The sequence below is a fragment of the Pogona vitticeps genome, chromosome 2 (genome assembly GCF_051106095.1).
Source record: "Pogona vitticeps strain Pit_001003342236 chromosome 2, PviZW2.1, whole genome shotgun sequence".
Lineage (NCBI taxonomy): Eukaryota > Metazoa > Chordata > Lepidosauria > Squamata > Agamidae > Pogona > Pogona vitticeps.
This window is the reverse complement of record NC_135784.1, coordinates 95,374,578-95,518,756: the sequence shown is the minus strand read 5'-3', so window position 1 is coordinate 95,518,756 and position 144,179 is coordinate 95,374,578. Positions and strand designations below refer to the sequence as shown.

At 41.2% G+C, this 144,179-nt stretch overlaps 2 protein-coding genes and 1 long non-coding RNA gene across 4 annotated transcripts; 1 reads left to right on the top strand and 2 right to left on the bottom strand.

Moving 5' to 3' along the window:
* Window positions 1-54,163: 54,163 nt before the first annotated feature.
* Window positions 54,164-63,409, bottom strand: LOC140704467 (uncharacterized). Its single transcript, XR_012083674.2, has 2 exons — window positions 61,525-63,409; window positions 54,164-55,512 (listed from the first exon to the last, which is right to left on the bottom strand). It is a non-coding gene; the product is annotated as an uncharacterized LOC140704467 (long non-coding RNA).
* A 5,313-nt stretch (window positions 63,410-68,722) lies between these two features.
* HMGXB3 (HMG-box containing 3) lies at window positions 68,723-95,696 on the top strand. 2 transcript variants are annotated; one of them, XM_078385646.1, is made up of 21 exons: window positions 68,846-68,999; window positions 70,003-70,153; window positions 72,637-72,784; window positions 73,355-73,529; window positions 74,468-75,031; window positions 75,377-75,475; window positions 76,037-76,168; window positions 77,431-77,858; window positions 78,450-78,625; window positions 79,040-79,134; window positions 81,142-81,240; window positions 82,127-82,276; window positions 83,070-83,371; window positions 85,069-85,196; window positions 86,060-86,191; window positions 87,681-87,865; window positions 88,212-88,431; window positions 89,372-89,505; window positions 90,752-90,868; window positions 93,166-93,375; window positions 93,850-95,696. In XM_078385646.1, exons 2-21 carry the CDS (start codon window positions 70,144-70,146, stop codon window positions 94,315-94,317), a joined length of 3,972 nt encoding a protein of 1,323 aa, XP_078241772.1. In that variant the 5' UTR covers window positions 68,846-68,999; window positions 70,003-70,143; the 3' UTR covers window positions 94,318-95,696. The 2 variants fall into 2 exon arrangements, with proteins under 2 accessions (XP_020662451.3, XP_078241772.1); XM_020806792.3 differs by lacking the exon at window positions 70,003-70,153 and having other exon boundaries at window positions 68,723-68,999.
* A 1,360-nt stretch (window positions 95,697-97,056) lies between these two features.
* CSF1R (colony stimulating factor 1 receptor) lies at window positions 97,057-143,689 on the bottom strand. The gene is made up of 21 exons (XM_078385647.1): window positions 143,425-143,689; window positions 127,772-128,023; window positions 126,057-126,329; window positions 124,583-124,722; window positions 123,937-124,102; window positions 121,606-121,795; window positions 120,557-120,672; window positions 119,925-120,042; window positions 118,401-118,594; window positions 116,195-116,304; window positions 114,160-114,286; window positions 112,760-112,864; window positions 111,872-111,982; window positions 110,290-110,455; window positions 109,515-109,597; window positions 107,003-107,118; window positions 105,309-105,431; window positions 104,599-104,710; window positions 103,930-104,029; window positions 102,113-102,218; window positions 97,057-100,943 (listed from the first exon to the last, which is right to left on the bottom strand). Exons 1-21 carry the CDS (start codon window positions 143,492-143,494, stop codon window positions 100,809-100,811), a joined length of 2,913 nt encoding a protein of 970 aa, XP_078241773.1. The 5' UTR covers window positions 143,495-143,689; the 3' UTR covers window positions 97,057-100,808.
* Between the last annotated feature and the right edge of the window lie 490 nt (window positions 143,690-144,179).

The window sequence follows — 144,179 nt, the reverse complement described above, 5'->3', positions numbered from 1 at the left end:
TCAATTTGAAAATAAATTAAACCGTTCAAAAAATAAACCACTACATGGACAATGCCTGAGAAATATTGATGGAAAGCATGATCATAACTCAACATGGACATGGTTAAAACTGGTAACCATTAAGAAAGAAACAGAAGGCTTGATTTTTGCTGCACAAGAACAGGCACTCAAAACCAATGTGATGAAAGTTAAAATCCAAGGAATTAGTACTAATAGCAAATGCCGACTCTGCCAAGAAAAAGATGAGGTGTCATATCTCATCTGTGACTGTCCAAAGATTGCACTGTGTATACTACTAGTCCAAGATTCACATGCCCCAGTGCAGGTAACTGGGGGGCCCGCACTGGAGGTGACTTTCCAGGGAGAAATGCCATTAACTTTGCCCCCAGGAAAAGTGGCAGGAGTGGAGTGAATTCCTGAGGCTGTTACTTCCCCTCTCCCTGTTACAATAAATCCTGTTGTGCCTGAGTTGGACCAAGTGGAGTCAACAGATGGGGAAGGGATGGCCCACTGGCCCCATAATGGACAGAGGTGGCAGGATACGCACTATACCAAACAATAAAAGGGACATCATAATAATTACATGCCACTGAGTCAGTTCCAACTTATAAAAATCCTTTGCAGGGTTTTCTGGGTAGAGGGTATTCGGCAGTGATTTACCACTCCCTTCTTCTGGGAGGTGCCCTGGGACGGTGCAGCTTGCCCAAGGCTACACAGGCTGGTTCTTCTCCCAGGAGGCACAGTTGGGAATCAAGCACCCAATTTCTGATTCCACTTCCACATACTTAACTCACTGAACTACCAGCTAGGTACAAGAGGTACAGAGCCAAACTTAAACACAGCCACATAATCTCTTTGCAATGTTTTGATTCAACTCAAGAGCATATGGAGCAAGACTATCTGAATGCTCCCTTGCCTAGATACAGAGAGCATTTCCCTCACAGTTGTGTGCCTCCCTGAGGGATCTCACACACCACACTTCCTTGTTGGAAAAAAAAGTTTCCAATATAGCATCCGTCCATTGAGCATCATATTTTGGAAAGCAAGTGGAATAAAAAGGCACAGTACTAAGAAAAAGGTACCAGATCTACAGATATCCTGCTTCCCTCTGTGCTAGTGCTCCAGGCCAGCTATTTGCTGCTATCCTAATTTATTCTATTATTTTAATTTTTCTTATTGTTTGCACTCATTTACTGCTTGTAGAGATTAAAAGAAAATACCCAAAACATAACACAACTTTGCATAACTCTCCAGCGGATGAGTTACACTTTAGAAAGAGTGAAACTCCCTAATGTTTTCCAACTGGCATGCCTGAATGAAAAGTAGATGAGGTGTCATATTTTTAAATATTTGGAGTCAGGAGAGAGGATACAGAGTGCTGTCCTTTGAAGATGCCGGCCACAAAGACTGGTGAATCGTTAGGAAGAACAACCTTCAGAACATGGCCAAAGAGCCTGAAAAACCCACAACAGCCATTATCTCCTTATTCCGTTGTATTGTTGCTGCATTTCACTGTAGACCACGTTTCTTGTTAGATGAGGAAACATTGAGCAGTAGGCTATATGTCAACAGGGACATATCTCCTTGGTCACTCAGCTGGCCTAATCTGCTCCCCATTGTCCACCCGAAAATAAGTATGTGTGCAGGCAGGGTGGTGAATTGTGGTGAGCTCAATGGCCACACTGTCCTTGTTCCAGAACAAGAGCTTCCAGGGACACTTTAGGGTGTCTTCAAACATTAGAATATCATAAAAATGAAAATGAAATAATTCCAGGTGCCCAATTTTCCATGCTGCCCCACAGCTATGGGCCTGTTTCCAATTAACTGCCATTAAATCCTGGCATGATTTTGGGGAAAAAAGAAATACTTTTTTGGACTATAAGTCTCACTCCCCCTGAACTGGCATGGTCTTTTTGGGGGCAAAACGAGGTGGGTGTTACACTATACACTACAGTATTGTATTAGATATATTCTAGATATATTTCTCTAATCCAAATGGTGCATAGCTTGTCTCAGGCTTTACCCTGTCACCACCTGTGTTTCTTTAGGTGTTTTCATGTCACAAGGAAGCTAACAATCTAAAGTTAGATAGAATATTTTAGTAACCATTCCTCAATGGATCTATGGTCCTGCTCCCCTTCTCCTGTAATGTTAGGTTATGGTTCTAACAAATTACCCCTTCTTCAATCCTATCCCGAATACTTAGAATAGATCCTAAGGAAAAATGTGTTTTAACAAATGTATTTATTATTTATGGAACTCAGATAATTTATTTGCACCTTTAAAATCTTCTATAGTCTTCTGGATAACTTCATAAACTATTTTCTATCTTTTACACAGGTAAATTGACAAACACAGAATTCATCCATATATTTTAGATCTCTTTTATTGAGAGTTAAGATCGAAAAAGTATAAATTCAAAAAAGCAAAATGTAAAAAGCATCAAATTCGAAAGTTCTAACAACTTGTATATAGTAAAGCAATTGCTAACAATTAACACATACCTCATAACTGTTACTTCAGATGGCATTTAAGGCTTGCTGGTGTACTGCATCTAAAAAGACTTTATCTTTGCCTGTTATCTATCTCCTCTAACTCCTTCTCTACCTGAGGCATGTTTCTCTCCAACCAAAATCACCTGGTTCTGTCCCCTTACAATTTCATTGCCAAACAAGACATAATTTTATTTACATTACAGTGGGGTCTCTACTTAAGAATGTCCCTACTTAAGAACAATCCAACTTAAGAACAGCTCCATTTGCTAAATTTTGCTTCTACTTGAGAACAGAAATCCAAGATAAGAACAGGAAAAAAAAACCTTTCCTGCTCTTTTTTTAACCTTAGGTCATGTTAGGTTAAAAAAAATTCTCCCCCTAGTGGTAGCGTACGTATTAACCAGCTTTGCATTAGTTCCTATGGGAACTAATGCTTCAATGTACGAACGCACCTCTACATAACAAAAAAACAGCCAGAACGGATTAATTGGTTTTCAGTCCATTCCTATGGGAAATTTTGCTTCAACTTAAGAACGTTTCAACTTAAGAACACCATTCCAAAACAGATTAAGTTCTTAAGTAGAGGTTCCACTGTAGTTTCTATGGACGGAAAAGAGCAGATACGGATTAAATAGTTTTCAATGCATTCCTATGGGAAATGCAGATTCAACAGAAGAACTTTTCAACTTGAGAACCACCTTCCAATACGGATTAAGTTCTTAAGTAGAGACCCCACTGTAATTCACTTGCAAAGTAATTTTCCTTTAAAATGTTCTATAGTCGTCTTGCTAGGAAAACATAATGTTTAATAACAAATAGTCTAGTCCTGTTTATAGAGCAGATAATGTAACCAGGATAACATCAGTTTTACCTTGACTATTTAACATTAGTCTCAAGAGAGAATAATATCACTGCCAAAGGAAGATTAAGATCATGTGAAATAAAGCATAATTAGGAATCCAGTCCAAACAAATAGTCTATCTTGTTATGGTGAAAAGACTAGAAGTATTGAAAATAGAAACATTGTTCGTTTTAACACCTCATTTGCTAAGGAAGCAAATTAGCAAGGGAAATTAGTGGAGGGTGGGGAGCTACAAAAATATTTGCCATCTTTTCTGTTTGGTAACATATCAAGTAAATGTTCACTTCAAAATCTCACTCACCAAATTTCACATTTTCAAAACATTCATAAATACATTACCCCACTACTTCATTTTATTCCTAAACTCTCTTTATGTTCTAGTGCTGCTTTTCTGGCAAAAACATCCAAAATATTTTTCCTCAGAGACTCCATATCAATAGAACAGATGTCTTTTCTTTATACTTTCACACTAGCTAAATTGAGGCACTGAAAAAAGCCTCAAAGAAATTCTGAATGATTTTCACAATCATATTCCTGTACTTTAACAGTGCAGTTATTGTGAGGGTTCAAATCATCCTTCTTGCCTGTGCACTTGCGCAGGGTGTCTGTGCACTTGTGGAAGTTAAAATCTAATGAGGGACAGATCACAGTGCAGATTAGGTATTGCTGTGGTTCATTCTTTTTTTTTTAAAGGGGATCATCTGAAATATGTTTCCATGCTAGCATGTCATAATGCACTGGGGCATGCACTCGAGGGTTGTTTTAAAAAAACAGGCTGCTGGGTTATGAAGGTTGTATGAAGAATGGCTTCCCCCACCATGGGCTGTATTTATTTATTGTGTTGGCTTTCCTCCTTTCCTTTTCTCCCTCCCACAATTCTCAGAACAATACAATGAAAAATTGTATATCAGATCTGGGAGTGAAGCAATTGGATAGGTACCAAGAAGAGGTACAGCTAGAAGCTGATAGAAAGATGCTGAAAAAGGGGATCAGCTAGGGCTAGACTTAATGCTAGAACTGCAGAGCCAGAAGGGACCCTATAGATCATCATGTTCAGCCCCTTTGAAGGAGGCACAATGGGGAATAGAACTCCCCGCCTCTGGCTCCGCAGCCACATACCTAGTTAGGCATCCTTCAGTCTTGAAAGACTATGGTAATGTGCTCTGTATGGAGGACTTGAAACAGGGTCTAGTGTGACAATCCCTTCCACACTGAAGACAAATACAATCTGTCCCCTGTCCAGCTCCCTGATTTTGCTGCTTTCATGACTGCTTCTTTGCCTCGGCCTACTGGACAAGGGTCTCTTCAAAATGGGAGAAGCCGTGATGCAACGTCTGCCTCCAGGATGAACACTCAGATGTCAGGGTTTCCCATCTGTTGAGGTCCATTCGTAAGGCCTTCAGATCCCGCTTGCAGATGTCCTTGTATCGCAGCCGTGGTCTCCCTCTGGGGCGATTTCCCTGCACTAATTCTCCCTACAGGACATCCTTTGGAATTCTACCATCAGCCATTCTCACGATATGCCCAAGCCAATGCAGACGTCACTGTTTCAGTAATGTATATATGCTAAAAATTCCAGCTCGTTCTAGGGCTACTCTATTTGGAACTTTGTCCTGCCAGGTGATACCAAAAATCCGTCGGAGGCAACACATATGGAAGATGTTCAGCTTCTTCTGCCGTGCACAAAGAGTCCAGGACTCACTGCAGTACAGGAGTGTGCTCAGGACACAGGCTCTGTAGACCTGGATCTTGGTATATGTTGTCAGCTTCTTATTGAGCCATACTCTCTTTGTGAGTCTAGAGAACATGGTAGCTGCTTTGCCAATGCGTTTATCCAGCTCAACATCTAGAGAGAGTGTGTCAGAGATCGTTGAGCCAAGGTACACAAAGTCATGAACAACCTCCAATTCTTGTGTGGAGATGGTAATAGAGGGAGGTGAATCCACGCCCTGACCCATGACTTGTGTTTTCTTCAGGCTGATTGTTAGTCCAAAGTCTTGACAGGCCTTGCTGAAACAATTCATGACTTGTTGGAGGTCTTCAGCAGAGTGGGCAACAATGGCTGCATCATCTGCAAAGAGGAAGTCCCGCATGCATTGCAGTTGGACTTTGGTCTTTGCTCTCAATCTAGAGAGATTAAAGAGCTTTCCGTCTGATCTAGTCCGGAGATAGACACCTTCTGTTGTAGTTCCAAAGGCATGCTTCAGCATGATGGCAAAAAAGATCCCAAAAAGTTTTGGTGCGAGGACACAGCCCTGTTTCACTCTGCTTCGAATGTCAAAGGGATCTGATGTTGAGCCATCAAAAACTACAGTGCCTTTCATTTCCTCATGGAAGGACCTGATGATGTTAAGGAGTTGAGGTGGACATCCAATCTTGGGAAGTATTTTAAAAAGGCCATCCCTGCTAACCAAATCAAAGGCCTTTGTGAGATCTATGAAGGCCACAAAGAGTGGCTGTTGTTGCTTCTTGCATTTCTCCCACAACTGTCTGAGGGAGAATACCATGTCAGTGGTGGATCTGTTAGCTCGAAATCCACTCTGGATAGACTCTGTCTGCAAGCACCTGGAGCCTTTTCAGCACAACACGGGCAAGCAGCTTCCCTACAACACTAAGAAAAGCCATGCCATGGTAGTTATTGTAGTCACCCCCGGTCTCCTTTGTTCTTGTACAATGTGATGATGTTTGCATCCTTCATGTCCTGTGGTACTCCACCTTCCCTCCAGCAAAGACAAAAGACTTCATACAGTTTGGTGGTGATGATCGCTTTACAGCACTTCAGCACTTCAACAGGGATGTTATCCTTTCCAGGTGCCTTGCTGGAGGCGAGGTAATCCAAGGCCACTTTTATTTCTGCTAAGGTTGGTTCACTGTCCAGGTCTTCCAAGACAGGCAGACACTCAATGTTATTCATGCTTCTTCAGTTACTACATTCTCTCTGGAATATAGCTCAGAGTAGGGCTGCACCCAGTGTTCCATCTGCTGTGCTCAGTCCTGGATGATCACGCCTGTAGCAGACTTCAGGGGAGCAGATTTCTTCTGTATTGGACCTAAAGCCTGCTTGATACTGTCAGACATTCCTTTGATGTTACCTGTGTCCTCTGATACCTGTATCTGAGAGCAGAGCTGAAGCCAATAATCGTTGGAACATCAGTGGGACCAGTCACCCTCATTGGTGCATATGCACCAACACTGTTCATCTACTACAGAAGAGAAAGACAAATTCTATGACGATCTGGCAGCTACTATCAAAAAAGTCCCTGAAAGAGACTGTTCATTCTTGGAGACTTTAACGCTAGATTTGGTGCTGATCACAATTCTTGGCCCACTTGTCTAGGCCATTTTGGCATTGGAAAGACGAATGAAAATGACCAATATTTGCTGGAGTTTTGCTGTTATTATGGTGTCAGCAACACATTCTTTAATGCAAAGCTTCAACAATAGTTTAATACTGTTGGTTGTTGTGGGTTTTTCGGGCTCTTTGGCTGTGTTCTGAAGGTTGTTCTTCCTAACGTTTCACCAGTCTCTGTCCTCTGAGGATGCCGGCCACAGAGACTGGCAAAACATTAGGAAGAACAACAGAACATGGCCAAAGAGCCCGAAAAACCCACAAGAACCATTAGATCCCGGCCACGAAAACCTTCGCAAATAAACTAAAAAAATGTTCTTGCAACAGGTTCTTATCTAAGCAAGAATGGTTAGGATGCCTAGCTATTTTATAATTTTATGACAGAACTGCAGAGCTGGAATGGGCCCTATGGACCATCCAGTCCAGCCCTTGTCAAAGAGGCACAGTGAGGATTTTGTCTCCCTCAAGTGTGAATGTGCAACTCAACTTTACAGAGTGAATGTGTTATTTTGCAGTGAAAAAGGTCATAAAGATACCAGCTTGAAGTGAATTGATCTGTTTATAAAATGCTTACAAACATACTGTATTGGTATCTTACAATTGTAAACAACCTACAGGTTAATACTTCTATTAGGATCACTAACAAGTGATAAAACAGTAGGATTCTTCTTCAGGCTGGATGTTATATTAAATTAAAATAACAAAAAGGGAGAGGGACATTTGAGGGAATGGCAGAAAAGTCCCAGTATGGGCCATGGAATGGTTTTTAAAAATACAGAAAATATAGTTTAATATTCACAATAACATTAAAAAGTCTTTAATCACTCAGGAGTGTGGATTAGGATTATGGCATGTGTTGTTGTTGTTGTTGTTGTTGTTGTTGTTGTTATTGATTGATTGATTGATTGATTGATTGATTGATTGATTGATTGATTGATTGATTGATTGATTGATTGATTGATTTGATTTGATTTGATTTGATTTGATTTATACCCTGCCTATCTGGGCGACTCGTCCACTGTTTGGGACCAACCCAATGTTTCTAAGGTTGCTAAATAAAGAACATCCAATTTCCTGACATTTCAAACCCTGAAACCAGAGTGGAGGCCTGTGTCTGGTTATGGGGTGGAGTAGGCAAAGCTCAGAGGGTATTAGAACTTCCTCTGAGCCAACCAGTCAGGGAAACAGTAGAGTTGCCATATTTATTTGAATTCTAGGGATTCTGTCCAGTAGATGTTTGGACAATTAGCTGACCTTGTCAAAATAGAGTTATTGGGCTGTCAATATTTCGCCTCATTGCTTGTTGATAAACAAGCTTGGCTGCTGGCTTGATGTTTGCTTAACCAATAGGTGATGTCTCTATCTGTAATTGACCCTATTCATGCATGTATAATTTGAGAGGGATATTGTATATCCTTCCAATTGTACAGGTAAAAGTTACAGTTTGAGGGGAAAACCCCAGGCTTTCAGATGCCTGCATTGCGGCATGGGAAACAGATAGGAAACCTTGATATCTGAGTGTTCAGCCTTGAAGCAGGAGGTGCAACATGGCCTCTCCTAATTTGAAGAGGCACTTGTTCAGCAGGCCAAGGCAAAGAGGCAGTCCCGAAACCAGGAAAATCAGGGAGCTGGACAGAGGACAGATTGTATTTGCCTTCAGTGTGGAAGGGATTGTCACTCTCGGATTGGCCTTCTCTGCCACACTAGATGCTGTTCCAAGACCTCTATTCAGAGCATGTTACCATAGTCTCTTGAGACTGAAGGATGCCTGCAAGAAAGAAGATTACGGCATAGAAAGCAATAGAGATGTAAGAATGAAGGGGCACAGGGGGGCAGTGATGAGACAAATGCAACAAACTTTCCCACTGGGCATGGTAAAAGATGTTAGTACCATTTTTTTTAAAAAAAATCATGTCATGAACAGACTTGAAACAGCACTATAACTCATCATTACTGTGCTTCTAGGAAAGTATAAGGCGCTTCTAGGAAAATGTAAGATCTATCTTACCTTCTGGACACTCAGCTGATGCTACCCAGAAGAACTGAGAGTTAAAGGAGAGAATGCACAGGATATTGTTGAGGTAGATTCCTGCTGTGGCTTTTATATTTCGGAAAAGCAGGTTTAAATAATAAGGAAAGGCTACAAGCACATTTACAGAAACAAACAAACAAACAAACAAAAGCATTTCATTTGGAAGAATGGTATGGCTCTCTGAACTGTTTATTCAAAATAAGTCCTGCTAAGTTAGATGGGTTCTTCCTTCTTGGGAGGAAAGCGATGACAAAACTAGACAGCATCTTAAAAAGCAGAGACATCTTGCTGACAAAGGTCTGCATAGTCAAAGCTATGATTTTTCCTGTAGAGATGAATGGAGGTGAGAGCTGGACCATAAAGAAGGTTGACCGCTGAAGAATTGATGCTTTTGAATTGTGGTGCTGGAGGAGACTCTTGAGAGTCCCCTGGAGTGCAAGGAGAACAAACCTATCAATTCTGAAGGAAATCAACCATGAGTGCTCACTGGAAGGACAGATCCTGAAGCTGAGGCTCCAATACTTTGGCCATGTCATGAGAAGAGACCCTGATGTTGGGAAAGTGTGAGGGCAAGAGGAGAAGGGGACGACAGAGGATGAGATGGTTGGACAGTGTCATCGAAGCTACCAACATGAAATCTGACCAAACTCCAGGAGGCAGTGGAAGACAAGTGGGCCTGGCGTGCTCTGGTTCATGGGGTCACAAAGAGTCAGACACGACTTAACGACTAAACAGCAACAACAAAGTTAGAGGGGTCTTACCGTTAAGCAACTGTGAACAGAAGATTTATAAATTTCTCTGTATTCCCAGTGTGGTAGAGTGTATGAAGTGATGGACTAGGACTCTGGATAACAAGATTCGAATTCCCGCTTGGCCATGGAAACTCACCGGTGGTGCAGAACTGGTAAAAACCCTCCTTAAATATCTCACTTCCCTTGAAAGCCCAATTAGGGTTATTTGACAACACAGAACACATACATGTATTGGGAGTCCCATTTTCTACTTTAATATCCGCCTTAGCACAGAAACAAAGAAAAGGCAGATAGTCTGCGCGGGGATGTCGAAAGGGTTTTTATTCATAACAGGTGGAAGTAAAATATTGGCATGGAACGTGCACTTGTTTTGAAATATATATTTAGTATCCGACAGAAAAAGGGACACCCTACAATATATCAGGAGGAAAGTTGTGTTAACTCAATTTTAGCCAAACCAACCAATACTGTTATGGGATCTTGAGGAGTAACAAGTTTAATTTAGCATAAATCTGTAGACTACAAACCACTTTATGTGATGTATGACATATTATGAACATGCTTGGGTAGGATGAAAAGGAATTAAAAACAAAAAGAAAACATGTGTATCCCATCACTGTGGTCAGAAATAAACAGTAGTGGGGCAGAGATAACACAAATATCTCAGCAAAGGCAAGTGTTGAAAGAAATATAAAGGGGAATATATTTTATATTATAATAAATATTTAATCTGTTTCTCTGAATCAAACCACACTATTTCCCTTAGCTTCAATTCCTGCTGTTCTTCCTAACATTACCTGGACATTTTTCTTTCAGATGACAATTTGTTATTTGTGTGGGCTTTCTTGTCATAACAACTGTGTTTTATACCTTCAGCAAAAATACTAAAGAAGCTATAGTGATCCATGGAGCATACCACACATTGCCTGTGCCAACAATGTATGTGGTCAGTATCCCTGTCTATATTAATTCCTCAATAACCCTGCAAGGTAGGTTAGGCTGGCCAGACATAATTCTGGAAGCACTGGGATGGATCAGGAACTGATCTTGGGTCTTCCTACTCCACATCCATCTCTCTAAACATAGTGATACTGGATCTCTCTGGATGGTGCTTGCTATACAAGGGTGCTAGGGCTGCAACACAGTGGTAGGAGAACAATGCAATTATTATGGTGCTTATTTTGTTTAATGAGAAAAAAATTGAATAATGTGCTCAACTTGCATAATACACTGATAAAATCAAGATTAGGCCACCCAAAAGCAAAGCAAAGCAAAGCGTGCTGCTTATATACTGCTCCATAGCGCTTCAAGCACTCTCTGGGCGGTTTACAAGTTAATTATGCAGGCTACATATTGTCCCCCCCCCCCAGTGAGCTGGGTACTCATTTTACCAACCTCAGAAGGATAGAAGGCTGAGTCAACCTTGAGCCAGCTACCTGGGATTGAGCCCCGGGTCTTCAGCACAGCTTTGGCTGCAGTACCCAGATTTAAGGAAGTGGAATAAAGTAAACCTAGGAGATGGACATGGGAGAAATTGATTTGGAATCCTTGTAAAATCCAATTAGCCAGGAAATATGTTAACTCAGTTTTTGTTATGTGTTATCAGGCCACCCTTAACTTATGGTGATCCCATGAATGAGCGAGCTCCAAACTGTCCTGTCCTCAACAGTCCTGCTGAACTCTTGCAAACTCAAGTTTATGGCTTCCTTTAGGGAGCAGGTCTATCTCATATTTGGACTTCCTCTTTTTTTTCCTGCCTTCAACCTTTCCCAGTATCACCATTCTGAGAGTTGTAACCCAAGAAATTACCTTTTCTAACTCATCTTCATGTTACGGTAAGTTTAGCAATGTATGTTCAAGTTCTATAATTTCTCCTATCAGGCTCCTTTGGAATAAGCAGATTGAGAGCATAATGTTTGGGTAAGGCACCGGACATGGAAAGAGCTAGCATCCCTTTTTATAAAAACAGCAACAACTGGATAATTATTCAATTCCCTCTTGGCCAAAGGCTATCTTCTGGTTGCATTAAAAAGAACTGAGATGCTCCATTTGTTTTAGATGAGCCCAGTTTAATATCAGAAGCAAAGGACCCATTCCATTCACCTGGTTCCAACACACCGAGTACTATCATTTTTTTAAAAGGAGGCTTGAAAGAGTGGAAACTGTTGTGCTTTGTGCATAAACATTTCACAAACCAATTTAATACTCGCTAATGCTTGTCAAAATAATGCCGTGTATGCAGCCACATCTATAATGGATCAGAGGGAGCCAGCATTCTCTCAGCTGTGATGGATGGGGAAGCAAACCAGTTTCCTAAGAGCTTGCCAAAGATCTCCTTCTTCAACATTGTTTAAAAAGCATCTGGATGTAGAACACTATAGTAAGGATGGGACGAACGAATATGTAACTGATCCATACTTCTGCTGTTTTCTTTGTGTCCAGGCCCCTGAAGGTAGGGATCTGGCTTGTCATACTTCCACCAGGACTGAGTATATGGAAATGTAAATCTCTCACTGCACATATCAGAGATCTTCAGGTTTTAAAAATAAACCTCCATTACTTCATGAAATTTAAATTAGAGCCACAGAACCCTTAGGTATTTTCTACAGTAAACCAAGGGAGAGAGGGAGAGAATGGCTGTAAGTTTGTCTCTGCAGTAGCTCCAATATTGTAAGGCCAGAAGACAGTATTTACTACATTTATATACTAAAACTCAATTATACCCTCATGGCAACCTTCTGCAGCATGTTAGGTTGAGGGACAATCACATTATTGAAGGGAAACCCATAGCTTCATGGCTAAATAGGGTTTTGAACCTAAGTTTCCTACATATTAAATCACCACCTACTAACTAGCCACTATAGTTCATGCCTTGTATATGTCACTCTGTGGGCAGGCAGACCTCATCCAGCCTGGTTAAGAATAATCAGGAGATTTCTGATTTGCGACTTCCTAGTCGTGGAGTGGTCGATGTCCTAATGCCATTCATTGGCTAAATGTTTTCCTGCAGCTCTTCAAAAATATTTTTGAATGCATATAGTTTTATTAAACTGAAGTGACATATTTAGCTAGCAGTCTTCTGTCTCTTAATTCTTCAGTTTTCCCCGCTGCCACCCCCCCACCGCCATGCTTCCTTAAGGGAATCCAAGCTGCCCTTTGCAAAGATGGCAGCTGCAGCGTCCCTACCCTAAATGAAGTCACAGCTCTCATCTTTGCAAAGGGCAGCCAGTCTCCTTTTTACATGCCGTGGCTGGGAGGCCAGATGCAGACCTCGGCAGCGGTGATTAAGGTAAGGGGGTGTTGGTGGGGGTAGGGGCTAAGGTAGGGAGAGGAAGGGGGTGGAGGGGTAGGCTTTGGTGGTGGGTGGCTGTGGGAGGGTGGCTCCCTATTGGCCACCAATCAGTTGAATGTTCTTTTTAAAAAATACGAAGAATGAATAAAAACAGGTTAATATTTGTCCCTTCGTATTTGTGGGGGTCTCTGAAACCCACAAATATGAAGGGATGAATATTTAATGAATTGGCTAATTTTTGTCAAAGAAGCCGGTCTGTTTTTATATTCATCCCCATCTCTAATCATGATTATCCATATGAAGTCTGAAAAGGAAAACCTCTAATCCAGCCTTCTGTAACTCTGAGCTTTCCAGATGGGTTGGAATATAACTCCTATATCCTCAAACAGTGCATGGCTATTTGGATGGTGGGAGTTACAGGCTGACATACGTAGAAAGGGCCCATTTGGAGAAGCTGGCTTTGAGCTGAAACCTAGTGGCAACAATCTGGTAACTTCCCTCAAACTGTACACTGGACCAGTTACACTTCATGTTTAGTTTATTAACTCCATTCATTCAGACATAATCAAAATCTACCATTTTAAATGTGAAAATTAGGTTCAAATCATAGTTGTTGTTGAATGTCTAAAATCTAATTCCTTCAAACTGACTCAATTCCTAAATGTGCACATTTATCCATCAGACATTTCTTTCCCCTCCTCCTCCAAGCAAAACAATGTCTTAACAGCATATGTGGTTGGATACAGAGATAACAAAAAAAGTAAAGAAACAGATTTGACTGTAGTAATACCATATCAGGAGACAAGTTCAGTTCTTTTAATATATGTTAATGAAAGAAATATATTCTGTCAAACCTAGGTCATCGATGGCCAACAACATCTCTTGAGATTAGTCATAAATCATTTATTATCATTATTAGTGGTAATTTAGGCCAAGGCAAATACATTTTTGCCTGGGCAAGATCTGCAATTATTTCAGTACTTTATCTATATGGGATTATCCTGTCTATGACTCAGTGATGAACAATGTACTGTAGACTTTAGGGCTAACTGATGCCCCTTGCTTTGTGGAAAAAAGTACTCTTGCCCAGTTTGGGTATCAATCACAGACTTTTAGAAACTTGCTTTCAACAGACAAAAAGGATTTGGATCCTTCAGTCTGAACTAATATTGCTATATTATTTAGTTTCAATGTATCCCTATTTTAAGGATCTTTAAATGCCAGAAACAATATTATACTGTATATGCTTGTCAGGATATCAGTCTTCCTTAGCTAACCTTGATGACTAAGAATCTGGCAACAGGTGGGTGAAAGAATTTCGCTATTTTGAGGCAAATGTTACATGTTGTATATTATTATGTAAAGTTGCAATCTAGAAACAACTTGTTTTAGTCTGTTCTTGAAGCAGAACTTTAGGTAGGACATAATCTGGAACATGGCTGAGGGCACATGACCCACCTACAAGCCCAAGCATGCCTAACTGCTGAACTGTGGTCATTTAACCCACACTGACTATGATGCAAATCAAAGGAAACTTTGAAAAGCCAAGGGTTGGATATCCAGATTTATATACTGTATAATCCCTCAAGATCTTTTCTGTTGCCAAGCACCTAACAATAGGAAGGTCAGGTGCCACCCACAAAACCACCACTTTTTGGCACCACTAGCCAAGCTTGTAAGACTCTGCCTTGCAAGGACATTCTGTACGATAATTCCCCCCTCCCCGAGTTCAAATCCTAGGCTAGCCAAGTTTATGCTCCCATCAGGTGTACACTAGGTAGGGCATTGGTTAAGGTTTTTTTTTTTTTCAGTCACACGTGCTCTTTCATGACCACCCTGAACCAACCTAGTTAGGTTTTGGCTAAGTTGGGGGGGGGGTTGCTTCCTCTCTCCCGGGATCCACTGATGAGACCACAGGTCATTTGTTACAAATATGTTTTATTGCAACTGGGATAGAGATACAAACAAACAGCTAATTGACTCCATTGGGATTGTTGTCTTCACTTTCCTCAAGTCAAAGTGTGAGTCCCATAACACTCTGGTTAATATCACAAGGAGGGTTGATCACCCACTCAGTCTCCACATGCCAGCCTGAACTGTGGGGCCTGCAAAAAAGGAGGCTTGATATGCCCAGATTGATTTTGATTCACTGTGCCTGGTGTTTCTCAATAATAATAATAATAATAATAATAATAATAATAATAATAATAATAATAATAATAATAATAATAATAATAATAATAATAATAATAATAATAATAATAAATTCAGAAATACCAGAACCTGTCAATCAGAAATTTTAAAACATTGACTGGTATACAACAGATACAAGTTTTAGCCGAAAACCTAAGTATCTGTCTGTGAATGTCCAAAGATTGCATAAACAGATTTCAAAATTAGACATGTTAGAGTCGCAAAATTAGTGCACTGGTACTTATGCAAAAATATAATTTGCTAGCCTCCAAAAATCCATGAGAACATCAGGTAGAGGTGGTGTCAGAAAATGACGAAGTGAAGATCTTGTGGGATTTCTGGATTCAAACGGAGAGACACCTTGAACATAACACAACAGACACAGTAGTGATAGAACAAAGAAATGTCTGAATCATTGACATTGTAATTTCAAGGGATGCCAGAGTTGAACATTAAGAATGGGAAAAACTAACAAAGTACAGAGACCTGGCAATCGAAACATCTCGCTTGTGGATGAAAAACACTTTAGTGGCCCCTGTAGTCATTGGGGCTTTGGGAACAATATCAAGAAATTTCACACAGTACTATAAGCAGTTGCAGATCTCAGAAATAACACCATCAGAGCTACAAAAAAAAAATGACAATATTAGGAACAGCATACATACTAGCTGATATTTAACAGATACTTTGGTTTTGGGTTAAAACTTGTATCTATTATATAATACCAGTAAATTTTTTTTTTAAAAAAATATGATTGACTGTACCTGATATTTTTAAACAATAATAATAAATCTTACAACTGTAGAGCTGGAAGGGGCCCTATGTATTATCAAGTCCAGCCTCTGTCAAGGAGGCACGGTGGAAAATCGAACTCCCGACCTAAACCACTGAGCTATCCATATTCATGTATTCTCACTGGTACATATTAGCCCCAAATGCTTTTCTTAACTTGCTTTTTTCCCCCAGACTTTGTTCATATGTAATGATCTGGAAAGTAAAAGCACAGATTACGATGTTGTTGTTGACAAGAGATAGAGATGGAGCTTTATTAGCTTCTTTTATGTTGAGGTATTTTTATTTTCGTCGAGGACATCATGCCCGAGAAAAAAGATGGCAGGATGCTGTATCCTAGGACACTGTGTCCAAGAAAAAAAAGATTAATCAAGTAAAATAGATCTGGATTCAAAGCAGATGTATTTGACAGCCAGTCTCTCAGTAGCCCTATGTAATATTATTGGTCTTTGTTTTATGTTCATTTGGTAATTCCAAAGACCTCTCATTCACAGAGGGCAAAGAATGCATGCCATTCACACAACTATTTACACCTGCAACAGCTGAGTTATTTTTCTGGACAATTTTAAGCTATACCATCATCCTCTGAGCTGGCAACATGAAATTCACCCATTGCTATGTGCCCTATAACTGTGGGATTTTGTTTGTTGTTTTATTTTGTTTTTCTTCCAGATCTCCATAAAACCACATCTTTTCAGAATTACTGTGATGAAGTGCAAAAGTTGGTTCTATGTGTGGCAGAGGATCACTTTCATAGGATCAGGTGCTATATCCTGTGGTTTTTTGTGGGGTGATTTCTAAACACATGGGGGAAAAATTTCCTTTCCCTGCTTGCATTAAACATCTTGTTTTGAGCATGAGCATCTAACACTTTGCCCTGAAGCAAGTTTACTGTTGTCATTTTTCCCTTTCAAGGAAAAACATGGAAAGGAGAAAAACATGGCAGGGACTTCAAATGCCATTCTCTGTTTTTCTTGGTACTGCAACAAATGGCATGTATGGATCTGACTGATCGAGATTTATCATGCAAACCTATACATATCTGCCACTCTCAGCTAAGTGTGGATAGCGGAGATGGGGAACTTTTGACCTGTCATACCAGTTGGGGGTTTAGGGAGCTAAAATTAAAACTGTTTGACAATCCAGTGTCAAGGACTGCTGAAGGCAGGTGAACACATAATGAACAAAGAGTCACTTGAATTATCTTACATCTTACATTCAGCTTAAGGCAGGTGCATATCTGAAAATAAAGTGGAATATGCTAAAAATTGGACTCTGACAGTGTCATAAGCATCATTTTGTTGTTCAGCATGAGTCTTTAACATTGATATGCTAATATATTGAACCAGTGCCAATTAACCTACGCAGACTATCTGGTCTTACTGAAAAGTGTACCAGCTCAGAATCTCTTCGTGAAAGAACCAGTCTTCCAATCTCTCATCAGTAAAATTGATACCCTATTGGGAAGAACAGGAATGTCCTGTTGGGTTTCAGCTAGAATGCCGACACCAGAACAGCTTTAGTTTGGCTGCGCTTCACAGCCTAATAATTGTGCTGCATAATAAATTTAAAATAAAAAAAAGACCCTTTCCACAGGAGCTGGCAAAGTAAAGGTTGACAGCAGGAAACAGATGGTAGGCTTGGAGGAAGTTTACAGGATTGACAATACTCTGTTGACCCATGAAGTCCGGGAGCTGTCGGTAGTCTGTCTAATGAGATGTTATTCAGAATGAAACACAAGAATTCTTCAGTCATGCCTTGTACTTTTACTTTCACCGCTAATCTTCTGTAGTTGGTCTTTAACAAGCAAAACCATTACACTTCAAAATAACAAAGACTGAGGTGGTAGGTTTTAAGATGAACAGAGTATTAAAGAACTTTTGTCTCGCTTAAGAGTTCCACACAGCTGTTTGTCATTTAGCTGCAAAAGAGTCACATAGCAATCCCTGCGGAAATTGGGCTTCAGTAATGACAGGAACCTAAATACTTTCCCACTGGTCATCTGACCGCCACATTTATAAAACAGATTTATGTCACACTTCAGCCACAAACTATTCCAGAGCAGTTAATCAAGACAAGAAAATGTTTATAAAGTATAGTACCTTGAACAGTCTGGTATTTCATTCAGTGATTTTCTCCTAGAAAAAAATAGCTGACTAGACACTGTAGGAAAGTGTGAGCATAATTGTTAATTGAATTCTTTTTAAATCTTCAAATTGGGAAATCAAATAGCAATGTTTTTACTTTGGGTAATGGATGCTTTTAAAACAGCCCCACTATCAAAACCCTTCTAAGGTCTATTTTCTTCGAACAACGAAACACCAGTGCCCTTACATATGACATGTGGTGACCCGCAATGTGCAACATAACAGTCGTATCTTAAATTCTCATGTCTTGGTCCCAAGACCTGTTCGTGGAGTGTTGTGATTCCAGTGTTGAAACTGTCTTTATGATCACTTCTGCAAATAATGTTACCTAATAGACATTTAACTGTCTGTGAACAATTACCATTGAGATGCAACTGGCAGAGTGTAGACGTCTGGATTCAAATCGGTGTCCATTTGTGAACCTCACCGAATTATGCTGGTCTAGTAAACTACTCTCTAACTTTAGTAAGTGGTTTGAGAGAGGTCAGCGATGCCATACATGTGTACATAAAAAAAAAAAAATCCCTCACTCAACAGGGTTGGAGGCCTTAGATATAATTTGTCTCCTATTTATCATCCTGCCCTTTCATCCCTCCCAGAAAGATCAGGACCACAACCACCAGAAAGACTGTTAACTGTTAACCACCCATGACAATGAGAAGGACTGCAGAAATGGGATTTTCACTCACTCACGCACAGTCTTGTCCTTTGTCCATCTAAGGAGCCTATTCAGACCAAGGGAAAGTGAAACCAATGTGGAGGATACATCAGGAGTCTCCTCTCAACTCTCCTCAGACCGAAGAAGCTACTTGGATGAGTAGCAAAACATTTCAACCTAATACGAAAGATGTCCAGTTGCCATGACTCAGCTTCCAGATACTGTATTCTCTAACTTACTTTGCAGGATTCCTGTGAGAATTAAAAGGGCTATACGTATCACCCTGAATGCCCGTGCTAGAAGGAGGCAGGCAAGTAATACCCATGTCCCTCCTTCTTTACTACCGGTAATCTTAGATTCTAGTCTTAGCTCTCAACCCTGTGATCCTGGAATCTCCCCTCCTCCTTCTTTTAATTTATTTAATTTTTTTGTTTTAATTTGGTATGCAAGGTAGTGGTGGGGTGGTCATGGGATTATTTGGTGTGTGTGTGTTATAAAACCACAACTACTCATTGTTCCCACCTACTAATTTTTAAAATTTTTGTTTTACCTGACATATCAGAGTGCAAGAGCTCTGATGTATGTAGGCCTCCCCATTCCTCTTTTTCTTTTTAAAATTAGACAAACTGAGACCTTTAACGTTTCTTTTTTTCTCTTTCTTTTGGACTTAGCCTTTAAAAAAATAACATTCTCTTGATTAGGGTACAAAATGGGACTCGAATCTTCCTTCAGCACTGGCATGGCAAAGTGTTGACAACCAAACCTAAGGAAGAAGGTTACCGTAAGCGTCTGCGGGTCAGGTTATGCTGCAGAGACTTTCTCTTCCGATACTTTGCATTGCCCCGCTCCGCATGTTCTTTCTGAGGCAAACGCCTTATTCTGCCTAATGGTAGGGCTGCTTGTATGGTCACAAAAACACCTCTGAACGTGCATCTGAATTGTTCTCTCTTTATCTGCTCTGTCACGACCAGCACGCCAGGTCTCTCCATGCCACCTGTAGTGTAAAATTATTCCCACTGGGTCAGCGTCATTTTGTCCAGCAGAGACATTTCACAGTAATGTCTCCTGTTGTGTTCCTCTCCACTCATCAACTGCAATCAGTATTCATTGGAGCAGAAATGTGGCCTTTCTCAAAGCCAAACTCAGAGTGTCAGGAGTAAAATGCAGCATGGAGAGATAAGTGAAATATTTTTACTCACTCTGGAAGCAATAAGTTTCAGTTGGCTGCTGCTGGAAGAAACTGCAGTGCTAGACTATGTGGCTGGATCTTGGGCAAGACAATATTTTTTTTAAAAAAAATTCAGGGATATAATGAAGTGTCAAGGAAGCTGGGAATCCACATAAGAATCCTGTGGAACTGTGGTATGCCAGATGACTTACAAAAGTTTTGATTAAACTGTACTAGAGAGGAAGATATAGTCAATTAACATATCTGATAAACAGCTCCAGTATAAAATTATTCTGAATCTATTGCTTTATTCAAAAGTCTAGGAACTACTGGTTTAAGAAAGATCATTTTATATGTGTAGGCATCTTTGACAAGTAAGCCAGCCTTGATGCATTAATTTAGCAGTGTTCCATTTCTGAATATTTTATTTCATTTAATCCCCACCTCATCCCTTTATGCTGTTTTTTGAAGAAACGGGAGTGTCAGATAGTACCTAAAAGAGACAAAACGAGGCACAGATGGCCTTATATTAAGCTCTGTATAAAGCAGCAGCAGCAAAATAAAGCAGAGCATGAGCCCAGAAGCACACTTCTATTGCTGAACTTATTTCTATTTAAGGGTTCTGCGTCAAACGTTCACTAACTAGCCAATTACTCATCTGCAAAATGGGGCCAATATTCTCTGGCTAGTACTGTATAGCTGGAATCTGATTAGTATTCATGTTAGGTTTGCAGATCTTACTGCAGCTAATTGTGGCTAGTTCATGAGGTGCCAGGTTACATCTTGCCCTCAGAATTGGAGTGTGGCCAGGTATGACTGAGATGCTCCCTGACACCTTGACAATTGCAAGGTGCAATTAATTGCAAGGTGCAATTAATTGCATTTGGCTACAGCAAGTTACACAAACCTTAGGCAAACACCAATAGTATTCTGGCCTTCTGTGTCCATGCACATGCATCTGCCTTATTAGATTTGACTTACTATATGGTCAGGAACTTGCTGTGCAACCTTTGTGATTAGGAACAATCTGCTTATTTTCAAAATTAGATCCCATTTCTGGCATACAAGCGTCAACCATTTTGGCTCCTCCAGTCTTCATCAGGACGTTCTTCATGGTGTCTTATTGAAATGCCATGGTCACAGTTTGCCCTATGGTAGAAAACCTTGCTATTTTCATCAAACGAATGTCACAGAATATGTTAACTTTTCTCCTTTGCTTTCTCTGTGCAGGATATGTTATTTAGCATACCGGGAAAGTATTTGAAGTGTTTAAAGTACTTCATTTTAATGATCTTACTAACATTTTCTGTTATTATGGTTGTGGCGTCCATCCTAAGTTATGCATTATAAGTTGTACATTACTCATAAGTTGTATGTTAATGTGGTTGTGAGGCGGAGCCAAAAGGGCTGCTGAAGAGGCGGAGCCTGGGAGAGAAGTTCAGTCAGTCAGAGTCAGAGAGAGAAGGGATAGTTTTGGGCAGTGGTCCTCAACCTTGGGCCTCCAGATGTTCATGGACTGCAACTCCGAGAAACCTTCACCACCACCTCTGCTGGCCAGGATTTCTGGGAGTTGAACTCCAAGAACATCTGGAGGCCCAAGGTTGGGGACCACTGATTTTGGGGGTTTTGAGGCAGAGAGTCTTTAAGGAGTGATTAGGCAGTGATTAGTCAGAGTGTGGCTTGTTTTGATTAATATAGAAGAGGTTAAAGAAAAATATTGAAGCTTTGTGGAACTTTAAGAATGTGCTTAAGAATTATTCCTGAAACCAAGTGTAATCAATAAACCTGTAACTGTTAAAAAATCAGTACTGGATGGACTTTAGTTTTTCAAAAGAAAAATAAGTTGATAAAGAGATCAACTGGTGGTAGCATGTCAAGAGGCGTGTTGGGATACCTTTGTGAGCTCTGAGTTTGATGAAAGAAGCAGGGGGCACGGGGTAAATGCCAAAATGGTCTTAATATTTTCTTTGATTATTGTGTTTCAGATAGATGGGAGTGGCAATTTGTCTAAGGTGGGTTACAGCTCAGATAGTATGCTTTGAAAGTATCCCTCAAGAAAGAAAGACATGGTACGTACTTCTCTCCACCTCCATATTTTGCATTTAGCTGTGCTTTATTTTGTATTTAGTCACTAGAAGATAAACATGATGGCAAGTCTGAGTGATGGGTTTTGCCATTTACAAAGAAATCCCATTACTGGGAGGAAAAACCAGGGAATATGTATTTCCCTTAATTTCTAATTAAGTCCCACTCTTATCACAACACTTATTACTGCACACTTCATAGAGTGCTGTTGGCATTATACAGGGAATTAACAGCTACAGTCTTATAAAACAACTGAGATCCATGTTACTTAACATCATCGTTACACATCATCGTTTGTAGGGAAATTTTGCAGAGCTGCTCATAACTATTGCTTGTAATTTTTACAGATGTGCATTTTGTATGTTTTTTCCAATCTTTAGAATATTACCAGAAGGGTGTGGTATGATGATTAACATCAGCTGCTGTACTACTTCCCCATCCCAGCATTTGAAGCTAGTACGCTCATCTTAAACTAGCAGGATTGGGTTGATCTTACCTGTTTAATTTTGTATCTAACGCAAAACTAATCATACGGTCCAACAGATCTATGGTTTCATAATATGAAATGTTCTGACTGACTATTGTAAGCTGTTCTTTTTAAAGAGTGACAACTAATCTCTGCAACAGCAATAAGAGACTAAGGTCTTTGTTATGCTGTCAGTTAAGCTATTTCTATGCTCTGACTCACAAATGGCTAAGAGAAGCAGCACTCTGCTAACATTGTTCAAGTCCCAATGCCACAGAGGGGAAATGTAACACAAGTTACACTTAGAAATCATCTGAAATGCTTAAAGATGGTTCTCTGCACACACAGAGACACACAAATTGTGATCAGCCGGTAACACTGACATTAGAATATCTTTGGGCATCTTGCCCATGTTCTTTTGAAAAAGGAATAGGAGCAACCAGAACTTTTCTTCCTTTATTTTTGATCTGCCTGCAAATTGAGGAAATATTGTGGGATTTATCCAGGGGCCTGCTGCTCCTTGAAAGTCAAAGCACATGGGTGCTCCCTAGTATGGGAATCTGAGCAGAGAAGCAAATGAATGGAAGATATATATGAGAAACTGTGGCTTTAATTTTTTTTTTACTTGGGGAAAAGATGTCAATTCTACCAATGGATGAAGTGTTAAAGCTTGCATTGGCTCTAACTTATCATAGTTTGTACTGATGTTTTTCAAAATCAGGTTTATCTCTAGATGTGAGACTATTTAGCTCGGATAGTGGAACAGTTGGATGCATTGTGGTCTTGGCAGCATCTGGTGAGCTTTTGTTGCTCCTTTCCAGGGTAAAAGACATGAGTCTTATGTTGGACCAAGCTGATGTCCACATCTTTCTCATTCATTCATTCATTCATTCATTCATTCATTCATTCATTCATTCATTCATTCATTCATTCATTCATTCATTCATTCATTCATTCAATAATTCATTCATTCATTCATTCATTCATTCATTCATTCAACTTATATGCTGCCCACACTACCCAAAGGTCTCTGGGTGGCTTGCAACAACTATGGCAACTAGACTTGCTAGAAATATAGAGGTAGGAGAAGCCAGCAAGCAAGATCCATTAGTCTGAGAAAAGGATGGGCTCATAGGGCAGTGGAGATTAGCTGTAGTAGTAGTACTGATTAAGACCACTGCCTGAGGCCCCAAAGAGCTCCTGATAGCCAAACCATAAATACTGGGCTTGATTATTGATGTCTAAGAATGCTTTCCGTAACTAACAGAGTCAACAACAGATTTCAAAGAGAGAGCTGGTTAGCTGGTTTCAGCATGGACAGCAAAAACAATTATTGTTGCATCTTAAAGCCTAACAGATTTATTTCTGATTGATCTTTTATGGATTATAATCCACTTCTTCAGACTCATGGGGTGAAATATTTAGCCACAGGTTTATCTAAAAACATTTATTGTGGGAGTGTTAATACCACCTATATGTGGGACAGGAAGCAACAGTTAGAACTGGTCATGGAACAACTGAGTGGTTCAAAATTGGGAAAGGAGTACGGCAAGGCTGTATATTGTCCCCCAGCTTATTTAACTTATATGCAGAATACATCATCCGGAAGGCTGGACTGGAAGAAACCCAAGCCGGAATTAAGATTGCCGGAAGAAATATCAACAACCTCCGATATGCAGATGATACCACTCTGATGGCAGAAAGTGAGGAGGAATTAAAGAACCTTGTAATGAGAGGTAACTGTTACATAACAGCACTGATGTTACCTGTCTGTCATGGGTTTGGAGGGAAAGTTCCATCCTATGGGGAGTGGAAGGCGGGACATCAGGAGGAGGGGCTGTACTGTATAAATATGTGATGCCTGTGTGGTGAAGAGATGATGCTGAGACAGACTGTGAGACACTGGGTTGGGACGAAGCAGCAGCTGGGGAAGAAGAAGCTGTTGTGGGAGTCTGGGTGTCTGACAGGGTACTACTGTGTGTCAGAGTACCAACCTGATAGGTTCAGGTGTCTGTGGGTTAGCCAGAACTGATGGGTTCAGGGTCTGTGCTTTAAGTTAAAGGTTCTAGGTGAACCAAACTGTGTGTATGTGTGAGTGAAACTAAGCCACGTTACTTTATTTTATTCACCTGATTGCTTATTTTTCCCTGTGTGTATTTAAAATAAACCTTATTCTTTTTATTGTTTAAAAATCCATCCCTGGTCTGTGTGACTTATTATAGGGAATGGTTGGTGGCAGCTTAGTGTAACTGTGTGGCAGATCCCAGTAGGTCTGGGTTTGTCACATTGATTGGTGTCCAGCGTGTGGGATACGACTGGTCCAGTTGTCCAGCGGTCCAGCAAAGCCTTGGCAAGTGTGCCCAGAGCAAGGGGGGTCTAGTCAGGGACAGTCTGAGGCGCGTAGGTAATCTTCTAGGTGTACCTCACGGGGAGGTGCGCTAGTAGAAGAACGTGCCAACTGGGGAGACTTAGATTTAGGTGCTCTGAGGCAGCCTGATTTTGGCGGGAAAACGCTGAGGCAAAACTGCGTAGCAACAGCGAGCTAGCTTGCCAGCTGAGAGGCCCAGCAGAGGGGGGTAGGCTCTGACTCGATACTGTTGCGATTTAAGTGCTGAAGAACAGCAGCAATCTCTAGGGAGAGCTGGTTCTGAGGCAAGAAGGAAAAAAAAGTGGTCGTTTTATTCTGAGGCTTGACTTTTAAAGCAGCCTGTTCTGAGGGGGGGTTATGCCCTTGACTCGAAGCCAAGTAGCAGAAATGAGTGAAGTGAAAGACCCCCAGATTGACCAAGGTTCTGAGGATGAATTTGGCTCAGTGCAGGGTGACAGCACAGGAGAACAGAACCCAGAGCTCAGAAAATTGCTCATAGCCCAACAGCATGAATTGAGGATGAGGCAATTGGAAAAAGAAGAAAGATTAGAGAGGGAGAGAATGGAAATGGAGAGGGAATTGCAGAGAGAGAAAATGGCGTTTGAATTAAAAAAACTGGAAATGATGAACCAGAACAATAATAACAATAGGGATTCTGAGGGAGGCCAGTTGTCTAAGGCTGATCTGAAGAAATTCCCTGTGTACCACAAGGGAGATTGTCCTGAGGTGTTCTTTTCCTTAGTGGAAAGAGCGTTTGTGGACTTCTCAGTGAGGGAAACTGAGAAGATGACCATCATGCGGTCTTTAATCAGTGGTAGCCTGGCTGAGGTTTATGCCGAGATGCCTGAGGAACGGATGAAAGATTTCGCAGAGTTTAAAAAACTGGTGTTTGCAAGACATGGGATAAATGCAGAGCAGCTGAGACAAAGGTTCAGGTCCCTCACCAAGAAGCCAGAACAGACTTTTACCCAAGTGGGGGCCCAATTGGTGAGGCTGCTTGAGAAATGGCTGTCGCAGGAAGGAACAGAGACCTATGAACAGCTTAAAGACTTGATAGCACTGGAACAGTTCTATTCAGTCCTGCAGGGGGAATTGAAATTCCAGGTGAGGGAAAGGAAACCGAAATCTGTGGCAGCAGCCGCAGAGATTGCAGATTTTATTTCCCAAATAAGAAAGCCCTTGGGTGAGGGGAAATCTGTAGGTAAACCCAAAGAAACCTACAGCAAGTACTCTCAGGGACCAGGGAAAAGCCAGCAAGGGGGAGGGGCCCATGGTGAAGGGAAGCCCTCAGACATGAAACTAAGACCTCAGATTTTGGAGGGAAAACCAAAACAAGATGAGAGAGAATCAAAATACACCAGAAAATGCTATTTCTGTCAGGGAAAGGGTCATCTAATCTCAGAGTGTGAGAAATTAAAGCAGCTAAAAGGAATGGTGCCTCAGAATTCTAGTGGGACCAAGCCAAAAGCTGTGTTCTGTGTCCAGAAAGAGCAAGGCTCAGTGTCACAGAGGGAGCCGGTTGCCATGGCTACTCAGTCTGGAACAGCTACCTATGCTGAGCAGGCTGAGGAAAATGGTCCTCTTGTGGAGGTAAAGCGCTGCTTGCTGATAAAAACAGATTCTCAGTTGTTTGAGACAGCCGGGGTGGACGTAGGAATACTTGACCGTCAGTATAGGGGGCTGCGGGACACTTGTTCCCAGGTAACCCTGTGCCATCCCGATATCATTCCCCGGGAGTTTATAATCCCAAGTGAGAGCATAAAGGTAGCAGGTATTGAGGGGCAGGTAATCTCTCTGCCAGTAGCAGAGGTACCTGTCAACTTTCAAGGCTGGAGGGGAGCTTGGCGGCTAGCGATTTCATCGACTCTGCCAGCAGCCGTGCTCGTGGGAAATGACCTGGCTGAACATGTGAAACGGGTGCTAGTGATTACACGCTCACAAGCCACCACAGGGACAGTTCAGGGGGGTAATGATGAGCCAGAGACGGGAGCAGAGGGGAGTTCAGAAGCTGTGGTGGAAACCTTAACCACAGACAGCAGATTTGGACAGGAGCAAAAGGCAGACGCCACTCTCCAAAAGTGTTTTGAACAGGTGACTGACGCCCAGCTAACACCTGAAACCCCAGTGAGATTTCTGGAGAAAAAGGGGATTTTATATAGAGAAACCCTGAGGAATATCTCAAAAGGGGGAGATGGGATCAGAAGTCAGCTGGTGGTACCTGAAAAGTATCGCCCCATGATCTTACAAAGGGGGCACTCTGACATGTTTGCTGCACACTTAGGGGTCAACAAAACACAGCAGAGAATCACACAGAATTTCTACTGGCCTGACATAGGGAAGCAGATCAGGGAGTTCTGTAAACAATGCGATGTGTGTCAAAGGCAGGGGAATAACCGCGACAGGACCAAAGCAAAGCTGTGCCCTTTGCCTGTGATTGACACTCCGTTCAAATGCATAGGGGTGGATATTGTGGGACCTTTGCCCAAGGCCACAAAGAGGGGGAACAGGTTCATCCTAACAATTGTGGACCATGCCACAAGGTATCCTGAAGCCATACCCTTGACTAATATTGAAACTAACACAGTGGCAGATGCTTTGGTGGGGTACATGTCCAGGATGGGATTTGCCTCAGAGATAATCACAGATTTGGGGGCATCGTTCACGTCAAAGCTCATGAAACGCTTATGGCAAATCTGTGGAATAAAGCACAAGGAAACCACTGCTTATCATCCGGAAAGTAATGGGTTAACTGAGAAGTTCAATGGGACTCTAATGCGCATGATTAGGGCTTACTTGGCAGAGAATCCAAACAATTGGGACCAGAAGCTGCAATCCCTTTTGTTTGCTTATCGATCAGTGCCACAAGCCAGTACCGGGTTCAGTCCATTCGAGCTTTTATTTGGGAGAAGGGTGAAAGGGCCCCTTGATTTGATAAAACAAAATTGGGAGCAGATCACCCAGGATGACCCACAAGACGTTGTGACTTACATAGACACCTTGATGAATGACCTAAAGCGAAATCTAGAGCTGGCAGCAGAAAACCTGCAAGCGCAGAAGGTCAAACAGAAAACATGGTATGACCGCAAAGCTAGAGAGAGGCACTTTGACCCAGGGGAGGAAGTGCTTTGGCTTAGGCCCTGCAGAGAGAATAAGCTGCAGCTCAAATGGGCAGGACCATATAGGGTCATTTCCAAGATGTCAGATCTGAACTACCTAATAGAGCAGGAGGAGAACCAAGCAAGGAGGGTGGTTCATGTGAATGCCCTAAAACCCTACTACAGAGGGGAACAGAGGGTTTTGTTCGCGATAAAAGCAGCTGAGAGTGAGGAAGCTGAATTACCCTTCTGGGAGGGTAGAGGGGAAGTAAAATACAACCCAGAGGAGGTAAAGATCAGTCCTGCACTCACCCAAGACCAGCAGCAAGAACTAAAAATGCTGCTTAGTAAATATCAACAGGTGTTTTCCAACAAGCCGGGGATAGTGAAGGGAGTGATGCATCGGATCCACACAGGGGATGCACCCCCGCAGGCAGTATCCCCATACCGAGTAACGGGACCCTATAGGGACAAGGTGCGGAAGGAGCTGGACGAGATGCTGAGGGAGAACATAATCGTCCCCTCTTCTAGTCCTTGGTCCTCTCCGATAGTCCTTGTGGACAAGCCTGATGGGAGCATTAGGTTTTGTGTTGATTACAGGAAATTAAACCGTGTAACCACTCCTGATGCCTACCCAATGCCCAGGCTAGACAACCTGATTGAAACCATAGGGGGTTGTCGGTTCATCTCATCATTGGACCTGGTAAAGGGATATTGGCAATTAAGAATTGATCCCAGGGATCAAGAAAAGACTGCCTTTTGCAGCCCTTTTGGTCTCTATGAGTTTCGAGTCCTGAGCTTTGGTCTCAGAAATGCACCAGCCACATTCCAAAGGCTGATGGACCAGACCTTGGCAGGGCTCAGTGACTTTACAGTGGCCTACATTGACGACATAGGGATCTTCAGTAATACCTGGGAAGATCACCTGATACACCTGGAGATAGTGCTGCAGAGGTTAAGTGCAGCAGGGCTAACAGTAAAGGCCAGCAAGTGTCAGCTGGGTAGCCCAGAAATAAAATACTTGGGTCACATGGTAGGGGGAGGAATGATAAAACCCCTGAAGGCCAAAATAGAAGCTGTTCGTGATTGGCCTAGACCCAACACCAAGAAAAAAGTCAAATCATTTCTTGGGTTGGTGGGCTACTACAGAAAGTTCATCCCGAGGTTTAGCGAGATTGCGGCTCCGCTGACCGATCTGACGAGGAAGAAGGCTGATGACCGCATCCCGTGGACCAGCGACTGTGAGGCGGCGTTCCAGAGGTTGAAGGAGGCGTTAATCAACTATCCGGTCCTGCGTGCTCCAGACTTCGACCGGGAGTTCATCATCTACACCGATGCGTCTAACAGCGGGGTAGGAGCAGTTCTGTGCCAGGAGGATGAGAATGGTGACCAGCATCCAGTGTCCTACCTGAGTAGGAAACTTCAAAAAGGTGAGAGACATTTGGCAACCGTGGAGAAGGAGTGTTTGGCCATAGTCTACGCGATCCAGAAGGCCAAGCCTTACATCTGGGGAAGACATTTTGTTTTGTGTACTGACCATTCACCACTGCAATGGTTAAAGACAATGAAAACCCACAATAGTAAACTTATGAGGTGGGCTTTAAACCTACAGGACTATGACTTTGAAGTGAAGGTGGTCAGAGGGTCAGTGAACTGTGTTGCTGACGCCCTATCAAGAAGACCTGAAGAATGAAGACGGCGAAAGAACATGGACTATGTGTATATAATGGTGAACAAAAAGTTAAAATGTACCTGTGTTTTTTCTGAATTTGGTTGTATGAATAAAGGTAAATTGATGTAATGTATATGGTAAATGTTTAAATGCTTATTTGCTATGGTTTAACTTAGAGTGTAAGGGTAGGTAAGTATAACATGGTATGTATAACTGTTGTTGTATGTTTTATACAGGTTGTTTTTTGGTGAAAAGCACTTTTAGCTTTCCCCCTACAAAACAACTTATAAAGAGGGGAGGTGTTACATAACAGCACTGATGTTACCTGTCTGTCATGGGTTTGGAGGGAAAGTTCCATCCTATGGGGAGTGGAAGGCGGGACATCAGGAGGAGGGGCTGTACTGTATAAATATGTGATGCCTGTGTGGTGAAGAGATGATGCTGAGACAGACTGTGAGACACTGGGTTGGGACGAAGCAGCAGCTGGGGAAGAAGAAGCTGTTGTGGGAGTCTGGGTGTCTGACAGGGTACTACTGTGTGTCAGAGTACCAACCTGATAGGTTCAGGTGTCTGTGGGTTAGCCAGAACTGATGGGTTCAGGGTCTGTGCTTTAAGTTAAAGGTTCTAGGTGAACCAAACTGTGTGTATGTGTGAGTGAAACTAAGCCACGTTACTTTATTTTATTCACCTGATTGCTTATTTTTCCCTGTGTGTATTTAAAATAAACCTTATTCTTTTTATTGTTTAAAAATCCATCCCTGGTCTGTGTGACTTATTATAGGGAATGGTTGGTGGCAGCTTAGTGTAACTGTGTGGCAGATCCCAGTAGGTCTGGGTTTGTCACAGTAACATCAAAGGAATGTATGACGGTATCAAGCAGGCCTTAGGTCCAATGCAGAAGAAATCTGCTCCCCTGAAGTCTGCTACAGGTGTGCTCATCCAGGACCGAGCACAGCAGATGGAACGCTGGGTACAGCACTACTCTGAGCTATATTCCAGAGAGAATGTAGTAACCGAAGAAGCATTAAATAATATTGAGTGCCTGCCTGTCTTGGAAGAGCTGGACAGCGAACCAACCCTAGCAGAAATAAAAGCGGCCTTGGACTCCCTCACCTCCGGCAAGGTACCTGGAAAGGATAACATCCCCGCTGAAGTGCTGAAATGCTGTAGGGAGATCATCACCACCGAACTGCATGAAGTCTTTTGTCTCTGCTGGAGGGAAGGTGGAGTACCACAGGACATGAAGGATGCAAACATTGTCACATTGTACAAGAACAAAGGAGACAGGGGTGACTGCAATAACTACCGTGGCATCTCTCTTCTTAGTGTGGTAGGGAAGCTGCTTGCCCGTGTTGTGCTGAAGAGGCTCCAGGTGCTTGCAGATAGAGTCTATCCAGAATCACAGTGTGGATTTCGAGCTAATAGATCCACCACTGACATGGTATTCTCCCTCCGACAGCTGCAGGAGAAATGTATGGAACAACAACAGCCACTCTTAGTGGCCTTCATAGACCTTACAAAAGCATTTGATCTGGTTAGCAGGGATGGCCTTTTTAAAATACTTCCCAAGATTGGATGTCCGCCTCGTCTCCTTAACATCATCAGATCTTTCCATGAGGGAATGAAAGGCACTGTAGTTTTTGACGGCTCAACATCAGACCCTTTTGACATCCAAAGTGGAGTGAAACAGGGCTGTGTCCTCGCACCAACACTTTTTGGGATCTTTTTTGCTGTCATGCTGAAGCATGCCTTTGGAGCTGCAACCGAGGGCGTCTATCTCCGGACTAGATCAGACGGAAAGCTCTTTAATCTCTCTAGATTGAGAGCGAAGACCAAAGTCCAACTGAAATGCATGCGGGACTTCCTCTTTGCAGATGATGCAGCCATTGTTGCCCACTCTGCTGAAGACCTCCAACAACTCATGAATCATTTCAGCAAGGCCTGCCAAGACTTTGGACTAACAATCAGCCTGAAGAAAACACAAGTCATGGGCCAGGGCGTGGACTCACCTCCTTCTATTACCATCTCCACACAAGAATTGGAGGTTGTTCATGACTTTGTGTACCTCGGCTCAACCATCTCTGACACCCTCTCTCTAGATGTCGAGCTGGATAAACGCATTGGCAAAGCAGCCACCATGTTCTCTAGACTCACAAAGAAAGTATGGCTCAATAAGAAGCTGACGACACATACGAAGATCCAGGTTTATAGAGCCTGTGTTCTAAGCACACTCCTGTACTGCAGTGAGTCCTGGACCCTTTGTGCACGGCAAGAGAGGAAGCTGAACACCTTCCATATGCGTTGCCTCCGACGGATTTTTGGCATCACCTGGCAGGACAAAGTTCCAAACAGAGCAGTCCTAGAACGAGCTGGAATTTTCAGCATGAATACATTACTGAAACAGCGACGTCTACGTTGGCTCGGGCACGTCGTGAGAATGGCTGATGGTCGGATTCCAAAGGATCTCCTCTATGGAGAATTAGTGCAGGGAAAGCGCCCCAGAGGGAGACCACAACTGCGATACAAGGACATCTGCAAGCGAGATCTGAAGGCCTTAGGAATAGACCTCAACAGATGGGAAACCCTGACATCTGAGCGTTCAGCCTGGAGGCAGGCGGTGCATCACGGCCTCTCCCAATTTGAAGAGACCCTTGCCCAGCAGGCCGAGGCAAAGAGGAAGTCACAAAAGCAGCAAAACCAGGGAGCCGGACAGGGGACAGACTGGATTTGTCTTCAGTGTGGAAGGGACTGTCACTCTCGAATTGGCCTTCTCAGCCACACTAGGTGCTGTTCCAAGCCCTCCATACAGAGCACACTACCATAGTCTTTCGAGACTGAAGGATGCCTAACTAACTAACTAACTAATGAGAGTGAAAGAGGAGAGTGCAAAAAACGGTCTGAAACTCAACATCAAAAAAACTAAGATCATGGCCACTGGTCCCATCACCTCCTGGGAAATAGAAGGGGAAGATATGGAGGCAGTGTCAAATTTTATCTTCCTGGGCTCCATGATCACTGCAGATGGAGACAGCAGCCCTGAAATTAAAAGACGCCTTCTTCTTGGGAGGAAAGCGATGACAAATCTTGACAGCATCTTGAAAAGCAGAGACATCACCTTGCCGACAAAAGTCCGAATAGTCAAAGCTATGGTTTTTCCTGTCGTGATGTATGGAAGTGAGAGCTGGACCATAAAGAAAGCAGACCGCCGAAGAATTGATGCCTTTGAATTGTGGTGCTGGAGGAGGCTCTTGAGAATCCCCTGGACTGCAAGGAGAACAAACCTATCAATACTAAAGGAAATCAACCCTGAGTGCTCACTGGAAGGACAGATCCTGAAGCTGAGGCTCCAGTACTTTGGCCATCTCATGAGAAGAAAAGAGTCCTTGGAAAAAACCCTGATGTTAGGAAGGTGTGATGGCAAGAGGAGAAGGGGACGACCGAGGATGAGATGGCTGGACAGTGTCTGCGAAGCAACCAACATGAACCTGACACAACTCCGGGAGGCAGTAGAAGACAGAAGGGCCTGGCGTGCTCTGGTCCATGGGGTCACGAAGAGTCGGACACGACTAAACGACTAAACACACACATAATACCATGAAGATAAATAGAGGCGGAGGAAATGAAATTTTGATGTGATAATGGCATTATTAACACAAAAATTAACTCTGAGAGGAAATTTCATTATCTGTGCCTGTATGCATTTGCACTGAGTTTACACAGAAACACACACACACACACACACACACAGAGAGAGAGAGAGAGAGAGAGAGAGAGAGAGAGAGAGTATATTGAATGTTATTTATTTAGTGCCACCCATGTACATGCCTCTGGACAAAAGGATAAAATAGTACAGTATAAGAAAACTCTGCCTCAAGGTGTGTGCAATCTAAAATACAGAACACCAAGCAGAAGGAGAAGTGGGGAACAGTGATGTAATACAAATGAACAAATAATTTAAAATGCATGATTCAAATAAAAAGAAAAATATTATTTATAATAATAAAACTAATCAGAATTTTAAAACTCAAAGAGATTTAGGCTTATCAAAAACATTTAAACATTAAGTGAGGGGAAAGCCTGCAACCTTTGAGGAAGATGTTTGCAAGTATGAAAACATGAGAGAAAAGGGTAAAGGGAATATTAAAAAATTAGAGACCCTCTGACAAGTAAGAAGCAAGGATCTGGGAATAAATAAGGGAATTCAACGAGACTATAGTAGGAAACTAGGATACAAAGTTAAGGAGGAGGCAGACCGTGAATGCTTTAAAAGTAAAGAATGAGAATCCTATAATTAATCATTTAAATAAATTAAATAAATTAAATAAATAAATTTATTTAATTTATTTAATTTAACTTTCTCTCTTTCTTATCTATCTATCATTTATTTTTTAGTATGTTTGTCAATAATGGATGCTCATGGATTTATATTGTTTTAATTGTATATGTTCTGTTGTTAGCCGCTCAGAGTGGTATAAATATACCAGATGGGCGGGATATAAATCAAATAAATATATAAATATATAAATAAATCATGGCATGCCAAGGAAACCAGTAAAGAGACTTCAACAGAGGACTAAAAAAAATTTAATAACAGGCCAAAAAATCTGATCTTCACCACCAAATTTTGAATAGAAACAGGAGGATTAATATCATTTTTGTGGGAAACCAACCAAAAAAATATTGCCATAGTCTGGATGAGAAATAACCAGTGCATGAATTACAGTCTGAAGAAAGAGAAAAGAACAAATTAATAGGCTGAGTAACAGGAAGAAAGGCAAGAGATAAATAAGAAAATAAGTCCATGAACTGTATGTATGTTTCATAGGGTTGGTAAAAACATTATCAACTGGTATAGAAAACATGAACCTAGACAGCATCTTAAAAAGCAGAGACATCACCTTGCTAACAAAGGTCCACGTAGTCAAAGCTGTTTTTTCCAGTAGCTATGTATGGTAGCTAGAGCTGGACCATAAAGAAGTCTGACTGTTGAAGAATTGATGCTTTTGAATTGTGGTGCTGGAGGAGGCTCTTTAGAGTCCCCTGGACTGCAAGGAGAACAAACCTATTCATTTTGAAGGAAATCAACCCTGAGTGCTCACTGGAAGGACAGATCCTGAAGCTGAGGCTCCAATACTTTGGCCATCTCATGAGAAGAGAAGACTCCCTGGAAAAGACCCTGATATTAGGAAAGTGTGAGGGCAAGAGGAGAAGGGGACGACAGAGGACAAGATGACTGGACAGTGTCATCGAAGCTAGCAACATCAGTTTGACCAAACTCCAGGAGGGCCTGGCATGCTCTCGTCCATGGGGTCACAAAGAGTCGGACAAGGACTTCCGGCTTGACGCCGCGACGAGGCAGCAGCAGGAGGACAGACCTCTGTCCCCTGGGCTGAAATTCTGATCTGCTTGGGACACCATACGGTGTTGGAACCACCCCGGAGAGCTGGTGAACTGGGGGAGGAAGCCTGTTGATCACGGGGGAGACGGCAGTCACCCCCGTTTGATCCAGGAAACTCCCTAATCAGCCAATGGGCAGAAACAAGCAAGCCTTTGCTTGCAAGTCGTCGGCAGCCGACTAATAAGAAACAACAATCAAGCGATACAACATCAACGTTACTACGGGTGAGATAACTAATTGCATGTGATTACCCCTGGACAATACAATTCCTATATATAGGAAAAAGAACCTTCTATCACTCTCATGAATCATTAGCGGCAGTTAATCTGGAGAGAGGATAGTTGATATGAAAAAATAATATGAAGATTAATTGGATTCAACTATTGTACTAATTCAAATACATTTAAAAATACTTTAAGAACATTATAATTTGGCGTTATAGACCTTAAAGAATTTTCTCATAAGTTATTACTGGACAAGTTTTGACTCATGTTTTGTCTACTTGAACTTTTTTGACATAACGCCTAGAAACACTGACCTTGAACACTCCACGGCTGTTTAAGGCTTGCATTTCTCTTTGACTTTTTTTTATGCCTGGTTGGAGAAATTAACCCTAAAGTGGATTTTTCTTTAAATGGTACCTTGGCCCAAAGTGAACCTTTTGGAACTATCTCCATAGACTTGGAATTTCAGTTTTGGCCGATGCAGAAATGTGGGAATTAGGCTACCAGGACATGGCTACAAACACAGAATTGAACTGTAAGACTTGGTGCTTCTGAATCTTGGTCCAGGCCTATTTAGCCAAACTAGATCTTCTGAAACAGCCCCGGGAGCTGGAAGTGCTTGTGTTTGACTAACTGGCGTAAACCCATGGAAATTAGGCCATCAGGCCGCGGATACAACCATTGCATTCTACATCGAACTGGACTGTGAGACTTGGGGGCCTTGAACTTTGGCTTAAGCTTGTGGGCATCTGGAACAGAATGGCACAAGGACAATTTTGGAAGGAAACAAAATCTACCCTTCAAACAATACTAGAAATAGTGAGATCCCACTACCAAGAAGCCAAACTATCCAATCAACATCTGGAAAATTATAGTCAACAAGCAACTGCGAACAACGAAGAAGGAAATGAGAGTGTGCCAGATGATGTATGCCAATCAAAAGAGGAGCTGGAGGAAATTAACCTAAAAGAAACCTCAATTTTGGACCAGAGGAAAGTATTAAGGGAAGACAAAGGGACAAAAACAGTAAAATTAACCAAAAAAAGCCTGGAAGATCCATCGAAGATAGATCAAGTGCTTAAAGAGCTAGTGGACATAAACCAGATGCACAAAATCGTTTCAGAGGGCATGAAAGATGGCATAATGCTTAGAGACACAAAAACACAAAGTGAAAATAAGGAAATGAGAGAGGGAATTACTTAGAAAGATGAAAAAGGGAAAAACGAGAAGGGGCCCTTTAATGTTGGAAAACATGTATATATTTAACATTGAGAATTGTAAAAGGGTATACTGTATTCTTTATATTAAAAAGTAGAATTAAATTGAAATAAGGGAGCCCTAATCAGGATAAATATGTAATATGGTGGTTTTTCATTTTAGGTAAACTAAACTAGATATAAAGCTGGAGTATGGATATGGAACTACCTTTAATAAGAATGCTATTAGAAGACTTGAGAATATTGTATATTATGAAAGTAGTGTTATGATAATAGACATATTATATATCAAAATATGTATATGAATGGTTTGAATGTTTGAAAGATGTTTGGAATTTGGGAGATAACTGGGAAGACACTGAGATGTAAAAAACAAATAATTGTAAGCAAAACATGTAACACAATGTTTGACAAGCACAAACTAATGTAGATAGATTGAAAAACTAATAAAAGGTTTATATAAGAGTTGGACACGACTTAATGACTAAACAACAACATAGAAAACATGTGAAGAAGAAAATTTTTGGAGAGGAAAAAGAAGCAATTCCCTCTTAGCTTGCTTAAGTTTCAGTTGATGACAGTGCATTCAAGCTAAAATATTGAACAACCAATTTGAAATGGGAGCTTGAGTGCAGGAAGAGATTTTGGAGTTGAAAGAGATGGCTATCATTGGTGTATTCATGGTATTTGTAACATACAGCTCTGCTCTCACCTGTCCGTCACAGCTGGGCAGGGGAACATCAGCCAATGAGAGGACAGAGGGTGGTGCAGAAGGGGGAGGAGCTGGATTATATAAGGGGTGTGTGTGATGTGTGAGGAGGAGTTTTGAGAGTGTGGAGAGATGAGATAAATTGTTTGAGAGAGTGAGATAGATCTGTGAGAGTTAGTCAGTGAGGGAAAAGTCTGTGTGAGGTACATTAAATGAGACACGTGATTTACAATTGATTTACTACCTGTGATTTACTTATTTTATTTTGTCAAATCAATAAACAACTTATTTGTTTGAAAGAAACACTTGTCCTTTTTGAGTATTAAGGATAGGTTGGTGGCAGCAGTTTGAAGAAGAATAGTGAGCACTCTGGGAGGCCTGAGTTGACAGAGGCTTCAGAGTGGCCCGCTACAGTATTGAAATCCATTGATAGAAGGACAAAGTACAAAAAGAAAACAGCAGGGGCCTCAGAATAGAGCCCTGGAGAACACTGCGAGCAAGAGAGAGAAAAAAAGACAAAATCAACTTTTGTAGCTACATGGAACAAACAAGAGTGGCAAGCAAGAAGCAAACCAATTTAGGGAACTACCACAGAGATAGCCATGTGGTCCTTTATACAATCCAAAAGTTGAAGAGGCAACACTTTTATGTAGACCACTAAAAATCAAACATTCAATGTAAGCTTTTGTGAATAAAATTCACTTTCGCAGACACAGGGTACAAAAATTATGAATGAAAGCCTCAAAATGTTCATGGCAGAAATCTCCGAGGCATAGTGCTTGTTACTTAAGGCAAATTGAGAACTGGTTTCAACTAGTTTGGGGGCAGGAGTGTTTTTAGATGGCTCACCTCTGCTACTGTTTGGTTGGGGTTTTCTACAGTCTATAAGATAGGAGGAAACATGATTTCCAAAACAGGCAATAAAAATGAGAGAGGCTGGAGGCTACCTTATGTCGGAGGAAATGAATTTCATTCACAAAAACTTACATTGAATGTTTGATTTTTTTAGTGGTCCTCCCAAAAAAAATCACTTCTACTTTTCAGTTTAGGGAACAATCATTAAGAAAACCTAGCAAATGAGCCTAATTACAGGAAGAGCCAGATGAATGAGTGGAATATAAACCTTTTGACTTGGCGGTGAGGAGCTCATTAGTGACCTTCCTAGGAGCCATTTTACTGGGATTACAAGGGATCCAGGGCTGGGTTAGAGGAAAGGGAATCCAGACATCAAGGATAAGCAACAAATTCTGAAATCCAGAAGCAAAAAGTAATAAAGAAACAAAATGATGATGATGATGATGATGATGATGATGATGAGAGAGAGAGAGAGAGAGAAAGAGAAGAAGGTTCAAGAGGTGTCTTTTTTAAAAATAGGGGAAACTGTAGCATCCTTATATACTGAAGGAAATGAACCAGAAGAAAGAGACATGTGAATTAAAGAAAGTAAAAGAAAGGAAATGAAAATAGGAGGAAGAGTAGTCAAAATATAGAATGAGGTTAGATTAGGGGGCAAGTTGATGGATTTGTGGAGCACAACGAATGGGAACCAATCCTCTATTGAAGCAGAAGAAAAAATGAATAGAATTGAAGAAGATGGAGCATGAAGTGTTGGTAGAGGAATGGAACAGCGACAGGAAGAGAAGAATTAGAATTATCTAATTGTAAGAAACAAATCATCATGTGCTGTCATTTCTGACTTGTGGTGACCATCGTTTTCAAGGATTTACCAGGTAGAGGATACAAAGAAGTGGTTTGCCATTCCCTTCTTCTGGGGTGTCGTGGGATTGTGCAGCTTGCTTAAGGCCACATAGGCTGGCTTTTCTCCCAGGAGACACATAGGGGAATTGAACTCCCAAACTCTGCAGCCAGATACCTAAACCAGTGCAAAAAATAACAAACTCCTGAGATGAGAAGGAAGGAGAGGTCAGTTCAAGTGAAAGGTTAAAGTGCAAGGTTAAAGTGTCAAAAAGAGGCAAAACTATTAAAATTAGTGTGAGTGAATGAAGAATTGAAGATGAAAAATAAGAAAGAATAATGTATAAAGAAATTAATCAGTCCATTATTTGTTGTTGTTGTTTAGTCGTTAAGTCGTGTTCGCCTCTTCATAACCCCATGGACCAGAGCACGCCAGGCCCTCCTGTCTTCCACTGCCTCCCAGAGTTTGATCAAATTCATGCTGGTAGCTTCTATGACAATGTCCATCCATATCATCCTCTGTTGTCCCCTTCTCCTCTTGCCTCCACACTTTCCAAACATCAGGGTCTTTTCCAAGGAGTCTTCTCTCCTTATGAGATGGCTTAAGTATTGGAGCCTCAGCTTTAGGATCTGTCCTTCCAATGAGCACCCAGGGTTGATTTCCTTCAGAATGTGTGAAATGAGTGCAATTGTATGGTAGTTGAAGCATTCTTTGGTACTGCCCTTCTTTTGCGATAGGGATGTAGACTGATTTTTTTCCAATCCTCTGGCCACTGCTGAGTTTTCCAAACTTGCTGGCATATTGAGTGTAGCACCTTAACAGCATCATCTTTTAAGATTTTAAATAGTTTGACTGGAATGCCATTACCTCCACTGGCCTTGTTGTTAGCCATGCTTTCTAAGGACCACTTGACTTCACTCTCCAGGATGTCTGGCTCAAGGTCAGCAACCACACTATCTGGGTTGTCCGGGACATCCAGATCTTTCTGGTATAATTCCTCTGTGTATTTTTGCCACCTCTTCTTGATGTCTTCTGCTTCTGTTAGGTCCCTCCAATTTTTGTCCTTTATCATGTCCATCTTTGCACAAAATGTTCTTTTAATATCTCCAATTTTCTTGAACAGATCTCTGGTTTTTCCTTTTCTGTTATTTTCCTCTATTTCTTTGCACTGTTCATTTAAGAAGGCCCTCTTGTCTCTCCATGCTATTCTTTGGAAGTCTACATTCCATTTTCTGTAACTTTCCCTATTTCCCTTGCATTTTGTTTCCCTTCTCTTCTCTATTTGTAAGACCTTGTTGGACCTTCTTGCATTTCCTTTTCTTTCGGATGGTTTTTGTTGTTGCCTCCTGTTTACAATGTTACGAGCCTCCATCCATAGTTTTTCAGGCACTCTGTCCACCAAATCGAGTTCCTTAAATCTGTTCTTCACTTCCGCTATGTATTCATAAGGGATTTGGTTTAGATTATACCTGAGTAGCCCAGTGGTTTTTCCTACTTTCTTCAGTTTAAGCTTGAATTTTGCTATGAGAAGCTGATGATTGGAGCCACAATCAGCTCCAGGTCTTGTTTTTGCTGACTGTATAGAGCTTCTCCATCTTTGGCTGCACAGAATATAATCAATCTGATTTCAATATTGCCCATTTGGTGATTTCCATGTATAGGGTCGCCTCTTGTGTTGTTGGAAAAGAGTGTTTGTGATGACCAGCTTGTTCTCTTAACAAAACTCTATCAGCCTTTGCCTGCATCATTTTGAACTTCAAGGCCAAACTTACCTGTTGTTTCTTTTATCTCTTGACTCCTTACTTTAGCATTCCAATCCCCTGAAAAGAGAACATCTTTCTTTGGTGTCAGTTCTAGAAGGTGTTGTAAATCTTCATAGAATTGGTCAATTTCAGCCTCTTCAGCATTGGTGGTTGGTGCATAAACTTGGATTATTGTGATGTTGAAAGGTCTGCTTTGGATTCGTATTGAAGTTATTCTATCATTTTTGAGATTGTATCCCAGTACAGCTTTTCCCACTCTTTTGTTGACTATGAGGGGTACTCTATTTCTTCTACAGGATTCTTGCCCACAATAGTAGATAGGATAATCATCTGAATTGAATTCGCCCATTCCCATCCATTTTAGTTCACTGACACCCAGGATGTCAATGCTTATTCTTGCCATCTCCTATTTGACCACATCCAGCTTACCAATGTTCATAGATCTTACATTCCAGGTTCCTATGCAGTATTTTTCTTTGCAGCATTGGACTTTCCTTTCACTTCCAGGCACATCCACAGCTGAGCGTCCTTTCGGATGTGCCCAAACACTTCATTAGCTCTGGAGCTACTTGTACTTGTCCTCCGCTCTTCCTCAGTAGTATGTTGGATGCCTTCCGACCTGAGGGGCTCATCTTCCCGCATCATATCTTTTAGTATTTTGTTTCTGTCCATGGAGTTTTCTTGGCAAAGATACTGGAGTGGCTTGCCAGTTCCTGCTCCAGGTGGATTGCATTTAGTCAGTACTCTCCATCACAACCTGTCCATTTTGGTGTCCCTGCCCGGCATAGCCCATAGCTTCTCTGAATTACTCAAGCCCCTTTGCCACAACAAGGCAGCAATCCGTGAAGGAGTAGTCCATTCTTTAGACTTTCTGAAAGTCCATCCTTTAGACTTCTTGAAAGATGCTGAGCTGCTCAATGAAGAATGAAGATATCAGATATTGGGAATAAGCCGGTAGGCATCCTTCAGTCTTGAGAGACTATGATAACGTGCTCTGAATACAGGTCTTGGAACAGTGTCTAGTGTGGCTGAGAAGACCAATTCAAGAGTGCCAATCCCTTCAAAACTGAAGACAATTATCTGTCCTCTGTACAACTCCCTGATTTTGCTGGTTTTGGGACTGCCTCTTTGCCTCAGCCTGCTGAACAAGTGTCTCTTCAAAATGGGAGAGGCCATGCTGCACTGCCTGCCTCCAGGCTGAATGCTCAGATGTCAAAGTTTCCCATCTGTTGAGGCCCATTCCTAAGGCTTTCAGATCCCACTTGCAGATATCCTTGTATCGCAGCTGTGATCTTTCTCTGGGGCGAGTTGTCTGCACTAATTCTCCATATAGAAGATCTTTTGGAATCCGACCGTCAGCCATTCTCACGACATGCCCAAGCCAATGTAGATGTCACTGTTTCAGTAATGTAAAGGTAAAGGTTCCCCTTTACATTTAGTCCAGTCATGTCTGACTCTGGTGGGGGGCGGTGCTTATCCCTGTTTCCAAGCCGTAGAGCCAGCGTTTGTCCAAAGACAGTTTCCATGGTCACATGGCCAGCGTGACTAGATATGGAACACCACTACCTTCCCACCTTGGTGGTACCTATTTATCTACTTGCATTTTTACATGCTTTCGAACTGCTAGGTTGACAGGAGCTGGGACAAGTGTCAGGAGCTCACTCCCTCAACTGCTGGTCTTCCGACCTTGCAGCACAGAGGCTTTTGTGGTTTAACCCGCAGCGCCACCACATCCCTTTCAGTAATGTATACATGCTAAAAATTCCAGCTCATTCTAGGACTACTGTATTTGGAACTTTGTCCTGCCAGGTGATACACTGGAGACAATGCATATGGAACGTGTTCAGTTTCCTCTCCTGCCAAGCACAAAGGGTCCAGGACTCACTGCAGTACAGGAGTGTGCTCAGGACACAGGATCTATAGATCGGGATATTGGTATATACCGTCAGCTTCTTATTAAGCCATACTCTCCTTGTGAGTCTAGAGAACATGGTAGCTGCTTTGCCAATGCGTTTATCCAGCTCGACATCTAGGGAGAGAGTGTCTGAGATTGTTGAGCAAGTTACACGAAGTCATGAACAACCTCCAATTCTTGTCTGGAGATGGTAATAGAGGGAAGTGAGTCCACGCCCTGGCCCATGACTTGTGTTTTCTTCAGGCTGATTGTTAATCCAAAGTCTTCGCAGGCCTTGCTAAAATGATTCATAAATTGTTGGAGCTCTTCAGCATGCATTTCAGCTGGACTTTGATCTTCACTCTCAATCTAGAAGATTAAAGAGCTTTCCATCTGATCTAGTGTGGAGATAAGACACTTTCTGTTGCAGTTCCAAAGGCATACTTCAGCATGACAGCAAAAAAGATCCCAAAAAGGGTTGGTGCAAGGACACAGCCCTGTTTCACTCCATTTCAGAAGTCAAAGGGATCTGATGTTGAGCCATCAAAAACTACAGTGCCCTTCATTTCCTCATGAAAGGACCTGATGAGTAAGGCAAGGCTGAGTGCAAACAGAAAGAAAAAGTGGTGCAAATCAAATCTCACAAAAGTAGAAGAGAGAAGGGAATTAAAATCACAGGTTACCAGCAAAGATTACAGAAGAAAGAGGATATTGCCTCTGATAAAGCCTGTACATCAACAGACAGAAGATAATGTTATGGAACTTAAACAGGATGCTGATGAGGTGGGATATAAGAAATACTAAAGAGACAGAACTGTTAAGAAATCAGTAACAAAACAAAAATAATTTGAAATGGGAAAATCATGACAACACCTTGGGAATAGTATGTATTTCTGGGTTTTATTTGGTTTTTAATTAATTTTCTTTAGCGGATAAGTGAAACTGTGGGTACTGATTCTGCGGTTATGGCAGTCCTACTGTACTGGGACATAAGGGGGTGCACACACTATTGTTCTGGGCATGTCAGGAGCTGAGCGCAACTTCACATGATGGGAACTCTGTGCCCTGTTCCTGGCCCTCCTTTTTTCTTTCTTTTTTTTTTTAAATAACGGCTTTTAATAAAGATTCTACATCCGTGTCAAATAAGCAGGTCTCTGGAGGAGGAGTAAAAAAAACCTCCCTGCTCCCTCAAAATTACACAATTTCCTGTCAAATTAATCCATGCTTTCATGTACCTTGTGTAATCACCCAAATTTCAATTGATTCAAAACATGCTAAACCTGACTTGAAAAGTTTTCTTTCTTTCTTTCTTTCTTTCTTTCTTTCTTTCTTTCTTTCTTTCTTTCTTTCTTTCTTTCTTTCTTTCTTTCTTTCTTTCTTTCTTTCTTTCTTTCTTTCTTTCTTTCTTTCTTTCTTTCTTTCTTTCTTTCTTTCTTTCTTTCTTTCTTTCTTTCTTTCTAGTAAGGGGATCAGGCTCACTTGTTTCCAGGTAAGAAAGTTTGTTTGAAGGGATAGGCTGTTACCCATGGAGCTTCTCCATGTGAACAGGAATCCTGATTTTTCATGATTCCCAGTTGCTTGGAAAGACATGTAACAGGATTTGATTGGCTTTCTGCTCATTTGATTTTCTGCTCATTCCTCATTCGACTGGCTTTCTGCTCATATGGAGGCAGCAAGTGGCAGGGGGAGGACACAGCTGGAGGTCTCTGCCTCCTGAATAGAGATGGGCATGAACCACTGGTTTGGCATGGTTCATTTTCCAGCTGAACAGCTGATCCATGGATCAGCGCCATGCCCCCTCCGGACTCTTTCAAATTCGTCTTTTTTAAAACAACAACAACAAAACAAAAACAAAAAAAAACAAAACAGCATTTGAATAAGGCTTCAGTGTGGGCTCTAACTACATCATGAAATTTTCACAGATTTCTTAAATACTCTGTCCCATCAACAGGATTTAATCAATCATTTCCTTTTGCTTCATTTTTGCATGTGACTGGTTTTTCAAAAGGCAAACTTCTGGAGCATTTGCCAGAGAAATAAGAGAGTATAAAATAAGATTTTTTTAAAATCACATCTTTCTTAAGTGGGGACCTGGAGAATAAAAATGGTGTGGGGTTATTATAAAGACAGACAATAATATCATACACGATATCATGGCAATACATAACGAAGGAAAATGAAATGTAGAGATAGCAGATAGGTGACCTTATGAACAATAACATTCATGGCACCCAAATAAGGTTTTTCAAAGGCAGACTGCTGTGTCTCTGTTTTTATGAGGAATGTGGTGGGGTTCATCCCTTCAGTCTCTATCTGCAATTGTTGCACGTTGAAATGGGATGAAACAGGGAATAATAGAAGGGATACAGAAGAAGCTTTCAGACTCACAAACTACTGAAGAGTTTTGAATTTCTGGTAAAACTTCCTTCTGCTAAGCAGTTGAAGTACAGAGACTCACAGAGAACATTGCTACAACTTCCCCAGAGTTCACCCCTTTCTCATTAATTGGCATTTAAAGTCTCAATAACTCACTCTGAGATATTAGTAGTAGACAGAATAAAAAACATTTTTGCTTACAATTGCCTGAAATTACAGACTTGTGAATGCTGCTTTCTTTACTACACACAATCTTAGCAACCAATTGAACAGATCAACAGCAAACAATCAGCCTCCAACCCAGGAAAGAGAGGGAAAAAGAACATTCAGCAGAGAGATGGAAATCTCTTTGAATTCAAAGTTTTGAAAGAACGATTGGTTAGTGCTGAGAAGATATAAAATTGCACTCATTTCACACACTAGCAAGGTTATGGTCAAATCCTCCAAGGTAGGCTTCAGCAGTATGTGGACCGAGAACTCCCAGAAGTACAAGCTGGATTTCGAAGGGGCAGAGGAACTAGAGACCAAATAGCTAACATGCGCTGGATTATGGAGAAAGCCAGAGAGTTCCATGAAAAACATTTATGTCTGCTTCATTGACTGTACAAAAGCCTTTGACTGTGTGGACCACAGCAAACTATGGCAAGTCCTTAAAGAAATGGGAGTGCCTGACCACCTTATCTAGCTCCAGAGAAATCTATATGTGGGACAGGAAGCAACAGTTATATGGAACAAGTAATTGGTTCAAAATTGGGAAAGGAGTACGACAAGGGTGTACTGTATATTGTCCCCCTGCTTCTTTAACTTATATGCAGAATACATCATGTGAAAGGCTGGACTGGATGAAGCCCAAAATGGAATTAAGATTGCTGGAAGAAATATCAACAACCTCAGATATGCAGAAGATACCACTCTGATGGCAGAAAATGAGGAGGAATTAAAGAACCTGTTAATGAGGGTGAAAGAGGAGAGTGCCTAAAATGGTCTGAAGCTCAACATCAAAAAAACTAAGATCATGGCCACTGGTCCCATCACCTCCTGGCAAAAGGAAGAGGAAGATATGGAGGCAGTGACAGATTTTACTTTCTTGGGCTCCATGATCACTGCAGATGGGGACATCAGCCACAAAATTAAAAGATGCCTGCTTCTTGGAAGAAAAGCGATGACAAACCTTGACAGCATCTTAAAAAACAGAGACATCACCTTGCCAACAAACGTCTGCACAGTCAAAGCTATGGTTTTTCCATCGCGATATTTGGAAGTGAGAGCTGGACCATAAAGAAGGCTGACCGTCAAAGAATTGATGCTTTTGAATTGTGGTGCTGGAGGAGGCTCTTGAGAGTCCCCTGGACTGCAAGGAGAACAAACCTATCCATTTTGAAGGAAATCACCCCTGAGTGCTGACTGGAAGGACAGATCCTGAAGCTGAGGCTCCAATGCTTTGGCCATCTCATGAGAAGAGAAGACTCCCTGGAAAAGACCCTGATGTTGGGAAAGAGTGAAGGCAAGAGGAGAAGCGGACGACAGAGGATGAGATGGTTGGACAGTGTCATCAAAACTACCAGCATGAATTTGACCCAACTGCGGGAGGCAGTGGAAGACAGGAGGGCCTGGCGTGCTCTGGTCCAAGGTGTCACGAAGAGTCGGACACGACTAAATAACTAAACAACAACAAGATATAAAACTATATCAGTTCAGAAAAGTCCCTCCCAGTCACATAAAACAGAGACGGCATGCAATGTTGCAAACTAGAGATGGGATATCCATAGTCATATTCAGCAGTAGAGTGAGGAGACCCATCTTCCCACCCTTTGGCTGGAGTGGCCAGAAGAGCAGGAAGGCAGAGAAGCACCAGCCAGGCTTTGTTGGAGATTGGCACACCAAGCCGCACACTGGTCCCACACACTGTGCAACAACCTGTAAGTGGACAGGTCGGTTCTGGGAGATGGGCCTGAGGATCCAAGCCACCTGGGTCTGGGATAGTCATATTTTTTTTACAAATATGAATATCCCACTTCTGTTGCAAACAAAACTCCAACACAAGATGGATAAGAGCAATATATTCTTAACACTGCAGAAGACAAAGAGGAAAATAAAATACACATATTCTAAAATTATTGTTTCCTTCTTGTGTGGTTTATGATCATTTTTGCAACATCCTCTCTTACATAGTAAGCAACATTTGACTGGAGTGATAGGTTTCCTGTTCAGGCTGGCTAGGAATACTGACCCACAAACAGAGTTTGGAAAGTTATTTTAAGAAGGAACCTATGGGCATGCTGAAGTCCCCCGTAACTCTTATTTTATTTATTTATTTATTTATTTATTCTATTTGTATCCCGCCTATCTGGCCGTTGTGACCTCTCTAGGCGGCTAGAGCAGTGCAAGGGGTTGCTTTGGGTCCCACTACTCTTTTATGAAGGACTTCAATATCACAGTGTTTTTGGCTTACAGCTGACCTTCCAGGGTCTACTTTGAGAACATGACTACAAAGCAAGTAGGAGTTTCACTCCCAGTCAGTTGCAAGTGTGACACAACAACTTTCGAGGACAAGGTCTTTATATTAAGCAGTCAAAAGTATTTCCAGACAGATGGAGATGCTGTTTAGAACACATCAGCTTTCATGGTTTATTCTGTCATAATGTTTTTTGTTCTTGTTCTATTATTGTTTTTTCTGTTTGTCTTTTTTTGATGAAAGATCTGAAACTATCGTGTAGTGGATGGAGTTATGGACCAGGACACGGGGTTCTTGGTTCATATGCCACTCCTTAAATATTTCACATACCTTGAATACCCTATTAGGGTCACCATACATCAAATTTGACTTGAAAGGACATCAAACAAAACAATAAGAAAAAAAGTGTTGTGAAAACAGCTATCATTACCAATGAAAGATGATGCCTAGACCCCAAATCCTAAAAAAAAAATTCTGGCCAAAATCCGATTGTTGGATTTACCAGTCATCAAGTCCAAGTTACATACTGTGTTATCTCTTGTTAGGAGGAAATAAGTGGAATGTTTTGACCAGTTTCCTGTAACTTTTCACCCTCTACAACCTATTGTTGTTGTGCTTCCCTTTCCAGTTTGAAGCAAGCACTTCTCTCTTCATTTTTTTTTTTAAAAATACACGTGAGGCACTAAGTTATGTTCACTGTCACATCTCATGTGTACCCAACCAAGTCTAAACAATATCATATTGGTATAAAATGTGGTGTTTATACCATTACATAAACTGTATATTGTTGTTTTGTGCTGTCAAGTTGCTACTGACTTATAGGAACCTAACAGGGCTTTCCAGATAAGTGAGATATTTAAGGAGTAGTTTTACAAGTTTCACACCCTGAGTGAGTTTGCATGACTGAGTAGGGACTTGAACCCAGGCCTTCTGAGTGCTAGTCTGGCATTCTATGCACCATCCCTATACCATACATTACAAAACTTGATAATCTGTTTTGCTTTATGTATACCCTTTTTGGTCTAGAAGGCCTTTGCTTTTCTAGCAAAGCAGAGAGAGCCTCAAGGCGTCTGAATAATTCTTTGAATCAATTCCCAGCTGCAGTAGGTGATAAGACACCTCAGCTTTGATGTCCAGTGGAGCTGGCAGCTGTGCAAGGGAAGAACAACAAGAAAAACAACAACAAAAAAAGGCAGGAGAGGAAAGTGATGTAAAATGCTAGGGCCATCCAGATCTGGCCTTTTTTTTCAAAAGAAAGAAAGAAAGAAAGAAAGAATCTCCTGGCCCTAAATAAGACTCCAGAAACTGAATTAGCCTTTCAGAATAGCAATGGTTGAAAATGGAGGACATGTCATCAGGCTGGCAGACCCTGCCTTGTCCTCTCCTTAGATGTCAAAATTTTGTGCTGTAATAGAAACCAACCTGATTCTAAATGGCTTTTTAATATTTTATTGTACTATATTTTAATGGAGTATATTATATTGTTTATACCGTTTTATCTGATGTATGTTGCAATGGCCTATGTGCAATGCAATAAACTTATTTTGCTCACCTTGTTTTCTCTCTGCAGCAGTTGCAGGCACTAGGACAAAAAATATCTCTCCCCTGCATGAGGAGAGATCTGAGGGCAGAAGGAGCCCTCTTATTTGCCATGAGAGACAGCAACATCCCAGAAATGCTGTTTTATATGTAAAACAACCTCCCAACTCAGATATAGGAATGTGCTGAAGGCCACACAGATGTGAGTGCGCGTGCGTGCGCGTACGTGCATTCGCACACACGCACACACACAAAGACATACAAAGATATAATTTGAATCTGGTATTTTACAAAATATGCTTAGAAACAAGGGTTGGATAATAAACCATTTTCCAAATGAATTTCTTAAGCCTTCGTGAATACATTGAATTTCTTAAGCAATTGGAGGTAGAAGCTAATGATCTTGCAAGCTTTTCTGTCACATGCCAGTAGATCCAGTGGGAGGAAGATTCGTGTGTAATTTCAATACAGTCAAATAAAAAAAAAACAGCTAGGTCAGACATTCCCTGGTCTAGCTGGAAGTTCACTGCCATGGGGTAGCAGTTATTGTTCTGTGCATGTAAAGAGATGAGACTTTGGTGAAATCCAACTGGATTCTAGATAGTGGTTTAAGGGCTTGTAGCAGCTTTGTGTCCATTGCTTTTTCCTGTTGCAAGAATACCTTCCGGTGCCTTGCTTCTTTCTCCCAAAAGGAAGTGAAGAGTGCAGACCCAATACATTTAGCTGCCTGAAGTGGAATAAAAATGTGTTAGGCCGGCTCTGCTTTAAAGACAGTCCAAGTGGGACCACAGAACATTTTGGAACCTTCCCCACACATTGTTGAAGAGAATCTATGAAGCTGTTCATTCTTCTGTGGGGAAAAAATCTGGAGGTAACACTCAGAATAATTATCTTCTTCTAATCATCTGAAAAGGCCCTCACACTGCATTTTTGACCTTATATATCTTGTCCATTATTGCGCATAAATGCTTCACTGGAGTGCCTAAATCTGTTTGACCTGTTTTTCAGTTCAAATTCTCTATAAGACCTCTCATAATTTACCATGTACGAAATACAAATATTCCTAACAAGCAAAAAAATGTTAGAGCTGAAGAGAAATGAATTGCATAGAAGAAGCAATATGAAATCATCTCCTTATCTGAATGCACAGGAAAACCCAAACAATGCTTTACTTAAGCTTTACAGAACAAATCAAGTTGAAATATGAAATGTGGTTGTGCCCGATTACTGCTGGGTTGAGATAGCCAGTGCTGTGGGTATAGTGACAGACCAGCACTCAGGAGATTTGGGTTCTGCCATGGAAGCTTGTGGGAGGGTGTGTTTGGAACTAATAAATCATTTCCCACTTGCCTTGAAAACCTTATTAGGGTCACGATAAGTCAGTTTTGACTTGATGGCACAGAGCAACTACTGTTTGGTTAGTCTGAAAAAGCTAGGAGGGAAAATTCAAGACGGGCTGCTATCTTATTTTCAGATTTGATTATATGTTGGGAAGATAATACACAAGAAGCTATGACCTCTATAGGATAAATAGAAATATTTAAGTTCCTCAAAAGGTTATGAGGGAAGTCTATGTGGGATTTCCCTGGCTACCCTTGTTTTCCTTTTTCATGAAATGAGATCTGCTCATGTATTCTCTTGGTGAAAAGTTCTGCAGTGTTGTATCTTACCTTTTGATTTGCACCAGGAGATCAGATTTCACATCAATCTATAACATTGTCTAACTATCTATAATATTATTTTAATTAAACTTGTATCAAGGCTTCCATAATTTTTAGAAAGGGAAAAATACACTTGAGATTTTTCAGAGGCAGAAAGATAAACATCAGTCCTCTCTCTCTCTCTCTCTCCTTCTCTCTCTCTCTCTCTCTCTCTCTCTCTCTGTGTGTGTGTGTGTGTGTGTGTGAGAGAGAGAGAGAGAGAGAGAGAGAGAGAGAGAGAGATTCAGTCCTTGACACTGCTGCATACATTGAGTAAAGATGTAAAGCTAAGGTTCCAATTTGTTGTGATCACATGACCAAACTTTCTGCCTTTTCACATTTTAGCAAAGACCCAGTATGTGTGTGGGGGTGGATGGGCGGGCAGGAAGATGGACTTTGATAAGGGCAACACTATTGGGTTAGGACTTTTTTTATTTTACCAAGAAATACGTTAAACTACCTGCATTGTACAAGGACTGTGATATTAGATAGTTTGCACAGTCTTAGTCAGGGGGTAAACATGGCACCAGGGCCAACTAAAACCATTACCTGGGTTAGATTCCCAGTTTTTATTTTAAAAAATGGTAAATCTCCAGCTGTTACAGAAATTGGGATAAAAGGCAAAGCATGAAGTCACTCTTTCACCAGAAATGAATTTTTTAATATATATATTAAGGGAATGAGTGAAAACACAGCTACAGCTGGCACCACATTTTGCAGTCTTAGACATTTCACATGGTAGGATGTTCTGTTATATAGTTAAAATGATAGTCCTTGGCCTTGAATTGCCAAGAAAGTGAAAGGATGCTGTAAGAGAGAGTGGCTGAAGTGTGTATCTGTGTCAGTGTCTGCAACAGTGAAATAGAGATTGAGAGTGAGACTAAAAAAGTGGGCTGGGGGAAAATTTCCTCTTGAAACCATGGATAGTAGGGAACCCTATATGTAGACAGTATAGCAGGAGATGGGGGAAAGGCCACAAGGCCTGCCCCCTTGTATGTTGTATATAGGGCCATGGTAAACTGTGGATAACCAATCCTGCAGATACAGGGGTCCTACTGTACACAGTGCAACTCACTCTTCAATACAAACCTTAACAAGCACACAAAGGTTAGAAATGCAAGCTCAATAGCAAAAGTACTTGGTTGGACCATCTACAGCAGTGGTTCTTAACGTGGGCAATAATGCCCCCCAGGGGGTGATTTCATTTTTCAGGGGGGGCGGTAAAACGAAAAGGGGCGGTAGGGGGGCGCTGGAGCAAGCCAAACCTGTGAAGATGGCTGCAGCCTTTTTACAGTGTGCATGAATATATATTTTCCTCCAATCTTAATTTAGTTTCAGAGTTTCCATCTTGAAATTTTTAGTTCCTGCATTGCAGTTTGTTTTTATGCCCTTTTTATATTTCTTTTTGCGTCTTAAAATTCACTTGCAACTAAATCATTAAATGTTACTTTTGAGGGGCATTTCATTTTCTTGGAATTGAATTTTGTTTTCAGGGGTCATTGGATTTAAGTGTCTTAAACAAACAAACAAACAAACAAACAAATAAATAAGATATCAGTGCGGGGAGGGGGGCGATGATAACTTCCTCAAGGGGGCGTTTCTTTTCAAAAAGGTTAAGAACCACTGATCTACAGAATGCTATGAAAAAATTAAATTTGATGTCACTTCAGTTCAAATGCACATGATAGGTGTACTGCTATTTTGACTGAGTAGTGAAATATTGCAAGTCTTAAAGTAAATTAATGTGACCTTTTTTCAAAGTCATAATGATATGTCATGAGTTATTGCAGAGGATAAAGGTTCCATTAGCCTTAGTGTTACAAATAGCACCACCTTATTACCAATATTAGCCTTGTTACTAAAAACATTTCTTTGGATGTAAAACCCATGGAAATGAATAGGATATCTGGGACATTATTGGAATGTTGCTCTTTGCAGTTGTTTACAGGATGTGGCTGTATAAAGGTTTCAATGAATACACATACGCACAGTATAAATAGAGAGCTGGAATTTAGTTCCACCATCTAATCTGAATAGAATGTATGTTTTAATCCTAGCTAATTTAAGGATTAAACCTGATCCTTTGTTACTCCTTAAAGGAGACAAATAGGCTTCTGGAAAAACACAAAGAAAGTTATAGAAGAAATATGTGTGTGTTTAGTCGTTTAGTCGTGTCCGACTCTTCGTGACCCCATGGACCAGAGCACGCCAGGCCCTCCTGTCTTCTACTGCCTCCCGGAGTTGTGTCAGGTTCATGTTGGTTGCTTCGCAGACACTGTCCAGCCATCTCATCCTCGGTCGTCCCCTTCTCCTCTTGCCATCACACCTTCCTAACATCAAGGTTTTTTCCAAGGACTCTTTTCTTCTCATGAGATGGCCAAAGTACTGGAGCCTCAGCTTCAGGATCTGTCCTTCCAGTGAGCACTCAGGGTTGATTTCCTTTAGTATTGATAGGTTTGTTCTCCTTGCAGTCCAGGGGATTCTCAAGAGCCTCCTCCAGCACCACAATTCAAAGGCATCAATTCTTCGGCGGTCTGCTTTCTTTATGGTCCAGCTCTCACTTCCATACATCACGACAGGAAAAACCATAGCTTTGACTATTCGGACTTTTGTCGGCAAGGTGATGTCTCTGCTTTTCAAGATGCTGTCAAGATTTGTCATCGCTTTCCTCCCAAGAAGAAGGCGTCTTTTAATTTCAGGGCTGCTGTCTCCATCTGCAGTGATCATGGAGCCCAGGAAGATAAAATTTGACACTGCCTCCATATCTTCCCCTTCTATTTCCCAGGAGGTGATGGGACCAGTGGCCATGATCTTAGTTTTTTTGATGTTGAGTTTCAGACCGTTTTTTGCACTCTCCTCTTTCACTCTCATTACAAGGTTCTTTAATTCCTCCTCACTTTCTGCCATCAGAGTGGTGTCATCTGCATATCGGAGGTTGTTGATATTTCTTCCGGCAATCTTAATTCCGGCTTGGGTTTCTTCCAGTCCAGCCTTCCGCATGATGTATTCTGCATATAAGTTAAATAAACTGGGGGACAATATACAGCCTTGCCGTACTCCTTTCCCAATTTTGAACCACTCAGTTGTTCCATGACCAGTTCTAACTGTTGCTTCCTGTCCCACATATAGGTTTCTCAGGAGACAGATAAAGTGGTCAGGCACTCCCATTTCTTTAAGAACTTGCCATAGTTTGCTGTGGTCCACACAGTCAAAGGCTTTTGCATAGTCAATGAAGCAGAAGTAGATATTTTTCTGGAACTCTCTGGCTTTCTCCATAATCCAGCGCAAGTTAGCAATTTGGTCTCGAGTTCCTCTGCCTCTTCGGAATCCAGCTTGTACTTCCGGGAGTTCTCGGTCCACATACTGCTGAAGCCTACCTTGCAGGATTTTGAGCATAACCTTGCTAGCGTGCGAAATGAGTGCAATTGTACGGTAGTTGGAGCATTCTTTGGCACTGCCTTTCTTTGGGATTGGGATGTAGACTGATCTTTTCCAATCCTCTGGCCACTGTTGAGTTTTCCAAACTTGCTGGCATATTGAATGTAGCACCTTAACAGCATCATCTTTCAAGATTTTAAATAGTTCAACTGGAATGCCATCACCTCCACTGGCCTTGTTGTTAGCCAGGCTTTCTAAGGCCACTTGACTTCGCTCTCCAGGATGTCTGGCTCAAGGTCAGCAACTACATTGTCTGGGTTGTCCGGGATATCCAAATCTTTCTGATATAATTCCTCTGTGTATTCTTGCCACCTCTTCTTGGAAATATACTTTCCAAATAAGTACTTTAATTACACCAAACACCATATCCAAGATTTTATCTGAATGCATTTTTTTAAAATAAAGTCCCCACTACAATAAATGCTTGTAGATCTTCTTCTTCACTTAAATACTTTGTCATGTATTTAAGTTGAAAGTGTTAGCATTCTTGAGGATTATAACAGTTGCTTTTGATAATGTGTCCAAAACTCAGCAGTCTGGCACAAAATCACAGACACCCCATTTTTACTTATTAACCTGGCGCTGTTTCAAAAATAGCAATGTCTTGTTGTCAGTGTTATTTCCTTTATCAGATAATTCTTTGTCATTTTAGCACTCATTAGTTATTAACAACTTTTCAGATATTGTGATAGCGATAAATGTTATTTCATTTATCGCCATCATTTCCAACACTCATTACATTTATTAACAATTTTTCAGATATTGCGATAGTGTTATAAACAAAGCATTTGAAAACATGAAAAAAGGAAATTGAAAATTGGTGTTTCAGGAAATTAGGATTTGAAACAAATTACATCATAATCCTAGAGAAGTATTGTAGATTAGGTAGGTCACTAGAGATGCCAAAGCTTCATAATTCACTTTTCATAATTTTTCATAATTCTTAATTATGAATTTATTATGAATTTATATTTGAATAAAACTAGGAATCTTGGAACTAGAAACGATGGCAATACATGCCCAAAATAAAAGGTTGAATACTTACAAATAGAATAGTGAACCTAATGTTTCATTTGATTTTGATTAAAAATTGACAGGGAAGGTGAAAGAGGCTCATTCATTGGAGAGAAGTATTAAAGGGATCTAAGAAGAGGCCTGGACAATGCCATACACTCCCAAAAGGGATGTAGCATAGTAAGATATCAGATGAATTGGTTCAGAATAAGGGAATCACAGAATCATAGAATAATTGAGTTGGAAGGGCCCTATGAGGCCAACCCCTCTTGCTCTATGCAGGAATCCAAGTCAAAGCAGTCAGTCAAATTTTATTGAAGAAGTCTACAGACCATATACAATAACATTATCAAATTTTATAAACTTAAAGGAATGGCTCTTACATGAAAAAAGAAAACTGGATCGCATGTATCTCATATATAAACCAAATACTCAGAATTAGGCCCTCAAACTAAAATAAATTACTATTTATCCTGTAAAGCCTTGATTTAAAATACTTATAGAACTCTGCTATAAAATTTAAAAACCACACATTTCTTTTCATTTTCTCTCTTCCTAAAGGAGGCTGCCTTGACTGCATAAAGAGCCATCCTCTGTGTTATGAACATGCTGGAGCCACAAAACAAGTCGTCTGTTCTCCTCTCGTCATCTCATGTCTTCATCCTATTAAAGTGCAGGGCAAAGTAATGTTTTCTAATATTAGCATATAACTGACAGTAATAATAATAATAATAATAATAATAATAATAATAATAATAATAATAATAATAATAATAATAATAATAATGATGATGATGATGATGATGATGATGATGATGATGATGATGATGATGATGATGATGATGACCCTTCTGCGTCATTGTATCCATTTGTTCAAAACTGAGTCGTGTAAAGGCCACATGCAAGTCTCTTTTCATTGTAAAGGGTATTTCCCCCCCGAAACTGGACTTTAGCCCCAGCCAGCCATTTCATAGATTTTACTGGTGCTAGTGCAGATTAGGTCCACCTGAGCTCTAATAACTAAAACTCTTTGTTTAAAAACATTTTAATATTGCAATTAAGAACATTTACAGCTTCAATACTATAACCATAACCATAGTTCGTAATTTTGAAAAATTTGAGAACCAAGATTTTTGAGAGGTTGTAATCTTTTGCTCATTGAGGCATGCCTTAGGGAGCCTAGAGTCATTAATTTGAGCTAACTTAATTCAATAATTAAATATCCTAAGGTGGCATATGTCTATTACTGATGAGATTCCAAGTTCAGCTCTAACTGCTCAGGCTGGAGAAGTTCTTGTCACACCCAGGATCGAACGTAAAAATTTATTCTGTGTTGCTTCAATTTGCTTAGTTTTAACAAATCCCCAAATTTCAGAACCAAAAGTTAGCATGGGCAATACCTTTGCCTTGTAAACCTCAATAATCAGCTCTAAAGAACCCGGATATCTATAATTCAGTAACTTATACAAAGTTTGCACATAAGCTGTTGTTTTCATACCATTCTTCTTTAACCAAGGGATCCATGATCCAGTGGGTGTAAAGGCTATGCCCAGATAGTTATATAATCCTACCTGTTCCATTTCTTTTGAATCCAAAAACCCACTTGTGCCATTCCCTTCTTTTACCAAATAATACCATTTTTTATTTACTGGAATTGATTACCAAGTTATTTTCTTGGCAATGCAGAACTTTTAAAGCAATCTCTGCATGCCCACTTGTGTTGTTGAAAGTAAAACCATATTATCTGTGTAAAGTAGTATATTAACTGGCCTGCCTGAAATTTTGGGCATGTGAAAATCAAGATTGTACATGGTTGGGGCTATATCATTAATATAATAATTGAAAAGGAAAGGAGCCAAAATACAACCCTGTCGCACTCCTTTAGCTGTGGGGATCTCATGAGTTCGGGTATGATTTACTCCCGTTCTCCCCCGGAGACTTGTGTCTGTATACAAGGCTTTTATAAGAAGTCTCCTGTCTATACCTGTTTTCAGAAATTTTTCCCATAGTAAATTTCTATTGATGGAATCAAAGGCTGAACTTAGATCAATGAATGCAGTATATAGCCGTCCACCTCTTGCAGTGTATTTGGTCATCGGATTCAAGAGTGTGACACTATTGTCAATGGTAGCTTTTCCTGGTCTAAAATCTGCCTGTTCTGCTATGACAGAATTTTGCTTGTCCCAATCCTCCAATTTCTGTAACAAGAATTTAGCATATATTTTTGCCACAATATATATTAAAGTTATTGGCCTGTAATTTCTGAGGTCCTTTCAATCACCTTTTTTAAACAATGGGACCACTATACTATGCTTCCAGCCTCCGAGGATACACCGTGTGTTATTTATATGGGTGAATAAACCCACCAATAAGGTAGCCCATCAGATTATTCTATCCTTGAAAAGTTCAGCTGGGATGAAACCTTCTCCTGGCCAAAGCAGATCTGACAGAAGGTTGTCCAATTTTCTCTTGAATTTGTTTGTTTGTTTGTTTAATTTGTATAGTGCCCCTTTTGTGCAGCTGTCCCACTCTGGGTGGTTTACAGTCAACTAAAACAATGAAACACAAAATAACAATCAATACATCAAGGGGCAGAAACAGGAAATAAACGTCTATATGCTTACATGTGGCAAGGAGCATGTAAACACAGAGCGGTGAGGAGTGGATCAAGCAAGGTTGCCAAAAAAGTCTTCTCTGTAAAGTAGGGTTTTCAAAGATCTTTTAAATATTGGAAGGACAGGGGCCAGGCACAGGGACTGATTCCAAACAATGAAGTCTGGTAGAAGACTGATTGGCCTCCCTTAGAGAGGCTACCCAGAGGATCGTGGCCTGGGATGACCTAGTGTGGATGACCTTAGGAAAAGACACTCTGACAGGAAACATAGTCTCAAACTATGAAGGGCTTTATAAGGGGTGACCAAAAACTTGAATCTGATCCAGGATGCAACAGGTAACCTGTGGTGACGAGCCAAGACTGGGGAGATGGGAGCACACCAGCTGCCAGTCTGGCTGCTGTGTCCTGGACCCACTGCAATCTCTGAGTCAGGGAAGCCCCATGTAGAGAGCATTGCAGTAGTCGATACAGGAAATGACCAACGCATGTACCAAAGTCCTGACGGATTCCTTGTCCAGCAGAGGGCAGAATTGGGCAATATGCCTTCGCTAAATGAAGTCAGCTCTGGACACAGTCGTAACCTGAGGGTCCCAAGGTCCATGAGCACATCCAGATTACAAACTTGATCCCTAAGTGGAAGAGGAACACTGTCCAGTTTATGGGATCTCTTCCCCAACCTGTCCAAGGATCCCCCCAGGAGCAAAACCCTGTTTTGTCTGGGTTCAGTTTGAGCCCTGGTCCTGACTCCAGGCAGGACTTGAGTGTCTGGATGACATCCTCTACAGAGATAGTAAAGGAGAGATAAGAGTTGTGCATCATCAGCATACTGATGATGCCTTACTACAAATCTCCAAATGACCTCCCCCAGCAGTTTCATGTAGATGTTAAACAGCATTGGGGATAATGAGGATCTCTGGGGGACCCCACAATTGAGGGTCCAAGGGGCCAGCAGTTTATTCCCAAGCTGGGCTCTTGGAACACAGCCCTCCAGGAGGGACCTGAACCATCTGAGAGCCAGTCCCCTAATCCCCATCTATGAGAGTCTGTTCAGGAGGATACCATGGTTGATGGTATAAAAAGCCACGGAGAGATCAAGGAGCACCGGTAGGGAAGATCTTCCCCTATCGGCTTCCCTTAAAGGTCATCGTGCAGTCTTGGTGCCTTGTCATGGCCTGAATGCAGACTGGAATGCCTCTAGCACTGGAGTGCTCAACACCCCCCCAAGATAATTGGTTCCATGGCCATACTGCTCTAATGATAAAGATGTTTTTCCTAATATTCAGAGTAAATCTGACTTTCTGTACCTTGAGCCCATTATTACGTGTCCTGCACTCTGGGATGATCAAGAACAGATCTTGTCCCTCCTCTGTATGACTACCTTCCAGTATTCGAAAAATGCTATCATATCACCGCTCAGTCTTCTTTTCTCAAGACTAAACATGCCTCATTCTTTCAGTCTTTCCTCATAGGGCTTGGTTTCCAGTCCCCTGATCTTCCTTGTTGTCCTCTTCTGAACTTGCTCCAGTTTGTTGCCATTCTTCTTAAAGTCCAGAACTAGACACATTACTCTAGATGAGGCCTAACCAGTGCTGAATAAAGGGGAACTAGTACCTCACAGATTTGCCTTTTTTGCAGCCACATTGCACTGTTAGCTCATATTCAACTTGTGATCTACAACCATTCCAAGATCCTTGTCACTCATAGTATTACTGAGACAAGTATCCCCCATCTTGTAACTGTGCATTTAGATTTTGGTTTTTCCCTCCTAGGCATAAAATTTCTGTTAAATTTCGTTCTATTGTTTTCAGCCCAGTGCCCAAGCCTATCAAGATATTTTTGAATTTTGTTTCTGTTTTCCAAATTATTAGTTATTCCACCCAGTTTTGGGTCATCTGCTAATTTTATCAATATTCCCGGCACCCCTTCATCCAAGTCATTTACAAAAATGTTGAAAAGCACTAGGCTCAGGACTGAGCCTTGTGGTATCCCACCTGTTACTTTCTCCTAGTTTGAGAAGGAGCCATTGATCTCTGAGTACGATTCTGTAACCAACTGTGTATCCACCTGATATTTGTTCTATCCAGCCCACTTCTAGCTAGCTTGTTAATCACAATATCATGGGGTGCTTTGTCAAAGGCTTTGCTAAAGATACATTTTTTTAACAGCACTCCCACCATCTACCAGGGAGGTCACACAGTCAAAAATAAGATAAAATTAGTCCAGCAGGATTTGTTCTTGACAAATCCATGTTGTCTTCTAGTTATTACTGCAATGTTTTCAAGGTGCTTGCAGAGTGACTGCTTTATAATCTGCTCTAGAATTTTCCCTGGGACTGATGTCAGGTTGACTGGTCTGCAGTCCCCTGGTTCCTTCTGTTTGCCCTTTTGGAAAATAAGGCTGTTAGCCCTCCTCCAATTGTCTGCCATTTCAAGAACATAAAAGACAGTGGTTCTACAATCTTTTCAACTAGTTCCTTCAATATATTTGGATGTAGTTTATCTGGCCCTGAGGATTTGAACTCATTTAAAGTAGTAAGGCACTCCTTAACTATTTATCAGTCTCAAGCTGCAATCCTATCTTCTCCTGGAGGAGCAAAGACTGTCATTTGGGAGAAGACTGAGCTGAAGTAGGAATTGAGCAATGATGCAATTTCTTTGCCATCTGTTATTATTTTCCCATCTCCACCGAGTAGCTGAGCCACTGTTTCTTTTCTCTGACTTTTGCTACTCATATACCTGAAGAATGCTTTTTTGTTGCTTTTAGCATCTCTTGCTAACGTCAGCTCATTCTCAGCTTTTCACTTCCTAACACCATCCCTGCAATTCTTTGCTACTTGTCTGTACTCTTCCTTTGTAGCCTAATTTTCCTTTCACTTCCTCTGTGTACTTTTTTGTTTTCAGGTCCTCTCTGAGCTTTTTGTGAAGCCATATTGGCCTCTTTTTTTTTTTTTTTTTTTGGCTGTCTTCCGTATTTTTTTCCTTGTTGGAATTGTTTGTCATTGTGTCTCTAGAATTTCCTTTCTTAGAATCTCTCACCCATCTTGGACTCCTTTTCCTGTTAGGAAAGAGTTTCTCTTGCTGCCTCTTCTTCCACCTTGGAACTTGTGTGGAGGAGGGGTAAAGTAGCATTTCTTATTTTAAAAGAAATTCCTGAACACTGTAAAGTTCCAGTCCAGTTGTAGCACTTTTGAGTTGCTCCTGTTTACATTCCTAACAGGGCTAATAACACTGTAGCACTGGTATTACACTGGTACTGTCATTTTTTCTCATGTGTCTGTATAGTCTATATGAATATTTATGGAAAGATGAGTGTTTTTACATATCCATGTGTTAAGAATGCCATAGGTTGCCTGGGCTCACTTATTCGAAAAGAACCAGATCCAACAGCACTGTCCCTCAAATTTGTACTGCTCTGAGAAGTGTAGCAACTCTAGCCATACGATTACTCCACAGAACGACATGTTCACTTTTGCCTTGTGCCAAAATACCAACTGAATTGCCCTTAAAGATAGCTACTTTACATGATCCATTCCTTGAAATAGATTATTAGATAGCAAGTATTGACAGAAAAGGAGCTAAAGGAGACCACTGAGAGAGATATCAGTCTGCTTGGGGAAACTTCACTACTTGCAGAACTATTTTTTATTTTTTTAAAAGATAAATTCTTAAGGAATAAAAATAGCTCACAGTGAAAACTGAACATGTTCTGTGGCCACAGAATATCAAATGTCAGTTGGAAAAGAAACAGCAAACACTGGCAGGGTTGTCAGGTCAACGGTTTTAATCCACAGACTCATTTTTTTGGAGACTGTTCTTGGGATCTCAGGTTTTGGACCTAAGAATCTCAGGGAATGGAATGTGGGCAACCTGGCAAATGTAAATTTGGGGTTAATTCTCTGCTGCAGAATTTTGAATTTCTAGCTGCACAGCAGAAGTGCAGGGATTCACAGAGCAGAATAGCTTATACTGTAGTTCGCAGATTAGTCTATCCCTTGTTCTCATTAACTGACACAGTCTCACCCACTCTGAGACACTAGAATAACAACCATTTTCTTTACTTACAGTTGTGAACAGAATAGCAGCAAACTAACAAACACAGCTGCTTCCAGCAACAGACTTCAACAGAAACTAGAGAAGGAAAAAAAATTCTAAGCAGAGAGGCAGGTCACTCTGAAATCAGAAGCAGGAGGGAACAATTGGTTAGTACTGGATAGACTGATAGTCACTTCACCCCAGAAAGGTCCCTCCCAGCCAAACCTACTAAAGGCAGCATGTGAGGTTGCAAAAACCTCCATGGGTTTGGACATGCCATTTAGACATATGGGGATTATCTGTGAATGGTGAATGCAGACACGAATGCTCTACCCAGAATCAGGCAGAGTTTCTTGGAGAGATAACACAGGTCCAAAGAATTGTTCTTGTTCTCGGCCATGTGTTTTGATGGCATCAGGGTGCATGCTGGAGTAGGGAACTCTTTGGAAAGAGTTATGTTCATTTGACTGCAAATGGACATGAACACACTGACATCATTATCCAAGAGGAAAGAAGCCTCTTGGAGTCTTATCCAGAGAGACAGACAGACAGCTTCTATTATACTCCTATCAGATAATCAGCCAAAAGACACTGTGTAGCCATTATCTCTTCTTCCTTAATGGATTTCCTTGTTGGAAGGAAAAATGAAGAATAGAAAAACAGCTTTTTTAAAAGGCGAAATTACGAATAAAAGATGGTGGTTGGATCCCATATAAAAAGGTGTATGAGGAAGGGTTGTTGCACAATAAAGTCTCATGTGAAAGCAGCCTATGATTATACTCCTCCAGAGTGGATACAGCCAGTTTATTTTTGCCTGGGCTGCATGCTGCCCAGCTCAGCTTTTTCAAATTATGATTTAGCAAATATTTTATTTCACTAAAGTGAGTTCGCAGTGCATCACTGTGCTAAGCCATGGAGCAGTCATGAAAATATTTAAATAGTAGTCTATTCCCTCTCCCTTTTAATGTGGCTACCACAGTATTCAAAAAATGTATGGTTATTATTCCATGCTTCAGTTACGCACCTGCAAGAGATATAAAAATTACAGTTTAGTTGAAGAAATATCATTCCACATTCTACTGGCAAGGCAATACATGGACTCTGGTTATGAAAAGCAGGCAAGGGAATTGAATTTCCAAGTCAAAAGTCCCAGAGTGCAAGACATGTAATAATGGACTCAAGTTACAGGAAGCCAGATTTCAAAATCTGGAAAACTTTCTGTTAGAGCAGTACAACAAGAGAACCAATTACTTCAACAGGTGGTTAGTGCTTCAACACTGGAAGCGTTCAGAAGAAAAGTATCCCTCTTGTCATCTATATTTTGATTTGGAGTCCTACATTGAGCATTGGACTCAATGACTTTATATCCCCTCCCCATCTCCATTATTCTATGATTCTATGTAGCAGAGTAGGACCCCTGTATCAACGGAATCCATGGTTTCACTTATCTACGGTCTGAAAATATTAAAAATATTTTTACAAACTCCAGAAAAATTTTTTTCACATGTATTACCACAACCAGCTACTAGAGGGAGCTAGATACTGTGCTATTAATACTTGTTCATGAAGAATACATAGCATCGTCTCTGGTGCCCTCTATTGACCAGTTCTGGCAATGCATGTGAAAATAAGTTTTTTGTGGGTGTTCTTTCGCCATGCTCTCGCTCTCTCTCTCTCTCTCTGCATGTGTATACATGCATGTAGTGTTCACTGTTCTGGTTTTCAGTATCTGCGGTGGAATTTGGAAACAATCCCCAGCAGATATGGGGTGTGTGTCATACTGTAAGTACTTCCTTGTAGGAAGGTGAAGTGGATAGCAGGGTGGAGTAGAGGCACAAGCACCTCCCTAAAATACACCACACTTAGGAGACATTAACTAAAAAGACCCAAATAAGACCAAAAAAAGTGAGCAGAGGCACATATTGTGCAAGCTTTCACGGACACTGCTATGAGGAAAGACAGACTCACTGAGTCTATGGACTCATTGAGAACTGCAAAATCTTTCTTAAACAATTGAAGGGAAGTGACTACCTGGGTGTTTAGCCTGCTGTTTGGTTCCATGCAAGGATGGGCTGGTTCAGTGATCAGACAATGTCTTTCCAGGAGCAAACCTGACTGCCTCCAGAGCAGTCCTACTGGCACCTTTCTGTCCCCTATCAGGGGCTTGCACTTTTTTTGTGTGTGCAGATAGAATTGCTGTGGTTTAGTTCATTTCTATTGCATGCAATTGTTGGAAATGAACCCCAAAACAGTATACATCACAGTTGGCCTTTACACCAATTACCCCAAAAGGGCTAATTCATTCATCCAGAATGAAATCAGACAGTCATTTCCAATTCATCTGGGTATCAAGGGTCTTAATTGTTGCAACAATTCCAGGCAACATCAGCTTGTCTAATTCTACAAGCACAAAATACCTAAAAGTTTGAAAACATTCAAAAGTCTTACAGATATTGAAAATGTAGGCACAAATACGTAAACATATACTGTCATCCAAAAGTCTTACTTTTGAGAAGTTGCAAACAAAAATCAATTCAAATACAAACTTAAGTTGTAATCAGAAATTAAATCAGAAACATATTCCAAATGTTTTTAGCTATAAAAACTACAGACAAGAACTTAAACCATACAGTATTTGAATTCAAAATTGAAAAACAAGAGACAGAGGATACACCTCTAAAACATATCATTAAAAAGTAAAAAATATATAGTAACTTTAAATAATATTTAGCCTTTAAGCATATTACGGTAATAATGCACATTAAAATTATTCTTAGTGCTCACCCAGACAAATTAGTTTGAATCTATGGAGGAAAATCCATGTTGATTGTGTTGCTGGCTTTTGCCAACGAAGCCTGTGCAGCTAGTACATGATTCTTGTTGGTATCTGGTGCATGGGGCATAGCATGTTATCTTCTTCTGTTGATGAGTTGAATTCATGTGTGTGTGTATTATCTCCCTATGTTAACAGTTCTTTCAGTTTTTCATCTTTCCATTCCAAGTATAAAAAATATGCAGGGTTTGGAGGTCCAAGGACCAGATGCACTAAGGAAAAAAAGAAAAAAAAGAAAAAAGGAAATTGTGAAGCCTAAAGCATCTGGTACACCAGAGTCCTAGAAAACCAGAATATTGTATATACAGATAGTGCAAATTATAAGACCTATATTCACTGTTTATGCTTTGTTATTGTTTGTTGAACATATTCAGCTGTCAGGAATATTAGGGTACAATGACCATGCTTGATGGGATAGCTGGCTAATTGTTTTCCACCAACTATAGTAAAGAGCTGCATGGTGCAGTGGTTAAACTGCTGTACTGCAGTGAAGATTCTGCACATGACTTGAGTTTGATTTTGGGTTCAGGTAGGTGACTTGAAGTTGACTCAACCTTCCATCCTTCTGAGGTCAGTAAATTTGAGTACCCAGCTTGCAGGGTGGCATGGCAATATATGGCCTGTTTAATTAAATTGTAAACTACCCAGAAAGACCTTTAAGCACTATAGGGTGGTATATAAAGCAGCACACAATACAGTAGTAAACTACTGTTCAAGCCTCAATTGTAAAAGCACTTTCATTTTCCGGGCTACTTTTTCTACATCTCCCCTTAATTGTTTTAACACTCTATACAAAGAAAATTTCAAATCTTGACACAAGGATTGCAACAGATGGAATTCTGCAACTCCTAGTAACTCAGTTCAGCCTGCATTGGCCTGTTCCAGTAAAATCATATAGCCAAGACCGAAGCCTCCATGAGCTCAAAAGTGCATTCATAGTGTCTGAGTACACAGACACCTTAGCTGGTGAAAAAAAGCAGAATCACCTGGCATTCTTTACACAATTAATCCAAGGGATAAATTAGGTAGAGGAAGTCAATGTTGCCAAATTATACAGCTTTACCTATTTTGCTCAATAATGTCCATTATCTGGCAGCAGAGCCCATAAATTACAGTATATAGATATAGATGAATTAGATAGCTAAATTAGATATCTAGAACGTCACAAATAAAAGCTGCTGGAACAAAACAAATTTCAAACTCTATCTCAGGTGAAATCTAGCACCACTGAACCATTCTTTTGTCTGCAACATTCCTCTCCACTTGGCCATCACTGCTTTTTGTTGTTATTGAAATACCACACCTCAAGCAGAAACAGAAGGACTGAGTGAGCTTTGTACCTTCCTGTTTCTTGTACTGTATTTGTTGATGGGACAAGGTAGAATTCTTCCGTTCCAAACTTTCTGTGTTACTGGAATCCTTCTTTTAGAACACATTATGATCCTATGACTGGAAACCAGAAACGTTGTGGGAACCCACCAAGGTTCTGGAGTAGATCCATCCCACTTGTGGCCAGGGGGCCCTAGTGTATATATAGTTCAGGAATGATAACATGTAATTAAATGCACTTCCTAAGTGTATTTTCCTTCATTCATTATTCCCTTAAAACTGGCTGGGGAACCAATTTTGCTCAGAGTTCCTGTTTTCGACATGCACCACTTCATTTTGTTCCACTGTGAAAAATAATGCTAATGGACTGCAGTATGCTGAAGAAAACAGAAAGGCACAAAAGTCCTTAAAACAAGTAAGCTTAGGAGGAAGCTTTCAAGAAGGTTATTTATAAAACATTATTTTGAGTTAAAGATTAATCTGTCAGAAGTTATGGAAGGCCAATTTTGTTAAATAACTCGTTAAGAAACTGGTCTTGTTCACAGTCCCTCCCTAGTTTCAACAGGCAGCGTTTCATTTCACTGCAGTGCAAAAATCAATTGTCCAGAAAACTCTCTTCTCACTTAATCTACTACGAGACATTTCTCTAAAGTCTGTCATTTACAACATCCCAAAACCCACATATTTTACTATATAAAATGCTTAATGTAGCACCACTGGCTAGGGAGCAAGTATTAATCAACTGAAAAACATGTGGCTGATTTAAAACCCTTTGTACAATGAGTCTTCTAGTTACATCATTCCTATGGCTGATGCAGCAATGATATGATACCAGGATATAAATACAGTAACAGGAACCAATTTGGGGTAACACCACGGCTGCTAAGCTAAGCCTATTTCTTTTTCTTGTGGCAAATAGGACTTTTTGATAGCTGTACAGGTGACACCTCACACATTACATAACCAAGTGATTGTTCTACTCTAAAGTAGTGAACATTGCAGAAATCCAACGGCGACAGAAGATAAAGAAGAGCAATAAGGAAATTTTCTTCCCCTGAAGGACACATAAGAACTAGATAATCAGACAGTGAAATTATTAGTATTGTATCACCTTGTGATTGGAGGCTATGCACTGCATATACCCTCTACAGGAGGCAGAATTTCTACTGTCTGAAGAGCAACATTGCACTGAAGCTTCCATTTCTTCTAACCATAATGTAACACTCACAATTTGACTTTAACTGATTTAATGCCTAGAATCCTATTATTGTGGGGTTATATTTTATTTTGCAGTAAAGTGCCCAGAATAATGCACTATTCAATGAATGAATGAATGAATGAATGAATGAATGAATAAAATGCAATCACCAGCTTTGCCTATGTAAAGGCTCATGCCTCTGTACTCTATCCAGTTTTTCAGTGGTTCTGCGTTTTCAGTTTACCCTTAACTCAGGAAAACACAATTTAAGCCCTTATTAAGCTTTCGTACTCAACCCTTTTAGTGGGGGATATATTGTGCCAAGCCTTATTGAGGAAAGACTAAACAACAGCATTTGTTGTTTAGACCCTAAATGCTCAAACTTCAAAAATAAGCACCTTGATCTGTTTGTACAAACAGCTATCTCCCTCACCCCAAGTTCTTCTCTTTTTTTCTGTCCCTTCAGAAAAAGCTGGAAAAAAACAGATTACTGTATACTCATCCCTCTTGAACTGTTGCCTCTTCCATGCAGGCCACTTCTGGAGGTAAGAGGGGCTTTTCATTGAAGGAAAGGCAGCACACAAAATTGGTCACTGGAAAAGGAGTCACCTCATCCTCTCACCCGTCTGCACTCCCCCTTAGAGGGGCACAGTGGTAGGGACTGGACTAAGTTAGCAGTTGACTGCTAAATTAGCAGAAGGTAAGTAAGCAGGTGGTAGAACATAGCAAAGCAGCCATTTTTGGAAGTGCCAGCCATCATTTGCCAAATCCTTCTCTCAGAAATAGGGAAACTCTCTGGCAGGAAGCAGCCACTGCTTCTTTTTGCTCACTCTATCCTTCTGTGTAGCATATTTCAGAGGATGGGTAAGGATACAGGCAACAGATGGCACCGGCTGCTCCATCTCTCTTTGACTATCTTTTTTTGGCAGGGTCATCTGTGTGAGCACCCTTCTCTGCCTGCTCTGCCATTCCCTTGCCTTTGATGGGCAGCATGCAAGGCTGCATCTGTTGGAAGCTGACTGCAGTCCAAGACCAAAAACAACAATGATGTGCTGTCAAGTCAGTTCTAAGTTACGGCAGCTGTTGTTCAGGGATTTCCAGGTAGAGAATACTCAGAAGTGGTTGACCATCCCATTCTTCTGGGACTGTGCAGCTTGCCCAAGGCCACACAGGCTGGCTCTACCTGCAGGAAGCACAGTGGGGAAGCATACTCCTCTGCCTAACCCACGGAGCTATCCAGCCAGATGCAATCTAAAAAACTTATACCGGATATAAATTTGCTAGTCTTTAAGGTGATTCAAGACTCTTTTGTTCTTTTCTGCAACAGAGTAACTGCTTAAAGATTTTTTCCCAAAAACAAGTTAAAACTGCAGGTGAGATTGCAGGAGCTCTCTGGTTTCCCACTCGATTATCTTCTACGCTATGCTGCAGGGCAGGTAACTGCAGATTATCATTTCAATAATGATGATGATGATAAACTTAGAACTACAGAGCTGGAAGGGATCCTAGGGATCATCGAGCCCAGCCCCTCTCAAGGGAGGCGTAGCGGGGAATCAAACCCCCAACGGATTCCTAACCCACTGAGCTATCCATACGCCTTTCTTCTAATAAGGGGACCCCTGCTTAGTGATTGTTCATCCCTCTCCAGCCACCCACCCGTTTTCCTTCTGGGGGCTGCGGGGTGTGTTAAGGAAACCCTTTTACAAGTTGGGAGCTTAACTCTGCCCGTCGCCCTTAAGCTCCCACAGAGACGGCCACTTCTGTCCTCCTGCCGCTAGGAACGCGATAGAAATCTATGTTCATCTCTCTTCCCTAGAGCGGCTCCTGGCGGCTTTCGTTCCGACTCTACTCTCCACTCTATGTTTTCCGCCCTGACATTCTTTCTCGCTGTGCGGGGCGGTGCCTGAACCGTTGCAGACCGGATGACCTTTAGTCACGGGAAGAACTTGTCCGTGTAGAACTTCCGGCGTGGTGCCTGCCTGCAGGAGTGCTCTCGCAGCTTTTCCCGGCAGGACGTAATTTATTCCGGGGTCTCCCTTTGCCGGTCGCTCCAGGTTCCTGTGGATGTTTGATGCTCTGGCTCTCCCGCTCGGGCGACGGGAGCCTTCTCTGCCGGGATATGAACGGCTTGCCCCGCGGCTGCAAGTGAGTCCGTCGAAGCCCCGGGCAGGGCAAAAAATCCGGTCTCTCCCGCTCAGCGGCGCTTTGAGTTCGCGGCGCCCAGGGGCAGCCCGGCCGTCGTGGTGGCGGGAGCGGGCGTTACACGAGGGGAGAACCCGGCTCCCCTCGCTGTCCGCACGGCTCTTGGCGGCGTGGCCAGCCAGGCGATAAGGACATTTAGGAGACGAGGGTGACCGATATCCACGTAGGGCAGTCAGGATTGGTGCCTGATGGAAGCAGAAGTCCTTAATTTTTTTTAAAATGCGCCCTGTTCTGAGTAAATAAGAAACCTATCTCAGCTCTGAGGTGAACAAATGCCTCCCTAAGCGCCCTCCTTCCTTCCCTTCTTAGGAAGGTGTCTGGAACCCTCTCCAGTTCAATGGGAATTAGATTAATTTTTAACCCCTACCTGTATAATGGGACAAACGTTTTTGTTTGGTGTCCGATGATATTGCCCTTCATTTATTTTATCAAGGCATTTAATTATGCCCAAGATCCTAAAGATTTTTTTTTTGCAGAACAGTGGAAACGTATAGGGAAACAGCCTGATAGAAGCATTTTACTTTGCCTTGGAGTTCTGATGCACCATAAATCTTCATGTTAAATCTTTCCTTTGGCTGTTGTGTCAGTCTGTGAACAGCTGTCGTCCTGGTGATGAGCCCTTGATCATAGCAAACCAGTTCAGCTCTCTTAAATGTTGACTTACTTGGAGCCATTGTGTCTGCTGTTGTTTTTGTAGTTGTTACGTGCTGTCATGTCGCTGCTGACTTATGGTGACCCTGTGAAATGGTGACCTCAAAAAAAGTCCTGGAGTCAACAGCTGTGCTCAGCATTTGCAAACTCCAGAGTGGTTTCTTTTATTGAGACAATCTTCCTCCTTTTCTGTTGCTTTCAGTTATTCCCAGAATTATTGTCTTTCTTAGTTAGTCTTACTTTCCCATGATGTGTGCAAAGTATGACAGCATAATTTTAATCATTTTGCTTCTAGGGAGAGGTCTGACTTGATTTGATCTAGAATTCACTTATTTGCCTTTCTAATGACCCATGAGATCTGCAAAACTTTCCTCAACCTCACATTTCAAATGGATTTTTTTTCCATATCCACTTTCATTAATGTCCAACTTTCACAATGGTACCTGGTAAGTGGGAATATTAAAGTTTAAATTATTTTCACCTTGGTCTTCAGTAACACATTCTTACATTTGAGGCCCATTTCTAGTTCCTCTATTTTTTTTTTTTTTGCTGCAGTCTCCGCGTGGATTGTTGATTGAACCAAGTTACAGAGAATCTTTAATGATTTGTATTTCTTCATTGTTAATATTTAGGTTATTTAGTTATTGTGTAGACATACTTTTTATCTTCTCAGTAATCAGCTGCAGCCCTGCTTTTGCAATTTATTCATTCACCTTTATCAGGATTTTTAGTCATTGCTGCTTTCTGTCAGTAATGTATTATCTGCATGTTTTAGATTGTTGATATTGATTCCAGTTTTCATTTCTTCACCTGAACCTTCTCCACCTTCCCCTATATGTTCTGTGTATAGATTGAACAGACAGAGAAATAAAATACACCCTTATCTGACTCTTGTTTATGTGAAACCTGTGTTTTTCCATCTTCCTAATACAGTCGTAACTTCATGTCCAAAGTATAAGTTACACATAGGACAATCAAATACCAAGGGACACCCATTTCTTTTAGAGCATTCTGTAGCTTCTCATGATCTATACAGTCAAGAGCTTTGTTGTAATCTATAAAGCACAGACTAATTTTGTTCTGAAATTCTTTGCTATGCTGTAGTAGGCAATGTATACAGTACAGTGGTGCCTCGCATAACGTTTTTAATTGGTTCCAAAAAAAAAAACCTTATGCGAAAAAAACTTTATGCGAAACACCATTTCCCATAGGAATGCATTGGAAACCGGTTAATCCGTTCCAATAGGCACGGATTGGCATCCTTAAGCGAAAAAACCCATAGGAAACATTGTTAAACGATACAATGTTTCCTCCATTGGAATGTATTGAAGCCGACTCAATACATTTCAATGGCTTTGCGAAGTCAATTTTTGCAAATTTAAGTGTGTCATAAAAGGGTCAAAAATGGATTTAAATGCTTGGATTAGCTTCTGCACCCTCTAAAACGGATGCAAAAGTTAATTTGGCTTTGATCTGACTTTTCGTTAATTTATGGTGAATTTTTTCCCCCCAACTTTTGACAGCTGTCAAAATCTGACAGCTCCATTGTTTCCTATGGGGGAGAAAAAAATTCACAAAAAATTAAGGAAAAGTCAGATCAATGCCAAATTAAGTATGCACACATTTTAGAAGGTGCACTAATGATTCCAAGCATTTAAAACCGTTTTTCAACATGTTAAGACACTTTTGTAATTGAAAAAATGAACATTGTTAAGTGAAGCAGGGGACCTAAAACAAAAAAACGTTAAGCGAAGCATGGTCCCAAAATCGCTATGTGAAAATCGCCCATAGGGAAAAACGTTATACGAAGCACAATCTGACTCTGAAAAAATAAACGTTAAGTGAAAAAAACGTTAAACGAAGCAAACGTTATGCGAGGCACCACTGTATTTGCAAAATGGTCTCTAGTGCCTCTCCATCCAGAGAGATATGTTGTTATGTGATTTCTGCCCAGGTAATACTGAGCTCTGTTTTCATGTTGAAAATTTACAGTCTGTTCTGGCTTTTCTGCATGCTGATACATTAATACAGATGTATATTCGTTGTTCATACAATCTATGTATTCATACATGTAGTTTACTGGCTCAGATATGATATCCATATAGGAAATAATGTGTGGATGAATACAGTGATGCCCCGCTATACGCTTACCCCGCATGACGTCGAAATTGCTTAGTGATGACATTTTTGCGATCACTATTATGATTGCAAAATGATGGTTCCTATGGGGGATATCTGCGTTACGTTGATTTGGAGTGTGGTTTGCGAACCCTTTGTTTGCTATACAATGATTTTTCCGGTTCCACAAAATGGCTTCTCTCCCTTCTCAAAATGGCTGCTTTCCGGAGGGAAGCTTCGCATTACAGCGATTTTGAACAGCTGATTGGTGGTTCTCTATGGGCAATCTTCGCTGGACGATTAGGTATTTCCCCCATTAGAACGCATTGACTGGTTTTCAATGCATTCCAATGGGTTTTTTTCACTTGACGACGATATTGCTTAACAGCAATTTTCCAGGAACGGATTATCGTCGTCAAGTGGGGCACCACTGTATCTGCTTGTTTCACAAACTTAATAGGTGTAGCTGTTGAAACATGCATTTTAAAGTTTCTTATTTAAAATTTATCACAAGAGATGTCTAGATCTCATAATTACAATATAGACCCTAAAAAGAGGAAGAATGACTATGAGATGGATTTCATGAATAAAGGAACACATGACCCTGAGTTTGCAAGAGCTGAGTGGGTCTTTTTATGAGATGACCTCATAGGGTTGCCATAAGTCAGAAGTGTCTTGACACCATGGAAAAACAGCAGCAACTGTCAGAATTACGTTTTGTGATATTGAAGTGTACTATATGTACATATTTGTGTAGGATCTATATGTGGTAATTGTTGGGAGTATATAACTTTTTGGGTTTTCTATCTAGCAATGGAGGCTCCATATGATGGCAGTGAAGTAACTATAGTTATGGAGGAGATAGAAAGTGCATATACCTATGCATCTCCGGTGCCTTCTAAGAAAAAGAAGAAATATAGAAGTCCTGGGGATCAAGGAGAAAAGACTAAAAAGCCAAGGTGAGTGATTTCCCTCTTCTTAATAGTATATAAGCCATGTGGGCAACTGTGCTTTTGAAATTCTTATCCGTTTATGTTTTTTTTCTTTTGCCTAAAACCCTTGGTTTTGTAAAGTAAGGTTTGTCAGTGAAGAAGCAGCGGCAGAGTCGAGACTACAGTAGGGTTGTGAGTAGAAACCCACTGGAGCAATAGATCCTAGGATACTCACAGAACTAACGTAAGACAAATGGATCTTTAAACTTCTGCAAGACCATTGATTTTTCTTTTCAGCAACATGTTACTTCTCTGATATTTTGAATATTGTTTGCTGGAAGCTGCATTTGAAATGCTGTACTGTGTTTCTGTGCCACCTCGCTGTATCTACTTGCTGTGGTTAGCCTGCAGTTCTGTACTTTTTAATTTGTGAATAAGCTCTATTGAATGTACACTGGCCGAACTTTTGAGAAAACATGTATGGGATTGCATTGTCGGTAGACATAGACATTGTCAGCATTGTCTATTCATGTAGAATAGAAAGCTGGTGAGCATTCGTGGTGGGGAAATAAAGCCTGGCTTTTGCTTGTTTTTCAGATCTGCATACCTTCTATATTATTATGACATATACCTGAAAGTTCAACAGGAGCTCCCACATCTTCCTCAGTCTGAAATTAACAAGAAAATCAGTGAGAGTTGGAGGCTGCTTAGTGTAGCTGAGAAAAGTTATTATTTGGAGAAGGCCAAGTTAGAAAAAGAAGGCCTAGACCCGGTAATTATGTAGTTTCTTGTCATAATATTTTGCAGATGTTTAAATTATTTTTATGCTTTTTTGATAATTTGACAATGCAAAAGAAATAAAATACTACTTAATTATCAGTTACCTAGACCACTGTTTCCCAACAGTTTTTAAGTCATGACCCCCTTTCATAATAGCCACATAACATGCCACTCTACCACCATATTTGCATAAAAAGGCATTTTTAGTGGGGTAAACTATCGCAAGAAGACAAACTTCCCTGGAAATAACAGTATTGCTAGGAAAAGAGAAAGACAGAACTTGAGGTGGATTGATTCAATAGGAAAACCACCGCCTTTATTTTACCAAGGATACAGCAGGATTTTTGACTATAGGAGTAAGATGGGGTGGGGGAGCATTAATTCATAGATCTCTCCAAAATCAATAGCAGTCTGATAACACGTAACTCTGCCACCAAATGTCTACCACCTGATTGGAGTGTGTGTGTCTCTCCTCTGCTTGGCTGGCTTGCAATTTGGGTTCTGTCTGCTCCCACTCTGCCAGCCCTCCTTTCAGCTTTCCCTCCAGCCCAGCGGGGACTGACTCACCAACATCACCCCCAGGCACAACTTGGGAGGGAATCTCCAGATCCCCGAAGGGAGAAGCAGCCCTTAGGGGAAAAGAAATCCCACTTTTCTCTGGATAAAGAAAAAAATGTGCTGCTGAAACACAATCTGTTCTAAACATGATTTTATAGTAACATGTTTGAGTCATGTGCCACACAGTGGGTAGATTTCCGCTCTTTATAGATTAGGAAGAGCAGATAGAGGCAAAATAGAGGAATGCACATTAGCTTTGCTAGTGATGAGATTTTAGTAGTGTTTTGTCTTTGAAATTTGTTTATTATATGACCAGTGCATCAAAATAACAGCCAACAATTATGTCTGGGCCATGTCTGCTCTTCTCCGTAGAACTCAAAATTGTCTTCTCTGACTGCTGTAGTTCCAGACATTCCAGGTTTTCGTAAAATCCTTCCTCGTTCAGATTACATAATTATTCCTAAAAGCAGTCTTCAGGAGGAAAGGAGCAAGCAGCACTTGGAACTGTGTGTGACTCCGGGCCAAACAGCCTCAGAAGGAGTAACAGCCTCTGCTAACATCACAAGTGTCTCCCATGGTACTGTGCAAAACATCCTTTCCGTAGACACCAACCACATTGGCATTTCTGAGCAGTGCATTGCCATTGAAGGGGCTTCAGAAGACCCGGCCTCATTTGTTCAGTCAGACACGATAGAAGAAGTTGTTGCATCAGAGATCTTGTCCCACTATGTCAGACCTGCTCCCCATAAATTGGCCGGCAATGTCCTCCTGGATGAGGCTCCTCTGGAAGTAGGAGATGGCTATCCCTATCAAGCAGCTAGTGTGGTTATTGAAGAAACCCTGGTTAACTGCTCAGAAGCTTCCAGTGGAGGCATTACTGTGACACAACCTCAAGCTTCAGATGGCCTCTCTGTGGTCACAGTGGTGACTAGAACAGTAAGTAAAGCTTGTTTACAATTGATTTCCTTTTGGCAGGCTTAGTGCTTCTTGTAGTGTACTGAGAGGTAAATATCAGCGATACATTTCTCCAGTGCAGTAGGCATCAGACTGAAGCCTTGTTCCTTAGTTCATCATTATATATGCTGCCATACAAGAAGATCTCTATTGTCATACAGGTTATTTGACAGATCAAGATGACTACATCTATAGCTCCTAATTACTGCTGTCATTTTGTCTTTATATAGTAATTGTATTTTGAGTGTTTATATGTGTATGAAATAGAAAGAGAAATGAATAGGACATAGAAAGTTCATTATATCTTCTTCTCTTTTCCCTTGAAAGGACAGAGAAGAAAACAATTCTTCAAAACCTGCTGCACAGTTCATTATGCTTCCTCTGCCAGCACATTCTGTTGTGGAAAACCCAGCATCAATCAAACTGGTCAGTAAAGGAAATGATGATGCCGTCTCTTTGTTCTATAGCTTTACCCTGATAGAAAGCATCATCATTTATACTTGCATCTTTAAGCTGGAAAGCAAGACTGCTAGACAGCAGTGTAATGTGAATTACAGAACATTATGTGAGCTGAAATTTTAAAAAAGCGATGTTCAAATGAGCAGTTCAGAAAAAATGAAAATGGCATCGTTACCTGATCCTCATTAGTACAGTACCAGTTCTGGGTACTGTGGGCTGAAATGGTGGCCATGAAGAACAGGATTCCAAGAATGGGATTTTTCCTTTTTTCCCCAGTCTGTACCATAAAGATGATGCATATTTTTTCTATAGCACTCCTACAGAAGCCCAGTTGTTTACCTGTTTCACTGTATCATATTCCGTGGCCTACTTTTGACTGTGTGAGCTCATGAATAAATCGATTTATTATTGATGCATCATATGATATCTCTGTTAATCCAAGTAATATTATGGGGCTATGCACCTTGGTGATTCCATACCGGGATACAGACCTATATCTATGAAGTAATTGCTATTTTCTTACCCCAGACAACTACCTATACCCGCCGAGGGCATGGAAATTGCACCAATCCTGCCTGTTCATTTACATATGTCACCAGACACAAGCCACCCAAGTGCCCAATGTGTGGGAACTTTCTGGGAGGTAAATGGATCCCTAAGGTATGTTTCAAATAACAGAAAATATGCCACTGTGTGGCGTTTTCTCAGCTTTTGTTGTTAAGTTTATTTTCTAAAAGTGAGTAAATATGTGCTATATAGAATTTTTGAGAAGAAATGGTGAATCTTCAGAGCCATTGTTCATTTGTTTATTGTTTATTTGACCACCTCTTTCCTCATAGGAACTCAGGGTAGCTAGCAATATACATAAGAATATATAGTTAAAATCAGACACATAAAATCACAAATTAGAAATGTCCTCAGCTTGTTCCTAAAATATCGTGACTGCAGTGTGAGCAAGCAGCAGCAGGGACCCTTGCTGTCCCCAGGCTTGTGTAAATAGGTACAGGTATGTTTCTAATTGACACCTGGTTGTGTGCCCCCACAGACAGCAAGAATGTGGGGGGTAACCAAATCTCTAATTGAAAGGAATTCAATGACTGGTTAGCAAAATGGTATGAGGACTGTCAACACCTTTTATTTCAAAACTATTTAAAGCATTTACCACTAAAGCAGCAAGCAAGAGCAAAGTGTACTGCTTATATACCGCCCCATAGCGCTTCAAGCAGTTTCTGGGCGGTTTACAATTTTAATTATGCAGGCTACACATTGTCCGTCCAGCAAGCTGGGTACTCAATTTACCGAGTTAAGAAGGATGGAAGTCTAAGTGAACATTGAGCTGGCTACCTGGGATTGAAACCAAGCTGTGAGCAGAGTTTTGGCTGCAGTACTGTATCATGAGGCTACAGTTTCTGAAGTGCTGTTCCCCTTTAAAAAGTTATATTCCTTTCTGATAAATTCACTTTTCACTGATGATTCTTACATGAAAGTAGTGAATTGTGTTAGAGGCACTATTTTTATTTACATTTATTAGTTACATTGTGCATTTTGCTCTAAATTGATTGGTTAAGAACACATTTAAAAATCAATAACAAATTAAAACCGTAACACTGGTACCAAGTGAAATCAGACCTCGGTATGCATTTGCTATGGTTCCAGATTTGTGTATAACAAGTCTTAGTCTGTGTTCATCTTGATGCTTTTCTATATGCATTTTCAGATTGCAGGTCAGGAAAAGGAATACAGATAATGGTGCTTAAGTACACATGGTGTGGTGAGGGAGGGCAAGATGGTTGCTCTGTGATGTTCATGTTTGCTTGTCAGATGCTAGTAATTCATGTCTTCTGTTCCCTGTTTGCGTCTGCCACCTAAGCTTGAACATCAAGCATATATGGTGTTGACTTTGGTTTCTTTTAATGTTTCAGGAGAAACAGCTGAAAAGCAAACCTGAACCAAATTCAAGTTTGCCTATAAAAACGCTGGGGCCCAAGAGAAGTCAGCCTCTGTTAGCTTCAGGACAGGCTGTGGCCCCAGTCAGTGCCTCTAAATCGATGCTGGAGAGCTCTGAAGCTGTAACCCAGCTGCTAAATGCAGTCCCGGCTGTGGGGCAGGTGCAGGAGGCTGAGTGGGAAGAAGTAATCATCTCGGAGGCTCACATCCTTGCAAACAATCTGCAGCCAGCGGAACAAGGAAATGCCACTGCTGTCATTCACCTTCAGGAGAGTATTGCACAGGCAGACCCTCCATCAGAACGAAGGGAGAATGAAGGATTGGAGAAGCAGCCATCCACGGAGGTGGGGAAGGCTGCTAACTCACTTGCCCATCCATCCTCCGCTGTGAAACTTCCAGTGGGGTAAGTTGTTTATGTCTTCATGACTGATAGGGAAACCTGCACGTGCTTTGCAAAACAAAGTGTAACTTGGATTCACATGATTCTGAGGCTTTTCTCCATGCGCTCTCAGGACTGTTTTTTGCCATCCAACCTTTTCCTGTGATGTTCTGCACTTATCTGGATATACGTCTGTAAGTTGAAGCCAGCTGTTTCTCAGTGTCTTATTTTGATAGCTGGCACAGTGAGATAAATTTCACTGTTGACAACAGTTTTTTGCGGGCCTGTTGTAGGCATATACCATGTTTTCCCAAAAATTGGACAGGGTCTTATATTAATTTTTGCTCCCAAAATGCATTAGGGCTTCTTTTCAGGGGATGTTTTATTTTTTCATGTACAACAATCTACATTTATTCAAACACAGTCATGTTGTCTTCTTCTGGTGGCTGCACAATGGTGGAGGGCGGGGTTTCACTGAACTGGGGCTTATTTTTGGGGTAAGGCTTATATTACGAGCATCCTGAAAAATCATACTAGGGCTTATTTTGAGGTTAGGTCTTATTTTCGGGGAAACAGGGTAGGATGTTTGCAGCACACAAATTATTTTCTTTCCAGAATTGATGCTCTTGGCACAGTCCCTAAGGTGCAGGAGCAGAAGAGTAAAACGAGACCCAAGCCTTCTCTACTGGCTGCTGCAAGACCCATGAGGGCCATCTTGCCTGCACCTGCCAGCCTGGCAAGAGAAACCAACACAGAGCAGCCCTCTGGCAAACAATCATCGGCAAACAATGGTAAAATGAGGACTCCAGTATATGCTTGGGGGGGGGGGGGAGAGCTGTGTTTTCTGAAGGGTGTGTCATCGGTTGTTGCATTTAGAATTATGTTGGCTGTTAGTGGAATTTTGGGAAACCTAGTGAAATAAGAACTTGGAGCTGGATTTTCCATCAAAGTCAGTTTTAGGTATGAATGGATAAATGTGGCCTTGCAGATGATATTGGGTCATAACTCCACTCATTCCTAGCTAGTAGGGTCATGGGAGTTACCGCCCAGGCAGTTGCTCACCTCTGCCTTCAGGCCTTACTTACATCATAAGAAAAGGAAGTGCACTGACAGCTGATCTCATACTGCACTTGCTAGACCTGTTAGTGTATAATATAAGATAGTGATATTGATCATTTGCCTATATTACACCTCCTATGTTTAAGAAAACTCCCCCATAAGGATCTCGGGGCTGAAGCCTAGTACTCTGAAGCAGCTGGGTCAGTCTTCCTTGCAACCATCTACTGTGGAAGAGCACAAGGTAAATATGGATTTTGCCTAAAATTTGGTTGTCCTTTTCTAGTCTTGGAATTTTCTTTGTCAGCACCTGTTGACATTCTATTTTCTAATGCCATGTAGAAGTGAAAAATCAAACTAGCTTACCTAACTGATTTGATTTGGGGAGGTATACACAGCAGACATCAGCCAAAGGTGGGCAGCGTGCGGTGCTTCAGATGTTGCTGCGCCGCATCTCCTGTCATCTCTTATCATTGGCTATGCTGGCTATGGCTGGTGGGGATGGCAATCCTACAGCGTCTGAAGGTCTTAGCATTTGTTACATGTTTGTTGTTATGTTGATGTTTCCTGAAGAGACTAATTTGGTGTGTCCTTGTGCATACAGTAACTAGTAAATTATTTTCCTGTGCCTTTTATGTCTTCTTTGTACTTTTTTTAAAGCATCCAGATTGTATCTGGAGTACACTGAGAAAGGTGTGGGAGCAAAAGTTGTATGTACATCTTAGTCTGTAATACTAATTATATGTCTAGAAGTAGCCTATTACTTCTACAGCAGGACATGCAGCAGAGGTTCAGGGACGCCAGTCTTACATGTGCAGAAAGCAAATGCACAAAAGGTTCTATACTAATACTGACTCTTGCAAAAATAAATGCTCTGTGATATTCTTGGCTGTTCTAAAAGGTGATCATTTAGAATGGTGAAATACCATAAGAGGTAGAATTTTCTCAGCCATGAGGACACAGGTTCTATTGGCCAAAGCATGTTAAGTTTTGTATTTCTATATCAAATAATTGGCTAAGTGTTTAAGGCACTTGATGCTTGCTCTTCAGGTGTTAGAAGAGATGAATACTGTGATCAAACTGCTCTTATGAATAATGGTTTGAGCTCATAAAAATATAAACAGAATATGGCTCTGTTGCAGTGTTGTACATAAAGTTGGTTGTAGACAGTGAGTCATAAAGATGTTCTCAGAAACTTAGTAGTATCTGAGTTTGATTAGTGCCATGCTCTGCGTTCCATAAATGCTACATGGGTTTTGAGGCACCTAATTGCATATCCTCAAGAATAGCTCCAGAATACAATGCAAGAAAGTAGCCAAAGTTCTTCTGAAGGATAGTTTGTTAACCCAATTAATGTAGAAATGCCATACTGTAAATGCAGATTTCATAAGTCATTGGACTCCGCATAGACAACCCATGCAATTGATCTTGTGGTAAATCAGTCAACTGAGCAAGGCTGATTCAGGGTTGAGCACACACTTGCAGGTGTTGTGCAGTAAAGAATCTAGAGCAGAATTCTAGTCTTAATTTGGGAGAAACGCCCCAAGGATTAATATGACATTGTGCTGGCTGAATAGCTCAGTGAGCTAGCATCTGACTGTGGATCCAGAGGTTGAGAGTTCAGTTCCTCACTGGGCGTCCAAGAGGAGCCAGCCTTGGGCAAGCTGCGCATTCCCAAAGTTCCCCCAGAAGAAGGGAAGGGTAAGCCATTTCTGAGTACTTCCACCTAGAAAACCCTGAAAAGGGGCACGATAAGTTAGAATTGACAGTGCCACATGATGAGGAGAAGGAATGTACTTGTGAATTCTAGGCCTGCTCTTCCATTTATTGCATTTATGCTCAGATGTTGCCCTTAGAAACGTCCTGCTATTCCACAGCCAAAACCCTGTTGTGTAGCTCCCTCTGTGCAAAGGAAGTAACATAGTCATGGACTTTCACTTTTGAGGTACACACAGCTTGCTTGCAGTGAAAAGAAGTCACATGCAGCTTGAAATTTAAAAAGGAAATCTATAATCAGCTGCAGTACATTGCTGAGGATGGCATCATTCCTGTTGCACGGGGAGAAGCCACTCAACAGGATTTTGGCCTGTGTATGTTACATAGACTCTTCACAAATGCTAAACTACTGCCAGTGTTGGGCTGAAGGTACGATGATGTTTGAAGAGATAAATAATCAAATGTCTTTGAGGAAGAGAAAGAATTTCTTGCACTGACATTATTTCTCTTTTGCTTCACTGATATCAATCAAAAGGTCCAGGGTAGCACAAACAGTTCAGCGTCTCGTGTTAAGGTGGTAGAGGTCAAACCAGATGTATTTCCTTCCTACAAATATAGCTGCACCGTGACCTTGGTAAGAATCTTTGATCATCAATCTCCTCCTAAGAATCCAGTACAAGAATTGGTGTATGTTTGTGTGTGAGAGAGAGACCAGGTGCAGAATACATTGTTTTACTCTCACTGTAGACAGGCAGGAAGCCCTCTTTTGTTTATCAATTTGGCATAGGTGAAATGTGGCCTATCTGCTTGAACTTCAAGAACTTTTTGAAATTTTGGATGCTGTTTGTTTTAGGAAGCAGCATAGAGTTTGTGCTAGTTTCCTTTGTGTAAACTACTTAACTCAAAGGAGACGAAAATTCCTCCAAGTGACCATAGGCTGAACTGCTTTTTCTTAAAAATGAAAGATGTTACTCTGGAGGCTTTTGTTCATCCTCCTCTCACAACTTGGTTTCTAGGTCAGCTTCTGTCTCCCTCTCATCTTGGAACGGTTTCCACTCCGAAGCTTTTAGAATTTGATTTACCCAGAAACATCACAGCTTCTAGTCTAAGAAGCATGTGCAGTTTTCATTTCTTACCTGCTGGTAGCTTATACTAGTGCAGTGAATTGGAAAATACACAGGTGCTATCTGACTTGACATTAATCCCTTTTGTGAACTTATTCTTTCTTGGCATCCTAATGGAATTTGAATTTTGCCCTTTATTAATGCCTGCAGCCTGTACTCCTGTTGGGCTTACATAGACATTTTCTAGTTAATTGCTTGTGGTATTTAGCCTTATTTCTGAAGCAACTCATTTTTAGCTGGCTTGTCAGCACAGTGACCCATGCCATGATTTTATCTTGCTGATTTTAATATATTCTGGGACAACGGGCAACACAGTTGTTTGTTAAACCTGCTAACCTTTTGGTATGTGTAAAATAACATATGGAAAAATCGTTGCTCTCTCTGTCTTTTCGGTAGGATTTGGGCTTGGCCACGTCACGTGGAAGAGGGAAATGCAAGAACCCTTCTTGCAGTTATGTGTACACCAATCGGCACAAGCCAAGAATCTGCCCTAGTTGTGGGTACAACCTTGCCAAAGACAGAGCTGAGAAAACTGCAAAATCCCTGGTGAGTTATGGCTCTCTTTTATAGGCCTTGGAATAAAGTCTAGTATACTGAACATCTCTTTCCTGTGAGTCTTCAGTTTTGAATGTGGTGGGCGATCGAATAGCTATATAGAGAACCTGGATGGAAGACCAAGTTACATGCTATGCCTCCTTGTTATCTTTGCTGGGTGTTTGTCCTGACATCGCTTCAGTGATTTCGTCAAGAAGGCTTTGGACTAGACTTTTCTGAAGGGTTGTGTTCTCCCGTAAGAGCTTGGGTGAGGGTCTTCCCTTGGTCCCACCAACACAAGAGGCGCACTAGGTGGCAGTTCAAGAAAGGGTTTTCTCAGTAGCTCTCTCCAGTGACTCACATCCCACATTCCTGATCCCATCCCTCTTTTTTCCCTTTGTCAGCTAATGAAGATGTTTTTATTCAGACAGGCTTACAACATTGTAAGCTGTGTTGTTGTTGGCTTTTTTTGGGGAACCAGTGATTGCTTTTCGTTGAAGTGTTTTAATGGTATAATTAATGTGTTTTTATGGTTTATGGTTATGGAGGGACGTGGTGGCACTGCGGGTTAAATCGAAAAAGCTTCTGTGCTGCAAGGTCAGAAGACCTGCAGTGTAAGATCGAATCCACGTGTCAGAGCGAGCTCCCGTCACTTGTCCCAGCTCCCGCCAACCTAGCGGTTTGAAAGCATGCAAAATGCGAGTAGATAAATACTGTAGGTACCACCATGGTGGGAAGGTAACGGCATTTGGATTTAAATCCAGAAATGTTTTGACAGATAATCAAAATGAAACCTTCTTTGTAGGAGGTCACCTCTAGTCCTGTGCATGTTCTGAACACCAGTGAGCCACTAATTCAGTCCCAGAAAGAGATCCAGCGACAGTCCACTCTGCAGCTTCTGCGCAAAGTAATACAGATCCCAGAGAACGAATCAGAGCTGACCGACGTTTTTGCACTGATCAATGAACTCAATAGCTCGCGGCTCATCCTGTCCAACATGAATGAGGAGACCGTCACCATCGAGCAGACCTCTTGGTCAAACTATTACGAATTTCCTTCATCCCAGTGCCTTCTCTGTAGCAGCCCTTTATTCAAAGGAGGACCAAAGTAAGTTTAGCAATTGTATCCTATGCTTCTCATGACCTGTTGCAGGAGTTGGGGCCCTCCGGATGTTGTTGCTGGCTAGGACTGATAGAGATAGGGACGTGGTGGCGCTGTGGGCTAAACCGCAGAAGCCTGTGCTGCAGGGTCAGAAGACCAAGCAGTCGTAAGATCGAATCCACGTGACGGAGTGAGCGTCCGTTGCTTGTCCCAGCTCCCGCCAACCTAGTGGTTCGAAAGCATGCAAATGGGAGTAGATCAATAGGGACCACCTCGGTGGGAAGGTAACAGCGTTCCGTGTCTAAGTCGCACTGGCCATGTGACCACGGAAGATCGTCTTCGGACAAAACGCTGGCTCTATGGCTTGGAAACGGGGATGAGCACTGCCCCCTAGAGTCGAACACGACTGGACAAAAATTGTCAAGGGGAACCTTTACCTTTACCTTTACCTAGGACTGATAGAACGTGCAGTTTCACAACATCTCCAGGGCCATGAGTTGCCCAACCCAGTAATGGGCTTTTGTGGGAGCAACATTTCCTTTCCTTTTAATATTGCTTCATGCTTTTAGACACTAAAAGGAGATGGTTGTAGCATTGCCATTTTAAAAATGTTCGTTTGGTGTCTTTGCTGCCCATAATCTGTATCTTGAGACTGGAATTTGATTTTTTTTTCTTCTCTGAGTCTTGAGAAAATGAAACACGATTGGGATATCCTGGTTCTTCAGCATTTTACTACCTGAAGTCTGTCAAAAAGTTTTATCACTAGCAGGGGAACAAAATCTGGGTAGGCATCGCCAGAGTTAGAATTTTGCTTTTCAAAAGTTACTCCTTATGTTACTTGTTACACATCTTGATAAAAATCCTGTTACAGCTGCTTGGGTTTCATAAGTAATTTTTCCAGTTGCTGTTACACTATTATCATCATTTAACTGTTATTTGTGGTAGACTGGATATGTTCTGATTCTTAACTTGAAAACAAAGGACTCTGTTACTTCTCCAATAACTTTAACATAGTCCACAGTGTGGGAACAGGCCGCCTACTGCTTCTTGCGGTGCTTAGAGCCACTCTTTAATGGAGCAAAGGAACACTCCAGGCTCTCTGGGAACTGTAGGCAGCGGGCGCTCATGACTGTTTCAACTGTGCAGTTGTTGTAGAAGGAAGAGGCAGGATCCCACTGCTCTTTGTGTGGTATGGCACTTTCATTTTCATGTTAAGAATAGAACACCCCCCCATCTTATGTTACTAAAGAGCAGTGACAACAAAAGAGTAATAGTGTATTCCTTTTTGTTCGAAGTAACATTGCATTAGTAATTCTTCTTCTGTTAAGCAGTCCTGTTGTTCCTTAATGTAAAATTTAAAAAGTGAACAGTAATGATGTTAATTTTTAAGCTCTGGGTTTTACTCTGCAGGGTCTAGCAAGCTTAAAAGAAGTAGGAAAGATAAAGGCAATATTTGGCTTTATTTGTTGTCGTCTAGATTGGTTCCCTGCCCTTCACTTACATTAACAATGTGATTTATATAGTCTGTTTAGCAAAACTGAAGTACATCAGTGTTCTACGCTATTGATTATTTGTCATCAACTGTTAAGGTGACTTAAAAAGTGCTTTGATCCAAACAACCCCTGTTTGATGATTTTTAAAAATCTTCCCTGCATTTCTCAAGTGATCAGTTAAGTAACTTCTTCCCTGTTCCATTGTTATAGTTCTCTTGCAGGCCCACAAGAATGCTGGTTGTTGACTGCAAATAGGCTCCAGGTAGTTACTGCTCAGCTCAAGGTGTGTGTGAATGTGCAGTGCCTGGCTCTCCACAGCTTCAACGATATCTATACTGGTAAGAAAATGCACCAATGAATTAAGTTCTGGGAGGCTTAAGCTTCAAAATATGGGGAGATGCAAAACTGGAGTATGTGTTTTAGATCTATGGCTGAAATCCTGTTGATTAGCATAATATGTTGCACTAGAGTAGGCCCATTAAATCAGTGGGGATTTGGTGAGTCAACTCCTCTGTAAGTTCCATTGATTCAAACAAACCTACTTAACTTACTTGAGCATAGCATATACCTGTGTATAACTCAACTACACGTGGGTTTTGAGTTCACCTTCTGGTTAATAATAATTCTGTGCTGTCATGTTGATCCTGACTAGAGATGGAGGTATTTGTATTTGTATATCTCCATGCAGCTGGACTTAACAAGGGTCTGATCTCTGGGGCTGGACTGTCCACTCACATGTCTGCTGGCGGCCCACTTGGCAGCCGTGCAGGGAGACCTGTCCTCCCTCCCGCTGCCTGGAGTGGCTAGCCAAGCAGGAAGAGAGCGGCACTCCGAGCGTGATTGGAAGGATGAACAGGACTGCCTCCGCTGGCCGACGCGTGAGTGGACATTCTGGCCCCGGGGGGGGCAGACCCTCGTTAAGTCCAGCTGTGTGGGGATATTTGTATACGAATGCCCCCATCTCTAATCCTGATTTATGATGATCATTTCCATGGTTTTTTTAGCTAATGTGTACTCAGAAGTGGTTTGTCAGTCCTTTCTTTTGGGTGCATCCTGGGAGTGTGCAGCTTGCCCAAGGCCACACAGGTTGGCTCTTCTCCTTGGAGGGACAGTGAGGCATTAAACAGCCAAGTTCCCAACTCACTGAGCTATCCTTAGGTGTACATCGACTCTAAGAGTGCATTTTGTTTTTCAACCACAGGTTTGTTCAATGTGGGTAACAAGCTTTTGGTGAGCCTGGACCTCCTGTTCATGATAAGGAATCATATTAAGCTTGGTGAGAATCCTAAAGTGGCTGTCAGCAGCATCTTGGAGTCTGTGCAGGAACAGACAGGTATTGACTTCTGCCATTTCTTCCCTTTTTTGTGAGAGCTTTGCATGTGCAAAAGGGGGCTCTGCTAGTGAAAGACTCATGCTGAGCAACTTGCAGCCGTCTAGATGGTATTAGACGGCAGTTCCTACAAGCCCTACACGGCATAGCTAGTAGTGAGAGATGATGGGAGCTCCACACATTAGGAATATAGCAAGCTGCCTTCTGCTGGATGCACCTAGACCAGTGGTGTTGACTTTGACAGCAGCTTTCCTTGGTTTCAGGCGCAGGATGCTTTCCTAGGCCTGCCTTGAGATGTTCGGGAATGAGCCTGGGAACTTCTGTATGTGAAGCATGAGTTCTACTCTTTGGGCTGCAGCTTCCCTCATTTTTCTGGTAGGGGAGGGTTTTGTTTTGAAGAGGTGTTTAATAGAATTGGCTTTTTCACCAGCTGTGTTCAAAACTGACTTTCCCTTGACATTGTTTGATGGGCGTGTGAAGAAGCCATTCCCTCTCCACTGAGATAATCTATCCAGGGTTGGCTGAGTCAAGCTGCCCATTCTGTAGTCTGTCTTTCAGCATTCATACAGCAGCTCAAGGAAAAGTACAACTTCTTTAGCGGTTTGCCTGGTATTTGACTGAAGCAGCCGAAGAATGTGGAATGGATGCAAGAGCAGTTGATACTTTAGTCTAACCAGACAAGCGAATCAGTAGGCAAAGGGACTTGTTGATATGAAGCAAACAAATGATAGCGTAGGACTAAATACCTTTGGTTTTGGACTGTTGGAAGTGTATAATAGGGCAGATAATCACATGTGATGTTTTTTTTACTTGAGGATTTCCATGATACGAAAGAGAACAGAACTTTGCAGAATTCCTGCTGTGGAAGATTATCTGTCATTGTTAGGCAGAGATTTGTGACAGTATAGATTTACCTTCACTGAGTTAATGTATAGTTCCCCGCCCTGCTGTTAAGGCCATAACGTCAGGCTAAAGGCTTATGTTGTCTTTGTGCTGTATTTGCTCAGTGGCCAGACAGTTGCTTATGGAGAAGCCCAAAGTGGGAGGTAAGTGCAACAGCACTTCTTGCTTGTGCTCCTCATCATACTGCCTCTGATACTGGGGAGAACATGCATCCATGATGACCATAAGCTAAATGATAGTGCTAATCTCCACGAATTGTCCAGTCCTTTTAAAAAGTCATCCAAGTTGGTAGCCATCACTCCATCTAGTGGCAGTGAATTCTGTAGGTACGTGTGGTACAAAAAAAATCCTTTCCTTTCCTTTTCTTGAATTTCCTACCATCTAAGCCTGAATCTCCAGCTTTTGTGACTAGAGCCCTTGAGGTTGGCCATGTTTTTGTTGGATGGCAAATGTTGGATCTCTGTAGCTTGTAATGGATGTGCTGGAATGTCCCATGTCCTGTAGCAGTATTCCCATACTGCCTAAGGGAAAGTAAGGAGAGCCAGTCCTCTTCCTCTTCTTACTCTTATTATTATTTTTATTTCCATAGAAAGAACCTTGAATCCTGAGGAGTTAAGTCAGCTTGAGGAGCTGCTGTGCAATGGCTACTGGGCCTTTGAATGCCTCACTGTACGAGACTACAATGATATGATCTGTGGAGTCTGTGGCATTGCACCCAAAGTTGAGATAGCCCAGAGGAATGTGGAAAATGTTCTGTCGCTGAAAAATATTGAGGTAGGCTTTTATAGGCATGCTTTGTAACTCTTTGGCTGTCCTGTTTTCGTGGGGCTATTTTGCACTGTGTATTTATTTCCTAATTTAAAAACTCCAGAAAAGAGACAGTTTTAGAGCACATTTTCTGTAGTGTCCACCTCCTGAAGTTGATGGGCCTAATCCCTATGAACTATCTTTCTGCCATTTTGAGCTCATGGGAATCTGAAAACAACAACGACAAAATTATACTGTGTGCTTTAAACCAGATAGAGGAACCAGTTTCTGTGTGTAAGGTAGAACAGAATGTGCACTGCCTCAAAATTCAGTGTTCGTTGACACTTTTCTTTCCCTCTTTCTCCAATGGTAGTTTACCTGGCCAGAATTCTTGGCATCTAGTGAAGTTAATGTGGAAGACTTCTGGTCCACCATGGAGACAGAAGTGATAGAGCAGGTGGCATTCCCTTCCAGCATCCCTATCACAAAGTTTGATGCCTCTATCATAGCTCCCTTCTTCCCACCTCTGATGAGGGGCACCGTGGTTGTCAATACGGAGAGAGAGAAGAACCTCGAAGCACATATAATGCCAGGTAGATTGTTCCTGTGGGCATTCTGGTAGCGTTCCTCTAACTGACTGGTGGCTTTATTAGTTTCCAGAAAGACATTAAAAACTGGGAAGGTGACAAGAGGGAATGTTCTTCTGCTGATTTGTGGAATCTGAGAACTGAGTTAGGTCTTGCCAGCTATATGTAACCAATGTCCAATATCATGTTACTTTCATGTACTATGGAAGTGAAGATGCTCTTTATCTTATGTGTTGCAGACTTGCATGAATGCTAGGGTAGACTTTGCAAGGGTGCTTCTGAGTCTTGTGTGTGTAGGCTTTAGTGGGCAATTTAAGAATTATGAATATTTCATGTATAGAGGGACGTGGTGGCGCTGCGGGTTAAACTGCAGAAGCCTGTGCTGCCGGGTCAGAAGACCAGCAGTCATAAGATCGAATCCATGCGACGGAGTGAGCGCCCGTCGTCGCTTGTCCCAGCTCCCGCCAACCTAGCAGTTCGAAAGCATGCAAATGCAAGTAGATCAGTAGGGACCACCTTGGTGGGAAGGTAACAGCGTTCCATGTCTAAGTCGCACTGGCCATGTGACCACAGAAGATTGTCTTCGGACAAAACGCTGGCTCTATGGCTTGGAAATGGGGATGAGCACCGCCCCCTAGAGTCGAACACGACTGGACAAAAAATTGTCAAGGGGAACCTTTACCTTTACCTTTACCTTTACCATGTATAATGATATTTAATATCAGAATTTCTCAGTGGATCACTGTCTTGGTGTGACTTTCTGATTATTGCTTGTACATCCTCAAATTCATACTGTCAGTTTCTAGTAATAGGAAGTTAAGAACTGGTAAAATGGCAAGGATCTGCTCATCTATGAGGCAAGGATCAGTTCATCTGTGGCAGAAATGATTCAGATATTCTTGTTTTTGATGAAGATACTGAAAACCCTCTGACTCTTACCCTGTAGGTAATCCAAGTGTCCTGGTGAGGCTAATTCAGGATGAAATATGCAAGATGGAACAGATTGGCTCATACAATAAGGAAGAACTACAGAATTTCTTGACTCAATGCAGCATTCCATGGGAGGCAGAAGATTCAAAGGTAAAGGTGCTTTTTCTTTATTTAAGAAGGTTACATGACAGGAATATAAACATCCTAATATTGCAGATATTTTGTGACTTTAACATGGGTTATGGTGGTCAATGAAATGTGTGTTGTATTGTAAATATCTGTAAATAGATGTGTACGTGTTGTAAGCATCAGAGATTATCATACAGATATTTCCGTAAAGAAGCATGAGAATGATAGAAATAGTTGTTTATTTGTATAATGTAAGTAATAAAAGGGTGTAGTATACTGAAAAAGGAGTCTTGTGTCTGAGTATTTCTTAAATTTCAGATTCCATGGGTTAATTTCTCTGTTAAATCCATATTCCAGAGTTTGGCTTTCTAGTTCTTTAATGGTGGTTTTATTTTAAGCAAATAACAAGTACCAGCTTGGTGTGGTGAGTACTGTTCATTTGTCCTTATCTATTCAGTTGCTACATAGCTTGATTTTGCTGTGTATCTGTTCAGCATATCTGGAGCACAAACAAAGTTCTTGCTTGGCATCATAGTTACCTTATTATGAAATTGATTCAACCGTCCTTTTCTATTATGCTTATTATTTCATAAATTTAATTACGAAAAGTATTTATAAATCATGTTTCTGCTTGCAAGGGCTTCCAGAATGCAGCCTAATAAAATTTCAGTATAAAACTAGAACAGTGCATTCCTGAAAACAGAGCAAGAGCAATTTAAAAATCAAAGGCTTGACAAAATAATACTGTTCTAAATGTCTTTGGGAGGCTCATTACGAATGGAGCCAGCCAGACTTCCCTTGGGAGGGAGTTCTGTAGTTGAGTGCTGCCACAGAAAAAGCCTTATCTGACATTTCCATAGCATCGCTTAAGAATATTTGCATTTGTTGAAATGACTCATGTACTTTGAATAAGGGAAGTCCTTTGAAAATATATTTGGGGATTTTGGGGAAGAAACAGCCAATAACTTCTGCTTCTTTTTTCGAACTTCCAAAATATTTTGGACTTGCATTTTCAATTGGGAAGCACCAGTAGTTTGAAATGTGGGTAAAAATCTGTTTAAGAAATGTTCATTCAAACGTATGAGTCTGTCCACCTTACCATTCTTTGAATTCAGAGTTTGGTGTGTCGATGTACAATTGTGTCACACTTTCTCTGTCTAAGTAGTCTGAATTTATCTTGTCATCTTAGACACCTGTTTACGTGAGAATAAAGCTTTTTAGCTGTGTGTTACAAGCTATTTATTTCACCCCTTTGTATGTTTCCTAGGAGCAGCTTTGTCTTTCACTTCTAGCTCTCTATGATTTTGTCCAGAATGGGACACAGATCAAACAGCCCCCAGCACACTTGACTGGAGGAAAAATCTACAAAGTCTGTCCGCACCAGGTAAAATAGATTGAAGAGACCGTTTGGTAGATGTGGATGACATGTCACAAAGTTAGAAATGATACATTCAGTAAAGACAGCCAGGTAAAATCATAATCATATTTACTTACAGGAGATAAGAACCAAAGAGTTCTGTTGTACAGATAACAGTCCTATGTAACCTAAGATCTTGTTTCTCCCACTGACCAGCTAGAAGCCAACAAGCGGCATTCACTCAGTGTTTTTCCCAGCAAGTGGTATTCAGTGGCATGTGATTTCTGATCTTGCAGGCAGCATAATAGTCATTATAGCTGTTAATCATTGGGAGCCTTATCCTTCACAAATTTGTCCAATCGCTTTTTGTTCTGTCTAAGTTGATAGCGGCCACGGCATTCTGTGGTTGTAAATTCCTTAGCTTTACTGTGCCCTTGGTAGAAAAAGTCCTTTCCAATTCCTCTTTCCTCTTTTGAAGTAAAATGAGACCATGTTGCCTTATCTGGCAGTTGTCCATTTTATCTCAGGGCAGGCAATACTTCCCAGGACTGGGAAACACTTTGATGGTGATTTCAGTGTTCACCTGGGTATCAAAATAAAATAAGTAGGTTAATGATTCCAGGCAACATCAGCATGCTTATTTCTACAAGCTTTATTTATCTATATTGCTTCTGTGCATAAAAATCTAAGAGTTACTGAAAACATGTAACTTTTTGATGTCACTGTATTCATTGTACAATAGGCTCAGGAACGCATAATCTCCCATCAAGTCCTGAGCGCCAAGTTGTCTCCTCTCTTAATAAATTTCATAGAAGAAACAAACAAACAAACAAACAATGTTTAATTGAATTCTTCATCTACTGACATGATCACCGTAATGTCCCTTTTAATCCACAAACCCACTCCTTGAGCATTGTATTAGGTACACACCCATGAAATCTGTCTCTATAGCAGGCAGATAAGCAAAAAAATTATATATGTTGCACTCTGTGCAATGCATTGTGTATTCCGTAGAACCTATCTGGGTTTCTGTCCTGATCAGCTTTATTTGATGGGTTTGTTCACTTGGAAAGTCAGGATATGTGAGATGAGAAAAATAATGAAAAGCTGACTAATCTATCCTCTGTGCCTGGTTGCTGAGGTTCCCCATTTGCTTAACTTCCATACTCTTTATTAGTAGTTAAAACCTCTGGAGTGAGGACTTTTATCCAGTGGATGGATAATACATGACAATGAAGTTGAGGGCATGAGCAGTTTGACTTCCTATGAGCATGTAGTTGTTTAATGCATTATACTTCTTAGATTCTAGGTTTTGAATCTTAATTGGAAAAATAAACTTTTACATTCAGCTACAGCTCCATGTACACAGTAATCCAGGGTGGGCAACAAGCATTTAGATTTAGTTTTTAACCTCCTTGCCTACTGAGTTTTGTTCATATTTCTGGTTCAAGTTCATTGCGTCATTCAAGGCTTCATTGGTAGAACTGAAATGTCCAAAAACAAGTTCTGTAGAAATATACATTTGGGATCTTCCTTCTAGCTTTCTGTGCCTTTGCTGTGCCCTTGTGTTAGCTTTGGCCATGAAGGGTAAAGAAATGGAGAGTAGTTTTCTTTCACCTTTCATGGATGCTTCTCTCAACTCCATGCTAAAGTCTTGACACTTTTCCATGAATTGAGGTTCTCCTTGTGCTTATCCTTTAGGTATCTTTCCTTGCTTTTAGACTGTCCTGTGATTATATTCCCATTTAAACAAATAACTTGATGGTTGTTGTGGGTTTTTTGGGCTCTTTAGCCGTGTTCTGAAGGTTGTTCTTCCTAACCTTTCACCAGTCTCTGTGGCATCTTCAGAAGACAGGAGTAGCACTCTGTGCTCTGGTGCAGTTTGTTTGGGAGTTGAGTATTTACAGCTGTTGGATCAGCTTTGTTCTTTTCAGGAGATGGGTGATTATGGCGATCAGTGTGCTTTTGTTGTGGGTGTATTGTTGTGATAACTTGATGTTAGCACTGAATCAATCAAACTTAAGATTTAAACTAATATAGTGGATAAGAGCAAGCCTACAGGCGTCAAATGAGCTGCAAGACTTCTGTTGATTACTTTGGAAAGTTCACTTTGTCCTGCCAGTGATCATGGTGAAAGAGATTGGCAAATGAATGTTTCTCAGTAGCATTCTCTTGCTTTGAGTAGAAGCTCCCGTACTCAGGATAGTCTTTGAACATCTTAGGATGGAAACTAGGTGCTACGTTTGCTTTAATTCCTTCAGTGCTCTCCCCCCACCACCCCCATTATCTATCAGTCAAACCTGATACATCATTTATCTTCCCAGGTTGTGTGTGGTTCAAAATACATTGTCAGAGGTGAAAGTCCCCGGGACCACGTGGATCTCCTGGCCTCCTCCCGCCACTGGCCGCCAGTCTATGTGGTTGATTTGGCCTCTTCTGTAGCACTGTGTGCAGATATTTGCTATCCTGACTTGACTGCTGAAATGTGGGGAAGGAATCAGGGCTGCTTCTCTGACCCCATGGAGCCTTTAAAGGTGAGTGGTCTTGCACCATAACACTGCTTCCAGAACTAGTGAGGTCATCAGGGACAGATTGTCTTCTTACAAGTTTGTATCTCTTTTTGTTTTTCAGTTAACCCAAAGAACACATTATAGCCTATCATTCAGATGTTTGTTTTGCCTATTATAACTTGGTTAAGTTCTAATTTTACATGGTTTAGGCCACAACCCTTCATGGATTCTTGGGAGTAGGGACCTACCTCTGGTAGTGGATTGGGTTTCCAAACTATTTTGTCATTTTTGCAGTCGTCTTCTGCCCTCCTCTTTTTTTTTTACTTGGCAGAAGTAGAGTGAGAAGCTTACTTAATGGGAGGTGACGTTGCGGATTGTGTGTCTTTAGAATTCATTTGACATTGGACAAGGAGTGGATGCTTTTATATTGATGGGTTCTGAACTGCATGTTTTGGTAAGAATGTGAGTGGTATCTGTGTCTTCTTTCTCTTTCCTCAGTATGTGTCCTGCCCAGAACTTCTTGACAGGCACTACTGTGTGGACATGACCAATGTGGAGCATTCTGTTGAGCACCCAGTCACCAAATCTGCCTGTCGCCGAGTGGTGCATCCTGGGGCAGAGCAGAGCAGCCAGAATGACCCGACGGCTCGATATCGTTCCCTCTCTCTTTGCCGGGAGCTAGAGCCCTATGGTGCCATCGTTACTGCTATTGATGACAGCAAAACCAGTAATGTCCGCCAGAGGCCTATAATCTTCGACAGCGCGACCCACTATTATCTCTACAATCGATTGATGGATTTCTTCTCCAGTCGGGAGATTGTGAACAGGCAGATTCACGAGATTGTTCAGAGCTGCCAGCCTGGCGAGGTGGTGATCCGGGATACTCTGTACCGTCTAGGGGTGGCCCAGATCAAGACAGAAATGGACGAAGAGGAAGAGAACCAAGAGGAGAATGGTGTTGCATAATGTCCTTTCAGGTAGCTATCTGTTGCCTGAAGAGATGAGAGCAAAGCTCCAGGTGCTCCTGGTAGTTTGGCCCTCCGATGAACTCCAATCCTGAACAGCTTTGACAGCTTCTGTTGACCAAAGAGTCATGTGCTTCCGTTGATAATCTGGATTGGGTTTTTGATCTGCAAAGGGGGTGTGCTTTCTGTCCCAAGGGGCTGCTTGAACTAGCCAGGGCCATGCATTCTTAAGAAGAAGAAGAAGAAGAGAGAATTTCCAGTGGCTTCAAATGGCTAGCAGCAGTAAGAAAATCAATGTGCATAGGATTGCCTTTCTAAAATGGGTACATTTCTAGCATCCTGAGCGGAAAGAGGCATGTAAAAAGTTGGAAGACTGTCCCGATATTATCTCCTGAAGGGGCGGCCATAATAGACAAAAGATCATATGGAGCCCCAGCTGCTACTGACCTCTATTCTGAAAAGAACTTGCAGATAGCCTTTGGGACCTCATCAGTATCCTGGGAGTAAGAGCCCATCTGCCCTTGTAACTTAACTCTGCCTCAGACTGAGGAGACTCAACCCATACATTTAGTCTTGGCAATCCAGGATGAGTTACTTTAATAGCCATGGGCATTAAGGTAAGGATTGGACTGCAAGAGGCTAGAACCACCCAGGCTAGCGTAGTTGTTACTGAGGTTTTTCAGGGATTTGTATGTTTTGCATAATGCAACTGGACAATTTGGTCAGGAGAGGATTTTCTGGCACTTTATATCCTGTCCATGGACTTAATCGATGATTGCTTTTTCCTCTGTCTAGGGGCACATTTGTGCAACAATAACTGGATTCATTGAACACAGTCTGACACACTTTTCTGCTTACTTCCAGTAATGAAACTTGCTAGGGAATCTTAACTTATACCTGGCCTCTTTGCAAACCACTACATACTCCCTAATTCCTACATTATAAAACTGACCTGGATTGTGTTCCATGCAGTCATACTTCTTCAACACTTTTTGCCTTGACACCAGCATGGTGGTTCTTACATAATGTGTTGAACCTGGTATGTGAACCTAAGTTGTCCACCACTTCCTACTCACCTTCATCCATCCATGAATCTGAAAAGTATAAAATGATTTTTTGCTATCGGTGAAGGCAGGAGGCCCTGGAAAGTGAAGAGGAGCACCCACTATATTTTTATTCCATTTTGTGGTGTGGATTTAAATATTCCCTTCTGTGAAGGATTCTGGGGGCACTGTTATTAAAAACAAGCAAACAAAGAACCATACTGAATTTCTGACAAAACGTATGATTTGCTGTTAAAGATTCTAATTTATGAAAGGCACTTTTTTCAGTTGATGATAAATGTTAATAAATTATCTCTTCCGGTTTTGGAGAGTGGAACTGTCTGTCCCAGTGAGTTTTCCTTGTTCAATGGCTGCAGGAGTTTGAAAAGTCGCTAGAAAGTCCTTCTCACTTGGTTGCTAAGGGTCATGGTTGCCAAAACATGATGTAATGGCCTGGCATCATCATAATATTCATTCAAACCTTTGTTAGAAAGAGTGTTGGGATAATCTGTCTGTGTACTTGTGTGAATTTTGTTTCTCCCAGTGCTGTATAATCTTTGTAGGACTTGAGTTGTGCTAAAACACTTAAGGTCTACTCAAGTGTGCTAGTTTCACGTCATGGAGACAGGGATGCGCACTCCAGCTCCACCTGTTTTACTCCAGTCTGCCCTGTGTCAACAGGAAAGGTCTTCAGAGGAGCAGTAACTGCGTTCCGCTCAACGTGGTCACTGAGCTCCTTACGATGAAAAGCCCTGAAATGGCCGGTTCCTGTTATAGTGCTTAGAGGCAGCTGCAGCTCTTTGGCAGACAGGCAAAGAGGGTGAGGTTCTAGTGCGCATCCTTGACTTTGTCTACCTGACTTGAAACCAGCAGGTGTGACTAAGGTTTTCATCATGAGGAAAAGAATGTTCTGTTTGTGGGATGTGGATCATTCCTTACTTCATGAGCTGCATTTGTCCAAAGAAAGCAGATGCTTTGTTTGCTTCTCTGTGTTTTTAAAAACCCTGAATATCCAAACTGGGATTGTTCAGGTTTCAGTTACTGTGAGATATCCATGAGGTCTAGAAACCATTTGTAAACCCAGTTTTACAGAAGAAGCAAAAAAACATCTGCCTTCTGTTCCTTAACTCACTGTTGAATTTGGACCATGATCTTCATACACATATGTTTACCTAAATGGCACTGTTCACTGAAACTCCATTACAGTAAGTCTCCCACCCTAAGTTTAAAACAAACAAACAAACCCAGCTGTAGGATAGTCTGATGGTTAAAAAAAAAACCCCACCAAATACGATGTGCCTTGCAGCATTCTACAGTCTGGTTAGACCTGTGGCCAAGCTCAAAAAATGCACATGGAAGGAATGGAGTGGAACCAGCCATGTTTTCTCCTATTGTAGCTAAGCTTACACCAGTGGGTCAGCATTCATCATTGTGTTGTGCCTTAGTGTTTGCATTTAAAGCCCTTAATTTAGTTTAACATAATACTGAGTAGTACCAGAGCTTCTAGGACTGAGCAGTGAGGTGTGCATGTGTTACAAATCTTTACCTTCATAGGTACATGATTTGAAGAGTGGTGATGTTTCAAGAACTGGCCAGTTATTATTAACTGCATAATAATTGAAGAAGTAGCGTTTTCACAAAGCCAAGAGTACAAACAAGAGAGTACAATGAAAGATAAAAGAAATCTGGAGTAGATATTATATTGCTTAATTATATTTATTTATTTGGGGGATAATTAAATATGAATGTTATGTATAAATTTTGCCCTGGAAAAAAACTTTTACAGTTGGCTGTTCAATACACACCAGTTAGAATGGGTGTTAGAAATCCAAAACTAAATTTTGAATTTCCAACCTGTGAGAGGTCTTTTGCAGTTTAAGTCAGTTGTGACAAAGTTTCTTGAGCTTTCTCCTTCATTCGCATTCTCCTTCATTCAATCAGCAGTGGCTCCTTAGGAAAGCTAGTAGAGTTTACATAAAATCTACAGAAAAATCGCTGGCATGTAAAACATTGTGAAAAACATTATAGTTCTTTTAAAGTTTCGTTCTAGATTACCAAGTTATTAAATTTCCAAGTTATGTGTCAGGAAGAAAAAATAACATTGCAAAATGTACCATCATCATCATAGATACGTATATACATTAAAACAATTTTTTTTAATACTTTGCTTACATGGGCAGTGCAAGCATATAATCGCTACAGTGTTTGTATTGCAGATCCAGTAACACAACCTGAAAAGTAAAGGTGGGTTGGATGCTGCTTCTGACTGCCCATGTATTCTACAATATGCATCTTTAACTATTAGTATTGATTTTTCATATGCAAAACTAGGTCAGAAGAAGCATCAAATATCAGTAGTCTTAAAAAGTTGCCTGAGGTTTGTTTACCCATTTTAGCTACCAAAAAAACAAAAACAAACAAAATCAATACATTGCAACAACTTGTCAACTTTCAGTATAGAATGCTTAGGGCAGCTTACATAATAAAACAAATACAGTAAAAACTTGGTGTTAAAAAACCATAGGCATGACAGGCAGGTATCACAATGGGGATGCCATTTGGGTAGTCCTCATATACCTTCCAAGTCAGAGGATGGGGCAGTGAGCTAGCTTTTGTTGTCTGCCAGATTATTAGATCTGCAACCACCAGGAAGGTGCAGAACAGTACCTCTGCTTTTGAGAAGGTTACAGGGTGGGTGGAAGAAAGAAAATCAGACCACTTTTCTGAAGGTCAGTCAGCCCTGCTGAAGATTAATTCATTTGGAAAAATGTGAGCCTAAGTAATCTGCATGTATTCCTTAATCCCTCCTGATCAATTTTTGTTCTTCTGTGCTGCTGAATCATCTCCAATTTATGGCAACCCTATGAATGAGATATCTCCAAAATGTCCTGTCCTCAACTGCACTGCTCAGTTCTTGTAAACTCAAGCCAGTGGGTTCCTGCAGGGAATCACCCCCGTCTCTTATTTGGCCTTCCTCTTTTCCTGCTGCCTTCCACTGTTCCCAGCATTATTGTCTTTTCCAGAAAATCTTGCCTTCTTATGATGTGCCCAAAGTAGGACAGGCTCAGCTTCACCAGAGATAACAGTAGTTCAAACTTCATTTGATCTAGGACCCACTTGTCTTTCTGGCAATCCAAGGTACTCACAAAGATTTCTTCCAGCACCACCTTTCAAGTTAATCATTTTTTTCCTGTTAGCTTGCTTTACTCTCCAGCTTTCACACGCATACATGGTGACTGGAAATATGATAGTGTGGATGGTCTTAGTTTCTACTGAGACATCCTTAACACTTGATGATCTGTTCTAATTCCTTCATTGCTGCGCTTCTGAGTCTCAGCCTTCTGATTTCTTTTCTGGTGTCTCTATTTGGACTGATTGAACCAAAGTATAAAAAATATTGTTTAAATTTCTTCATTGTCAGTGCTAAAGTTGTGTAGTTCTTCTGTAGTCATAATTTTTGTCATATTAACATTCAGCTTCAGTCCCACTTTGGCACTTTCTTCTTTCACTTTCACTAATATTTGTTTCAAGTCATTGCTGCTTTCTGCCAGTAAGATAGTGCCATCTACATATTTTAAATGATTGGTGTTTCTTCCATCAGCTTTGATTCCTCCTTCATCTGAATCTAGTCTCATTTTCTGTATGATATTGATTTTAGGATACTGGAAAACAGTGACATAGTTAAGACTGCTTTGCTAGAAGTGGAGTGGAGCTTACTTCTGAGAATGTATTTTAAGATCATCGTTATCATCATAGAATGAGAGAGCTGGAAGGAGCCCTATGAATCATGTCCAGCTCCTGTCAAGGAGGCACAGTGGGGAATCAAACTCCCAGTCTCTGGCTCCAGCACCAGATACCTAAATCACTGAACTATCATGTTGTGCATTAGTAAAAAAGTATAAATCAACCCTGAGTGCTCAGTGGAAGGACAGATCCTGAAGCAGAGGCTCCAATACTTTGGCCATCTCATGAGAAGAGAAGACTCCCTGGAAAAGACCCTGATGTTGGGAAAGTGTGAAGGCAAGAGGAGAAGAGGGTGACAGAGGACGAGATGGTTGGACAGTGTCATCAAAGCGACCAACATGAATTTGACCATACTCCGGGAGGCAGTGGAAGACAGGAGGGCATAGCATGCTCTGGTCCATGGGGTCACGAAGAGTCAGACATGACTAAACAACAAGAACCACTGAACCTACCATGGGCATTTCATGAGAAGACTAAACTTGCTGGAAGACAAAAATGCTAGGAAATTTTGAAGACAGGAAAAAAGGAAGACCAAATATGCAATGGATTGACTCCATAAAGGAAGCCACAGCCTTGAGCTTATAGTAGCTCGGGAGGGCTATTGAGGACAGGGCATTCTGGAGCTCATTTATAGGGTTGCCGTAAGTTGGCGGTGACGACATATAACAACAGCTGAAAATCTTTCAAATGTTCTATTTACTTGAGTAGTATATTGTGCAGTGATAATCTCTATTTTGAAACAAGGGAAATTGCTATTACAGTAGAACCCTCTTATCTGCAGGATGAGTACCCGCTGATACCCTGATTCATGGTCTGAATTTTTTTAAATCCTAGAAATATGTATTTTCTAAAACTGAAGTTACAGAACTGGCTACTAGAGGGAGCCAGAGACCATGCTATGTTTATCGTTTGTTAGAGAAATACATTTCCATGCTGTCATGATTGGAACTGTCCACTAGAGGGAGCCAGAGAACATGCTAAATAGAGTATTTCCTATTAAAATAGCATTCACTATAATGTGTTTTTTTTCCCCAGCATCTGCAGTGGGGCTTTTAAATTCTCTGCAGATAGGGGATTCTACTGTACTTTTAAAAATTGCTTTCTGTTACAAATTAGAACTCTTACTGTAGTAAATGTAATTACCTTAGAAGAAGTCACTGGGGAAATGGCACATCATACTGTATACTGTGAATGGCTACAATGATTTCTCCTCTTGCCCAGACTTCTGTAAAATTCCTGGCCTTAGCCAAGTTGGATTGGCTCGGCTGATTCTCCTTCTGGCAGAGCTAATCAGTTCGAAGGTCTTATTACATGTAGGGAAAAGACGTGTGTAAAGACAGGGTGGGCATCACCGCTGAAGCCAAGAAGTCAATTTTGTTACAAAAACACAACAGCTTGGTTTTAAATGTTTAGGTCCACTCTCACTCTTACAAGCACGTTTTAACCAAATAGCAGAAAGCCTGTAGATTGGATAGACGGGTTATGGCCAAGCTAGATATTTTTAAAAGTGAAGCCTGCCATTTTTTTTGAAATGGTATCATCATGAGTAATGCTTAGTATTCAGAAGTGAGGCATCAGTACATGGCAAGGCCATGCATCTTTATTTTATGTTATGAAATGCCCACTCACCCCAAGAAAGGGATGGGTGCAAGAGCTGCCTTTTTGCTGAAACGACACAGACTTGAGCGTCTCAGCCGTGTACCCTTTAACAGAACTGATAGTTATTGCTGCTCAAAAGTGGTTGCCCGCTTTCGCCGGAGTCACAGGATTCTTCGCAGTAGCTGGATGGCTCACATCCACTGTCACCTTCTTCTGCAGGACATGGCAAGTTTTTATAATCCTTCACAGGAAGAGGAGAAAAAAAGAGACAATTTTAGTGCCCAGAATGTATCACCATCCACTCATGATGAGGGACATAATGCAATCATTTGTTTATTTATTAATTTAGAACATACAGAGAACGCAGTGCTCTGTGTCAAGTTGACAAGTTTCTTTTGCTGTTAGTTTTGATCAATGATTGGATAAGAGGACATATAGACTGAAATACTGTGGTCTGGCAACAGCACGTATATGGACTTGAACCGTGCTTTGCATGTCTGAGAGAAAAGCCACGCTTTTGCATAGGACTGAGGCGTGCTTTGAGTGTCTGATGACCAGGCTTCCGAGCAGATGTGCATAGAATGTAGCTGGGCTTTGTATGCTTAGTTTGGAAATGTCCAAATTGATAAGAGGTGCATCTGCTCCCACCCAGTTTAGTTTGTCCTTGTATACTCTATGTTTGACTCTACCTCAGACCTTTGGATTCCTTGCTGACAATTCACTCTCATAATTCAGCCCCCCAAAACCTTTCCTGAAATAGAATTGGGTCCCCAATTCAGCTTTAAAAGTTCTGCCGCTCTGGCTCTCCTTTTCATTATGCTGGTATTGTATGTGTATAGATACAAGTAAGTATAGATGTATAGGATATGCTCAGAAATGTGAAAAGTCTCCGATGTGTTGATGACAACTTTACTTGGAAACAGATAGGTACAGTAAGTAATGAACTAGTGTCAGAAAGTCACATGCTGTGACCGTATAGCTGATATAGCTAGTGTCAGTCTTGGAATGAGGATTTGTCAATAAACCACAACTATTAAGGTGTATAATGGTCCTGGTCCTGACCCGACCAGATAGGCGGGATATAAATAAAATAAATAAATAAATAAACCTAACAACATACCAAATCATGTCCCTGTTTTGCACACCTGGCCATTATGCAGCTGAGATGTGCTCCTGCACCTTGTCAACTAACTGCAATTATAGCTGTGGGAAGACACACAAACTACACACAAATAGTAGGATTCTGGCCACTGAGCAGTAACTTCTTCAGTGAGAACACTTTTTGGGTGCAAAGGACTGAAATGACTTTATATTAAAGGATGAAAAAGAGAATGCCACTTCTGGAGGAACACTTCTGACCATTAGGACCTCTCTGCAGTTCACTTTTCAATGGCAATTGAAGTATCTCACCCGTTCCTTGCTGGCATCCAACTGCTCCTGAAGGAGAGTACAGATCTGGTGGAAGGTGGGCCGACGAGTTGGCTCCAGGTTCCAGCATGCTGTCATGATGTGGTATCTGAATGGGGATCAAGCATTAATTTAGTCTCCAGGATGCTAGTAAGTAAGAGACATTAATTTTCCCCCTTTGTAATTAAGCAAATCATTTTGCGGCGTCCCAGTTTTAGTAACAATTCCAACTAGTTGCATGAGCTAAAGTGTGCACATGTGGCCTCTTGTAAAGGCCCCAGTTCTATTTACCAGAATGCCCGTGTGAAGCCCCCCAAACCAAAAAACACCATAGTGACACCATCTTTTTATATATACCTCATCTACAGATGTACAGTCTATACAGCTACCTACAGGTGTATAGCCTTCTGATGTGGAAAGTGTAATGTGGCCTGCCAACCCTGCCAACATTAGGCATTTGTTGTCTTAAGACTCCTGGAATGTTCTCTCTTATGTTGGCTTGAATCCCATACAAAGATGGATGGAACCTAAAAGCTGTTAAAATATTTTTAATTTTTTTTAAAAAATTAAACATTTGTAGCCCGCCCAATATTGCAGAATCTCAGGGTGGCTTACAAAGTCGTATAAACCCATTTTTAAAAGAAGATATTTAAAACAATTTTTAAAATCAAACAATACAAAATCAAAATATACTAACATTAAAACTGTTTCACTAGAACCTATGCTGGCCACAATTCTCAGCCTCAAAGGCTGGTGACTTGGTGCTGAAATGATGCCAACGTCCGTGCCAATTGACCCTCCAAGGGGAAAGTATTCCACAGTTGTGGGTGCTACGTCAGAAAAAAGCCCTTCCCGAGGTCTCCACATAATGAACATTTTCCCGGTCCCCATGTGTGTTACATGTTAGTGAGTGGATTTCTTAGGCTGGGAGAACATTTAAGGCCACAAGCCTGTACGAGGGAGTAAAACCCACTGAATTCAGTATGACTTTCACCTGTGAGATTAGGCTATAATTGACTTAACCATATGGAAGGGGACTCCGGTGGAGGTCCTTCCCACAAAATCGGTGTCTAATCACATGTACTGTATCATCAGAATTAGCATGCTCCCTTCTGAATAGGATCCAGTGTCATGGGAAAGTGTACAGTCACACAATTAGCCCAGCTCATATGGGCGTTCTCACAGAATTGGATTAATTACATATTGATAGTATAGCTTGAAGTGCAGGGGACGGGGTGTTCCATGGTTTATGCTTGAAAAATGGCTCAATGGATCGGTCTGAAATTTGGTAATATAAGAGAGGTTCAGGATGGTCTGGACCAATTTTGATGATGAGAGGGTAAGGAATGTTTTTTTTTAAAATAGGAGTTTAAAATGCGGTGATTGACTTCTTGCAGTTTGCAGGAAAGAAGTGCTAATATGGTGGGGGAAATATTCTAAACAGCATCTAAGTCAGTGAGAATGCTCTGAAAATGTATTTAAACATACTGTTGATATATAATGCTGTTTTGTGCTGGAACTGACTTACAGCAACTTTAACAGGTTTTTCAAGGTGAGTGAGATATTTAAGGAGTGGTTTTATTGCTTCCACTCCCCGAGTCAGTTTCCATGGCTGAGTGGGGATTCGAACCGTGTTCTCCAGAGTTGTAGCCCATCATTCTATCCACTACACCACTCTGGGAACTTATTTTAGAACTGTAGCAGCAAGATAATAAAAAAACATGGGGCCAAATTTCTGCAGATGACTTTATCAGCTCTCCTTTAATGTCTGCATCTGTACTAAGTTGCACTATTTGAAGTCCTGGAATCCTTTTACTTACATGTCATCTGGAGCAAAATCTGGTCTCCCCATATGGTATCCCTGTTTTACCATCTGATAAAACTTGCCGTTCACTTTCATGCCTGGATAGGGGCTCCTTCCTAGAACCGTAAGAAAAAGCATAATGCTTCATCTGAGGAACATACTGAGCACCATTCTGTTTCAGCAAGGAGTGACTATAGCATCTTAGGCGTCTATGAGAATCCGATCGGTTTGGTATCAATAGGGAAATGTCTCAGAAGGAGAAAAAAGATAAGTTGGTATGCAGATAAGAATACCCAGCAGTCGTCTGGACTATCACAAGTTGTTTAGGGACTGGACTTTCAAACATCGGCATTGCTGTGCTCCTGAGTTTCTGATCAGGCCTTATGTCAGATGGAAACCAAGATGGTCGTTCTGGCCCCTTTATAATTGTTCTAGGCCTGATAGACACCTGGCTCCTTACTCACATGTGATTTATGCTCCTTTCCCACTGATCCTACTTGCAAATAGTCTGGCATGCCTTTTCTCCTTGAATCGGATGTTCACTGGCAAAGCGGGGCTGTGTCAAGAATCACCATTACATAGCCAACACTGGCCTCTTCCCCCAGCCAGATTTTCACCCAAACCTAATGTCTAAGAGAGGCCTTTCCATGTAGAACAATGAATGACTTAATGGTTCTTTTCCTACCTAGGGAGAATATTTCCCAGAGAAGGATGCCGTAAGACCACACATCACTTTGTACTGTGTAAACGCACTCAAAGATGCTCTCTGGTGCCATCCACTTCACTGGCAGGCGAGCCTGGAATCACAAAGAAATAACTTAATTAGCTGGGAGTATGTACATATATTGATTTCGGGCCGGGCTGCTGGTTTCTGAGCCACTTGTCATTCGGTAACCTTCACCAGCTATTTCACTTATCTCTCTATGGGAAGAAGAGACCATAACTCAGTGGAAAAAGACATGCTTGACTTACAGGCGGCCTCCGGTTGAATAATAGGCATCTCCAGGAAGCAACAGAAACTTGAAACTTAAAGAAAGCTGCTGTTTTCAGTGAGAACAGACCAGCCTTCCACCATCTGGATGCCCCACAGATATGTTGGATTAGAGTCTCCATAATCCCCAATCAGGATGCTTGCTAACTGGGCAACATGAAGTCTGCAGTACCAAGCTGGAGATGGCCGGTGTAGATAAATGGTTCTCAGTTTTGGATCTCTAGATGCTTGGGACTACAATTCCTAGAACACCTCACTGTTGGCCGTACTTGGACTAGGGTGAGAACCAGAGACACAAGGTTGAGAATAACTGGTGTAGACAGCAGGCAGATGGGCCAGTGATCTCACCTAGCATAGAGCAGTTCCCTGTGCGTCCAGTGCACCCTGCCATCCCAGTTACTTACATTGCCTTTGACAACATAGTTGGCATCGTTCATAATGTCTCTCGCCAGGCCGAAGTCACAGATCTTGGCCACTCGCCCATCAGCCACTAGCACATTTCTTGCTGCCAAATCACGGTGAATGCACTGGATTGAACAGAGCAAAACAAATGGCACTTTGGTCATTCTTGCTGACTTCTGTTTCAACACATAATCATAGAAACATAAAAAAAATGTTGAGCAGTAGCATGCCGGCCTCAACCCATGTTGTAGTTTTATTCAATCAGCAGTTGTTACTGTTGCATCTAGCTCTCTCTACAACAGCCTGCTGTGTGGGGGGTTGCACTCCAATCTCCTTGGTCCCCTGGAGACCACAGCACCCCCACCACCACCACCATGGCAAAAAGAAGCTCAATTTTTTTACTTTGAGAAAAATGATCTCTACATTCTAGCAAGGTACACAGGGGGTACGTGCCAGTTCACACTTTCTGAAAGCTCTCAGGAGAACAATTAAGCTCCTAAACAGCACATTTGCTCCCTGCTCCTATTATTTCAACACAGAAATTGCTTTTCTAAATAGAACAGCTTGTTTTATATGCTGTCACCAAACTTGAGTGGTGGAAGCAGCTTGTGTGTTGTTCACTCTTCAACTATAAGGCCAAGGCCAACAGCCTTGATCAGCTAGACTCTGCTGAGTATTTTTATGCCTCATTCATGTATCCTGAGGTTATGAATTCATGGACAAGAATTCCTCAAGGTTCATGCATTCTAGCTTTTTTTTGTGCCAGCTTAAAGTGAGTACTAGTCTCATATGCCACTTTGGGTCCTTTTAAGGAGAAAGACTGATTGATTGATTGATTGATTGATTGATTCAATCAATCAATCAATCAATCAATCAATCAATCAATCAATCAGTCTCTTGACATTATGACAGTAGAAGACTGCTTGTTGAACACCTTTGTGAGTGCATCACCAAAGGATAGCAACATGCAACAAAACTCTCACCTAAAGATGGGGAAAGTGTGGCCCAGACCATTGACTCCCTGCAGTGTTGAGTTGAAATCTCCAAGGTCTCTTAAGAGGAATGATTTAATGCTTGACTGCAATTCATTCCATGCAACCAAGACCTGGAAAATATACTTTTTGGACTACATCTCCCAAATCCCTTAGCCAGCTTGGGCGGGGGGGGGGGATTCTGGCAGCTGGATAAAAATGACTTTTCCAAGCTCTGTGCTGAACCGCCCAATGTTTAAACTGCCTTTCCATTTTGCAAACTCAAATGGCTTCTTCTTTCCTTCTCTTGCGGAAGCCTCCAGTTCTGCCTTTAGGTTCCACTGCTGACTGCAGTTTGTTACAAGCTATGCTAGAATCAAGTGCCAGCTTAGACTGCATTTGCCAATTATATTTATAACGTGGTGGGTCAGAAACGGTCACTTTCAGTTCCTACTGCTGAAATATCTGGGAGGCATAAATAACATACAGATACATTGTGTGCCCCTTTCCCAGAAGTTAAACCACTGAAGTAATGTGTAAATATGTGCAACACTACCTGTGCTGGTTATAGAAAAGAGGAAGGCACAAGCTGGGGGAGGAAGACATCATTCTATTATTCTACAACAAGCTTCCCAAGCCTGTTGCCCTCCAGAGGTGTCAGACCCATCTCGTCCTGGAACCAGCTTTGGAAATGAACCATGCTGTTTGGAAGAGGGCATACGTACGTTTTTTGATGCGAGGAAGCTCATTCCCTGAGCCACTTGGCTGGAGAATTGCAGCAGGTCGTCCAAGCTAAGAGGATGGCTGTCCACCGTTTCTTCTCCTACCACTGAGCTCCTACCTGGAATTGGGAGAGGACGAAGCTCATGGTGAACATCAAAGGGCATCTCTCCAGCAGGATATATTAAATGTGAACACTGACTGAACCTTAGCTCTAATATAAGAAGATGAATGAAATTGAGCAGTCAGGAGGACATAAAAATAGAATCCTGTCTAAAAGGCACACATCTGAAGCAAGAAGAGGTGATGCTTTGAATCTGAAGCTACCTGTGTTATAATCAGCATATCGGGATTCAGTTTAAACAATTTGGTTTAGCAATTTGGAAAACAACCCAGTTAGGCTTGGTTCAGTCTGGAGATCGCCCAATTTTCCTTGGTTCCAGCTAGGAATGTCAATATAGAAATCCAACTGTTCTTTACCTCCAACTCACAACCACTGGACATCAACAATTCGCTATATATTTTTTTCCTGTGGGAGGTCATTTGCAAGCATACCAGATCCTTATATTCTGTGCTTGCCAGATTTCAGACAAATTGGCACAAGCTCTTGCATTCTTCATTCTTTGAAATGCTGCTACGTCTTTTCCCCCCCCAAAATACTTGTACTCTCTCTTTCTCTTTCCTTTTCCAAGGCTGGATAAGATCAGCAGGAATAGTTTGTCAAGTTTCAGAATAAGAAGTGCTGACAATTTGTGCCAGACCAGCCTTTACCATTTGGAGGATTCCAGTAGTCTGAGGTTTCTGTTTCTGCTTTTATGTTTTCTGGTGTTTTGTTTGTTTGTTTGTTTGTTTTTGGTCAGTCAATGAACTGTAATACAGAGACTGCCTTAAATAAGAAATCTCAAGCATTTCAGGACAGGGCTAGCAATGTTTGTGGAAAGGGAGTCTTCAGGACAGTGATGGTGTTGGGCTTGCCCAGAATCCAAAGGACCTGCGTGCACCACAACATTGCAAAAGGAAGTCTTCACCCAGCGGCAATGTGCCGCTGCCAAGGCCATAATTCCCTTTGCTTAGACAAGACCGCACTCAACAGGATTTCCAGAGGTGGTCCTGAAAATGATGGAAGCTTGAAAAAGTGTTGCACACGCTGTTGCATGAGCAAGCAATAGCTAAGGATAAGCTGGTAAGCAGTTCAGGTCAATAATCTGAAAATAACTTTCAGGTGCAGGGCTAGATGTTTTCCTTTCCTTTCATATGTTCACAACATTGTATTTCTGTACAACTGCCATAGTTGGACTCTTTAGCACACAAAGACCTAGTTGATGCTCTCTTTGTTCTGAGGTCCTTCCACAGGAATCATAGAGCTGTACAGCTGAAAGAACCACACGGACTATCTAACCCAACTCCCTGCCAATGCAGAAATCCACAGTTAGAGCATCTCTGACAGATAGCTACCCAGTGAAAGCCTCTGAGAAAGGAGACCCCACCACTTTCTAAGATAGTCCATTACCCTGTCATTACACCTCTCACTGCTATGGAATTCTTCCTATTATTTTACCAGAATGTACTTGTGTAGCTGACAGGCACACCAAAAGTTTGTGCTGATGGATTATTATTATTAGGACAAGTATAAGCAGCAGTACAAGAGTTTTAGAGGAGGTGTACTGGGCAAAAGATATGTCTACTGCAGGCCTATAAGCCTCCCAACTTATTTAAGCTGCCCAGGCCTGGCTGCCATATATATCAATCACCACCCATCTATATATATATATACACACCACCTATCTGGCAGCTGGCCCTGGGCAGTTTATATAATTATGATTTATATAATTTATATAATTTCATTTTAATTATATAATTATATAATTTATAATTATACAGTTTATATAATTATGTCCTTCAGACATAATTGTGCTCTGACAACAGAGGAATTATACAGCCATCATGAAGAGTAGCCAGTGATCACCAGGTCTTTTGTGAATTGGTCTAATGATGTGTTTGAGTCCAAACATGTTGGTACTGATCGCTGTGTTATGTGAAAATGTACCTTGCTTGTATCAGTTCTGAATTGCCAATTTTAAAAGATAGTCCTCAATCTTAATTTTTTGTGAAAGGGGAAGAAAAACATCTCCCTATGCCCCTTTCCCATACCAAGTGTAATTATACACATCACACCGAAGCCAGTGTGTTTATGGACTAGTGTACTACACTCAGGCTAGGGAGATCATAATCCCTCCTCAACCGCAAAGCACTTTGGGTGATTTGGGGCCGTTATCTATTTATTTAACTTATATGCCGCCCACACTACCCAAAGATCTTTGGGCAGCTTATAACAATTACAGCATTACAACCCCCTAGCTATGCATGCCTCACAAGACTGTTGTGAGGATTAATAGGGGGCCCCATAAGGTACACTGCATCTATTTAGGGGAAGAAATATAATGAACAAGCTTTACATCTCCATGAGTGGCAGTGGCTCTCTTGTGAGGCAACCCCATTTTTTTCTTGATTATTTACCTTTTCCAGGCATAAGGTTTGATGTTGTCACTGCTCTCATTTCCAGATAGCTTTCCACACACTGGCTTCCAAATCCACTGTCACTGAGTCAGAGAGGAAAAAGAAAGAAAAGTTACTAACAATGTATATCTGTCATCCTGGCTACACAAGAACTTTACTGCATCTTCTAGGCAACTTGGAGGGTGCTTATTGGGTTAAAGCCAAAAAATGGAGTAAAGGTCTAAAAGGGTTGGCAGACATTCCGGGAATGGGTTTACGGATGCTAAGTCTCAGTCTCATTGCCTCTGGGAAGCAAGTACTGTACTTCACCAAGTGTGAATTCCCTACAACATTGCAAGAAAGCAAAGACACCATATGTGAGGGGTAAGATGCCACAGAATATGGGAACCAGTTCTTTTCTTCTGTGAATCATGTTTATGGCTGATTTTCCTTCAAGTGAGAAAGCCTTGTTTGGGCCAAGTTCCAATAAACTTGGAGGAAAGGCACTTGGCCTGTTGGGCTAGTTCCTAAGATGAAGAGCCCAGATCATACACCTGGTACAAAATAGAAACATCAATCCTGGTGCTTTTCAGTTTACAAAGTGATGTTTGTATCTCTCTCTCTCTTGCTGCACATTTGATGTATGCCTATGTGCATAGGAGAGAAGGTACGTGCACATAATTGAAAATTTATGAATGTAATCCTTAACAAGTACTAGATTGGAAATACAGACATAATTCATGAGGGTTTTACATCCTGTAACAGGGAATGAGTGATGACCAGATTAGATTATTACTTTTGGATGTATTTCTTCCCAAGATAGATGTTTTTGTAGTCAGCTGCTGTGTTATCAATGGTAGAATCCAAGGTTAAATCCTGGATTATGAGGCACTCAGTTTTCTTTCGCAGGAAATTCAGCAAGTCCCCATAAGGACAATACTCAGTAATGACAAGGACGGGGCCTAAAAAAATAAAAAATAAACATTACATGAAAGTATATTCAGATTCTGCTAGTAATAATTTTAGTCAAACAAGGCTATATGACTATGACTTTTGTCAGTCTAAACCTCTGTACATGTTCCACCCCACTTGCATGTTACTTTCCTCTAGTTTTTTCTTTTTTTAAAACCCAAGGAAACCTCAAAATGATGCAAGACTAAGTGAAGGAATGAAGTGACATTGGCTGCTTTACTCTTCCTCCTCTAGCTTTTTTCCTACCAAAATGACTAACAACTCAAGGTGCTGTTCTTCCTTCTGGTGGAAAAGCAACACAGATGAGCAAATAAAAATATCAGATGGACAAGGATTATGCAGAACTAGCCCATGCCCCTCCTCAAGTCATTCACAGTCAGCAAAAAGCTTTTGAGTAAAGACATCTTTAACAATGGCAACAGGGTTCCATAATACCTCCTTCCCCAGACATGCTTGTCAAGGGGAGAAGTAACCAGAAGAAGTAACGTTCTGGTCAAGGAGTGCCTTCACTGCCACTACCAACCTGCTCCCTCATCAACTTACACCTTTTTTTACGGCTTCCTGTCTTTGCCATGCTTATTGTCATGTTAACAGTTGTGTCACACTTAATCTAGAATGAATAATAGACCAAAGAAAATGAAAGGAGTTGGTGGACTTCCAGTACCCAAACAAGATGTACAACTTTCAAAAACAGATTAGAGACCTCGACTGCCCACTGCCACAGTCCAGTTCACTGTAGATAGGGAACTCACCAAACACCGAGCTCAGCTTGTGGCCAAACTTCTCCCCCCCCCAGGCAAATTCCAAGCTTATTCACCCCAAAATGTCCCCTGATGCTTGTTTTCTGTGGGACTGATTCTATGCCAGGGGAGTTCCAACAGGGCTTGGCTATCGTACTAGCATCCTGAAGTGGTATGAAGAGGCAGGCAAGAACCACACCACATTATGAGGAAGATATTTATGCAGTCCATTCTTCTGATCATTCAGTTTAGTTCTTGGGTACTGTATGAAAGGTGTGGAACCAAAAAGAGAAGAGGATATAGAGTGGATCAGTCCAATGGAAACAGACCCAAACATGCTGGACAGCTTGCCTTTTTTTTGTCAAAGAAGATCTAACCTTCTTATCCCACTGGAATATCCTGTCTCTGTAGCTCTTGCCCACTAATGCCAGACCACTTGAGTATTTGGCATGCTATCATTGTCAGCTCTGGAATGCCAACTTTTAAGGCCTTTGCAAGCTAACACTTAGGACCTCTACCAGCTAGCATTTGGCATTTCCAAATAAGAAACTAATGGCAGTGATGGTGATCTTAATTTTTAAAAAATCTGTGACTGCTAAGAGACTGACAAAAGAATGGTGAAGAGTCAGGAGATCCCAAATGGAATGATGCCAGGAATCTTATTACCTCCATGCGTACATGCTCCCAGCAGGTTGACAATGTTTTCGTGGTGACCTAGGTGGCTCATGATCTTCAGCTCCGACATGAGGGCTTCTTGCTCATCAGTATGTGCTGTAGCTGAAACCAAGAGAATGCAGCTCTTAATGCTGTCTGATTTGCAGCTACTCCTATACTATATCCTGCCAATCTAGCAGTTCGAAAGCATGTAAAAATGTAAGTAGATAAATATGTACCACCTTGGTGGGAAGGTAACAGCGTTCTGTGTCTAATCGCGCTGGCCATGTGACCACGGAAACTGCCTACAGACAAACGCTGGCTCTACGGCTTGGAAAATGGAATGAGCACCGCACCCTTGAGTTGGACACGACTAGACTAAATGTCAAGGAGAACCTTTACCTTTAACTATACTAATTGCAAAGAAGGGCTTTGTTTACTAGGTTTTCCCTTTATTTTCTTTTGTCCAGTTATGTATTCTCCAGTCACCTCAATGGGAAATGCTCTACAAGGGAAAATGTACTCTTCAAGCTAAAACTGTAAGAGAATATGAGGTCTCTGAGAAGGATGCATTTCTACACCATGCAGAATATGACACCACAAACTACTAAAATATGCTGCTTTCACCTGAACATCTGGGCCACATTCAGATGACACCATTGTTCCTGAAGCACCAATATTGTTCAGCTGTATTTTCTCAGAAACCCTCAGTTCCTGGGAAAAGACTACATATCCCATACTTGGAGTTATAGAGGGGAAAAAACCTGAAGGGGTGAATCGCCTTTGAATATCCCATGGACCCTATTTGCCTCTCTTTGATTGTTTTTCTTTCCTCTTGTGTATTGCCCTCTTTTCCCGTCTCCTGCCTGGCAGGGCCTCTTCTACCTGCCCATCACTTACATTTCAGCATTTTTACAGCCACTTTTGTGACTGAATCTTCCTTGTCCAGCCCAAAGGCTGTGGCTTCGATCACCTTCCCAAAAGCTCCAGCTCCCAGGATTTTTCCTGTGAAAGCAAAGGCAACGTTTAGAAGCTGAGAGCAGAACCAGGAGGAAAGGTTGTCTATCTGTCTGTCTGTCTGCTTGCTTGTTTTTGAAACTTTGATTCTCTGACATGCAAGCAGGTGTTTCTGGTGGGGGTGCTTTTAGTGGTATATTTTCTAGTCGTCATCACCTGGAAGCCAAAGATGGATTTTTTATCTTGCATTCTTTGGCAAATTCTGTCAGATCCCAAGCACTTCAAAGTCAATAGTGCCATTATAAAGAAAAGCAGGAGAGTTTACACATGGAAACATTTGATCTTTCGATCTCATTTTATACAACCAGTATTTTAATCTAATCACTTTTTTTCTTTAAATAATTCTGCATAAACTTTCATATCGGCAGGAAAATTCTCTATTTCAGTCACTATTCCTAATGGAGAGTTAAACGGACATAAATTCTTTCTATACTTGTACCAGATGTTTAACATAGTCTGTAAAAACGGGTTACTAATTTCACCTATTTTATATTTCTTAATGATACCAAATAGATATATTTCAATATCTACCTGTAATTCTGATGATTCCATTTTCCACCAAATTAACCTTTCTGGGTTATATATAATTTCCCCAATAAACCTCAACTGATTAGCCAAATAATAATTTTTTAAAATATTTGGTATGCCTATACCTCCTTTTTTGTTGTTTTATACCAATACTTTTTATTTATTCTGGCTCTCTTCCCTTCATTACAATATTTATTAATCATTCCTTGCCAAAAATTTAAAATCATCTTCTGTTAACTGTATTGGTAACATTCCAAATAGAAAATTACTTTTTGGTAGAATCTTCATTTTTATCAGTGCGATCCTTCCAAACCAAGAAAGTTTAAAATTAGTATATTCCTGTAGTTTCTTTTTAATATCTCCTTTCAATTTATTATAATGTTCCTTTATTTTTTGAGTATCTTTTACTAAATCTATACCTAAATATTTAACTGATTTATCAACAAACTTTTTTTGTTCTAGTTTATTATGATTAAACAACATTATTTCAGATTCTTGCCAATTTACACATAATCCAGTTATTTTTCCACATTTTTCTAAATGACTTAATTCTATCTATACTTTTTAATGGGGTTTTCACTGTCAATAGGGAATCATCAGCAAATAAATTAATCTTTATTTTATTATTTTCACCCATACCTTCAATTAAATAGTCATTCCTTATTACATTTGCTAACATTTCCCTAATTTTGACCATCAGCCGATGAGGATAGTACAGGAAGACTGGAGGAGAGCAGGCTAGAATGGCTTCTTACCAAATTGTAAGTTGTTCCGGGGAAATTCCCATTTCTCATTGTATGGAAGCTGGGTAGGATCAATGAAAGTGTAATGGTTTCCATCGCAGTCATCAATTATTTTCCAGTGGACTTGGTACTTGGGTTTCTGTAACAGAAACAAAAATAATAGTTCTCAAACACAGATTTTTCACAGAATTTTTGTATGGTCGTATAAGTGGACATTTCACTCCTGTTCATTCTATAAGAATTTCAGCTTGCATTTTAGCTGGGAGTAAGGGTTTACCTACATGGCCAGGTTAGATAGGGTTAGATAGGGTCCCTAAAGAGGGTCACAGGGAGATCTGGGTTGATATCTAGTATGGTGTAGTGATTAGAGTGAACGATTAAGACTCTGAAGACCAAGGCTCAAATTTCCGCTGGGGGAGTGTAACTGATAACATACTCCTTAAGTATTTCACTTACCTGAAAAGCCCTATTTGGGTTGCTGTTAGTTGGTGCTGACCTGATGTCACCTAATAACAGCAACAAGAGCCCTGGCATGCCACTGGGGTGTGATCCTTACACCCAAATGAACTTCTTTGGTCCACACCAACCTGCTGTCAATTTGCTAGTATCATTAAGTGGTTTAAGAAGAGAGCCACTTCATGATACTGGCAGATTAAACGCTTCCTCAGCTCTGTGGAGGGATGGAGGCAGTGAAAATAAATGTATTTTAAAAGTATGTACGAAAAGCTGTGAATATGTACTGCATCAGTACAAAAATAGCATTAGATATGTATATTACCAGTTACCATGTTTTCCCAAAAATAAGACAGGGTCTGACACCCAGGTAGTCAGCCTCTTGGTGACTTAGTGAGCTCTAAATGTTCACTAAGTTACTGTTGCTTTTCCTGTTCCCATTATGACAGAGTAAACTGTAGGGCTATATCTGTTCCCTAAAACATCCACCTGAGGATCCACTTGCCAGCTTTTGGGGAGGTCTTGTGTTAACTGACTGAGACCCTCCTCTTGAAATCAAATCCAAAGCAAGTTGACAAGATTGCTGGTCAGAGTTACAAGTGCCTGCAATAGCTGGAACGTTTGTAGACTTTTAAAAGCTCACTTGGGTCAAGTATTATCTGTATGTTTTCTCCAGATTGACAACAACTGTACCTCAGCCTCTTACCTTCTGCCTCTTGTGCAAGAAACTTCTCATTATTTCTTTCTTGCTTTCAATCTATGCCTGTACTGTATATGCATGAGATACGTGTGTTATAAGCTATCACGGCAATTCCAATTTGTGGAAACCCTAAAAGGGTTCCTGGTCAGATATTTAAAGAGTGGTTTTACCAGCGCCAGGCCCCCGTGAGTTTCCATGGCCAAGCAGGGATATGAACTCAGGTCTGAGTCCTTATCCAACACTCTAACCATCACACCACACTGCATAAAGTAGGTGATTTTATTTCAGAGTGGGAGGAAACCTGGACCAAAATGTTTCTCTGGTCAAATTCATGCCTTACAGGATGGCTGTTGTAAAAAGGGAGGGAAAAATGGCAATGGGTCAGCTTTTTTGGACCACAAGCCTTACAAGTTGTGAAGGAATCAATGTTGGAGTTTAAAAGTTTCCAGTATTGGGATGGGTATGCTAATGGGAAGAGTCTGAAAGCTGGTGTCCAAAATGAGAATTTTGCAGGTTCTGTGTAGTGACTCCTTGTTTATAAATAGTTAAAGAGGTTCAGTAATTGAAGGTCCTTGAATCTATGGAGACTGAGGCAGGAAGAGATGGGTTCAGAGAGAATTACAATAGGGAATTTGGAGGGAGATTCATTCATTCATTTTATATAATTTGCAGGCTGCTTTTCTCCAGGTAAGGGTATTCAAGGTGGCTCACAATGTTAGAACAAGAAACACTAAAAACACAACAAATTGCATTCATTGTAGACATTAGCCACTACTTTCCCTTCCATAGAACATGAAGCCTTCCAGATATTGACAGATTGCCAGTTTCCACACCCATTGACTGGTCATGGTATCCAAGAAGATATTCTTCAACCTTGATACACACATAGCGTACCTGCTTGTATTTGTAGAATAAGATGATGATACACAGAAGGAGAAAAGCCATTGTTCCTGCCCAGGCAATAATAACTGTTTTGGAGGTAAGGCCCAGGTTGCCATTCTCTCCTGGAGGAAATGAAAAGCCAAAGAAAATAATGTTTGCCGGTAGACCAGATATGCTGGTGCATTCCTCAAAACAACTAAATCCTTCAGTCTGTATCTTGGACGACGGGGAAAAAGAGACTTTAGAAAAAAGAACCCTGAACATTTTTTTCCTTCTGCATACTGAACTAAACTTCCTCCCTCCTTTGCTCTTTGAAACAGCAATTCTAGTACTGATCCACTACCTGAGAAACATGGAGAACAACAACAATAATTTGGGCATGGATAAAACTGGGGGGTCATCAAGAAAGAAACCAAAGGCTTGATTCTTGCTGCACAACAACAAACACTCCAAACTAATGTCCTGAAAGCTAAACAGCAAATGTCAACTCTGCCAAAAGAGAGATGAAATTGTGCCACACCTCATTCGTGAATGTTGAACGATTGTGCAGACAAGAATATGGAGCGAAACATGATGGAGTGGCAGATTGGGCAGTCAGTAGTAGACTCCAACTACCAAGTTCCTTTTGTTTTTTGCCCCAGCTAGATTGATCCAGATGCTCTCGATGGGACAGCCAATCTTCTCCTGCTGCATTTCTGTGCAGGAATGAGTATTTTTGACATTTACTGCGAATCCACCTCCCTTTTTATACTCTCTGTTCTTTTTGATGAGTTTATATCTCTCAGTTGTTGTAATCCAGTCATGGGAGTCATCCCACCAAATTTTAGTTATTCATTTCAAGTTATAGTTACCCTCCTGAATTAAAATTTCCAGCTCTACTTGTTTGTTTCTCATATGCCTGGCATTTGTATACAGAGACTGGAGGTTGTGTGATTTGTGGCCTGTTGTCTTTGTACATTTTTATGAATATTATTATGATTATTATGATTATTGTAATGATTATTATTGTGATGATTATTGTTAATATTATTTTTGTTGCACTTTTGATCAGTTTGATCCATTCCTCTTATTGTGTGTAAGGTTTCATCTACCCTTAACTCTGTGCTTGTGTCTCCCTCCCCCTTCCAATTCAGTTTAAATCCCTCCTGATTAAGTTCTTCATGCTGTGGGCAAACACATTCTTCCCAGTCTTTATTAAATGCAATCCGTCTCTTGCTAGCAGTCCTTCTTCCAGGAAGCTTAGCCCATGGTCCCAAAACCCAAATCCCTCTCATCGACAACATAACATACCAGATATAGTAGTAATAGAATGCAGAAATGTCTGGATCATTGACATTGCAACTCCAAGGGTTGTCAGAATTGAAAAGAAAGAATTGGAAAAACTAACAAAGTACAGAGACCTGTCAATCAAAACACCTCGCCTCTGGAAGAAACACACTTCAGTGGTCCCCATAGTCATTGGGGCTTTGGGAACAATATCAATAAATTTTACACAGTACTATAAGCAGTTGCAAATATCAGAAATCATACCATCAGAGCTACAAAAAGGGCAATATTAGGAACAGCGTATACACTGCACTGATATTTAACAGATACCTTGGTTTTGGGTTAAAATTTGGGTTATAACTTGTATCTGTTATATAATACCAGTCAATATTTTTATAATGTTGACTGTGCCTGTCGTTTCTGAACAACAACAATGTGTGCTATCAGGTTAGTTCCAACATATGATGACCCGTTGTGAGGTTTTTCAGCTGTAAAGTACTCAGAAGCACTACCATTTGCTTCTTATGGAGCTGCTCTGTGCAGCTTGCCCAAGGCTAAATAGCCTGGCTCTTTTCTTACAAGGTGCAGTAAGATATTCCTGACCTCCACAGCCAGGTGGCTAATTCACTGAGCTATCCAGTGGGATCTCAAAGTTATAGGCAACAGAAAGCTTGGTCTCTTACGGAAGAATGAAACATGGAGGGGGGAATATAAGGGGATTTGTATGTTCATTTTCTTTTATGAAAAGAGAAATGAACATACACTACAAAATGAACAAGAAATGTACATTGAAAAATGTTTGTTTGTATATTCATCTCTTTTTTGGCTAAACAGTTTGCATGTACCCTTTCCTTCAATATAAATGCAATCACTGTCAGAATTTAAGGAGATGCCACTAAATAAGAAATTATTTGCCAATTTTTTGTCAAGGAAATGCTTAGATTTATCTCACCTTTAACAGGAAGAAATAATGGTCCATAACTGGATTCATTTCCAGCATTATTAATTGCAAAACAGCAGTAGGTCTCGTTGCCCTCCTTTTCCATAATCCTGAGCGAGCTTATCAATGACACTCTTCCAAAGGGAATTTCACTCACAATCTGTGGACTAGTGTCATTCACGATCAGCATTCCACCTTGATTGCATCTGTTAGAGAATGAAGAAGCTTACAGGTAGTCTTATGCCAGTAGCTTTACTGGTTAGTTGGTCTGTCTGAGCATGGTTTCATTCCACTACATGAATGGGTAAGGTGTGGGTCACATTGACTGACTGGTTTGCCAGATAGCCTACTTAGGGATCAGTATGCCAGACCATTCACATTTCAGTTCTCCTTGTCCAACTTCGGTGATAATACCCAGGTGCCAAATAGTTTTTCCTAGGGCAAGGGTTTGCTTTGCTGTTACTAGTTCCTGGTCTACTCCTCTTAAATCATATGGACTAGCAACACTTGGCAGACTTAGAATGGGAATGGACATCTTAAACACCAACAAAATAGCAGCAGGTCACCTTCCAAAAGCCTTATCAATATATGTTGTTGTTGTTTAGTCGTTAAGTCGTGCCCGACTCTTCGTGACCCCATGGACCAGAGCGGTATCAATATATGTACCAATTGTTATTGGTGCTCAGTTGCCTTAGCAAATAAATTCATACTTTTCCTGTCCCCTTGATTTATCTATTTATGAATTAGATTTATATTCCCCTTCTGTTTTGTGAGTTCAAGTCATCATACCTGGCTTTCCTCCTCAACATCTTTTCCTCACAGTAATGGCCCTGTGAGGCGGCAATGCAGAAAGAGAAAGCAATTGGTTTAACATCATCCAATGGCCTCCATGGCATAATGGGACTTGAACCTGGATCTCCCAGTCTGTCACTCAAACCCATAGATGGGTGAAGTATGGCCCACAGGCTGCAGGAGGCCCTCCAGGCAAATTTGAAGTCCTACAGCGCCCTCGAGAGGCCCAGAGGTGGAAAACATTTTAAAAATGGCCTGTTGATAAGCGTGAGTAGTGGTTTTTGTACTTGCTCCTGACAAGTACAGGAGCTCATTACCAGACAAACAAATAAACACAAATCAAAGCATTCTAGTGTCTCTCTCTCTCTCTCTCTCTCTCTCTCTCTCTCTCTTTCTGAACATATTTCTCCATTTTGGGGCCTAGTGCCCTGGAGAGGTGCTGGGGGTGTGGCATCCAGCCCTAAGTCCCAAGCAAACGTCCCACTCATGTTTTAACCACTGTTGTTTCAAAAAAAAAAAATCTGATTCTGACTCATTATAATTAGAGAACTTCCTGGTGGCCAGAGGAATTGATGTCTACAGAAATGTACGTCTGTATTATGTCTGTGTATCTGTGTATGTGATATCTTAAGGAGGCAACCATAAACACATATTCACCAAGGAGAAGGTCTCAATGAATTTAGCAGTCCTTACTTTGTATGTAGTCAGCCACAGGATTATGCCATCAACTGTCTGTTAACTCACCTGTCTGAATTATGACTGTGAGGCAATTTATACCACTCAATACGTGGAGCAGGGTAACCACTCGCTTCACACCACAAGCTGTCAGAACTGTTGACTTTCAGTTTCGCTTTAGCTGGAACTGTAGAGCATATGCAGAAGAACTGTTAAGTACAGCAACCGTGTGAACACATATTTTTAATTTCAAATCCAACTGTTAAAAAAAAACTGTATCCTAAAACATAGTGGGACTTGAAATATGGGGGACAATATAAATATCTCAGATGTGGGTTTTGGATTCTAGCTGTTTTGTACCCAGCCATTTCTATACCCGAGCATGGATGCAGACAAGATTTTCTATCTCTGCAGATAGTTTCAGACTCTGCTAAGAAAGGGTACTTTGGATAAAGTTCATGAGTGGATCTTGGTTCTTGTTCATTGTCATACTTCCCTAATTCGAGGACCTAAGAAAAATCAAGTCTAGTAGTTATGTTATTATGAAAGACTGTAACCTACTTTTGTTCACCTGAGGTACTTCTGAAGGCTGCCTTACAGTACTTCATCTCCTTACAGAAAGATTGCCTTTGGTTTGCTGGCTGTGCTCACATTTACTAGTGTTCTTGAAGTGGAAGGAACTGAGTGGACAAAGCACTTACTTTTGACTGAAATGTTGAAAGTTATGGATGCACTGGCTTCACCATTATCAGCAAAAAAAGTATACAATCCACTGTGATGTTCCTCTACATGGTTTAGTTTGAGTGTATTGTTGTACCTTCCAAAATAAACAAATATAAAATCTGTTCAGGAGCTAGTAGAATAACAAGTACTCACTATGTTTCTCATTCTTGGCAATTTTCCAAATCTCACTTTTTAAAGACACACCCACCCAGGACTTCACCCTGCACCAAGGTTTCCTGGCTTTCTATTCCTCCCCCCCCCCCGTTTTCATTTTGCATGTTTTGTTCCGCATAGGAAACTGCCAAATCCTGTGTAGCTTAATTTCTGGTGAATCCTGCATAGGAAAGATAGCATTCTGCATAGGAACTGCAACAATCCTTTGCTGGTTGAAAGTTTTTTTTCCCTTTCCAGGTGAATCCTATGCAGGGAAGATACCACTGCACACAAGTTGTAACAATCCTGCAAAACTGGCATTTCTTTCAGGAAAAATGATCAGGAAATCCTATGAGATTTGACAAGATTTCTCAGGGAGGGGGAAATCACACAGAGAAATCCCACTGTGCTGAGAAAAGAGTCTTATTTTCTCAGTTTCAGTCCAAGGTTGAGAGGCATCAAGCTTCATATCCTAGAATAAAGAATCTCCCCACAATCTCTGAAACGTGTTATAATTTTGGATGTTTTATGGTCAAGTGTATTAATTTTCCAAACCCAACATACAGATTGCAATACTGACCCCCTCCCCCCGTCTCTCTGTTCGAGATGACTACTTCATTTATCCTAACAGTAAGACCACAGTCATCGTTCTGACTTTCTCTGAGGAAGAGTGCAATGCAAGTACAACAGAGACACAGAGAATGTTGCTTGACATGTCATGGTATTAACTTGGTTCTATGTTATCAGCCATCTGTAAGGAGTAACTCTGTGTGGTTCTGTTCCCCATCCAAGAAGGGAAACGTCATGCTCTTTTGTCCCAAAGCAATTCCATAGAACAGCACACAGGAAGGAGCAAGTACAGTCTGTTCCTTACCTGTTGCTCCCAGAACTCATCTGACCAATGTATGTGTTATTCCTGAGATTTTCTGATGGATTGATGTGTATCCATTCATATGTGTAAGGTTTAGGATATGCCTCAATCAGCACCTTCAATTCCAGACTTTCACGCAAACTTAGCTCCTGGGTTTTCTTCTGGATGGTGGACAAATATAAATAGCCTTTCTCTGAAAAGGAGGAGAGGAAAATAAAGATCCTATATTGTGATTTTCTCTCTCTCCTATAAGCAGTCTCATCTCAAGAGTGGTGAATTATTTCTCCTTGTGGGGGGGATGATGTCCCTTCTCCTCACATGTCCTAACTATACTGTTGAAATGAAGAAAACTAGGAACAGATTGACGTGTGGACCTGAAAGGTCTGGAAGTCCTATTCCATTCTGGTGCTCAGAACAAATTCCCTAGCTCAACATTATTTCATAGCCAGAGGGTTGGGAGTTCAATCCCACACTGTGCCTCCTTCCCTTGACAGGGGCTGGACTCAGTGATCCACAGGGTCCCTTCCAGCTCTTCAGCTCTAAAATGATTCTATGCCTTTGTCTTTTGCACTGGGCTCCAGTGGGTGGATGCACCAGAGTGGGTGAATCCTGAAAAAACAAACCAATGAAGCCAATCACACAGGTGGACACCTGACTCATTTCTGCCTCTGATGATCACCAGAGCCATAACTACTATTTAGATTGCCATGCCAAGTGACCTTGCATCTCATCTATTCTGCTTGTGAGGCATAGGCATAGATCCTCACTCCCATGAACAAGGAGGGGGAGAATGGCGGAATGCCTACTCCCACCAAAATCTACCCGTATCACTCGATCTAGCCAGGAGGTGAGGCTGAGGAGCCTGACGCCGAGGGAGGCCCGAAAGGAAAGGACATGAAACTGGGCCTCGGCAGTGGCTCCTCGGCTTTGGAATAAACTCCCCCCAAGATCCGTATGGCCCCTTCGTGGGCATTTTCAAAAGCCAATTGAAAACCTGGCTGTTTAAGCAGGTCTTCCCTCCAGCCACTGTTTGATTTATCTTTTCTGTTTTCTTTTCCACCTTGAGCAACTGATTACCAATGCTGTATATTGTTGTTGTATTTTAAATTGTTTTATCTTTATCTGTTGTTAGCCACTCAGAGTGGTCGAATGACCAGATGGCCAGGATATAAATACAATCAATCAATCAATCAATCAATCAATCACTCAATCACTCAGTCAATCAATCAATGTAGTGTCCCATCAAAAGAGAAATTATATGTTTTTTAAAAAAGAGGAGGGGGATGAATGGGATGGGAGGTGGCACCATTTATTTTCCTAAAACTCACCAGTAGATTCACCATGAGATATGAGTGCACTCTAAATGTCGGTGCCCTGCAGCACAGCCTCTACTGCTCTAACCTAATTACAGCTCCAGTTCTCACACTCACTAGGAAACAGTGTAACAAAAGGGCAACCTTTCCATACCATGAACAAGTAATTCAAGGCAACAGCGGGCTTTCCTGAAGAAGAACATTCCATATCTTCAAAAGTAACAACAAACTGGAGGAACAGTTTATATTGCAGAAGTGAGTACTGAACACTTAAAAGAAAATGTACAACCACTTATAAAGTAGAGACCTGTCCTTTGAAGCAACTACTTTGCTCTACTGTATTGAGGTAAGAAGCCCAACACACACCCCTTGGACCACAAGCTGCTACAGGCAGATGTAGGTGTGCCATGCAGCTTGCCAAAAAGCCCTTAGCTAGCTTGCCAACTCTTGCTGTGATGGGCAATGCTGCCTCTTCACCTCTGTTGAAGTAAATGGACCAATCAGCTCCTATACTCTGAATGCAAAGAGGGCTATCCTGTGGAATCTTGTTCAGCTAAATGCCTTGAGCTGGGCCTGAGGGGCCTAGAATTATCACAGTGAACGTCTAGAGACATCCAAGCGAGCGCTACATCTAGCCTGAAAAAAATGTGTATTAATTATTTAACCATCCCTGTTTAAAGGAAGCAGAACTCTTTGAAGGAAACGAACCAAAGGGATTTCATCAATGAATTTATTCTTGCTGTAGCTTATAGTATGCGTCTTATAACCTTAAGAGCCTCTATCCTTTTCATTAATTTCTTTTATTGAGAGAGTAAGAGTTGAAAGAGGTCTGTGGCTTTCTCAAAAGTCTTAAAAGAAATCTTCCCCAGGCATTGAGTGCTTCATTATGCCAAGATAATGAGGGCCATTTCAAGAAAATGCTGATATCAGTCCCAACTGAATGATCCTACTAGGTGGAATCAATATGAAAATGGCAGGGAAGAAGGGCATTCTTTCTCCACATCCCTCATGATTTGCTCACCTATCACACGCAGCGTAGCTGAAGAATAACTGGTTCCTGCAGAACTGCTTCCAAAACAAGTATAATTCCCACTGTCTTGAAGCTGTACTGCTGGGGTGTATAGAACGATGACCGTAATATATTTATTAGATGCTTCATCAAAACTATCACGACTATTCTCAATGACCTGTGGGCAGGAAAGATAGAAACAATACAGCACATTAGATGCATAGGCCACTGTTTTATTTTATTTTATCTATTACAACTGCCTGAAGACCAAGCCAAAAGAGGCAGAAAGCACCTACATGTGTTTCTGTTGCTTCTTCCCGTCATTTGTCATGCCCTCTACAGGTCTCTTGGGTGAAAATCTCATAGAAATGAGCATTCAGCTGACAGAATGGTTTGAAGACCAAAGCCAGTAAATGTCAATAGCGTTCCTTGAAGCAGAGTCAATCAAAAAGGGAGCAAAATGTAAAATGCTAGGCCTTCTGCTCAGCCAAACCAAACCTGCAAGGTCAATATGCAATTGGGCCCACTCTTGCGCATCAACATGCACGGCCTAGCCCCTCTCTCCCATCACGGGGTTCATTTCGGGGCTCCCCTATCCGAGCCATGTCAGAGAAAGCAAGCAAACAGCCCATCTGAAAGAGCTTAGAAGAGGACTCACATTTGCGGTGGGAGGATAGGTCCAATTTGTCCCATATTTGTGGGAAGGGTAACTTATTTTGCAGGTGATGTTGAAAGGTTCGCCTTGTATTCTCACATTGTTTTCTGTTGCGATGGTGACAGACACGGGTACACTGATTTCTAGGACAAAATCAAGATTTTCTGTTACTTGCTGGCTTAAGGGACAAGCATTTTGAGAGATGAAATCTGACATTCTTTGTATTCTTTCTTTATATTTTGCCACCCTTCACCCTTTACTGTTCCGTGTCTAAGTCGCAGTTCCGTGTCTAAGTCGCACTGGCCATGTGACCACGGAAGATTGTCTTCGGACAAACGCTGCTCTATGGCTTGGAAACGGGGATGAGCACTGCCCCTTAGAGTCGAACACGACTGGACAAAAATTGTCAAGGGGAACCTTTACCTTTACCTTTACTACCCTTTACTGCTTCACTTTGCTGGCCTTTTCCACACTTCGTTTCAGCCTCGATCATTTTACTGCCATGTTGGCTACATTGATTTATTACATTCATTTTTACTGACCAGTCAGAAACGTGCTAGTTGTAAAATAAAGACACTGGCAGGCTGGCTCTCTCCCTGTTGCCCTTTGCTGGCAGACAAATACCTTTTTATTTGGAAAGTTTTTGGGAAACTTGGCCAGTGGCTAAGACAGGGTTTTGTTTTTGTTTTTTTAGCAGATGAGTGCTATGGTTTTGTTTTTTGTTTTAATCAATGAGCTGCTAAATTGATTTTTAATGAAACTCTTTTCATATTACAATTTATTTAAATTGCTATTATATTAGCATAATAACTTCTGTGTTTGTACCTGCTTTTGATCCGATTGCAAGATATTCTGAACCCAACTTTGGAGGGAAAAAGCAAGATATGAATAAAGCATAAGACAATACATTAAATTGTCCCTTTATTTATATTCTTCCTTTCTTCAGTCTGCATGGGCCTAAGGCAGCTTTACTTTTTAAAGACAGTTATCTAATCTCTGGAAATCTACTTGGAGATCAGGCCTCTGGTTGTGGTTTGATAGGGATCCATCTTGCGAGAGCCTCTCACCGTTAGGAGATCTGATCTTAGAACCTTCCTCCTGGTCTTTCACAACCTCTGCAGAAACTTCTGCAGTGGCTCCCTCGGGGCAGGAAAGAGACATGTTTTGAGTATGGTGGTGGGCTGGAAGGAAAATGACATGGATCCACTGGATCTGCAGCTTGGCTGGATCTCCACTGGATCTCCTTGCGTGACTGTGAATATTATTGGGCAGCCTTGAATTCTAAAATTTTAGGCTAGCCTGCCTCTCAAAGTTGTGAGATTCTTCAAGATGAGACTTACAAGACCCTTGTAATACCGTAAACCATAGTCAAAATAATGACTTGAAAATGCGTGTACACATGCCTGGCTGTAGTGTTTGTGTGTACCACACACGCATGCACACAATTAAACAATAGAAATGGCTGCTTCAAACCTACCTCTAACAACAAGGGCAATTTTTCGTGAGTCCTCCCACTCTTCTCGAATGTGGGCTCGACAATAGTACCTGCCTCTATCACTCAAATTTACTCTGTGCAGCCGTATTCCTTCCCGTGCACTGAAAGAAAATGCTGAGGTCACCTCACGTCTGTCTTTAAAAAGGCTCACACTGCTTGTGAATTCTGGATCAGTGATGAGGCATGGGAGCAATGCATCACTGCCTTCTGTCACAGCAACTCCTGTGCCAGGGACGCACCAGATCGATGAAGAATCTGAGAAAGAAAGAAGGGTTGAGGCATTCATAGGGAAGGTGGGCTCTCCGGGAGTACACCGGCAGAACCTAGAAGCTAGGCCATGACTTTACATATACAATCAGTATGTTGTCTGGTTAAGCTGCTCAACAGGCTAAGCTAATTCTCCTTGTGATCAGAAAGCTGGTAAATTTGCAATGACAATTGGCAACCAGGATCTGTACTTTCTTATCCAGAGCCAGAACATTGGAACTCTCTTTTGCTCCCACGCCTGCTGCAGTCCACCGTGTGCCAAAAAAAGTGCTGCTAAGGATTTCCCAGGCTCCAGAACAGATTTCTAAGGGGCATGACGAGCTGCGGAAGGACAGAATTTGCAGATTCTGGCAGAAACAACAGAATCCAGCAGAAGTGTTCCATTGGATTTGGGTCAGCCCTATATTCTCCCTCAAACCAGTTGGCACTGGCTGCTGGTTTAAATGCTGAGGCAAATTCAAACGCTTACTCTGGGCTTACGAGGCCCCATATAGCTCAGGATCAGCATATCTGAGAGATCAGCTTCTCCCACAATGATGGTCTGCAGGTTATGCAAACAGGTCTCTGCTTACTGTAACATGGCCTCCTGAGATCCATTTGATTGTGCTACAGAGCAAGACCTCCTCTCTTCCAGCATCACCGTGGGAAATGATCACCCCATAAAGATAAGTCAGACTCCTGGTGTCTTCACTGTCAGCTAAAGAGTTACCTTATTTGCCCTGGCATTATCTTGCTTGTTAATCTTGTTGCTTACTTTTTCTTTTTAATGCCCTATTTTATTATTTTTTAAACAATGGGCTTTATTGTACATGTCTTCATTGTACACCACTATTAACTTTTTTTAAAAAATGAAAAGCAGTATAAAATATTCTTAAATGACTGCATAAAGGCCCAAATTGTGCTTCTTAGTTACACATGCCGGAGCCAATGGGTGTGGGCAGCCTTGGGAATCCCAACAGCGACTCATTAATTGCCAGCTGGAAGCAGCCAAATGTTACACTGTTAGCTTTCCACATCCATAACTAAACAACAGGATTTCGACCAGTAAATAACAAATAAAGAACACATGGTTAATTATATGATGTGAATGCCTCATCATAGTGTTTTACTCATGCACGTGTCATAGTTTATTCTTTAGGATGTTGGTGAGGAACCTTAAGCCTACAATTCCTATCAGCCCTGCTCAGCATGGCCAATGATAGGGGCTTGTGGGAGCTGATCTTCAAAACATCTGAAGGGATAAATGGGCCTTTAAACCATTTGGGGAGCATGTGACAGGAACAGAGAATGAAGCATTATAGTTAGGCATCGTTCAGTCTCGATAGACTATGGTAATGTGCTCTATATGGAGGGCTTGGAACAGCGCCTAGTGTGGCTGAGAAGGCCAATTCGAGAGTGACAGTCCCTTCCACACTGAAGACAAATCCTACCTCTCACAAACAGATACACAGATGCAGTCTCTTTATCAGTACTATTGACATAGGCACATTGGTAATTTCTCATCTCTTTGCATGTGGCCTTCGGTATATAGAGGGTGCCATTGTTGTAGATTGTCGTTTTGGAATCATTCTTTATGCCAATCCACTCCACGCTGGCATTCCCAGAGCAAAATAAGCTCACTTGTTTGTCTTTTTCCACAATCAGAGTGCTTCCATTAGGGGTGATCGTGGGAGATGCTGAGCCTAGGGAGATAAGAAAAAGAGAGTAAGGTGTTGTTTTTTGTATCTTCAGGAACTGTTGGCAAATATTCCCTTTATTAGTTTTGAACTACGGAAGATCAAATAACTTCCTAAGCCAAATCTGATTTTGCAGTGGCTGATCCCCGTGCAAATAACACTTTGGTACCCTGGAAGTTGTCCATGTAAATAATCACGCTTGGATGCTCTTCTAGCAGCAATTCTAGAGTGGTCCTCTTTACAGGTTCATGGCCTGCCTGAGTGAAAGGACAATGGTTTGAAAGGTTTGACCTTTTAGCTAGATAGTTCTCTGAACTCCTTCTGGGCTTCTAAATTTCCAAAGCCCTATGCAGTTGTTTCCTTGTGCATATGCAAGGCTGAATCTGAGGTGGGGATGTGGCCAAACAAGTAAGCCTTCTCCTGAACATTCCCACACAGCTGGCAGCATTTGTGTATTCGTGTGTTAAATGTGAAGTCCTGAAGAGGACCTGCACGTGTGTTCAGCTAAACACCTTTGCAGCATTCCCATGGTTGGAAACCCTGGCTTAGCAGGCGAATGGTGTTATAGACTGCTTTTCAAATCTTCGTGCTCTGACCTCTGGGAGGCAGGGACAGTTGGGAGGAGAGCTTTACTGCCCCACGACTTTAGCCTTATGTGTGAATAGATATATACCTGCCTAGCATCTGCATTAAATGTATAGGGCTTTACTGCCTATGCACCTACAAACATCATTACAGAGACATCATTACAGACTGTGAGCGCTTCACGCTAAAGGAGACTATTGTCTGGAAACTGAAGAATGTGCACTCCATCATCTATGCTGCAAACATGAAAGTCATGCAAGAACTCAGTGCAAAGGTTTTAAGTAGGAGGGAGATTTCATTCCTAAACTGAAAAATCATAAAAAGCTAAAATCAAGGTCTGATAGGAGGCTTTCCACACCCATCCCCACATATTCTTCTGCCACCAAACAAGAAGCACATTAGAAGCAACAACTGGATGAGGAGGAGTGCAAAGTGATTCAGAGAAATGTTAGCAAATGGAGGGAAATCCAAGAAAAGTTAGAAAAGGGCAGAAGGCAAACATGGCAAACAGGCTATGACTCAAGAGTCGGACTTCAATATTTAGACCCTCACCTTTCATGAAAGTTTTATTCCTGACCCATTTAAAAAGACCTGTAGGTTGCTTGCCAGTCCAGGTTCTTATTGCAGTCACTCAAGATATTTATTTATTTATTTATTTATTTATTTATTTATTTATTTATTTATTTATTTATTTATTTATTTATTTATTTATTTATTGTATTTATACCCCACCTATCTAGTCATTTCGACCACTCTAGGCGGCTATGGAGGTGTTAGTCTGTTTCAGCATAATGTAAGCAGTGTTCTGCATTATAAGATGTGGAAAATCACTCCCATTACATTCCTTTAAAACTATGTCTCCAAATTGCTTTAAGAACGGTTGGGTTTGTTGGCGGGGGAGGGACCAGACAAGAGAGCGAGGGACTTAGGGAGCAGGAAATGGCTGAGAAAGTCTGTAATGGTTGTGCATCTATACACACTTCTCCATCCTGTTGCCTTCAAACTATGTTAGACAATATTGCTCACCCTCTCCAGCGAACACAACCAATGAGAGTGTGTGGCAATCTGAGAGCTGCGGTGCATGATCTGAAACAACTCATTCTGGGATGATTAGGAAAACCTAGAAAGAGGAAAAGCCTCCCACCCTTGCTAATGAAGAAAAATGAGATTACCTTCCTGCAGGAGACACATCACAGAAGCAGAACAGGAAACTACTTATACTTGGCGGTTTCAGTGGGTAATGGTATCCAGCCCCAAGCAATTCCACTTCTGCTATTTTTACTAACACCTTTAACTTTTCAATAAAATATAAATGTGTGGAGCTAGAGGCAAAATTCACATTTATTAAGGCATCTTACTTTCTACAGGGATAAATCTCATGCAATTCCTGGTCTGCTGGAGTTGCTGTCATTGGAATTTACTCAATGATTAAAGGGAAATAATTATTAAAGAGGAGACCTGTCGGTTTGGTGAATAATGTGGCAAAAAAACTGAAGTGGAGGGTCTGTACACTCCAATTATCCCAGTTTCCCCAGGATTTTTCAGGGTAGTCTAGCTGGGTCCAACCATCCTCCTTGCCATCCTGTCATGGATTTTGTCGTTAGGCCATGCTGAAATCCAAAATATCTGGACTGGCCAAAGCCTTATCTCCTCTGACTTACTGTACCATCTGCAACAGCCTGGACTGATGCCAACTGCACTGTTAGGACACATGGAAATGGGGAGGAAACTTGCTAAGTTCTGTATCAAATTGTGACCCCTATAATCAAGGTTAAGATACTAACTTTTAAGAGAATTACTCTTCCCCAAAGCACTAAGCAAAGATGATTCCTATTTTCACTGCTTTTTGTTCAGCTTCCTCTCCTGCCATGCACAAAGGGTCCAGGACTCACTGCAGTACAGGCTCTATAGACCTGGGTCTTGGTATATGCCATCAGCTGACCCTGTTTGGGATCTTTTTTTCTGTCATGCTGAAGCACGCTTTTGGAACTGCAACAGAAGGTGTCTATCGCTGGACTAGATCAGACGGAAAGCTCTTTAATCTCTCCAGACTGAGAGCGTAGACCAAAGTCCAGCTGAAATGCATGAGGGACTTCCTCTTCGCCAATGATGCAGCTGTTGTTGCCCACTCTGCTGAAGACCTCCAACAACTTATGAATCATTTTAGCAAGGCCTGCCAAGATTTTGGATTAACAATCAGCCTGAAAAACACACAAGTCATGGGCCAGAGCCCATGAGTCTAGAGAACATGGTAGCTGCTTTGCCAATGCGTTTATCCAGCTCAACATCTAGGAAGAGGGTGTTAGCGATCGTTGAGTCAAGATACACAAAATCATGAACAACCTCCAATTCTTGTGTAGAGATGGTAATAGAGGGAGGTGAGTCCATGCTGGAGGTCTTCAGCAGAGTGGGCAACAACAGCTGCATCATTGGCGAAGAGGAAGTCCCTCATGCATTTCAGCTGGACTTTGATCTACGCTCTCAGTCTGGAGAGATTAAAGAGCTTTCCATCTGATCTAGTCCAGCGATAGACACCTTCTGTTGCAGTTCCAAAAGTGTGCTTCAGCATGACAGCAAAAAAGATCCCAAACAGGGTCAGCGTGAGGACACAGCCCTGTTTCACTTTGCTTCAGATGTGAAAGGGATCTGATGTTGAGCCATCAAAAACTAGAGTGCCCTTCATTTCCTCATGGAAGGACCTGATGATGTTAAGAAGTCAAGGTGGACATCCAATCTTGGGAAGTACTTTAAAAAGGCTGTCCCTGCTAACCAAATCAAAGGCCTTTATAAGATCTATGAAGGCCTCAAAGAGTGGCTGTTGTTGTTCCCTGCATTTCTCCTGCAACTGTCTGAGGGAAAATACCATGTCAGTGGTGGATCTATTAGCTCGAAATTCACACTGTGATTCTGGATAGACTCTGTCTGCAAGCACCTGGAGACGCTTCAGCACAACACAGGCAAGCAACTTCCCTACAATGCTGAGAAGAGAGATCTCACGGTAGTTATTGCAGTTGCCTCTGTCACCTTTGTTCTTATACAATGTGACAATATTTGCATCCTTTATGTCCTGTGGTACTCCACCTTCTCTCCAGCAAAGACAAAAGATTTCATACAGCTCAGTGGTGATGATCTCTTTAAAGCACTTCAGCACTTCAACAGGGATGTTATCCTTCCCAGGTGTGTTGCTGGATATGAGGTATTCCAAGACACTTTTATTTGTGCAAAAGTTGGTTCGCTGTCCAAATCATTCCAAGACAGGCAGGCACTCAATGTTATTCAATGCCTCTTTGGTTACCACATTCTCTCTTGAATATAGCTCAGAGTAGTGCTGTATCCAGCATTCCATCTGCTGTGCTGGATGATCATGCCGGTAGCAGATTTCTTCTGTATTGGACCTAAAGCCTGCTTGATACCGTCAGACATTCCCTTGATGTTACCTGTGTCCCCTGCTATCTGTATCTGAGAGCAGAGCTGAAGCCAATAATCATTAGAACATCTCCTGGCAGTCTGTTGGACTTTGCTACAAGCAACTCGAAGAACCTGCAAGTTGTATTTACTAGGACAGGCTTTGTATGCTGCTAGAGCTCTCCTCTTTTCCTCGATGGCTGGCATCAACTCCACTGAATGGGCTTCAAACCAGTCTGCCATCTTTTTGGTTTTCTTGCCAAATGTAGACAAGGTGTTATAAACAACGTTCTTGAAATGTTCCCATCACTCAGGTCCATTTTCATCAGCTAGGCCTGGAAGGCTTTCCTCAAGCGCTTGGGCAAATTCCTCCACTTTTCTTTGATTGCGAGTCTTGCTGATGTCAATAGGCGGTCTTCCTTCCTTTTTCGTGTGATACAATTTCTTTGTTCGCAGTTTTACTCTACTACACACCAGGGTGTGATCAGTATCACAATCTGCACTCTGGAAGGCTAGAACATCTAGTGAGGATCAAATCAAGCTGACGCCAATGCTTGGATCTTGGATGTCTCCAGGAAACTCTGTGTTGAGCTTCATATTAAAGAATGTGTTGCTGACACAAATACCCCATAATAACAGCAAAACCCCAGCAAGCATTGGCCATTTTTGTTCATCTTCCCAGTGACACATGCCTTACGTATATCCCAGCTGGATTACTGTAATGCACTGTATGTGAAGCTTCCTTTGAAAAGTGTTTGGAAACATCAGGGGGTCAAAAATACAGCAGGCAGGTTGCTGACCTGGGTACAGGGATCACATGCCTCTAAATTCAAAGACTGCCCTACCTCTTTGCTCTGTGCTCTTTCCCTCTCTACATTTTGCTGATGTCTGCTGCTGAAAGCAGTCATGTTTGTCAGTTTGCTGTTTGATCTGTACTATTAATGTCCCAGAGTGAGTTATTGAGACCCTAAGTGCCAATTGATAGGAAAAAATGGGTGAAGAAATCTGGGGAGCTTGAAGTTCTTCTGCTCTGTGAATCCCTCCATGTCTTCTGGGAATTTAACGAAACATTCAAAACTCTGCAACATTCTGAGCAGAGCCCCAACACTGATAAACTATTAAAGAATTCAAGGTGTTCTCAAAGGCTTCCAGAACACGGCCAAACAGCCCAAAAAACCCACAACAACCATGCTGAAGAATTCCCTTGGAGAAATTCAGTGAAAAGCCCCCTATTATCTCATCCCATGTTTCCACAGTTGTGCAGAGCTATACGGAATTTACTACCACAGTGTACAGTGGTGGTCCCCAGCCACTGTATACTGTATACAGCTTTAAGGGACTGGATAGATTAATGGAGGGCAGGGCTATCAATAGTTACTAATTATAGCAGCTACAGGCTCTCTCCAGATTCACAAATAATATTCCAAGAACAGCAACGGCAAAGTGCTATTGCTCTCATGTCCTACTAGAGGTGTCTGGTTGGCAATAGTGGGAAGCAGGACTATGGACTAGGAAGCCATCTTTGGTTTCCTCCAGCAAGGATCAGCTTCTTTTTATTAATACCAGCAATTTTTTAAAATCAGAGATAGCAACTTTTAATGTAGATGTAGACAAGGCTCTGCAATGGACTGGGGCTAAAACGAGTTAGGTTGAGTTAATCTTTGAGTGCACCATATTTCTGTGTTGATTCCCCCACAATTATGCTGAGGTGAAGAATCATCATGGTTAGAGTCAGAAATGGCAGAACTTCTATCAGTCAGTTCGTACAGTAGTTCATAAAGAAGTCCAAGGTTGAGAACTGAACAATGAATCATCATGCCTTAGGAATGGATGCTAGCTTTGTTCAAGATCCAGAAGGATCAAAATCCCAGCCTAAATCAAGGGGAAGAAAGAAGAAAAATCGATCTTCAGGCAGCCACTGCCACTGCCAGTCCCTTTTGTTGAGTCAGCAACCGCACACAATATTTATAATAGGATATGAGGAAGTGAGAAATGAATCAGGACATCAGATCTGCTGAGGAAGGCACGGAGAATAAAAATCTCTGTGGTGCCTTTCAGAAGCAGAGGAAACACATTGAAAATAGTTGTTATGGTTCTGCCTTGAATGGCTGCTCTCTTCCGCACCCCTCCTTCCCCCCTCTTTGGCCCCTCAATATAACTTCTGCTTTTTGAACTTTACTCCAGGTCTTGAAAGAGCACTTTTTTTTGGGGGGGGGGTGTCTTCTTTGATCTTCATAGAAATTGCCCAAATGTTGGTATATTCAATGTTAGCGCTTGCCTTTCTTATTAAAAGAAAATGCTTGGGTCATGGGAGTGCCTTAATTCTGATTAAAATGGTGCCAGCCAGGCTCAGGGACTTAATTGGAACCTTTGGTCCTACGGTGGCAACACACGAAAGATATTTTAACATATTACTCATGTGTTTAGGCATTTGATCCTTTACCTGCTTGCCTGAGTGTAAATCCAATCAATTTCAGGCAAAAATACTTGCATACTAAAGCACATTTATAGTAGTAGTAACAGGAACCAGAAGAAGCTTGGAAGTAACGAGTTATCTTTAATCGATTATGGGTTGGTTTTTTTTCCGGAACAAAAACATTTCGAATCGACATTTCAAAAGCAATGTAACAAGGGGAGAAAAAAATGTAACATGTATTCTAAAGGCATGCAAGAATGCACTAAAATGAGATGCATTGGTAATGGTAACAAGTTATTTAGGTGGGGTTTGTAACAACTTATATAGTGGGTTAACTTTCAGGAAGGACCTTGTCATGGTGCTGTAGGTTAAACTGCAGAATCCTCTGTGCTACAAGGTCAGAAGACCTGCAGTCGTAAGATCGAATCCACGCGACGGAGTGAGCTCCCGTTGCTTGTCCCAGCTCCTGCCAACCTAGCAGTTCGAAAGCATGCCAATGTGAGTAGATAAATAGGTACCAACATGGTGGGAAGGTAAAAGCATTCTGTGTCTAACTTCATCTCTCAATAGACTCATGTCACATTGATTATACTTTTAATTATTCACTATGTAACTTGAAAAAAAATCAAAAATAAAAAAGTTTCCTTTAAAATCAGCTGAAACAGAGTTTTTCAAAAGGAACCAACCAAATCAATGAACTGAGTGAGCCCTATGGGTCTCCTGACTCATACTGATGATGTGCATTGACATAGCATTCCCTTGCCAGTGGCATAGGAAAGGAAGAGACAGAACAGCTTGTTATCAACAGGATTTGTTTCGCCTTGAAGATGTTCAAGGAAATACGATTCAAGAGAAATGGGGCAATGCTGATGACCTCAATGATTGAGGATGTTTGGCAATCAGTTTGTGCAGTATCCAATGTACACGGTCCTTACCATGCCACATTTTGAGGAAGATATAGCTAGTGGTAACAGAGCTGGGAACCTACAGAGAATAAAGCTAATTTTCTTGATGTCAGATCAGTCTGCTTAAGGTTTTTGGGATACCATCTCCATTTTGCAGCAAGGACTCAGTGGTAGAGCACATTGCATTGAGAAGACTGTGTAGGTTCAGTCTCCATGATTTCTAGGTACAGTAGAGAAAGTTTTTGATCCAAAAACACAGAAAGCTACTGTTTGTTGCTGCAGAGTGGACAATAGTGAGTTGGATGGACGAGCAGCCTGATCTGTTTTAAGGCAGCCTCCGAATTTACTATTACACAGTAAAATTAATAATAAAACATTCTCTCCTCGGGTTAACTTTTAACTGAATGATGAGACCAAGGCATACAATGAATTTGTTGACAGTCTGGGAAGGAAACATTTGAAGCAGAGCTACTTCTATGTATTTCTTGGTCTGCTTTCAGCCATTTGGTAACTGTGACCATTTTTACCTCCCATAAGGATAGGGAAATAAAAGTGGAAGAGAGAACAGTAACTGTTGATGCAGTACGAAAAGCAACACACCCTGAAACAGTTATTCATTTCATCATTCTTTCATAAAGCAGCAGGATTGGAGAGACCTGGCAAAATTGTAATAGTAATGAAACAAAAACTTCTAAGACACTTTTAGAATTCACATATATGTTTCTGGGTGAGCTTTTATGGATCAGTTCTACAGTATCCTGTAGATAAAGCTGTGGCTTGGCTATTGTGTTCCATTTGTCTGAAGAAGTTATACTGTATTATGATCACGAAAGCCCACACTGAAAAGGAAATGTTAGTCTCAAAAGATGTTACAACGTTTTTGTTTTTCTTGTTGCTTAAACAAACTTAACACAGCTACCTCTCAGAAAACGGATATAACCATTGATTATGATCATAGGCTAGAGCAGTGGTTCTTAACCTTTGTTACTCGGATGCTTTTGAACTGCAACTCCCAGAAACCCCAGTCAGGACAGCTGGTGGTGAAGGCTTCTGGGAGTTGCAGTCCAAAACTCCTGAGTAACTCAAGGTTAAGAACCAGTGGGCTAGAGCTTGCACTTGCCATTATTCATCCTTCTCTCTCCTTACTCAGTTTACTCTGTTGTTTTCATTATATGGAGGAGCTTTGGTCAACTAAGTAACTACTAAATTTTGCACACATACTCTCTGTGTGTCTGGACAGGAACAGACGTTACACAGTTGGCCTGTTGTTAAAAATGAAAGCCTATTAGTGTTAGGGAGTCATGTCTGAAACAGTTATTTCACGTGTGAGAAATGAAAATAATCCTATGCTTAAGTATTGAGGACCAATTGCAAAACAAAGCGAGGTAGTTTACAAACTCTGGGAGGCGAGAAAAGCTTTCACACCTAATCAGCCTTTAATTATTTCCCTAACAATAGAGGGCTCTAATGTCAATGTCTATAATGTCAATTTCTGCCCTCTATCCCTCTCTCCCAAGTTGCATTGATAAACAGTTTCGAATTGGATTCAGCCTGCTTCAGGCTTTCATTCAGACACCTCCTGACCATCTTTGAAATCAGCTATGTTCAGAAGGTAGTAAAATCCACAGAACACCTGCGATTGTGTAATATATGGATATAGAGAAAGCAAAATCAAGGTGTGTAAAACAAGGTGTGTAACAACACCAATTTACATGCGGCTCCACCAACTTTGTTTGCCTGTAGTGGTCCTGTCAGTTCATGGCATTTCTAACAAAAACATGATTGTTGACTGTCTGAGATAATGCATCAATGCAAAAAGCTCTCAGGAGAGAAACAAATGTTTGCAAAATGGAAGAAGGGCAAAACAAGAAGTAGTCAAAAGATTTCATAAAGATTTATACTCAGGTGAGGAACATTGACAAATAGTTGTAAGAATGAAAACCTATTACATCCCAAATCAAAATGAGAAAACAAATGACAAAGTCCTAATAAATAATATTGGCTCTATTACAGCCAAAAGCAAACACATGCCCTCTTCTATTCCACTAGAATTTCATATTCCACACACAACTATGACTATTTTTTAAATTTTAAAAAAAGTATTTAAATGAGACAACAAATAACCCTAGGTCCCTTATATTTGTTAAACTGTAACATTATAGCAACAGGACTAAAATATTAATTCTAGCTGATCAGTAATGCAAGTTACTGATATACCACTGAATGCTGATGGGGAAAAATAGATTAGTGATCCACAAAAATTAGAAGCTCATCATAACAAAGAACAGTGATTTATTATTTTAATTAAATACTGTATACAATTGACTTCAACAACCCAGCTGCACCCCAATATGAGAACCATAATGAAGAAGTTTAAAACGCTTCCCATGACCAATACATTTGTGAAGCTTAATAATTTTCTAGGGAATTCTGCATTTCTAGTTATTGCACAGTTTTAAAATATTTTATTGACATAACATGGCATGAGAGTCTAGATCAAAGGGCTCTTTCTACAGCAAGGGAGCACCTAGACAACAGCCACAAAACATATTTCGAATGAGCACACTTTCTTTCTTTCTTTCTTTCTTTCTTTCTTTCTTTCTTTCTTTCTTTCTTTCTTTCTTTCTTTCTTTCTTTCTTTCTTTCTTTCTTTCTTTCTTTCTTTCTTTCTTTCCTTCTTTCCTTCTTTCCTTCTTTCTTTCTTTCTTTCTTATTTCATTTCATTTTATTTTATTTTATTTTATTACCCAGCTCTTCTCCCTAAAATGTTTCAGGGTCTTTTAAGGAACCCTGGCCACCATTACTGATTGTCTCATTGAAGGAAGTTGTTGAAGCTTACAGGGGACTCCGTGGTTTGCAGAAGACAGTTTAAAAACGTCTCAGCTAGAACAAATTAAATTAGCTGGCAAGAAGAACAACACCTGACTTTATAAGACAGCAGAAGTCTTGTCCCGCTGTTCATGAGCACTACACATGACCCTTGTGCAATTAGAGTCCTGTCACCATGTTCCTATGCAGTGAATGTGGGGAGGAGAGTATTTTCCAATCAACTTGATTTAACAAGGGTGGGTGTTGGGAAATCCACTCTCCTTTGAAATGGAAGAACGTGCTGGGAAATGTCACTCAGGTCTCATGCAACAATTTACCAGCAGCTATATGCTCCCCATGCAGATGAAAAGAACTTGTGCATATCACGTAGAGCAGAAAAGATTTTTTTCTCTTCCTTTGGTCAATAGTGAAAGAATTCCAGCTGCTGAAATATTAGGTGCTTGGCTATATTTTTATATTCCTGGAATACTTCTCACATGATGTTAGCTCACTTTGCCCTGTTCTTCCCATACCACGCCTCCTTTCCATCAGTTCACCGTATGAAATGATACACTCCTAACTACTATATTTATTCACATCACATTAAGTTTCTTCATCTCTGCATTTTCTTTATTACCTCTGCAATTTTACCATCTTGAATCAAATCAGGACTGCACAGTTAGCTGCACCAAGAGGTATCTCTCCATCATACAGAGCTGGCAACAGGGCCAGAAGTATTAAGATGGCAACATGGTTCATCAGTATGGTTCATTAGCATTGGCGCTGGACTGGGGCATCCCACATACGTGTTTTCTTTTACCCAAAGTTACTAAACAGGTGGACAGGCAGCTGCCATGATTATATTCCCACAAGGGCCTGGAATGAAGCTATATGTCAGGGCATCGTGGAGATGTTAAAATCATGGGTAGCTTGCAACCATAAGTGAAGCACTATGACCGTGTTACTTTTTCTGGCTCCTTCATAGGAGACAGGTCATCCATTTATACACATCCTGTCTGGTACTCACATAGTGGTAACTGAAGTCATCTGTGACCTACAACTCCCAGAAATCCTGGCCAGCACAGCTAGTGGAGAAGGCTTCTGGGAGTTTTAGTCCAAGAACATCTGAGGACCCAAGTTTGGGAACCACTGATCCATGGCACTAAGTAGGACTTTTCTATCAAATCCCACATTTTGCATGAGCATAGATAAAGATATGGAGCTCATGGATATCAAACCACTGCTGGGTTCAAACTAAGGCTTTAAGCAGAGGTTGGACATCACCATGAAAAAGCTTTAGCTGTGGATTTTTTGCATCAAGTGGGAAGTCACACGAGATGCCCCATAAGAAGCCTGAGTTCTACGATTTTATGACACTATACCTGGAGAGAGCACTCAGATATTCCCATGGAATGAATGAACTTTATTGCGGTATAAAACCATATTCCCATTAAAGAAAGTAGGAGAACTTCCGCATGGTTTCTCTCAGAGGAAGAAGGCACATAGATGTCTCTGATACCAGGGACTATGAAAGCGGGACGGCAGTACAGCGCTCAACAACCAAACATTGCAGGTACCAAAAGGAAGCCATGTTGTTCAGCCTGATCACAGTCAAAAGAGTAGGTCTCCCTAAAACTGTTATTTGTTGAAGAGCCACATTTTGATAAGACTGGGGTAGCACGGATGAGATGAAGAGATGAAGAAGGAATTATACTTCACAATTTTGCTGATTTCACCTGCTTAGAAGCTAGACATGTGGAAATGTGGAAAATCTTTCATCTCTTACCTAATTGGAACTGGGGCCTGACCTTTGACCCCTCCGGCATTTAGTTCTCACATTAAAGTTTTGTCCTCAGTGGTGCCGGAATAGATAGCTACACACGAATTGTGTTTATTATTGTTAGTGTACTCGTGTATATAAGCACACAGGCATCCCAGTAACACTTAGCATCCAGCTATGAATTGGGTCATATACAGTATGAGTATTCAGTGATAAGGTACCCATGAAAATGGCAGGCCAGCTTCTGCTACTCTTTCAATGTATGGAAGGACACTTCTGCTGACATTCTTGGCTGATCTGAAGGAATTTTCACACAAAACGTCCGATCAACCCCCATTGTTCACAACCCCCTATTGTTCCTCATCCACTTCCTTTACACTTGCAGTAACTGCTATCTATTGGCTTCACCATATTGCCACAATGCATACCACAATGAACTTCATTGATAGTCTGAACTTCACTTTCTTTCTTCTAACCCAGTTCTGTCCTCTTTGCTATTTTTGGAGGTTAGACCGACAATCAAACTTCTATGCAGTTCCACCTTAGCAACTGTGGGATACCCCTTCTTATAGGGATAGCAAGTCATTTTTTACACAATGGATAGATAAATAAATAATTACATGAATGGGCTAAATTCTGTGATCAGATCCCATCTTTGTTTAGCAGCAGATGAAATCTAGAAAATGGAAGATGATTATTTATTTTACTGGTGAGGAACACCAGTCCAGGCACTTTTTAAAGATTTCAGGCAGGATCCCATCAGAGCCAGCAGCCTTTCCCAGTTTTGAGTTGGTGATTAAAGCTTTAAGTTCCATCATGTATACTGGGTCCCATCATGGTACGTTAGGTGAGATAAGGTGTATGGGATCTAAGTCAGCGGCTTGAGGGTCGAAAAATATGCTGGTAAAATGTTTCTTCCAAACATCTGCAGGGACCTGGGAATCCAGAGAACCTGTCCTGCTATTAAGGGCACCACTAACCAACATGCAGAACTATTTGCTATGGGTTAAACTGGGAAGTATGGATCATTAAATCCCACCTTTCCATTTGCTTTTTTTTTTTTTTTTGCTTCTTTTGAGCTGTTACAAGCTTATACTGCTTTTAAAAATTTGGCATATCCGCTTGTGAGGGACTCTAACTGGTTGATCTGGTAGGATTGATATAGAACCCGTATCTGATTTTTCAGGAGGAGGCAATCTCTGTCTACCCGAGAGTTTGGTTTAAGTTGGAATTGTTATAAGCCCCCTGGTAAAATGGCTGCCATAGGATACTGTTTACTGCTGCCATCAGGTTCTCATAGTAGAGAATGGCCTCTGTCGAGTTTGGTGCCTCAGGCAGATTCTGTTTCAGGTTTGTAAGGTAAATAGAATTCAAGGCAGAGTTTATCTTGTCCTCCATTTTTTGTGACCCTTTCATTCCCTTATAATAGGATGCCTTTCCTACAGTATTAGCTGAGTGAACTGGTGTGTTGGAAACAGGTTGTTCACATTTTACTGTGGTGATGAGGGGGAAATGGTCACTGTCTGTTTGTGCTCCAACATGGAAGTTGACCACCAGGCTGCTCACTAATGGGGAGACTAGTACGTAATTGATGACACTGTTCCCCCGGTGGGAGCAGAATGTGAATTCTCCAGGGTGGTCCTGAGGAGGGGAGCTATTTAGAATAATAGTTTTTCAGTTCCCATGGATAATCTGGCCAGACGGAGCCCTGCTGTACGACACTGAAAAGCAGGAACTCTTTGCTCAGACAAACAGAACGTGCTTCTCTTTGTCACATGGCGGCTTCCCACCATCTAGGGCCCCTGCTGGCTACCTAACCTCAGTTTGCTCACTGCAGGTCTGTAGAGCATTCATGTCGGCTAGACTGAACGTGCTTCCCTCAGCCCTTCTTCAGGGCAGACTTAAGGGAATCCCACACCAAGAAAGACTTTGCCCTTGTGGAAAAGGGTCCCCTGAATTTCTTGTGCATTCACTTTTACACTGCCCATTTTATGAACAAATCAGGAATAACCTAATCCGCCCATTGCTGAAAAAGTTCCAAGGCTTCCAGTTGGTTAATACAATACTGCTTTTTAGACCAAAACCCTTATAAAACAGCACATATAGCAAAGTTTTCTTCTAGCTGCAATGTGTAAGAGGGCAGAGTTTTTCCTGATTACCTAATCTCTCAATGTACCTATCTCCCTGTAGTCCCTCTCATTATTTTACTGTATACCTTTTTTCTGTATGGGTCATATGACCACAATAAATTCTTTAATTCTTAATTCTGTTTTACTGGTGTTTTGGAATTGGGCGATATTAATGAGAAATGTAAAAGGAATGGGTTACTTCAAGAAAAAGCATTCTGAAATACTACTTAGAAATAATTTAAAACTAACATTTAAAACCAAATATCATTTTTCTGGTAAAAAAAAAATCTGATAACTTTCAGTTGGAATAGTATCATACCAGATGCCTTCCTGAATATAAACTTTATCATCGTACAGAGAATGGTGGTTAACGGGTTGCTTGAAAGTATAATAATAAATTTAAAAAAAGACATTTAATACTATGTTTAAGAAGTGACTAGAGTCTATGGGATTACATTCCATTTATTAGAAATCTTCTAAAATTTTATCTAATTTCTTATAGAGAAAGTTTTGGTTTAGAGAAGTTCTTTAACTGAGTATTTTAACTTCTAGATGCCATATGGTAGAGGATAACTTTAAAACAAAACACTCATACCTAAAATGCCTAGTCATTTTTTTTCTGGCAATGTTTTAAAAATCACTTGTAGGTGAAACAGTATCACATCCATTCTCTATCCTGAATACATCAGTTGCCATGCAACACCAACAGACTTCATTCTAACTTGAGTCCAACTATATCTTAGCCTCCTCTTAAACATGTGGAAAAATCCAGAGCATATTTTTCAAAAGAGGACATCACACACAAAAAAATATAAAATTTGCACCCCAAGGTTCAATTGATTATTCAGTCTGTGCCCAAATTATTGGCATGACCTAACTATGGAAGAGTGAAGTCAGGTTAAAGAACAAGAGCTGCAGTCATTAATAAAACATGGCATATGTCAGCGCTAGAAATAGTATCCTGTGCAATTAGAGAACGGGGAAACAAATCCTGTAAGAATCATATGGCTTCTTTCAACAGAGTCTTTGTGTTAGGTCTAGTTCTAGGCGCATGGAACTGGGCTGGTCAAAGAAGTTTTCCATGCTCCATCTCTACCACAGCAACACATCTAACCCTTTGAAAATTGCACACAAAGCTCGGGGTGAGTTGTGTTGCAGGGGGCGGGGAGCCTCAAATCTAGCTTTTCCGAATGGAAAGCTTCCACTCATGGAAGGCAGGCAGATCTTTGATCTCACATATGGCAACAGTTCACTGAGAGATAATTTAGAGATAATTCTAGTTTGTGTTTGGCTCTCCGGGTTATCAGTTTATCCTCCTGTTTATCCCTCCTTCTGCTGTCATAGCCTTATGTCAAGGGAATCAGCAAAAGTTGACCTACCATGGCAGACGGCTGTTATCAGAAGCACCAAAAGGGCTGGGCTCATTGCCCCTGGAATGCAGGACTCCATCCGGCACAGGCCAGGTGGGCTGCAGCGTCAGAACAGGGCCAGCCTCACGGCTCAGGAGCGCTTCCCGAGTAGAAAAGAGATGGGTGAAGCAGAAAACACTGCTAATCCTCCTTCAGTCATGTATCCTCTGTTTCTGTTTTTCACAGTGGAGAAGACACTTCTCCTTTTCTGAAATGACCTCAAGTTAGGAAATTCCTGGTTTAGTTTAAAAAAAAAAGAGCAAGTGAGAAGTGTGTCATAAAAAACACACAAAAAAACACCAACAATAGATGGGGAGGGGAGAAACACCTGCCCATCAAAAAGGCCCCCTCTTTTTATAGTCCAGCACATCTCCACTGCATTGCAGGACTCCTGCCCAAATCATTGATCCCCCTCCCCCCTCCTGTAGTCTCTTGTCTAGCCAAAAAGCTTACTTCAGAAGCCTATAGCACCTTTTGGAGCAGCTTGCTTTGGGGGTGTGTATGCACAAGGGGCTGCAGAAGAAGCACACGAGTCCCAGTTCCATTAAGGGATACCAAAGAATGCCACTGGATCATGGCCCAGAGTTGCACATGTTTTCATGGGTTTGGTTCAGAGCGTGGAAGTAACTAGTGATAACCATAAGCAGTAGTTATTTGGAACGACTGATCCTCTCGTGGCATAACAAAGGCATGGTGAAGTTATGCTGCAGAAGTAATTCACTGAG

Bases quoted from the DNA above. Each gene is read 5' to 3' on its own strand.
- HMGXB3 (XM_078385646.1), top strand. The intron at 76,169-77,430 runs GTATGTTTCAAA...TTAATGTTTCAG, and splicing joins GAGGTAAATGGATCCCTAAG to GAGAAACAGCTGAAAAGCAA. The intron at 83,372-85,068 runs GTAAGTTTAGCA...CCATTGTTATAG, and splicing joins TTATTCAAAGGAGGACCAAA to TTCTCTTGCAGGCCCACAAG.
- CSF1R (XM_078385647.1), bottom strand. From the start codon at position 143,494: ATGGAGTCCTGCATTCCAGGGGCAATGAGCCCAGCCCTTTTGGTGCTT. The intron at 120,673-121,605 runs GTAAGGAACAGA...TTATTTTGGAAG, and splicing joins ATGAGTTCTGGGAGCAACAG to GTACAACAATACACTCAAAC. The intron at 104,711-105,308 runs GTAAGTAACTGG...TTGTGATTCCAG, and splicing joins ACTATGTTGTCAAAGGCAAT to GCTCGCCTGCCAGTGAAGTG.